We start from the raw sequence: 144,179 nt of genomic DNA on the forward strand, positions 1-144,179 counted from the left end.
AATGAAGAAATAAAAGAAAAAGAAAATTACCAGGACATCCAGTTTTCCTCTAGCTTGCTTTGCTTCTTTCCGAATCTGAGTCTGGAGTGACAGTCAGGGAGCAGCGTTGTGCAGAAATGCCAAAGCCTCCCCAGCTGGTTGTACCTTCATCAGCAAGGCCTTTGATACTGCTGCCTCCTCAGCAACATCAGCCATTTCCGAGGAAAGCTGGTGTCCATCAGGTCAAATAGGAATGGGAAATCCCTCTTGCCACAACTTCACACTCACACCAGAGTTGGCAGGACAGGCCGATGGACAGAGAAGCGTCTGCAAGAGTGTTAGAAAACAGACTTTAGATTTCCGTCAACCCAGGAAGAATTACTTGCTCATCCCTTCAAAGTGAACTCTGAGTAGAAGGAGGGGATCCCAAGCTGCATTCCTGACATCTATGCTGCAAAGTCATCCAATGGGACATGTTACTGGACCAGCCTGTTACGAACAGAAACAGGACTTTGAGGTTATGCTGTTGGATTAGAATTAAGCTCAAAGAGTTAGTCCTTTGACGTGTTTTTGTTTGCAAGTGTTTTCACTGCTTCCCAGACAATGTCTCCAGCAAGCTAGCTGCTTGCTTCATTTGTTCTGTTCTGTTCTGTTCTGTTCGTTTTGATTCTGTTTTGTTTTGTTTTCTCAGCCAGGATTCTTAGAGAAATGAGATTAAAGTGATCATATTGTATGTCCACCCATCCCTCCCTCCCCTTCGCTTGTCCAGAGCTTTTACCTCGTCCAGCAGCTTGAATGAACTCGGTCCTAGGCGCAGTTGTGTCCAAGCCATTCTGTTCCTAGACGTGTTGTGAGAACAGACAGCTAAGTAGTGGGGAGAGGACGTGCTGCTGTCTGCAGTGTGACCTCAGCGCTTACCAAACAGTAGGGAATACACAGAGAAGGGCCTTAGGAGAACTTCAAGCCCCAGATACGTTTTATGTGGAAACCATATTTCCCAAGATAACACTGGACGCAACTGCATAATCAAAAGGGATTCATTTCTTGGTTCATTCAACTCCTAGGTTTTAGTTTTAAAACATGTCTGTCTTGGCTTAAAGCACTCTTCCAATCTCTATTTCCAGTTCCTAGGATTTCCTGAAATAGGGAATCCCACTTTTTCCTTTTACAATCTCCCAGTCTCTTCTTTTTTACCTCTCCCCAAGAAACTTAGCACTGCTCTCTTCATACTTGACAACTAGATATGGAGCAGTATCAGCCAGAAGGAAGTTTCCTTCACACTTTCTGCTTCTTACGGTATCTGGGCTCTTACATTTACACTTACTCACCCTTCCTACATTAGCACAAAGAAAGCTGTTTGGGAGATCTGATGTCTTGTTTTCCAGAAACTGCCCTGAATCACCTTTACGAGAGCTGTCCCACGCTGCGAGCACAAGTCTTGCAGTCTGGCCAGATATTTGCCTTCTAAGTCAATAACCAAATCTGTTACAAAGGTAAGAACATGTAATTAATGGAAAGGAAATCCTTTTATCCTTTTATTTTGATCCAAATTCACTTTTTTTTTTTTTCTAGACCAAGAATGAATCGTGGAGAACCACCAAAACTCAGGTGAGAAATGAAATGTCAAATGTTAAGGTCAGGCAGCTTGCCCACTGCCGTTGCTACCCTGAAAGCAGATGGAGTGCATCTTCATACGCCACAGCCTGAGACACTAGTCGACAGGCCAGTCCGTGTGAGGAAGTCCATTGCTGCCTGAATTTTAACATGACAGGGGGACTCTTAAGCCTCTTGTTTATGCTTCAGTACTTGCGGTCTATGGGAGGACCACAGCACACTCTTCTCTGTCTCCCCTTATTTGTTGATCATCTGTAGGAAGAAGAGAACGTGCAGAGGCCCTCACCCGTACATTGGGTCTGTTCTCACTCTGTGCAGCTCCATCATTGAGCAAAGTACCAACCTTGAGGCTTCTGTAAGGACTTGACACAAACTACAGAATACTACAATGAAGCATTCACAACAAAACCACATTTTTTTCCTCAGCCAAGCATCAAAACACTTACAGAAGGGCATGGTCCCTCTCTGTGCACCTCAAGGGGAGATCCACAAATCCTCACGTGCTTTCATCGCATCCAGCACCCTTCTCTGTGCCTCCCAGCTAAACGTGCACAGAGGCAGCTGTTGCCAAAGTGCTGTGGTGACACAATTCAGTTCTGTTTCTGAAGTCATCACCGCAGGCGCCTCCCAGTGACGGCACAACACTCTCTGTTGCTAATGCGTCTGTCTCAGAAACAGCTAGGGAAGTACCACTATGCCCAAACTGACTTGAATTAGAGTAGTTCCCAAATTATTCTCTGCTCCCCTACATCTGTGGAAGGTGTGTGATCAATCTTTTCCTTGAGAAAGGACTACAGAGCAAAAGAGCTTGATTCTGAGACGTTGCCCGTCCTTGTAGAGCAGTTCACCTTTGATTTCCATGTCAGAAAAAAGAAGGTGAAATCAACAATTCCCTTCCTCTGAGCTGGGAATAGGAAAGAAGCCCAATTCTCCAGGAAGCCTTCAAAAGGAAACTCTGCATTTCTTTGTTAAACACCTTGTTTAATTTCTTGAAAGAAATCTTTCCCAGGACTTTGCAACTGCGGTGGTTCGAAGCGGGTGGGCAGCCGAGTTCCACCACGGCCACTCTCTCACTCCCCCTCCTCAAAGGGAAAGGGGGAGAAAATACGATGCAAAGGGCTCCAGGGCTGAGATAAGGACAGGGCGATGGCTCAACAAGTATCGTGACGGGCAAAGCAGACTCAGCAGAGTGACCCTCAGGGTCCCTCCCTGCCCCTGCTCCCCGTGGGGTCCCTCCCATGGGATGCCGCCCTTCCCCAGCTGATCCCACACGGGCTGCCCACAGGCAGCAGCTCCTCAAGCACTGCTCCCACACGGCTCCGTCCCACGGGCTCCATCCATCCATCCATCCCCCAGGAGCAAACTGCTCCAGCACGGGTCCCCCACGGCTGGGCGGCAGCTCCCCCCAGCCCCCCTGCTCCTGCGGGGGCTCCTCTCCATGGCTGCAGCTGCGGCCCGGGGCCTGCTCCTGCGGGGGCTCTCCACAGGCCGCAGCCTCCTCCAGGCCACAGCCACCTGCTCCACCGGGGGCTCCTCCACCCACAGGGGGGCAGCAGCGTGGAGATCTGCTCCATGGGGGACCCATGGGTGCAGGGGGACAGCCTGCTCCACCAGGGGCCTCTCCCTGCACAGCCCGCAGGGGAAGTGCTGCTGTGAGCCTGGAGCACCTCCTGCCTCCTGCTGCACTCACCTTGGGGGCTGCAGGGCTGCTTCTCACTCCTTGCTCTTCCAGCTTCTGTTGTGCAGCAGTATTTCCCCCTGCTTACATCTGCTCTCCCAGAGGTGCAAACAACATCGCTTATTGGCTCAGCTCTGGCAAGCGCCGGGGCCCTTTTGGAGCTATCTGGAGCTGGCTGTTGTCTGGACTGTTCTCACAGACGCCATCCCTGCAGGCCCCTGCTACCAAACCCTTGCCACGTAAATCCGATCGAAGTGTGTGCAGCAATTACAAAGCCGCTGTGCTTTGGGCTGTCATGATCCTTCTGCAAGTGCAGGGGAGGTGCAGGGTTGCTTTGCATTTCCAAAAGGAGGAAGAAAGCCTCCAACCCCACTGGACCTCAGCCACTTGCAGGATCCAAGCAACGCTCCCCACTTTCAGTTATCTCCCTCCCATGCACACAGTGGGAGCAAGGTTGAACAAGCACATTTTTGAAAATGTTTATCTTAATGAAGAATAAAAGAAGTCTACAACACCCAATCCCTCTGTGCACCCAAGGCAAAAATCGTGGACTATTCTGCCTCAACACTATTTTCAGACCCAATTTGTCAAGTCATCTAGCAGAGGATTTCTCTCTTGTTCACTCACTAGCTTAGTAGAGCACCAGTTTACATAGGTGCTGGAGCAGATTCCTCAACCATCTGAAGGGACTTGATCCCAGAAAAGTTCAAAACTGCAGATGACTCATGATTTTGTGGTGAAGCATCTATTAGATTAGAGCTGTTCCGCTTAGGGCACAGTGAGACAATGTGAGAAGAACCCTGTATCTCACTGATTGAGGCTTTATAACTCTACAGAATTGTCAGTCAACAATAAATGGAAAGTGCAGGAGATATGTTCTTTCTTCCTCCTTTCCCTGCCATACATTAGCAGAGAGATTGTGGTGGGATATAGGTTCAGAGCCTCACAGAAGAAGGATTTGAACCCAGGCTCTCCACAGTCTGCACCACTGCCTTCCTGATGGCTTTTGACTATTTTATTTTATTTTATTTTATTTTATTTTATTTTATTTTATTTTATTTTATTTTATTTTATTTTATTTTATTTGTATTATTATTCTTCTTTTTCTGGGTGGTGTCTAAGTCTTGGGGGGAAGAACAAACTGTGGGAGGAGGGAATGCTACTACTGTCTGTGACAGTGGTGATTTCTGGACAGTGTTAGCAACAGAGCTTCTGCAGAGAAGAGAAAATGCCAGGCAGTCTCTGTTGGTATTCCATGTACTGAGTACTGAGTGCAGTTTTGGGCTCCGCAGTATAAGAAGAAGACATAAACCTGTTAGAGAGTGTCGAAAGAAGGGCAACAAACAAGAGGGTCTCTTTTAACAGGGGGATTGAGGTTTGTGGCAAGGTTTTGGTAGCAATATAGGGGCTGCACTGTGCTGGACACAGCAACAGACGCACCATAAGCCAAAGTCAGACAATAAGCCAAGGTGTGCTGCCTCTAAGAATGCACAGAAAATATTGGATGGAGAGAGCTGGGGAGAACAAAAAGAATGAGGAACAATAGAGGGAACATCAAGGTGATAGGAGGAGGAGAAGTAGATGCTCCATGGTGGAGCAGATATTCTTTGAAACCTGTGCAGGATCCATGGCAGAAGAGCTGAATATTCCTGACAGCTGAATATTCCTGAATATTATTATAATAAATAACAATATTTATAATTTATAATATAATAACATATAAATATTGTTAAATTTTATATATATAACACATATTGTGTTGTAAAGCCCACAATTCCCTACCATTGACAACACAAAAAATCATCTAATTGAGCATGCAGTTTTCATTAACCTGTTTTTTTGTTTCTTTTTTTTTTTACAAATACCCAACAACACATACACATGTGTTGTGTTGTGTTTTTTTCCATCATTTCTCACTGAAGCAATACCCATCCCGTATCAGATCTGTGTCATTACTCTAATTTTTGTTCCTAATGTACTTGAAAAACTTCTTAACTCTATTGATTGCAACAGTGGACTTTTTTCCCTCCGATCTTAACTCCATTTATCAATTACTTATTCTCTTAAAATCCTGCTTTTAAGAGATGGTTAGGTATTCACCATCTCTCACTCTTATTTATAGATTTTCTTTTCTTTTTCAGTAGTTCAGCCCTAGTCAACTCGGAGGTGGGCAGCAGCAGCTTCTATGGAGCTCCTATGCTGGAAAAAAAAAAAAAAAAAGTTGAGCCTTGAGGGAAAAGGAAGGTGGGAGAGCCAGATGGGGCAAGAGGAAGGGAGGTGGTTTGACCAGGACACCTTGAGGGTCTGGGAAGAGAAGAAATGGATGGGTGCTTAAGAAATGAGCAGCATCACAGCCTACATACGGAAGAATTGTGACGAGCAGTTTAGAAATGTGAGCGATTGGTGGTCTTGTGTTGATCGGCAGCTGTGCTCCATGGTTATAGCTGTAATTTCAGCAGGTTACTGTGTAAGCCGCATGTTGCCACTTCCTTGATCAAGGCAATGCTGTTCAGTTGCAGGGAAGAGGGGCAAGACTCAGGGAAGAAACGGAACGGAGAAAACTCTACACTGTGGATATGCACACGTAGCCATAAAATCAGTGCTGGACAGAAAGAGAGACAGACAGACAGACAGACAGAACGAAAGGAGGGAAGGAAGGAAGGAAGGAAGGAAGGAAGGAAGGAAGGAAGGAAGGAAGGAAGGAAGGAAGGAAGGAAGGAAGGAAGGAAGGAAGGAAGGAAGGAAGGAAGGAAGGAAGGAAGGAAGGAAGGAAGGAAGGAAGGAATGGAGGAAGGGAGGGAGTGTGGAGGAATCGTTAAGTGAGGTAGGACATGTGGATGTTGAGCAGTTTGGAGACAATGGGCTAGTGAAGCACCGAACTCAACTCACATGAGCCTTGGCAGGTATGCAGCTGGCTGAGAGCCAATCAGGCTCAAGGACACGATGCCCTTGGGCGATCAGGGAAAGTCCCTAAGGCGGGACAGGTAGCCAAAAGAAGGAGGACCAGACTGAAAAGCCCGGGGAAGTGTTAACCAATCCTGAGCTTAGTTTCTGCAATATGTCTGAGTTGATTATGTTCAAACTAGATAAAAGGCGACTGAGCTATCCATTAAAGTTGAAGTTCACTGTTCACTCATATTGAGCGTCTGTGTCTTCCTTCCGTCGGCAACAAGGGAGGGAGGAAGGTAAAGGGAGAAAGAAGGAAAACCCCACACTCATAAAAGTGAGAACGATCCAGGTGTAAAAGAACGTAAAAGAAAGACAACTGTCATGTTGTGGTCTGATAGGATGTAGGAGAAAGCAGAAACCCAGCAATTCTATATATTTTATATAGAATTTTTTATATAGAATAATAGAATATTTAGAATAATTTATATATATATATATAATTAAAATATTTTATTATAATTTTATTTTATTTTATTTATTTTTTATTTTAATTTTTATTTTAATTTTATTTTACTTTATTATTATTATTATCCTTCTTTTAGTATTATTATCCTTCTTTTTCTGGATGGTGTCTAAGTCTTGGGGGGGAAGAACAAACTGTGGGAGGAGGGAATGCTACTACTGTCTGTGACAGTGGTGATTTCTGGACAGTGTTAGCAACAGAGTTTCTGCAGAGAAGAGAAAATGCCAGGCAGTCTCTGTTGGTATTCCATGTACTGAGTACTGAGTGCAGTTTTGGGCTCCGCAGTATAAGAAAAAGACATAAACCTGTTAGAGAGTGTCGAAAGAAGGGCAACAAACAAGAGGGTCTCTTTTAACAGGGGGATTGAGGTTTGTGGCAAGGTTTTGGTAGCAATTTAGGGGCTGCACTGTGCTGGACACAGCAACAGACGCACCATAAGCCAAAGTCAGACAATAAGCCAAGGTGTGTTCACGTGTGGTTTACTGTGGTTTAACGTGGCTTACGTATAGAAGAAAGTTTTTGCCTAGTGGTGAGTGTACTGCAGATTTGCTGCATTGTTCTAAATTAAATAGCAAGATAAGTGATGGCATCGTAGGCTGGGAAAATATTTCTAGAGTATTAGCGCATTTTGAGCATCATTTTAACTGTTTATCCAAACATGAAGATTATTAAAATCAGTGTTTATTTATGTCTGTATGTAAACAGGTGATCATGTTGTATAGCATGCAGTAAATGGTTTGTGAATGCTGCTTGAAGAATGAAAAGAGTAAGTCAGCTCCACAAGGAATAAATGAATTTTGTTTATTTGTGCAATGCAGAGATTAGAATTAGACCAACAGCATGGAACCAAAGTCTTGCTCTGTGCCTTTTATCTGTAGGACAGTTCATGGAGGCTTCAGCAGCCCTATCTGTTTTCTAGCACTCTGAAATGTCCTCTGTGGTGCTGCACCCAGTTGAAAGCCTGCACTGATTGTGCTGAACTTTCCTAACAGGAGGCACGGGTCCTTCGTCGGACGCTGGCTGGGGATGTATGCTGCGATGCGGGCAGATGATGCTGGCCCAAGCACTGATCTGCAGACACTTAGGGAGAGGTGAGTGCTGGTCCTGAGGGAACTTCGGTATTGTCTGCAGACGCTTCTTCGTAAGTACTCCATTAAAAGCACAAACCCTGAATTTATTAGTGAGACTTTCTTTGATGCCCTGGTAACAGTTCCTAATGAATCAATTCATATTCAGCTGGGTGAAATCATCCCAGCCTGAAGCAGAGAAATAGGCATAGAAGGAGAACAAATGGGGAATCCTGTCGCCATTATTTTATAAACCTTTTAGTGTAACACCCAAGTTGAGGCCAAGGGAAAACCTGCCACCGTGGGACAGTGCTCTTACCCTTCTCTTCACTACTCACTTGTCAGCAGCACGAGGTCCAAACCCCCCTGGTGCAAGCTCTTAAGCATGCATGTCACATCCCAGGATGCTGCCAGTGGAGTGTTTGGACTTTCTGTATGGATCTTATGTTGTTATTTAATGGGTGCTTAGAAATCCAACAAGGTCTAAACACAGCCTGTACTTTTAAATAATCTTGGAAGCTCAGAGATACTGGAATGGCTATCAACACGCAGCATGATCCGTCAGAATATGTTTGCAGTTGATGTTTTTGTTTTGTTTTATTTTCCCTGTTTTTACAATCTAGCCTATGATGATAAAGGGCAGCTTGATGATAAATAACAAGCTTGGAATTCTAGGAGCTCTACACAAAATGTAAATATTCGAGATGAATTGAAATGTCTTTTAACATCTCATTATAAAGCTTTCTGCTGTCTAGACATTTGATCAGTGTAATGAAAACGTCACCATTTTTTATTCTCTATCAATTTTTCCTTTCAGATTGGCAATGGGAAAAACACAAAAAACAACCAGAAGAATATCACGGAATCCTACGATGCTTTCTCGACAGGAAGGCTTGCTGTTATTCAGTCCACCAGATGGGTAAGAACAAACATAAACTTTCAGGTTTTTTCCACTGAAATTTCTACTGTGTTGAATCACTAATTTGCAGTATGTTAATTCATAATTTTAAAAAGTGGATGTGAAGACAATGTGTATGCTTATATAAAAATAAAAAGGTATGCAGATGGGCGCAAAGACTAGTAGTACAGAAACATTCCCTGAGACCTAAATAAAGCCATGTACTAGAATCTAGCTCTTGATAAACTCTGTAAGCCTTGGGTACCAGAGTCAGTAATGTTAGAATAGACAGTCTTGTAGCTTATTGCTGTAATTTGTAATAAAGGGCACTAACATTTGTTAACTTGTAATTCTCGTTATAGTTTAGAAGCCTTTTGTTTATTAAAGAAACTGGCACTCCCTAAGTTTTGAAAAGAGCATAGATTGAGAAAATGTTATTGCTAAGTACAGATTGCAGTTACTCTAGAATGTTTGACAGTCACGGTATTTACTGTATATTGTTCCCACATTCTTTATGGTCTCATTTTTCTTTGATTTTGTGTACGTGTGTCTTTTTTTCACTGTGAAAACAGCACAGGTGGGTGTTGGAGAGGGGAAGTCAATTGGAGAATGGTTTGGACCAAATACAGTTGCTCAAGTACTAAAGTAAGTGAGATCATACCAGTCTCATTCAGAACGTACTCCCCTGGGGCAGCCAAGAGAAGGCCCAGGCAGAGTTTTGAAGGCTGCATCTCCCCCTGTCCCACAGTCAGGAATGTACTTGCCATCTATTTACAAGTGCAGCATGGAATGTCATGCCACAGCTCGGTGTGCAGGTACTGAGTTGGGAATGGGTGACCTCTAAATTTTAATAAAGGAAGAGCCTGAGGAGAAGAAACTGCAGGAAAGTCTCCTGCTATGCCGTCTGCATGCCCTCACCAGTCACACCACAGATGTATATTCCTTTCTGCACAGTGGCACAGCTCTGGCAGGTCGAGAGTGCCACCGTGTAGGTCGGAGTGGTGGTGTGAAACATCAGAGAGAAGCCATCTCGGCTGAGGAGGGAACTGAGCTGCAATTCCTCCCTTTCTGAGCAGCAGTTCTGCCAGCAAGGCTACTGGATAAAGATGGGCAGCTCCTCATAGTCTGGGAGCCACACTGAAAGGAACTGAGGCTGCTCAGTTCTCCAGGGGTACGTGGAGGTGTCTTACCTCAGGCAGGGGCTAGGCTACAGGTCCTGCGAGCTCAGCAGCAAGTCTTTGACACCCTGGAACAGGCACATGATCTGAAGAGGGAGGGGAGCTGAAGCATGCCCTGGACTCCAGATCTTTCATGGCCAAGTTTTTCATGGTGAAACGCTCACCCCCATTTCTTTCTGGCTTATTTGAAACAGCTAATTCTGCCAGTGCAGCTTAAGAGTGTAGCTCCCTTCCCCAAAGGTTTGGATTTTGCAGAAGTGGACATAAAACTGTGTGCTGCTGTCTCCCACTGAAGTTTTGGTGCCCCAAACCCTTAGCTGATTTAGCTTTTAACGCCCCATTTCTGCTGTGCACGCAGGCTCAGGCAGAAGTAATTCCACTGAATTCAGTGGAATTTCTTAAGCAAAAAGTAATCTGCAAAACTGGCATAGGAATTTTTTTCTTTTCCAGATGAGAAAAGACACAATTGGGCAAGAACCCATTGCAGAGACTGTCGAGTGCAATAAAAAGTAATAAACTTGATGTAGTTGAACTGTTACTGTCACTGCACTTAGCAGTAAGACAAAACAGTTTGCACATGGTGCAGCGCATATGTTTTTCCTGGTACCACTCAGTACCTATTTTTCTAAAGATATTAAACATTTAATGTTTAAAGTTTTCTTTTTCTTACATGGAGACTTTAAAAAATGCAGAAAGGATGTTTTTTCTTAAGAAAAAAAAAATAAATAAATGGTTCTGAGTGTAAAGCTACCCTTTTGATCCAACTAGTTTATATTAATTAGTACCTTAATGTTTTCTAGGAAGCTTGCTTTATTTGATGAATGGAATTCATTAGCAGTTTATGTATCTATGGGCAATACGGTGGTCATTGAAGACATCAGGAAGTGACACCTCATCAGTTTTCTGGTAACAGTTTCTGATTTGACTCCATTTGCCAGCATGTATCTAAACATGAACAAATACTTGGGGGGCCATGGGTTTGTCTTGCAAGGGTAAGAAGAGGGAAGAAGGACATACAAACTCAGTTGTGTTTTTTTGATCCCTGATGCCAACTTCGTGCTCACATCACTGGATGTGAAGAGCTCCTTGAAGAATTTCTACTGTCATCATTGCTGCCATTTCATTTCTCTGGCGTTTTATAGGCAAAGCTTGACACTATTAATAACATTAATAGGACATGTCACTGCAGTCTTAAATTGTCATCCCCCAATCATTGATCTAACGTCTCACTTGGACGTGCCAGCACATACTGTCTGCTAGAATTACTTCTACTAAATAGCTGTAATTGCCATGCCCGGCTCGTTTTGTCTTGGGTGCCCTATAAAGATCCCTGGCAAACTAGCTTAATTCACTACTGAGAGGAAGATCTGCTTTGTGTTCCTCTGTGCGTTGACTGATTTCTAGTTTTATTCCCGCAGAAAAAATGTGCTGGTGCCCTCCTCAGAGCAGCAGCGCGTCCCACAGCAGTGCACATTTGCACAGAAGTGCTCTTGGCCGAAGCAAGAAGGCAGGAGGACTCTGCACAGGCTGGAAAGCCCTCTTGCTTATTATACCTCTACGACTAGGGATAAATCACATAAATCCCGTATATATTGATGCATTTAAAGTAAGGTTTTCTTTCAATTCATTGCTCGTTACTGTCAAATAAGTTTGGGTATGTGTGATGTCAGTAAAGAAATGAATTACAATTTCCTTTATTCCTTTTGAACTCCTAGGAATGCTTTAAGATGCCACAGTCTTTGGGAGCATTAGGAGGGAAACCAAATAATGCCTATTATTTCATAGGATTTTTAGGTAAGGAAAAAAGAAACTTATTCCAAATGTGCAGATGATCAAAAGAGAACATTTTTTGAAGGGGAAATAGTAAGGGGTCTAAGCGTGAACCTCTAGAAGTAAAGAAAGATGAGAATAGAATAAAATAAATGAAGAAGCATATCTAAAAGAGTTTAGAAACAGTATGAGATGATCCTTAACAGGAGCAGAAAGTTAACAGCAAAGCTAGGTGTAAAAATAAGTGATGACATCAACAAGAGCAACATACTGAGAATAGCTGATAGCATTTGACAAGTGTATTGGTCAAATGTCACTTTTATTTTCTTGTATTTCAAAACTGTTTCTGATAGCAGTATCTTTTTCACCTTTTGCATACCTTCTGTTATTAAGTATTGCTCTAATTAATTTAAAATGCATTCCTTCAGATTTCACCCCACTTTGGGCCAAAATTTTGCAACCCTATTTTGTCCTTTTGTAAAACCTAACCTGTTTTAGTTAGGCTTTTTTGTTCCAATTTCTGAATGAATGCCTAATGGGATTACAGATTGCATCTGTGAACATCCTGTACCTTTTAATCTGTCAAATGTTAGTGTTTACAACACTTGAGATTTAAAAAAAAAAAAAAAAAAAGTACTGGATCTCACATGGAAAAATAAAAGTATGTGACAAAGATAGAACATAACCAACCAGAAAATTACAGTAATAGGTGACAATAGGAAGTTATACTAAATACCCTGTGGGAAACGCTGTGTCTAAACCTTCCGATTCTCTTAAAGAATCCCTAGCTGGAAAGTCTAGATTATACTGACTGCGATGGTGTGGTGGTTTTACCGTACTGGGCAGCTAAACCCCACAACCGCTCTCTCACTCCCCCTCCTTTAGATGAGGAGGGGGAGAAGTAAAGCAAAGAACAACTCACGGGTTGAGATAAGGATAGTTTAATTGAAGGGAAATAATTATAATAATTAAATAAAGACTACCATGAACTAACAATTTAACTAAGGGGAAAATAAAAAGGGAAAGGGGAAAGGGAGGGGAAAAAAGGAAAATAAAAAGAAGGGAGGAAAACAAACAAACAAAATAAATGAAGGCTATATGGAAGTGCAGAGGAAAGAAATTACTCTCTACTTCCCACAAATGAGCGATGATTGACCACGTCCTTGAAGCAAGGCCTCAACGCACGCAGCCGGTGTTCGAGAGGAGGACCGACGTCTTCCAAACGAGAGCCCACCCCTCCCCTCTTCTTCCTGTTTCCACCTTTTATTGCTGAGTGTGACATCACATGGTATGGAATATCCCTTTGATTGGTTTAGGCCAGCTGCCCTAGTGATGTTTCTCTCCTCACCTTTTGCCCACCCCCTAAGAGGGTTAGAGAAAGGCCTAATACTGTGCCACTGCTGCTCAGCAGCAGACACAACACTGGTGTGATAACACTGCTGTTCCAGCTACAACTGCAGAGTACGGCACTGTATGGGCTGCTGCTGGGAAAGTTAACATTCCAGCCAGACCCAATACAGATGGCAATCTAATTTCTATTTTACAGTTCTGGACCAAGTGCTTATTAATGTCACTTGCTTATTTTTAACATACGGCTTTTACCCATCCAGGCAATGAGCTGATCTATCTGGACCCTCACACCACTCAAAGCTTTGTAGATTCAGAAGAAAATGGCACGGTTGACGATGAGAGTTTCCCCTGCCAGGAAGCCCCACATAGAATGAAGATCATGAATTTGGACCCTTCAGTAGCTTTAGTAAGTGTCAGGAAATCTTGAATGCATGTACTTTATCTCAAAGTAATGTCTCTCTACATTGGTAAGGGCAGCAATGCATCTCCTTGAACAGAACCAAGATCACAAAGCTGTCTTCTGTGATCAACACATAGTAGTTTGTACATAACTACATGGAGAATCTTAGGGCAAGTGGGGAGCTGTCTGTACTGTAGGGAGCTCGCTTTGTTTTCTTTACTGAGCAGCTTTTACTTCTTTCAAGAGGCATTATAATGGTCAGAGCAAGGAACTGAAACAGGTTTACGTGTTTTATTCTATCACTACTTTATGTTTGGTCACCTCTAGACAAGTTACTTAAACTTACTTTCTATCATAAGTTGAAAATGTTTAAGTGGAATTATTGTATTTCACCCCAAATTACAAATACAAATGTATTATTTGTAATTCACCCAAAATGTCATGGGGGTAGTGTGGTATTTGAAAAAATTGGATCTGATCCCATGCCAGTATCCTGTGATTGGGTGATTGGCAGTTGTCACCAGTGGGATGTGTTTCTAAAGCTTTAAACAATCTGTAAAGATACCGGTATCTGTCATTCATTCACATACCTGTTTTTTAATACTGCTGCTTTTTAGAAAGTTTTTTTGTTTTGTTTTGTTTTAATACTTAACTACGTAACTGTGCAAAATGTGGCATGATGCAACGAGACAGACAAAATCATAATGAAGAGCAAATATTTTCAGTATAGATACCAGAATGGAAATGTTCCTTAGGTGGTCCATCATCTACAAGTTTTCAGCTTCTGCTGATACCTGGACTGTAGGAACTGGGTGGCGCTCCATGGAGGAGCACACAGGAGCTGCTGCTATTTTTTGCTTGACTATTTCGTTAGGGGTTTGCAGGGCCTTGTTCTCCCCGTGGGTTCTCTCCCTAGAGCTGCCACATATTTGGAGTCTTATATCTACTGATCGTACAGGGCGTTACTGTATCAGAGGTCAAACCGCCTTACCTGCTGGTACCACATACCTACCATCTGCAAAGGTAAAACTCTGTGTGTTTGTTTTTTCCCCTAAGGGCTTCTTTTGCAAAGAAGAATGTGATTTTGATAACCGGTGTAGTCTTGTACAAAAGGTAAGAGTGGGAACTTAGCATCTCGATTTGTTCTTTATAAAGTCTGGTTTTTATTGTCTGTTTTTTGTAAAATTTTCCTTTGCATTTTCCTTTGTATACAAATTGTATGAGCCATAGAGAAGAATGCATTAAAGCATCAGGGTAAGGCAATACTACCGAATTGCTAATTGGAAATTGTTCAGCACTTTACCAGCCACAAACCCTGCCAGTTGGAAAATGGGTGTAAACATCCACACTTGAAGGTGTTACTGGGTGACACTTGCTTTTAACTTCTAATTCTCACTAAATGACTAAGGTTTAACTGCCATATTGTAGTGATGTATCAATGATTTGCTTCCTGATCCTTTTTTATTGTTTGACATAATAGATTGCGTGTTCTAATTATGACTGTTAGTCCCTGCTATCTTAAAGATCTGATTCTGTAAGTGCTGCAGGCCTCTAGCTCCTGCTGATCTAGGGAGAACAGAAGGTGCTGGCTGCCACAGGAAACAGACTTGAGGATGTTTCTGCATGCAGCTGTTAAGCTAAGCACCAGACGTCTGAATGTAAAGTACCATCAACCTCTCAGGGCATTTATTTAAAAAAAAAAAAATCATCTAAGGAAAACAGTTTGTAAATAACTGAAATACAGGACAGAAGGTAACTTCTCTTTGAAGAGGAATAGCGTTTGGCTTCAGGAACACCTTTTTTCCTGACCAAAACCTGTCCTTCAAAATCTGATGCGTTTTTTTTTTTTTTTTCCCCTTTGGAGGAGCTGATAGATCTGTCTTTTGTGCTATTGATCAACAGAAAACTTGAGGAGAGTTCTATGCAAGCAACTTTGTTTTAAAAAGCAGAAAATATTGTACATTCCTAGTGTGCTTGCTACCTCTAAACAAAATTACAGGTTTGCAGATATCAAAGCTGATATCAAAAGATGATAAGACTGATAATTTGTAGTACAGTTCAAGAGATCTGTCTTCCAGATGTGTTTTAACTAGGGATGTATTACAGAGACCATGGTGCTTGGATTTCACAGTATGTCTGTATAAAGACTTTTTTTTCCTGATGGACATGCGTAATTAAAAAACACTTTCAATTAAGCAGACACGTTTTGTGTTTGAAGCGTCTCCCGAGCCAGCTTTTAAAATGAAAGCATTCTGTCCTCAGGAGATTCTAAAGCAGCAGAGTCTACGGATGTTTGAGCTGGTCCAGAAGCACCCGCCACACTGGCCTCCTTTCATACCTCCAACAAAACCAGAAGTGACAACCACAGGAGCAGGTAAGGCACCGATTAAAAGCCTAATTGTGCAATGTTATGTTCCTCGTTAGCAAATAAAAGAATAATCACAGGTAGAATAACTATCCTTTGTGAGTGTCAAGCAATATATAGCAGGCATGTATCCAAACAAGCCATACAATTGCTAGCACAGATTTTTTTTTTCACTCTTCCAAAGTACTTTTCTGGAATGCGTCTTTCAAAGTTTTTTTTTTAAGTGAACAAAATCAGGCATGTCTTTAGAAGCATTTTTTTCTTTATCTTTTTTTACAGAACTCATTGAATCTACTGACAAGCTATTTGAATTGGAAGAAGAATTTGAAATCCTGAGTGTGTGAAGGAAACTGTGGTGACTCTTCTGAGTGTTGAATATATTGGTAGTATTATTGCATTGACTTAAACAGCCATGTTAGCCCCGAAGTGCCTGAAATTATGGATAACAGAGCACAGAAATCTAGTAGCATCCAAAACTCCAAGGGCAGTTTAACACACAAGCTTCCCCGGATGGAAAGGCAGTAAGAGATCTTGTGATAAGATGCTTAAAGGGAATCTCTTTTTAACGTACCTTACGTGGAGACAAACGGGCCTTTGAGATTAAGGCAAAAATACATGTATCACTGGGCACCATGTTTGGAGAAAGGGATAACCCAAATGGATATTTCTTGCTCTCATATAATAATGCAATAGTTTAGTTCTTCAAGCAAAACAGTCTTCAGTTCAGGAGGATGTTTACTTCTGTTCCCTCCTGTGGGCTGCGTCATAGGAAAAATACATTGTCTTGTTTAAAAGATTGACTGGATCAGGAGAAAATTGTTTCCTTGTTAAATATTTTAACATGTATTTGAGCAACCAGACTTTATTACAAAAATGTTTCTGTAAAAGGAACTATGTCTAATGGATATATTTTGCAATAGCCTTCCTGTTTCTGGGAGACCTCAAGAGGAACAGGAGCCTCAAATAGTTGCTACAGATCACAACCACTGTTATAGTTATGGTATATTTCACCTTGACCTTAAAATTCAAATGATTAAAACTTAGGTTATTTCTTTCCGAGTTAAAACGAGTCAAAGGTGGTTTAACTGTACCTTATTTATTTTAGAATAGATTTACACAAGTTTCTCTGTTACAGCACTTTATCTGTGCATCTAATAAATTTCTTAAGCTTTTCTTAGGTTGTATGCTGCTATGTTTGGTTAATTTGTGTGAACTAAATATAAACCAGGTGATCTTAAAACTTAATATAGAAGCGTACACAGATTACTGAATTGTTGCTTTTTGACTTCTTGCCTTTTGAAATCTGTTTTGGTAGAAGTGCCTTAACCCTACAGGTTTATCAGAACAGCCTGGGCAGTTTTATTTCTAAGGCAGAGAATCTCTCTCTAGCAGCCATAAGAAAAACAGTTCAGAATAAAGAAAGGCAAAGATTTTTAATCCATGCTGAAGTTCCTTTTCACTACCAGACAGTCCCCCTTGTGGTCATGTTGTCATGCTAGTGTAATGAACATGAACTGCAGACTTTCATCTTCACCAATAAATGACAACATAGAGAAATACTGAATATTGTCTCCTCTCACTTGCACCTCTCGATCAGGGCCACTGTTTTTTCAAACAAAAGAGTTAACGAGATCCTATTGCATCTTGTTTAATGTTTATTAACTACAGTTTGGAAACCACAAACGTAGAAAAAAAATATCATTTCCTTATTTTATTAAAACATATATAAAACATATATAATATATATATATAACACATATTGTGTTGTAAAGCCCACAATTCCATACCAATGACAACAAAACAATCATCTAATTGAGCATGCAGTTTTCATTAACCTGTTTTTTTGTTTCTTTTTTTTTTTACAAATACCCAACAACACATACACATGTGTTGTGTTGTGTTTTTTTCCATCATTTCTCACTGAAGCAATACCCATCCCGTATCAGATCTGTGTCATTACTCTAATTTTTGTTCCTAATGTACTTGAAAAACTTCTTAACTCTATTGATTGCAACAGTGGACTTTTTTCCCTCCGATCTTAACTCCATTTATCAATTACTTATTCTCTTAAAATCCTGCTTTTAAGAGATGGTTAGGTATTCACCATCTCTCACTCTTATTTATAGATTTTCTTTTCTTTTTCAGTAGTTCAGCCCTAGTCAACTCGGAGGTGGGCAGCAGCAGCTTCTATGGAGCTCCTATGCTGAAAAAAAAAAAAAAAAGTTGAGCCTTGAGGGAAAAGGAAGGTGGGAGAGCCAGATGGGGCAAGAGGAAGGGAGGTGGTTTGACCAGGACACCTTGAGGGTCTGGGAAGAGAAGAAATGGATGGGTGCTTAAGAAATGAGCAGCATCACAGCCTACATACGGAAGAATTGTGACGAGCAGTTTAGAAATGTGAGCGATTGGTGGTCTTGTGTTGATCGGCAGCTGTGCTCCATGGTTATAGCTGTAATTTCAGCAGTTTACTGTGTAAGCCGCATGTTGCCACTTCCTTGATCAAGGCAATGCTGTTCAGTTGCAGGGAAGAGGGGCAAGACTCAGGGAAGAAACGGAACGGAGAAAACTGTACACTGTGGATATGCACACGTAGCCATAAAATCAGTGCTGGACAGAAAGAGAGAAAGAGAGACAGACAGACAGACAGACAGAACGAAAGGAGGGAAGGAAGGAAGGAAGGAAGGAAGGAAGGAAGGAAGGAAGGAAGGAAGGAAGGAAGGAAGGAAGGAAGGTAAAGGGAGAAAGAAGGAATACCCCACACTCATAAAAGTGAGAAAGATCCAGGTGTAAAATTACGTAAAAGAAAGACAACTGTCATGTTGTGGTCTGATAGTTTCTGGGAGAAAGCAGAAACCCAGCAATTCTGTCTTTCCTACTCCTCCAAACCAATTCTGTTGACAACTCTGAATGCTTCCAGCTAGAAAAAAAAGGAAGAATGAAGTGGAGGGCTCCTTGCCATCACTGTATTTCTGGAGCAGATTTCTGGATAGTCCCCGCAGCCAGCTGTAGGGCCTGTTCCAGGCTTGGAGTGGCTGCAGGGAACATGCCAGGGGCTCGAGGTGCTGCAGGGAACATGCCAGGGGCTGGAGGGGCTGCAGGGCGAGTGACACGGGTTTGAGGGGCCTCAGGTCCCAGCGCAGTGGTTGAAGTCGATGCAGGGAACATCAGAGTTGTTGGAGGGGCTGCAGGTAAAATGCCAGGGGTTGCGGGGGCTGCAGGGTGCTGAGTCACAGCTTTGCATCAGGTCAAGACGCATTTTCCTAGAACCATCCATTTCCTCCTGAAGGGGCTGAATAGCATGGAACGGTCTTCAAAATGCACAGAGCAGACCCCAGCAAAGGTAGGGATGCTGCTAGCAAGTAGGGAACTATTTTGTTGCTGTTGTTAACATTGTTTCACGACAATAGATGCAAACATGTATCTTGAGTTGAGGGCAAAGGTGACCTTGGATCTGAAGCACACAGGCGTTCACTAATGTCCCCCCATCCGGAGTGAATCCACAACGACTCGGAAGGAAAACTAAAGTCCAAAGCAGTGCACTGGGATAAAGAGAGTTTAATAGGGTAGAAAAGGAATAAAAACAATATAATAAATATTAATATTTATAATTTATAATATAATAACGTATAAAAATTGTTTAATTAATAAGAGTAAATAATAATCATCATAATTTTATAGTAATGAAACAACGCCATACTGTACAACACAGTCAATAAAGTGGATTTAATGCAATAAAAATAAAACCCATTTATCCCATCCCAATGAGTTCCTATCCCCATCATCACTTCCCATCCCACTGATCATTTCCTATCCCAACAACGTCCCAGTTCTGATCCCAAGGCTGAATTCCCAACTCCCACCCACCCATCCAGCCAGCCATGCACCCATTTTCTGCATTTTCAGGTCACAAGACTCTGATGAAGGCCACCTCAGCCTTTTCCCCGAAAAAAAAGCTGCTCTTTATTGTGAAAAACTTCACTTTTGCACAACACTGCAGACCCAGCCAAGATGGTCCTGCAAGACAAGGTGAAACAAACATACAAAACCCATATGGAGGTAAATTGGTTCATCTAAACAAATTCCTACCACGAAATCCTGATCCTCAATCTCAGCACCGATGAAAAAAGAGGATACAGTTCCCTCCTCCAAGGTCCCTCTCTGCCCCTGCTCCCCGTGGGCTCCTCTCCATGGCTGCAGCTGCGGCCCGGGGCCTGCTCCTGCGGGGGCTCTTTTTTGCACCTAAGTGCTGTTAACCATCCCAGGCATTTGTTGTTCACATGGTGAATAAGTGCTGTTTTGGATTTACAGAGATAATCTGTAGATTTGGTTCCAAAGGGGTTCAAATTCAGGCAAGGCAGTGAGAGCTTTGTGGGCTGCAGGAGAACCAAAATGCAGGAACTGTCAGGGCTCATCCTCACCCGGGACCAACTCTCATTTGGTCTTCTTTGGAGAGAAAGCCAAGCCAGCCAGATGGCTTCCACTACTTCTATGGGAGTGACATTGGGATTGATCTTTAAAATGAAATGAAGCAGAAGGCTGTGGGTTCTCCAACCTTCAAGATATGCAGCACTTGGCTGGGAAGGTTTCTTCCGTTCCTATGGATTTGAAGAATTAGGGCTGAAAGAAGCAGCAGGACCCTAGGGCCATATTCTGTCATCTCTATGGAAACTCCTGACGGGAATTACCTCCCTACTGGTGTCAAACTGCAGGCAGGCAAACGGGTGTGGTCTCCTCTCTGTGCAACTCCCCAATCCATGGTGTCTCTTTGCATGTGTGAAATTGCATGTGTATAGGGGGTGTGGTGGCAGAAGAGTGAAAGCCTCTTCTGATGGCTCCTAAAGCTGTGAGTCTGACCCTTCTGTGACTGTGCTGAAAGCGATCCTGGGGATAGAAGGGAGAGTGATCCAGCTGCACATCATGAGACGGGGAAGAGACAGAGGCTCTGGCGTGCACTGCTGACTGGTTTGCCTCGGTGGGGTTGGAGTGAGGAAGCTGTACCCTCCTCTGTTAGCACAAAGGAGAGGAGTTATTCCACGCTATTTTTCCTCCTCTGTGTATGAATGGACAGACTGCACAGTTGGTTAAGGCCGTAGCTACTGAAGACAAGAACTCGATTGTCTGCTGCTCTTCAGGCAGAAGGCAGAAGGAATCAAGAGACAGGACTGGCTCTGTCTGCATACTGCAGTAGGCGCACTTTTTTGCATCTTCTGTGCGTGAAAAAGTATGTTTTAATTGATAAGAATCCCAAGGGCCTAGAAATACTGCAGTTTTAGGATAAATCTGGTATAAACTGAGTGTCCTGAGGATTTTGAGTACTCCATTTCCGTGGCCAGACCAACAGAAACTCCAGGGCAATAGGAAACACAACTTTCTCTCTCTTATCCTAAATTTCTCCACTTGTTATCTCCTGACCAGCAATTTACAGGAAAGTTACAGGAAAGTGAGGGAAAATATTTGAACTATTTATACACCAGTGCAGGTGGTGCCATGTTAACTTCACTCTTTTGCAAGATCTTGTTTGCTAACAGCAAGTTATGGCCCCTAGGGATGTTTTACCTTGAGGGAGGGAATGGGGGCACACCAAAACAAGTAGAACAAGCAAAATACTGTGGGGTGGAGCTGACAAAACAACAAACAAACAAACAAACAACAAAAAAACAACTACCACCACAGACCACCCACTAGTGCCGTGCTTTTCATACTGAAGTGAGGAAAGAGCAGAGCATCCTTGCAGGAACTTCATGCCTCAAAACCCTCCTTTGTCACTCTTCCTGCACTTGTGTAACAGTTGCTTGCAGGTCTGTTTCCTTTCTTATTTCAGGACTGGAAGATGGCTTCATGGACAAAACAGACTTGGCTTGGGGAAGAGTAATTGAATTTATTGCCAACTGATCACAAAGTAGGACAGTGAGAATTTAAAAACTTTAAAACCAACCAACCAACCAACCAACCAACCAACCAAACAGAAAACCACCTCGCCACACTACCTCCATCCCAGGCTAAACCTCAGTCTTGATTCTTCTATCTATTTCCCACGGAGCAGTGGGGGGTGGTTGGAGGATGTTGGGGACTGGAGGTTGCAGGCTCTGCTGCTCCTTCATCGTATTTGGCAATTTTATTGATGGTAGCGCTCCCCACCCCTCCCATCCCCTCTTTTCCCTTCCCTCCACTCCCCTGCCCTCCCCTATGCTCCCTGTTCTTTCTGACCAACAGTATGATAGATTCGGGTGGGTGGTCAGCACGTGGGGCTACGGAGAGGACATGTACACAAAGATTTGGCTCCAGATCCAAAATGACATATATTTGGCAATTTTATTTATGGTAGCACTCCCCTCCCCTCCCCTCCCCTCCCCTCCCCTCCCCTCCCCTCCCCTCCCCTCCCCTCCCCTCCCCTCCCCTCCCCTCCCCTCCCCTCCCCTCCCCTCCCCTCCCCTCCCCTCCCCTCCCCTCCCCTTCCCTCCCCTCCCCTCCCCTCCCCTCCCCTCCCTTCCCCTCCCCTCCCCTCCCCTCTCCTCCCTCCCTTCCCCTCCCCTCCCCTCCCCTACCCTCTTTTGCCTCCTCTCCCCACTTTTGCCTCCCCTCCCCCCCATCTCCTCCCCTCCCCTCCCGTCTCCTCCCCTCCCCTACACCCCCTCCCCTATGCTCCCTGTCCCTATACTCTGCTACACTCCCCTCCCCTATACTACCCTACACACTCCTACACTCCCCTCCCCTATCCTACCCTAAACTCCCGTTCGCTACACTACCCTACATTACCCTATGCCCCCCTCCCCTACACTCTCCTACACTCCCCTCCCATATCCTACCCTACACTCCCCTAAACTCCGATCCCCTACACTACCCTATACTCTCCTATGCTCCCCTCCCCTCTAACACGCTACACTATGCTATGCTATGCTATGCTATGCTATGCTATGCTATGCTATGCTACCCTACCCTACCCTACCCTACCCTACCCTACCCTACCCTACCCTACCCTACCCTACCCTACCCTACCCTACCCTATCCTATCCTATCCTATCCTATCCTATCCTATCCTATCCTATCCTATCCTATCCTATCCTATCCTATCCTACCCTCCCCTTCCCTCCCCTCCCCTCCCTTCCTTTTATTCCCTCCCCTTCCCTCCCCTCTTGTCTTCTTCTCTCCTCTCTTCTTTCTTTCGGGTAACTTCAAATCGCTTCAGTCGTTCTCATAGCTCCTATCCCTGGCTGATTCACGGGAACCCATCAGCAGCAACCAGAAGCGCTCCAGCTGCTGTGTCACTGGTCGAGCAACAGTCTCCAACTGGGAATCGCTGACTTCCTTGTGTGGCTCAGACAGGTGCCTTGCAGTTCCACCGTGGCCTGGACGTTTCCTCTTGCTGTGTCCCCACCTACAGCGCACTTCTGCTTAGAAGCAGCAGCAGGCTTTGCAAGATGTCCCACTCCTTCCATTTTCAGTGGTTTAGCTTGGCTAGCCGGGTGGTGTCTGTCAATAGAAGACAACAACGAGATTTGGGTTAGAAACAGCTAACTGAGTAGTTCCTTTGCACAAGGGCAAGGAATATCTACCCCTTCCTCTAGCTTGCTTTGCTTCTTTCCGAATCTGAGTCTGGAGTGGCAGTCAGGGAGCAGCGTTGTGCAGAAATGCCAAAGCCTCCCCAGCTGGTTGTACCTTCATCAGCAAGGCCTTTGATACTGCTGCCTCCTCAGCAACATCAGCCATTTCCGAGGAAAGCTGGTGTCCATCAGGTCAAATAGGAATGGGAAATCCCTCTTGCCACAACTTCACACTCACACCAGAGCTGGCAGGACAGGCCGATGGACAGAGAAGCGTCTGCAAGAGTGTTAGAAAACAGACTTTAGATTTCCGTCAACCCAGGAAGAATTACTTGCTCATCCCTTCAAAGTGAACTCTGAGTAGAAGGAGGGGATCCCAAGCTGCATTCCTGACATCTATGCTGCAAAGTCATCCAATGGGACATGTTACTGGACCAGCCTGTTACGAACAGAAACAGGACTTTGAGGTTATGCTGTTGGATTAGAATTAAGCTCAAAGAGTTAGTCCTTTGACGTGTTTTTGTTTGCAAGTGTTTTCACTGCTTCCCAGACAATGTCTCCAGCAAGCTAGCTGCTTGCTTCATTTGTTCTGTTCTGTTCTTTTTGATTCTGTTTTGTTTTGTTTTCTCAGCCAGGATTCTTAGAGAAATGAGATTAAAGTGATCATATTGTATGTCCACCCATCCCTCCCTCCCCTTCGCTTGTCCAGAGCTTTTACCTCGTCCAGCAGCTTGAATGAACTCGGTCCTAGGCGCAGTTGTGTCCAAGCCATTCTGTTCCTAGACGTGTTGTGAGAACAGACAGCTAAGTAGTGGGGAGAGGACGTGCTGCTGTCTGCAGTGTGACCTCAGCGCTTACCAAACAGTAGGGAATACACAGAGAAGGGCCTTAGGAGAACTTCAAGCCCCAGATACGTTTTATGTGGAAACCATATTTCCCAAGATAACACTGGACGCAACTGCACAATCAAAAGGGATTCATTTCTTGGTTCATTCAACTCCTAGGTTTTAGTTTTAAAACATGTCTGTCTTGGCTTAAAGCACTCTTCCAATCTCTATTTCCAGTTCCTAGGATTTCCTGAAATAGGGAATCCCACTTTTTCCTTTTACAATCTCCCAGTCTCTTCTTTTTTACCTCTCCCCAAGAAACTTAGCACTGCTCTCTTCATACTTGACAACTAGATATGGAGCTGTATCAGCCAGAAGGAAGTTTCCTTCACACTTGCTGCTTCTTACGGTATCTGGGCTCTTACCTTTACACTTACTCACCCTTCCTACATTAGCACAAAGAAAGCTGTTTGGGAGATCTGATGTCTTGTTTTCCAGAAACTGCCCTGAATCACCTTTACGAGAGCTGTCCCACGCTGCGAGCACAAGTCTTGCAGTCTGGCCAGATATTTGCCTTCTAAGTCAATAACCAAATCTGTTACAAAGGTAAGAACATGTAATTAATGGAAAGGAAATCCTTTTATTTTCATCACAGTTCACTTTTTTTAGTTAAGTTAAGAACATGTAATTAATGGAAAGGAAATCCTTTTATCCTTTTATTTTGATCCAAATTCACTTTTTTTTTTTTTTTTCTAGACCAAGAATGAACCGTGGAGAACCACCAAAACTCAGGTGAGAAATGAAATGACAAATGTTAAGGTCAGGCAGCTTGCCCACTGCCATTGCTACCCTGAAAGCAGATGGAGTGCATCTTCATACGCCACAGCCTGAGACACTAGTCGACAGGCCAGCCCGTGTGAGGAAGTCCATTGCTGTCCTGAATTTTAACATGACAGGGGGACTCTTAAGCCTCTTGTTTATGCTTCAGTACTTGCGGTCTATGGGAGGACCACAGCACACTCTTCTCTGTCTCCCCTTATTTGTTGATCATCTGTAGGAAGAAGAGAACGTGCAGAGGCCCTCACCCGTACATTGGGTCTGTTCTCACTCTGTGCAGCTCCATCATTGAGCAAAGTACCAACCTTGAGGCTTCTGTAAGGACTTGACACAAACTACAGAATACTACAATGAAGCATTCACAACAAAACCACATTTTTTTCCTCAGCCAAGCATCAAAACACTTACAGAAGGGCATGGTCCCTCTCTGTGCACCTCAAGGGGAGATCCACAAATCCTCACGTGGTTTCATCGCATCCAGCACCCTTCTCTGTGCCTCCCAGCTAAACGTGCACAGAGGCAGCTGTTGCCAAAGTGCTGTGGTGACACAATTCAGTTCTGTTTCTGAAGTCATCACCGCAGGCGCCTCCCAGTGACGGCACAACACTCTCTGTTGCTAATGCGTCTGTCTCAGAAACAGCTAGGGAAGTACCACTATGCCCAAACTGACTTGAATTAGAGTAGTTCCCAAATTATTCTCTGCTCCCCTACATCTGTGGAAGGTGTGTGATCAATCTTTTCCTTGAGAAAGGACTACAGAGCAAAAGAGCTTGATTCTGAGACGTTGCCCGTCCTTGTAGAGCAGTTCACCTTTGATTTCCATGTCAGAAAAAAGAAGGTGAAATCAACAATTCCCTTCCTCTGAGCTGGGAATAGGAAAGAAGCCCAATTCTCCAGGAAGCCTTCAAAAGGAAACTCTGCATTTCTTTGTTAAACACCTTGTTTAATTTCTTGAAAGAAATCTTTCCCAGGACTTTGCAACTGCGGTGGTTCGAAGCGGGTGGGCAGCCGAGTTCCACCACGGCCACTCTCTCACTCCCCCTCCTCAAAGGGAAAGGGGGAGAAAATACGATGCAAAGGGCTCCAGGGCTGAGATAAGGACAGGGCGATGGCTCAACAAGTATCGTGACGGGCAAAGCAGACTCAGCAGAGTGACCCTCAGGGTCCCTCCCTGCCCCTGCTCCCCGTGGGGTCCCTCCCATGGGATGCCGCCCTTCCCCAGCTGATCCCACACGGGCTGCCCACAGGCAGCAGCTCCTCAAGCACTGCTCCCACACGGCTCCGTCCCACGGGCTCCATCCATCCATCCATCCCCCAGGAGCAAACTGCTCCAGCACGGGTCCCCCACGGCTGGGCGGCAGCTCCCCCCAGCCCCCCTGCTCCTGCGGGGGCTCCTCTCCATGGCTGCAGCTGCGGCCCGGGGCCTGCTCCTGCGGGGGCTCTCCACAGGCCGCAGCCTCCTCCAGGCCACAGCCACCTGCTCCACCGGGGGCTCCTCCACCCACAGGGGGGCAGCAGCGTGGAGATCTGCTCCATGGGGGACCCATGGGTGCAGGGGGACAGCCTGCTCCACCAGGGGCCTCTCCCTGCACAGCCCGCAGGGGAAGTGCTGCTGTGAGCCTGGAGCACCTCCTGCCTCCTGCTGCACTCACCTTGGGGGCTGCAGGGCTGCTTCTCACTCCTTGCTCTTCCAGCTTCTGTTGTGCAGCAGTATTTCCCCCTGCTTACATCTGCTCTCCCAGAGGTGCAAACAACATCGCTTATTGGCTCAGCTCTGGCAAGCGCCGGGGCCCTTTTGGAGCTATCTGGAGCTGGCTGTTGTCTGGACTGTTCTCACAGACGCCATCCCTGCAGGCCCCTGCTACCAAACCCTTGCCACGTAAATCCGATCGAAGTGTATGCAGCAATTACAAAGCCGCTGTGCTTTGGGCTGTCACGATCCTTCTGCAAGTGCAGGGGAGGTGCAGGGTTGCTTTGCATTTCCAAAAGGAGGAAGAAAGCCTCCAACCCCACTGGACCTCAGCCACTTGCAGGATCCAAGCAACGCTCCCCACTTTCAGTTATCTCCCTCCCATGCACACAGTGGGAGCAAGGTTGAACAAGCACATTTTTGAAAATGTTTATCTTAATGAAGAATAAAAGAAGTCTACAACACCCAATCCCTCTGTGCACCCAAGGCAAAAATCGTGGACTATTCTGCCTCAACACTATTTTCAGACCCAATTTGTCAAGTCATCTAGCAGAGGATTTCTCTCTTGTTCACTCACTAGCTTAGTAGAGCACCAGTTTACATAGGTGCTGGAGCAGATTCCTCAACCATCTGAAGGGACTTGATCCCAGAAAAGTTCAAAACTGCAGATGACTCATGATTTTGTGGTGAAGCATCTATTAAATGAGAGCTGTTCCGCTTAGGGCACAGTGAGACAGTGTGAGAAGAACCCTGTATCTCAGTGATTGAGGCTTTATAACTCTACAGAATTGTCAGTCAACAATAAATGGAAAGTGCAGGAGATATGTTCTTTCTTCCTCCTTTCCCTGCCATACATTAGCAGAGAGATTGTGGTGGGATATAGGTTCAGAGCCTCACAGAAGAAGGATTTGAACCCAGGCTCTCCACAGTCTGCACCACTGCCTTCCTGATGGCTTTTGACTATTTTATTTTATTTTATTTTATTTTATTTTATTTTATTTTATTTTATTTTATTTTATTTTATTTTATTTTATTTTATTTTATTTTATTTTATTTTATTTTATTTTATTTTATTAGTATTATTCTTCTTCTTTTTCTGGGTGGTGTCTAAGTCTTGGGGGGAAGAACAAACTGTGGGAGGAGGGAATGCTACTACTGTCTGTGACAGTGGTGATTTCTGGACAGTGTTAGCAACAGAGCTTCTGCAGAGAAGAGAAAATGCCAGGCAGTCTCTGTTGGTATTCCATGTACTGAGTACTGAGTGCAGTTTTGGGCTCCACAGTATAAGAAAAAGACATAAACCTGTTAGAGAGTGTCGAAAGAAGGGCAACAAACAAGAGGGTCTCTTTTAACAGGGGGATTGAGGTTTGTGGCAAGGTTTTGGTAGCAATTTAGGGGCTGCACTGTGCTGGACACAGCAACAGACGCACCATAAGCCAAAGTCAGACAATAAGCCAAGGTGTGTTCACGCGTGGTTTACTGTGGTTTACGTGTGGTTTACGTATAGAAGAAAGTTTTTGCCTAGTGGTGAGTATACTGCAGATTTGCTGCATTGTTCTAAATTAAATAGCAAGATAAGTGATGGCATCGTAGGCTGGGAAAATATTTCTAGAGTATCAGCGCATTTTGAGCATCATTTTAACTGTTTATGCAAACATGAAGATTATTAAAATCAGTGTTTATTTATGTCTGTATGTAAACAGGTGATCATGTTGTATAGCATGCAGTAAATGGTTTGTGAATGCTGCTTGAAGAATGAAAAGAGTAAGTCAGCTCCACAAGGAATAAATGAATTTTGTTTATTTGTGCAATGCAGAGATTAGAATTAGACCAACAGCATGGAACCAAAGTCTTGCTGTGTGCCTTTTATCTGTAGGACAGTTCATGGAGGCTTCAGCAGCCCTATCTGTTTTCTAGCACTCTGAAATGTCCTCTGTGGTGCTGCACCCAGTTGAAAGCCTGCACTGATTGTGCTGAACTTTCCTAACAGGAGGCACGGGTCCTTCGTCGGACGCTGGCTGGGGATGTATGCTGCGATGCGGGCAGATGATGCTGGCCCAAGCACTGATCTGCAGACACTTAGGGAGAGGTGAGTGCTGGTCCTGAGGGAACTTCGGTATTGTCTGCAGACGCTTCTTCGTAAGTACTCCATTAAAAGCACAAACCCTGAATTTATTAGTGAGACTTTCTTTGATGCCCTGGTAACAGTTCCTAATGAATCAATTCATATTCAGCTGGGTGAAATCATCCCAGCCTGAAGCAGAGAAATAGGCATAGAAGGAGAACAAATGGGGAATCCTGTCGCCATTATTTTATAAACCTTTTAGTGTAACACCCAAGTTGAGGCCAAGGGAAAACCTGCCACCGTGGGACAGTGCTCTTACCCTTCTCTTCACTACTCACTTGTCAGCAGCACGAGGTCCAAACCCCCCTGGTGCAAGCTCTTAAGCGTGCATGTCACATCCCAGGATGCTGCCAGTGGAGTGTTTGGACTTTCTGTATGGATCTTATGTTGTTATTTAATGGGTGCTTAGAAATCCAACAAGGTCTAAACACAGCCTGTACTTTTAAATAATCTTGGAAGCTCAGAGATACTGGAATGGCTATCAACACGCAGCATGATCCGTCAGAATATGTTTGCAGTTGATGTTTTTGTTTTGTTTTATTTTCCCTGTTTTTACAATCTAGCCTATGATGATAAAGGGCAGCTTGATGATAAATAACAAGCTTGGAATTCTAGGAGCTCTACACAAAATGTAAATATTCGAGATGAATTGAAATGTCTTTTAACATCTCATTATAAAGCTTTCTGCTGTCTAGACATTTGATCAGTGTAATGAAAACGTCACCATTTTTTATTCTCTATCAATTTTTCCTTTCAGATTGGCAATGGGAAAAACACAAAAAACAACCAGAAGAATATCACAGAATCCTACGATGCTTTCTCGACAGGAAGGCTTGCTCTTATTCAATCCACCAGATGGGTAAGAACAAACATAAACTTTCAGGTTTTTTCCACTGAAATTTCTACTGTGTTGAATCACTAATTTGCAGTATGTTAATTCATAATTTTAAAAAGTGGATGTGAAGACAATGTGTATGCTTATATAAAAATAAAAAGGTATGCAGATGGGCACAAAGACTAGTAGTACAGAAACATTCCCTGAGACCTAAATAAAGCCATGTACTAGAATCTAGCTCTTGATAAACTCTGTAAGCCTTGGGTACCAGAGTCAGTAATGTTAGAATAGACAGTCTTGTAGCTTATTGCTGTAATTTGTAATAAAGGGCACTAACATTTGTTAACTTGTAATTCTCGTTATAGTTTAGAAGCCTTTTGTTTATTAAAGAAACTGGCACTCCCTAAGTTTTGAAAAGAGCATAGATTGAGAAAATAATTGTTATTGCTAACTACAGATTGCAGTTACTCTAGAATGTTTGACAGTCACGGTATTTACTGTATATTGTTCCCACATTCTTTATGGTCTCATTTTTCTTTGATTTTGTGTCCGTGTGTCTTTTTTTCACTGTGAAAACAGCACAGGTGGGTGTTGGAGAGGGGAAGTCAATTGGAGAATGGTTTGGACCAAATACAGTTGCTCAAGTACTAAAGTAAGTGAGATCATACCAGTCTCATTCAGAACGTACTCCCCTGGGGCAGCCAAGAGAAGGCCCAGGCAGAGTTTTGAAGGCTGCATCTCCCCCTGTCCCACAGTCAGGAATGTACTTGCCATCTATTTACAAGTGCAGCATGGAATGTCATGCCACAGCTCGGTGTGCAGGTACTGAGTTGGGAATGGGTGACCTCTAAATTTTAATAAAGGAAGAGCCTGAGGAGAAGAAACTGCAGGAAAGTCTCCTGCTATGCCGTCTGCATGCCCTCACCAGTCACACCACAGATGTATATTCCTTTCTGCACAGTGGCACAGCTCTGGCAGGTCGAGAGTGCCACCGTGTAGGTCGGAGTGGTGGTGTGAAACATCAGAGAGAAGCCATCTCGGCTGAGGAGGGAACTGAGCTGCAATTCCTCCCTTTCTGAGCAGCAGTTCTGCCAGCAAGGCTACTGGATAAAGATGGGCAGCTCCTCATAGTCTGGGAGCCACACTGAAAGGAACTGAGGCTGCTCAGTTCTCCAGGGGTACGTGGAGGTGTCTTACCTCAGGCAGGGGCTAGGCTACAGGTCCTGCGAGCTCAGCAGCAAGTCTTTGACACCCTGGAACAGGCACATGATCTGAAGAGGGAGGGGAGCTGAAGCATGCCCTGGACTCCAGATCTTTCATGGCCAAGTTTTTCATGGTGAAACGCTCACCCCCATTTCTTTCTGGCTTATTTGAAACAGCTAATTCTGCCAGTGCAGCTTAAGAGTGTAGCTCCCTTCCCCAAAGGTTTGGATTTTGCAGAAGTGGACATAAAACTGTGTGCTGCTGTCTCCCACTGAAGTTTTGGTGCCCCAAACCCTTAGCTGATTTAGCTTTTAACGCCCCATTTCTGCTGTGCACGCAGGCTCAGGCAGAAGTAATTCCACTGAATTCAGTGGAATTTCTTAAGCAAAAAGTAATCTGCAAAACTGGCATAGGAATTTTTTTCTTTTCCAGATGAGAAAAGACACAATTGGGCAAGAACCCATTGCAGAGACTGTCGAGTGCAATAAAAAGTAATAAACTTGATGTAGTTGAACTGTTACTGTCACTGCACGTAGCAGTAAGACAAAACAGTTTGCACATGGTGCAGCGCATATGTTTTTCCTGGTACCACTCAGTACCTATTTTTCTAAAGATATTAAACATTTAATGTTTAAAGTTTTCTTTTTCTTACATGGAGACTTTAAAAAATGCAGAAAGGATGTTTTTTCTTAAGAAAAAAAAATAAATAAATCAAATGGTTCTGAGTGTAAAGCTACCCTTTTGATCCAACTAGTTTATATTAATTAGTACCTTAATGTTTTCTAGGAAGCTTGCTTTATTTGATGAATGGAATTCATTAGCAGTTTATGTATCTATGGGCAATACGGTGGTCATTGAAGACATCAGGAAGTGACACCTCATCAGTTTTCTGGTAACAGTTTCTGATTTGACTCCATTTGCCAGCATGTATCTAAACATGAACAAATACTTGGGGGGCCATGGGTTTGTCTTGCAAGGGTAAGAAGAGGGAAGAAGGACATACAAACTCAGTTGTGTTTTTTTGATCCCTGATGCCAACTTCGTGCTCACATCACTGGATGTGAAGAGCTCCTTGAAGAATTTCTACTGTCATCATTGCTGCCATTTCATTTCCCTGGCGTTTTATAGGCAAAGCTTGACACTATTAATAACATTAATAGGACATGTCACTGCAGTCTTAAATTGTCATCCCCCAATCATTGATCTAACGTCTCACTTGGACGTGCCAGCACATACTGTCTGCTAGAATCACTTCTACTAAATAGCTGTAATTGCCATGCCCGGCTCGTTTTGTCTTGGGTGCCCTATAAAGATCCCAGGCAAACTAGCTTAATTCACTACTGAGAGGAAGATCTGCTTTGTGTTCCTCTGTGCGTTGACTGATTTCTAGTTTTATTCCCGCAGAAAAAATGTGCTGGTGCCCTCCTCAGAGCAGCAGCGCGTCCCACAGCAGTGCACATTTGCACAGAAGTGCTCTTGGCCGAAGCAAGAAGGCAGGAGGACTCTGCACAGGCTGGAAAGCCCTCTTGCTTATTATACCTCTACGACTAGGGATAAATCACATAAATCCCGTATATATTGATGCATTTAAAGTAAGGTTTTCTTTCAATTCATTGCTCGTTACTGTCAAATAAGTTTGGGTATGTGTGATGTCAGTAAAGAAATGAATTACAATTTCCTTTATTCCTTTTGAACTCCTAGGAATGCTTTAAGATGCCACAGTCTTTGGGAGCATTAGGAGGGAAACCAAATAATGCCTATTATTTCATAGGATTTTTAGGTAAGGAAAAAAGAAACTTATTCCAAATGTGCAGATGATCAAAAGAGAACATTTTTTGAAGGGGAAATAGTAAGGGGTCTAAGCGTGAACCTCTAGAAGTAAAGAAAGATGAGAATAGAATAAAATAAATGAAGAAGCATATCTAAAAGAGTTTAGAAACAGTATGAGATGATCCGTAACAGGAGCAGAAAGGTAACAGCAAAGCTAGGTGTAAAAATAAGTGATGACATCAACAAGAGCAACATACTGAGAATAGCTGATAGCATTTGACAAGTGTATTGGTCAAATGTCACTTTTATTTTCTTGTATTTCAAAACTGTTTCTGATAGCAGTATCTTTTTCACCTTTTGCATACCTTCTGTTATTAAGTATTGCTCTAATTAATTTAAAATGCATTCCTTCAGATTTCACCCCACTTTGGGCCAAAATTTTGCAACCCTATTTTGTCCTTTTGTAAAACCTAACCTGTTTTAGTTAGGCTTTTTTGTTCCAATTTCTGAATGAATGCCTAATGGGATTACAGATTGCATCTGTGAACATCCTGTACCTTTTAATCTGTCAAATGTTAGTGTTTACAACACTTGAGATTTAAAAAAAAAAAAAAAAAAAAAAGTACTGGATCTCACATGGAAAAATAAAAGTATGTGACAAAGATAGAACATAACCAACCAAAAAATTACAGTAATAGGTGACAATAGGAAGTTATACTAAATACCCTGTGGGAAACGCTGTGTCTAAACCTTCCGATTCTCTTAAAGAATCCCTAGCTGGAAAGTCTAGATTATACTGACTGCAATGGCAATCTAATTTCTATTTTACAGTTCTGGACCAAGTGCTTATTAATGTCACTTGCTTATTTTTAACATACGGCTTTTACCCATCCAGGCAATGAGCTGATCTATCTGGACCCTCACACCACTCAAAGCTTTGTAGATTCAGAAGAAAATGGCACGGTTGACGATGAGAGTTTCCACTGCCAGGAAGCCCCACATAGAATGAAGATCATGAATTTGGACCCTTCAGTAGCTTTAGTAAGTGTCAGGAAATCTGGAATGCATGTACTTTATCTCAAAGTAATGTCTCTCTACATTGGTAAGGGCAGCAATGCATCTCCTTGAACAGAACCAAGATCACAAAGCTGTCTTCTGTGATCAACACATAGTAGTTTGTACATAACTACATGGAGAATCTTAGGGCAAGTGGGGAGCTGTCTGTACTGTAGGGAGCTCGCTTTGTTTTCTTTACTGAGCAGCTTTTACTTCTTTCAAGAGGCATTATAATGGTCAGAGCAAGGAACTGAAACAGGTTTACGTGTTTTATTCTATCACTACTTTATGTTTGGTCACCTCTAGACAAGTTACTTAAACTTACTTTCTATCATAAGTTGAAAATGTTTAAGTGGAATTATTGTATTTCACCCCAAATTACAAATACAAATGTATTATTTGTAATTCACCCAAAATGTCATGGGGGTAGTGTGGTATTTGAAAAAATTGGATCTGATCCCATGCCAGTATCCTGTGATTGGGTGATTGGCAGTTGTCACCAGTGGGATGTGTTTCTAAAGCTTTAAACAATCTGTAAAGATACCGGTATCTGTCATTCATTCACATACCTGTTTTTTAATACTGCTGCTTTTTAGAAAGTTTTTTTGTTTTGTTTTGTTTTAATACTTAACTACGTAACTGTGCAAAATGTGGCATGATGCAACGAGACAGACAAAATCATAATGAAGAGCAAATATTTTCAGTATAGATACCAGAATGGAAATGTTCCTTAGGTGGTCCATCATCTACAAGTTTTCAGCTTCTGCTGATACCTGGACTGTAGGAACTGGGTGGCGCTCCATGGAGGAGCACACAGGAGCTGCTGCTATTTTTTGCTTGACTATTTCGTTAGGGGTTTGCAGGGCCTTGTTCTCCCCGTGGGTTCTCTCCCTAGAGCTGCCACATATTTGGAGTCTTATATCTACTGATCGTACAGGGCATTACTGTATCAGAGGTCAAACCGCCTTACCTGCTGGTACCACATACCTACCATCTGCAAAGGTAAAACTCTGTGTGTTTGTTTTTTCCCCTAAGGGCTTCTTTTGCAAAGAAGAATGTGATTTTGATAACCGGTGTAGTCTTGTACAAAAGGTAAGAGTGGGAACTTAGCATCTCGATTTGTTCTTTATAAAGTCTGGTTTTTATTGTCTGTTTTTTGTAAAATTTTCCTTTGCATTTTCCTTTGTATACAAATTGTATGAGCCATGGAGAAGAATGCATTAAAGCATCAGGGTAAGGCAATACTACTGAATTGCTAATTGGAAATTGTTCAGCACTTTACCAGCCACAAACCCTGCCAGTTGGAAAATGGGTGTAAACATCCACACTTGAAGGTGTTACTGGGTGACACTTGCTTTTAACTTCTAATTCTCACTAAATGACTAAGGTTTAACTGCCATATTGTAGTGATGTATCAATGATTTGCTTCCTGATCCTTTTTTATTGTTTGACATAATAGATTGCGTGTTCTAATTATGACTGTTAGTCCCTGCTATCTTAAAGATCTGATTCTGTAAGTGCTGCAGGCCTCTAGCTCCTGCTGATCTAGGGAGAACAGAAGGTGCTGGCTGCCACAGGAAACAGACTTGAGGATGTTTCTGCATGCAGCTGTTAAGCTAAGCACCAGACGTCTGAATGTAAAGTACCATCAACCTCTCAGGGCATTTATTTAAAAAAAAAAAAATCATCTAAGGAAAACAGTTTGTAAATAACTGAAATACAGGACAGAAGGTAACTTCTCTTTGAAGAGGAATAGCGTTTGGCTTCAGGAACACCTTTTTTCCTGACCAAAACCTGTCCTTCAAAATCTGATGCGTTTTTTTTTTTTTTTTTTCCCTTTGGAGGAGCTGATAGATCTGTCTTTTGTGCTATTGATCAACAGAAAACTTGAGGAGAGTTCTATGCAAGCAACTTCCTTTTAAAAAGCAGAAAATATTGTACATTCCTAGTGTGCTTGCTACCTGTAAACAAAATTACAGGTTTGCAGATATCAAAGCTGATATCAAAAGATGATAAGACTGATAATTTGTAGTACAGTTCAAGAGATCTGTCTTCCAGATGTGTTTTAACTAGGGATGTATTACAGAGACCATGGTGCTTGGATTTCACAGTATGTCTGTATAAAGACTTTTTTTTCCTGATGGACATGCGTAATTAAAAAACACTTTCAATTAAGCAGACACGTTTTGTGTTTGAAGCGTCTCCCGAGCCAGCTTTTAAAATGAAAGCATTCTGTCCTCAGGAGATTCTAAAGCAGCAGAGTCTACGGATGTTTGAGCTGGTCCAGAAGCACCCGCCACACTGGCCTCCTTTCATACCTCCAACAAAACCAGAAGTGACAACCACAGGAGCAGGTAAGGCACCGATTAAAAGCCTAATTGTGCAATGTTATGTTCCTCGTTAGCAAATAAAAGAATAATCACAGGTAGAATAACTATCCTTTGTGAGTGTCAAGCAATATATAGCAGGCATGTATCCAAACAAGCCATACAATTGCTAGCACAGATTTTTTTTTTCACTCTTACAAAGTACTTTTCTGGAATGCGTCTTTCAAAGTTTTTTTTTTAAGTGAACAAAATCAGGCATGTCTTTAGAAGCATTTTTTTCTTTATCTTTTTTTACAGAACTCATTGAATCTACTGACAAGCTATTTGAATTGGAAGAAGAATTTGAAATCCTGAGTGTGTGAAGGAAACTGTGGTGACTCTTCTGAGTGTTGAATATATTGGTAGTATTATTGCATTGACTTAAACAGCCATGTTAGCCCCGAAGTGCCTGAAATTATGGATAACAGAGCACAGAAATCTAGTAGCATCCAAAACTCCAAGGGCAGTTTAACACACAAGCTTCCCCGGATGGAAAGGCAGTAAGAGATCTTGTGATAAGATGCTTAAAGGGAATCTCTTTTTAACGTACCTTACGTGGAGACAAACGGGCCTTTGAGATTAAGGCAAAAATACATGTATCACTGGGCACCATGTTTGGAGAAAGGGATAACCCAAATGGATATTTCTTGCTCTCATATAATAATGCAATAGTTTAGTTCTTCAAGCAAAACAGTCTTCAGTTCAGGAGGATGTTTACTTCTGTTCCCTCCTGTGGGCTGCGTCATAGGAAAAATACATTGTCTTGTTTAAAAGATTGACTGGATCAGGAGAAAATTGTTTCCTTGTTAAATATTTTAACATGTATTTGAGCAACCAGTCTTTATTACAAAAATGTTTCTGTAAAAGGAACTATGTCTAATGGATACATTTTGCAATAGCCTTCCTGTTTCTGGGAGACCTCAAGAGGAACAGGAGCCTCAAATAGTTGCTACAGATCACAACCACTGTTATAGTTATGGTATATTTCACCTTGACCTTAAAATTCAAATGATTAAAACTTAGGTTATTTCTTTCCGAGTTAAAACGAGTCAAAGGTGGTTTAACTGTACCTTATTTATTTTAGAATAGATTTACACAAGTTTCTCTGTTACAGCACTTTATCTGTGCATCTAATAAATTTCTTAAGCTTTTCTTAGGTTGTATGCTGCTATGTTTGGTTAATTTGTGTGAACTAAATATAAACCAGGTTATCTTAAAACTTAATATAGAAGCGTACACAGATTACTGAATTGTTGCTTTTTGACTTCTTGCTTTTTGAAATCTGTTTTGGTAGAAGTGCCTTAACCCTACAGGTTTATCAGAACAGCCTGGGCAGTTTTATTTCTAAGGCAGAGAATCTCTCTCTAGCAGCCATAAGAAAAACAGTTCAGAATAAAGAAAGGCAAAGATTTTTAATCCATGCTGAAGTTCCTTTTCACTACCAGACAGTCCCCCTTGTGGTCATGTTGTCATGCTAGTGTAATGAACATGAACTGCAGACTTTCATCTTCACCAATAAATGACAACATAGAGAAATACTGAATATCTCTCACTCTTATTTATAGATTTTCTTTTCTTTTTCAGTTGTTCAGCCCTAGTCAACTCGGAGGTGGGCAGCAGCAGCTTCTATGGAGCTCCTATGCTGAAAAAAAAAAAAAAAAGTTGAGCCTTGAGGGAAAAGGAAGGTGGGAGAGCCAGATGGGGCAAGAGGAAGGGAGGTGGTTTGACCAGGACACCTTGAGGGTCTGGGAAGAGAAGAAATGGATGGGTGCTTAAGAGATGAGCAGCATCACAGCCTACATACGGAAGAATTGTGACGAGCAGTTTAGAAATGTGAGCGATTGGTGGTCTTGTGTTGATCGGCAGCTGTGCTCCATGGTTATAGCTGTAATTTCAGCAGGTTACTGTGTAAGCCGCATGTTGCCACTTCCTTGATCAAGGCAATGCTGTTCAGTTGCAGGGAAGAGGAGCAAGACTCAGGGAAGAAACGGAACGGAGAAAACTCTACACTGTGGATATGCACACGTAGCCATAAAATCAGTGCTGGACAGAAAGAGAGAAAGAGAGACAGACAGACAGACAGACAGAACGAAAGGAGGGAAGGAAGGAAGGAAGGAAGGAAGGAAGGAAGGAAGGAAGGAAGGAAGGAAGGAAGGAAGGAAGGAAGGAAGGAAGGAAGGAAGGAAGGAAGGAAGGAAGGAAGGAAGGAAGGAAGGAAGGAAGGAAGGAATGGAGGAAGGGAGGGAGTGTGGAGGAATCGTTAAGTGAGGTAGGACATGTGGATGTTGAGCAGTTTGGAGACAATGGGCTAGTGAAGCACCGAACTCAACTCACATGAGCCTTGGCAGGTATGCAGCTGGCTGAGAGCCAATCAGGCTCAAGGACACGATGCCCTTGGGCGATCAGGGAATGTCCCTAAGGCGGGACAGGTAGCCAAAAGAAGGAGGACCAGACTGAAAAGCCCGGGGAAGTGTTAACCAATCCTGAGCTTAGTTTCTGCAATATGTCTGAGTTGATTATGTTCAAACTAGATAAAAGGCGACTGAGCTATCCATTAAAGTTGAAGTTCACTGTTCACTCATATTGAGCGTCTGTGTCTTCCTTCCGTCGGCAACAAGGGAGGGAGGAAGGTAAAGGGAGAAAGAAGGAAAACCCCACACTCATAAAAGTGAGAAAGATCCAGGTGTAAAAGAACGTAAAAGAAAGACAACTGTCATGTTGTGGTCTGATAGGATGTAGGAGAAAGCAGAAACCCAGCAATTCTATATATTTTATATAGAATTTTTTATATAGAATAATAGAATATTTAGAATAATTTATATATATATATATAATTAAAATATTTTATTATAATTTTATTTTATTTTATTTATTTTTTATTTTAATTTTTATTTTAATTTTATTTTACTTTATTATTATTATTATCCTTCTTTTAGTATTATTATCCTTCTTTTTCTGGATGGTGTCTAAGTCTTGGGGGGGAAGAACAAACTGTGGGAGGAGGGAATGCTACTACTGTCTGTGACAGTGGTGATTTCTGGACAGTGTTAGCAACAGAGTTTCTGCAGAGAAGAGAAAATGCCAGGCAGTCTCTGTTGGTATTCCATGTACTGAGTACTGAGTGCAGTTTTGGGCTCCGCAGTATAAGAAAAAGACATAAACCTGTTAGAGAGTGTCGAAAGAAGGGCAACAAACAAGAGGGTCTCTTTTAACAGGGGGATTGAGGTTTGTGGCAAAGTTTTGGTAGCAATTTAGGGGCTGCACTGTGCTGGACACAGCAACAGACGCACCATAAGCCAAAGTCAGACAATAAGCCAAGGTGTGTTCACGCGTGGTTTACTGTGGTTTAACGTGGTTTACGTATAGAAGAAAGTTTTTGCCTAGTGGTGAGTGTACTGCAGATTTGCTGCATTGTTCTAAATTAAATAGCAAGATAAGTGATGGCATCGTAGGCTGGGAAAATATTTCTAGAGTATTAGCGCATTTTGAGCATCATTTTAACTGTTTATGCAAACATGAAGATTATTAAAATCAGTGTTTATTTATGTCTGTATGTAAACAGGTGATCATGTTGTATAGCATGCAGTAAATGGTTTGTGAATGCTGCTTGAAGAATGAAAAGAGTAAGTCAGCTCCACAAGGAATAAATGAATTTTGTTTATTTGTGCAATGCAGAGATTAGAATTAGACCAACAGCATGGAACCAAAGTCTTGCTCTGTGCCTTTTATCTGTAGGACAGTTCATGGAGGCTTCAGCAGCCCTATCTGTTTTCTAGCACTCTGAAATGTCCTCTGTGGTGCCGCACCCAGTTGAAAGCCTGCACTGATTGTGATGAACTTTCCTAACAGGAGGCACGGGTCCTTCGTCGGACGCTGGCTGGGGATGTATGCTGCGATGCGGGCAGATGATGCTGGCCCAAGCACTGATCTGCAGACACTTAGGGAGAGGTGAGTGCTGGTCCTGAGGGAACTTCGGTATTGTCTGCAGACGCTTCTTCGTAAGTACTCCATTAAAAGCACAAACCCTGAATTTATTAGTGAGACTTTCTTTGATACCCTGGTAACAGTTCCTAATGAATCAATTCATATTCAGCTGGGTGAAATCATCCCAGCCTGAAGCAGAGAAATAGGCATAGAAGGAGAACAAATGGGGAATCCTGTCGCCATTATTTTATAAACCTTTTAGTGTAACACCCAAGTTGAGGCCAAGGGAAAACCTGCCACCGTGGGACAGTGCTCTTACCCTTCTCTTCACTACTCACTTGTCAGCAGCACGAGGTCCAAACCCCCCTGGTGCAAGCTCTTAAGCATGCATGTCACATCCCAGGATGCTGCCAGTGGAGTGTTTGGACTTTCTGTATGGATCTTATGTTGTTATTTAATGGGTGCTTAGAAATCCAACAAGGTCTAAACACAGCCTGTACTTTTAAATAATCTTGGAAGCTCAGAGATACTGGAATGGCTATCAACACGCAGCATGATCCGTCAGAATATGTTTGCAGTTGATGTTTTTGTTTTGTTTTATTTTCCCTGTTTTTACAATCTAGCCTATGATGATAAAGGGCAGCTTGATGATAAATAACAAGCTTGGAATTCTAGGAGCTCTACACAAAATGTAAATATTCGAGATGAATTGAAATGTCTTTTAACATCTCATTATAAAGCTTTCTGCTGTCTAGACATTTGATCAGTGTAATGAAAACGTCACCATTTTTTATTCTCTATCAATTTTTCCTTTCAGATTGGCAATGGGAAAAACACAAAAAACAACCAGAAGAATATCACAGAATCCTACGATGCTTTCTCGACAGGAAGGCTTGCTCTTATTCAATCCACCAGATGGGTAAGAACAAACATAAACTTTCAGGTTTTTTCCACTGAAATTTCTACTGTGTTGAATCACTAATTTGCAGTATGTTAATTCATAATTTTAAAAAGTGGATGTGAAGACAATGTGTATGCTTATATAAAAATAAAAAGGTATGCAGATGGGCACAAAGACTAGTAGTACAGAAACATTCCCTGAGACCTAAATAAAGCCATGTACTAGAATGTAGCTCTTGATAAACTCTGTAAGCCTTGGGTACCAGAGTCAGTAATGTTAGAATAGACAGTCTTGTAGCTTATTGCTGTAATTTGTAATAAAGGGCACTAACATTTGTTAACTTGTAATTCTCGTTATAGTTTAGAAGCCTTTTGTTTATTAAAGAAACTGGCACTCCCTAAGTTTTGAAAAGAGCATAGATTGAGAAAATAATTGTTATTGCTAACTACAGATTGCAGTTACTCTAGAATGTTTGACAGTCACGGTATTTACTGTATATTGTTCCCACATTCTTTATGGTCTCATTTTTCTTTGATTTTGTGTACGTGTGCCTTTTTTTCACTATGAAAACAGCACAGGTGGGTGTTGGAGAGGGGAAGTCAATTGGAGAATGGTTTGGACCAAATACAGTTGCTCAAGTACTAAAGTAAGTGAGATCATACCAGTCTCATTCAGAACGTACTCCCCTGGGGCAGCCAAGAGAAGGCCCAGGCAGAGTTTTGAAGGCTGCATCTCCCCCTGTCCCACAGTCAGGAATGTACTTGCCATCTATTTACAAGTGCAGCATGGAATGTCATGCCACAGCTCGGTGTGCAGGTACTGAGTTGGGAATGGGTGACCTCTAAATTTTAATAAAGGAAGAGCCTGAGGAGAAGAAACTGCAGGAAAGTCTCCTGCTATGCCGTCTGCATGCCCTCACCAGTCACACCACAGATGTATATTCCTTTCTGCACAGTGGCACAGCTCTGGCAGGTCGAGAGTGCCACCGTGTAGGTCGGAGTGGTGGTGTGAAACATCAGAGAGAAGCCATCTCGGCTGAGGAGGGAACTGAGCTGCAATTCCTCCCTTTCTGAGCAGCAGTTCTGCCAGCAAGGCTACTGGATAAAGATGGGCAGCTCCTCATAGTCTGGGAGCCACACTGAAAGGAACTGAGGCTGCTCAGTTCTCCAGGGGTACGTGGAGGTGTCTTACCTCAGGCAGGGGCTAGGCTACAGGTCCTGCGAGCTCAGCAGCAAGTCTTTGACACCCTGGAACAGGCACATGATCTGAAGAGGGAGGGGAGCTGAAGCATGCCCTGGACTCCAGATCTTTCATGGCCAAGTTTTTCATGGTGAAACGCTCACCCCCATTTCTTTCTGGCTTATTTGAAACAGCTAATTCTGCCAGTGCAGCTTAAGAGTGTAGCTCCCTTCCCCAAAGGTTTGGATTTTGCAGAAGTGGACATAAAACTGTGTGCTGCTGTCTCCCACTGAAGTTTTGGTGCCCCAAACCCTTAGCTGGTTTAGCTTTTAACGCCCCATTTCTGCTGTGCACGCAGGCTCAGGCAGAAGTAATTCCACTGAATTCAGTGGAATTTCTTAAGCAAAAAGTAATCTGCAAAACTGGCATAGGAATTTTTTTCTTTTCCAGATGAGAAAAGACACAATTGGGCAAGAACCCATTGCAGAGACTGTCGAGTGCAATAAAAAGTAATAAACTTGATGTAGTTGAACTGTTACTGTCACTGCACGTAGCAGTAAGACAAAACAGTTTGCACATGGTGCAGCGCATATGTTTTTCCTGGTACCACTCAGTACCTATTTTTCTAAAGATATTAAACATTTAATGTTTAAAGTTTTCTTTTTCTTACATGGAGACTTTAAAAAATGCAGAAAGGATGTTTTTTCTTAAGAAAAAAAAATAAATAAATCAAATGGTTCTGAGTGTAAAGCTACCCTTTTGATCCAACTAGTTTATATTAATTAGTACCTTAATGTTTTCTAGGAAGCTTGCTTTATTTGATGAATGGAATTCATTAGCAGTTTATGTATCTATGGGCAATACGGTGGTCATTGAAGACATCAGGAAGTGACACCTCATCAGTTTTCTGGTAACAGTTTCTGATTTGACTCCATTTGCCAGCATGTATCTAAACATGAACAAATACTTGGGGGGCCATGGGTTTGTCTTGCAAGGGTAAGAAGAGGGAAGAAGGACATACAAACTCAGTTGTGTTTTTTTGATCCCTGATGCCAACTTCGTGCTCACATCACTGGATGTGAAGAGCTCCTTGAAGAATTTCTACTGTCATCATTGCTGCCATTTCATTTCCCTGGCGTTTTATAGGCAAAGCTTGACACTATTAATAACATTAATAGGACATGTCACTGCAGTCTTAAATTGTCATCCCCCAATCATTGATCTAACGTCTCACTTGGACGTGCCAGCACATACTGTCTGCTAGAATTACTTCTACTAAATAGCTGTAATTGCCATGCCCGGCTCGTTTTGTCTTGGGTGCCCTATAAAGATCCCTGGCAAACTAGCTTAATTCACTACTGAGAGGAAGATCTGCTTTGTGTTCCTCTGTGCGTTGACTGATTTCTAGTTTTATTCCCGCAGAAAAAATGTGCTGGTGCCCTCCTCAGAGCAGCAGCGCGTCCCACAGCAGTGCACATTTGCACAGAAGTGCTCTTGGCCGAAGCAAGAAGGCAGGAGGACTCTGCACAGGCTGGAAAGCCCTCTTGCTTATTATACCTCTATGACTAGGGATAAATCACATAAATCCCGTATATATTGATGCATTTAAAGTAAGGTTTTCTTTCAATTCATTGCTCGTTACTGTCAAATAAGTTTGGGTATCTGTGATGTCAGTAAAGAAATGAATTACAATTTCCTTTATTCCTTTTGAACTCCTAGGAATGCTTTAAGATGCCACAGTCTTTGGGAGCATTAGGAGGGAAACCAAATAATGCCTATTATTTCATAGGATTTTTAGGTAAGGAAAAAAGAAACTTATTCCAAATGTGCAGATGATCAAAAGAGAACATTTTTTGAAGGGGAAATAGTAAGGGGTCTAAGCGTGAACCTCTAGAAGTAAAGAAAGATGAGAATAGAATAAAATAAATGAAGAAGCATATCTAAAAGAGTTTAGAAACAGTATGAGATGATCCGTAACAGGAGCAGAAAGGTAACAGCAAAGCTAGGTGTAAAAATAAGTGATGACATCAACAAGAGCAACATACTGAGAATAGCTGATAGCATTTGACAAGTGTATTGGTCAAATGTCACTTTTATTTTCTTGTATTTCAAAACTGTTTCTGATAGCAGTATCTTTTTCACCTTTTGCATACCTTCTGTTATTAAGTATTGCTCTAATTAATTTAAAATGCATTCCTTCAGATTTCACCCCACTTTGGGCCAAAATTTTGCAACCCTATTTTGTCCTTTTGTAAAACCTAACCTGTTTTAGTTAGGCTTTTTTGTTCCAATTTCTGAATGAATGCCTAATGGGATTACAGATTGCATCTGTGAACATCCTGTACCTTTTAATCTGTCAAATGTTAGTGTTTACAACACTTGAGATTTAAAAAAAAAAAAAAAAAAAGTACTGGATCTCACATGGAAAAATAAAAGTATGTGACAAAGATAGAACATAACCAACCAAAAAATTACAGTAATAGGTGACAATAGGAAGTTATACTAAATACCCTGTGGGAAACGCTGTGTCTAAACCTTCCGATTCTCTTAAAGAATCCCTAGCTGGAAAGTCTAGATTATACTGACTGCAATGGCAATCTAATTTCTATTTTACAGTTCTGGACCAAGTGCTTATTAATGTCACTTGCTTATTTTTAACATACGGCTTTTACCCATCCAGGCAATGAGCTGATCTATCTGGACCCTCACACCACTCAAAGCTTTGTAGATTCAGAAGAAAATGGCACGGTTGACGATGAGAGTTTCCACTGCCAGGAAGCCCCACATAGAATGAAGATCATGAATTTGGACCCTTCAGTAGCTTTAGTAAGTGTCAGGAAATCTGGAATGCATGTACTTTATCTCAAAGTAATGTCTCTCTACATTGGTAAGGGCAGCAATGCATCTCCTTGAACAGAACCAAGATCACAAAGCTGTCTTCTGTGATCAACACATAGTAGTTTGTACATAACTACATGGAGAATCTTAGGGCAAGTGGGGAGCTGTCTGTACTGTAGGGAGCTCGCTTTGTTTTCTTTACTGAGCAGCTTTTACTTCTTTCAAGAGGCATTATAATGGTCAGAGCAAGGAACTGAAACAGGTTTACGTGTTTTATTCTATCACTACTTTATGTTTGGTCACCTCTAGACAAGTTACTTAAACTTACTTTCTATCATAAGTTGAAAATGTTTAAGTGGAATTATTGTATTTCACCCCAAATTACAAATACAAATGTATTATTTGTAATTCACCCAAAATGTCATGGGGGTAGTGTGGTATTTGAAAAAATTGGATCTGATCCCATGCCAGTATCCTGTGATTGGGTGATTGGCAGTTGTCACCAGTGGGATGTGTTTCTAAAGCTTTAAACAATCTGTAAAGATACCGGTATCTGTCATTCATTCACATACCTGTTTTTTAATACTGCTGCTTTTTAGAAAGTTTTTTTGTTTTGTTTTGTTTTAATACTTAACTACGTAACTGTGCAAAATGTGGCATGATGCAACGAGACAGACAAAATCATAATGAAGAGCAAATATTTTCAGTATAGATACCAGAATGGAAATGTTCCTTAGGTGGTCCATCATCTACAAGTTTTCAGCTTCTGCTGATACCTGGACTGTAGGAACTGGGTGGCGCTCCATGGAGGAGCACACAGGAGCTGCTGCTATTTTTTGCTTGACTATTTCGTTAGGGGTTTGCAGGGCCTTGTTCTCCCCGTGGGTTCTCTCCCTAGAGCTGCCACATATTTGGAGTCTTATATCTACTGATCGTACAGGGCATTACTGTATCAGAGGTCAAACCGCCTTACCTGCTGGTACCACATACCTACCATCTGCAAAGGTAAAACTCTGTGTGTTTGTTTTTTCCCCTAAGGGCTTCTTTTGCAAAGAAGAATGTGATTTTGATAACCGGTGTAGTCTTGTACAAAAGGTAAGAGTGGGAACTTAGCATCTCGATTTGTTCTTTATAAAGTCTGGTTTTTATTGTCTGTTTTTTGTAAAATTTTCCTTTGCATTTTCCTTTGTATACAAATTGTATGAGCCATGGAGAAGAATGCATTAAAGCATCAGGGTAAGGCAATACTACTGAATTGCTAATTGGAAATTGTTCAGCACTTTACCAGCCACAAACTCTGCCAGTTGGAAAATGGGTGTAAACATCCACACTTGAAGGTGTTACTGGGTGACACTTGCTTTTAACTTCTAATTCTCACTAAATGACTAAGGTTTAACTGCCATATTGTAGTGATGTATCAATGATTTGCTTCCTGATCCTTTTTTATTGTTTGACATAATAGATTGCGTGTTCTAATTATGACTGTTAGTCCCTGCTATCTTAAAGATCTGATTCTGTAAGTGCTGCAGGCCTCTAGCTCCTGCTGATCTAGGGAGAACAGAAGGTGCTGGCTGCCACAGGAAACAGACTTGAGGATGTTTCTGCATGCAGCTGTTAAGCTAAGCACCAGACGTCTGAATGTAAAGTACCATCAACCTCTCAGGGCATTTATTTAAAAAAAAAAAATCATCTAAGGAAAACAGTTTGTAAATAACTGAAATACAGGACAGAAGGTAACTTCTCTTTGAAGAGGAATAGCGTTTGGCTTCAGGAACACCTTTTTTCCTGACCAAAACCTGTCCTTCAAAATCTGATGCGTTTTTTTTTTTTTTTTTTCCCTTTGGAGGAGCTGATAGATCTGTCTTTTGTGCTATTGATCAACAGAAAACTTGAGGAGAGTTCTATGCAAGCAACTTTCTTTTAAAAAGCAGAAAATATTGTACATTCCTAGTGTGCTTGCTACCTGTAAACAAAATTACAGGTTTGCAGATATCAAAGCTGATATCAAAAGATGATAAGACTGATAATTTGTAGTACAGTTCAAGAGATCTGTCTTCCAGATGTGTTTTAACTAGGGATGTATTACAGAGACCATGGTGCTTGGATTTCACAGTATGTCTGTATAAAGACTTTTTTTTCCTGATGGACATGCGTAATTAAAAAACACTTTCAATTAAGCAGACACGTTTTGTGTTTGAAGCGTCTCCCGAGCCAGCTTTTAAAATGAAAGCATTCTGTCCTCAGGAGATTCTAAAGCAGCAGAGTCTACGGATGTTTGAGCTGGTCCAGAAGCACCCGCCACACTGGCCTCCTTTCATACCTCCAACAAAACCAGAAGTGACAACCACAGGAGCAGGTAAGGCACCGATTAAAAGCCTAATTGTGCAATGTTATGTTCCTCGTTAGCAAATAAAAGAATAATCACAGGTAGAATAACTATCCTTTGTGAGTGTCAAGCAATATATAGCAGGCATGTATCCAAACAAGCCATACAATTGCTAGCACAGATTTTTTTTTTCACTCTTACAAAGTACTTTTCTGGAATGCGTCTTTCAAAGTTTTTTTTTTAAGTGAACAAAATCAGGCATGTCTTTAGAAGCATTTTTTTCTTTATCTTTTTTTACAGAACTCATTGAATCTACTGACAAGCTATTTGAATTGGAAGAAGAATTTGAAATCCTGAGTGTGTGAAGGAAACTGTGGTGACTCTTCTGAGTGTTGAATATATTGGTAGTATTATTGCATTGACTTAAACAGCCATGTTAGCCCCGAAGTGCCTGAAATTATGGATAACAGAGCACAGAAATCTAGTAGCATCCAAAACTCCAAGGGCAGTTTAACACACAAGCTTCCCCGGATGGAAAGGCAGTAAGAGATCTTGTGATAAGATGCTTAAAGGGAATCTCTTTTTAACGTACCTTACGTGGAGACAAACGGGCCTTTGAGATTAAGGCAAAAATACATGTATCACTGGGCACCATGTTTGGAGAAAGGGATAACCCAAATGGATATTTCTTGCTCTCATATAATAATGCAATAGTTTAGTTCTTCAAGCAAAACAGTCTTCAGTTCAGGAGGATGTTTACTTCTGTTCCCTCCTGTGGGCTGCGTCATAGGAAAAATACATTGTCTTGTTTAAAAGATTGACTGGATCAGGAGAAAATTGTTTCCTTGTTAAATATTTTAACATGTATTTGAGCAACCAGTCTTTATTACAAAAATGTTTCTGTAAAAGGAACTATGTCTAATGGATACATTTTGCAATAGCCTTCCTGTTTCTGGGAGACCTCAAGAGGAACAGGAGCCTCAAATAGTTGATACAGATCACAACCACTGTTATAGTTATGGTATATTTCACCTTGACCTTAAAATTCAAATGATTAAAACTTAGGTTATTTCTTTCCGAGTTAAAACGAGTCAAAGGTGGTTTAACTGTACCTTATTTATTTTAGAATAGATTTACACAAGTTTCTCTGTTACAGCACTTTATCTGTGCATCTAATAAATTTCCTAAGCTTTTCTTAGGTTGTATGCTGCTATGTTTGGTTAATTTGTGTGAACTAAATATAAACCAGGTTATCTTAAAACTTAATATAGAAGCGTACACAGATTACTGAATTGTTGCTTTTTGACTTCTTGCTTTTTGAAATCTGTTTTGGTAGAAGTGCCTTAACCCTACAGGTTTATCAGAACAGCCTGGGCAGTTTTATTTCTAAGGCAGAGAATCTCTCTCTAGCAGCCATAAGAAAAACAGTTCAGAATAAAGAAAGGCAAAGATTTTTAATCCATGCTGAAGTTCCTTTTCACTACCAGACAGTCCCCCTTGTGGTCATGTTGTCATGCTAGTGTAATGAACATGAACTGCAGACTTTCATCTTCACCAATAAATGACAACATAGAGAAATACTGAATATCTCTCACTCTTATTTATAGATTTTCTTTTCTTTTTCAGTAGTTCAGCCCTAGTCAACTCGGAGGTGGGCAGCAGCAGCTTCTATGGAGCTCCTATGCTGAAAAAAAAAAAAAAAAGTTGAGCCTTGAGGGAAAAGGAAGGTGGGAGAGCCAGATGGGGTAAGAGGAAGGGAGGTGGTTTGACCAGGACACCTTGAGGGTCTGGGAAGAGAAGAAATGGATGGGTGCTTAAGAAATGAGCAGCATCACAGTCTACATACGGAAGAATTGTGACGAGCAGTTTAGAAATGTGAGCGATTGGTGGTCTTGTGTTGATCGGCAGCTGTGCTCCATGGTTATAGCTGTAATTTCAGCAGGTTACTGTGTAAGCCGCATGTTGCCACTTCCTTGATCAAGGCAATGCTGTTCAGTTGCAGGGAAGAGGGGCAAGACTCAGGGAAGAAACGGAACGGAGAAAACTCTACACTGTGGATATGCACACGTAGCCATAAAATCAGTGCTGGACAGAAAGAGAGAAAGAGAGACAGACAGACAGACAGACAGAACGAAAGGAGGGAAGGAAGGAAGGAAGGAAGGAAGGAAGGAAGGAAGGAAGGAAGGAAGGAAGGAAGGAAGGAAGGAAGGAAGGAAGGAAGGAAGGAAGGAAGGAAGGAAGGAAGGAAGGAAGGGAGGGAGGGAGGGAGGGAGGAAGGTAAAGGGAGAAAGAAGGAATACCCCACACTCATAAAAGTGAGAAAGATCCAGGTGTAAAAGAACGTAAAAGAAAGACAACTGTCATGTTGTGGTCTGATAGTTTCTGGGAGAAAGCAGAAACCCAGCAATTCTGTCTTTCCTACTCCTCCAAACCAATTCCGTTGACAACTCTGAATGCTTCCAGCTAGAAAAAAAAGGAAGAATGAAGTGGAGGGCTCCTTGCCATCACTGTATTTCTGGAGCAGATTTCTGGATAGTCCCCGCAGCCAGCTGTAGGGCCTGTGCCAGGCTTGGAGTGGCTGCAGGGAACATGCCAGGGGCTCGAGGTGCTGCAGGGAACATGCCAGGGGCTGGAGGGGCTGCAGGGCGAGTGACACGGGTTTGAGGGGCCTCAGGTCCCAGCGCAGTGGTTGAAGTCGATGCAGGGAACATCAGAGTTGTTGGAGGGGCTGCAGCTAAAATGCCAGGGGTTGCGGGGGCTGCAGGGTGCTGAGTCACAGCTTTGCATCAGGTCAAGACGCATTTTCCTAGAACCATCCATTTCCTCCTGAAGGGGCTGAATAGCATGGAACGGTCTTCAAAATGCACAGAGCAGACCCCAGCAAAGGTAGGGATGCTGCTAGCAAGTAGGGAACTTTTTTGTTGCTGTTGTTAACATTGTTTCACGACAATAGATGCAAACATGTATCTTGAGTTGAGGGCAAAGGTGACCTTGGATCTGAAGCACACAGGCGTTCGCTAATGTCCCCCCATCCGGAGTGAATCCACAACGACTCGGAAGGAAAACTAAAGTCCAAAGCAGTGCACTGGGATAAAGAGAGTTTAATAGGGTAGAAAAGGAATAAAAACAATATAATCAATATTAATATTTATAATTTATAATATAATAACGTATAAAAATTGTTTAATTAATAAGAGTAAATAATAATCATCATAATTTTATAGTAATAAAACAACGCCATACTGTACAACACAGTCAATAAAGTGGATTTAATGCAATAAAAATAAAACCCATTTTTCCCATCCCAATGAGTTCCTATCCCCATCATCACTTCCCATCCCACTGATCATTTCCTATCCCAACAACGTCCCAGTTCTGATCCCAAGGCTGAATTCCCAACTCCCACCCACCCATCCAGCCAGCCATGCACCCATTTTCTGCATTTTCAGGTCACAAGACTCTGATGAAGGCCACCTCAGCCTTTTCCCCGAAAAAAAAGCTGCTCTTTATTGTGAAAAACTGCACTTTTGCACAACACTGCAGACCCAGCCAAGATGGTCCTGCAAGACAAGGTGAAACAAACATACAAAACCCATATGGAGGTAAATTGGTTCATCTAAACAAATTCCTACCACGAAATCCTGATCCTCAATCTCAGCACCGATGAAAAAAGAGGATACAGTTCCCTCCTCCAAGGTCCCTCTCTGCCCCTGCTCCCCGTGGGCTCCTCTCCATGGCTGCAGCTGCGGCCCGGGGCCTGCTCCTGCGGGGGCTCTTTTTTGCACCTAAGTGCTGTTAACCATCCCAGGCATTTGTTGTTCACATGGTGAATAAGTGCTGTTTTGGATTTACAGAGATAATCTGTAGATTTGGTTCCAAAGGGGTTCAAATTCAGGCAAGGCAGTGAGAGCTTTGTGGGCTGCAGGAGAACCAAAATGCAGGAACTGTCAGGGCTCATCCTCACCCGGGACCAACTCTCATTTGGTCTTCTTTGGAGAGAAAGCCAAGCCAGCCAGATGGCTTCCACTACTTCTATGGGAGTGACATTGGGATTGATCTTTAAAATGAAATGAAGCAGAAGGCTGTGGGTTCTCCAATCTTCAAGATATGCAGCACTTGGCTGGGAAGGTTTCTTCCATTACTATGGATTTGAAGAATTAGGGCTGAAAGAAGCAGCAGGACCCTAGGGCCATATTCTGTCATCTCTATGGAAACTCCTGACGGGAATTACCTCCCTACTGGTGTCAAACTGCAGGCAGGCAAACGGGTGTGGTCTCCTCTCTGTGCAACTCCCCAATCCATGGTGTCTCTTTGCATGTGTGAAATTGCATGTGTATAGGGGGTGTGGTGGCAGAAGAGTGAAAGCCTCTTCTGATGGCTCCTAAAGCTGTGAGTCTGACCCTTCTGTGACTGTGCTGAAAGCGATCCTGGGGATAGAAGGGAGAGTGATCCAGCTGCACATCATGAGACGGGGAAGAGACAGAGGCTCTGGCGTGCACTGCTGACTGGTTTGCCTCGGTGGGGTTGGAGTGAGGAAGCTGTACCCTCCTCTGTTAGCACAAAGGAGAGGAGTTATTCCACGCTATTTTTCCTCCTCTGTGTATGAATGGACAGACTGCACAGTTGGTTAAGGCCGTAGCTACTGAAGACAAGAACTCGATTGTCTGCTGCTCTTCAGGCAGAAGGCAGAAGGAATCAAGAGACAGGACTGGCTCTGTCTGCATACTGCAGTAGGCGCACTTTTTTGCATCTTCTGTGCGTGAAAAAGTATGTTTTAATTGATAAGAATCCCAAGGGCCTAGAAATACTGCAGTTTTAGGATAAATCTGGTATAAACTGAGTGTCCTGAGGATTTTGAGTACTCCATTTCCGTGGCCAGACCAACAGAAACTCCAGGGCAATAGGAAACACAACTTTCTCTCTCTTATCCTAAATTTCTCCACTTGTTATCTCCTGACCAGCAATTTACAGGAAAGTTACAGGAAAGTGAGGGAAAATATTTGAACTATTTATACACCAGTGCAGGTGGTGCCATGTTAACTTCACTCTTTTGCAAGATCTTGTTTGCTAACAGCAAGTTATGGCCCCTAGGGATGTTTTACCTTGAGGGAGGGAATGGGGGCACACCAAAACAAGTAGAACAAGCAAAATACTGTGGGGTGGAGCTGACAAAACAACAAACAAACAAACAAACAACAAAAAAACAACTACCACCACAGACCACCCACTAGTGCCGTGCTTTTCATACTGAAGTGAGGAAAGAGCAGAGCATCCTTGCAGGAACTTCATGCCTCAAAACCCTCCTTTGTCACTCTTCCTGCACTTGTGTAACAGTTGCTTGCAGGTCTGTTTCCTTTCTTATTTCAGGACTGGAAGATGGCTTCATGGACAAAACAGACTTGGCTTGGGGAAGAGTAATTGAATTTATTGCCAACTGATCACAAAGTAGGACAGTGAGAATTTAAAAACTTTAAAACCAACCAACCAACCAACCAACCAACCAACCAAACAGAAAACCACCTCGCCACACTACCTCCATCCCAGGCTAAACCTCAGTCTTGATTCTTCTATCTATTTCCCACGGAGCAGTGGGGGGTGGTTGGAGGATGTTGGGGACTGGAGGTTGCAGGCTCTGCTGCTCCTTCATCGTATTTGGCAATTTTATTGATGGTAGCGCTCCCCACCCCTCCCATCCCCTCTTTTCCCTTCCCTCCACTCCCCTGCCCTCCCCTATGCTCCCTGTTCTTTCTGACCAACAGTATGATAGATTCGGGTGGGTGGTCAGCACGTGGGGCTACGGAGAGGACATGTACACAAAGATTTGGCTCCAGATCCAAAATGACATGTATATAGCAATTTTATTTATGGTAGCACTCCCCTCCCCTCCCCTCCCCTCCCCTCCCCTCCCCTCCCCTCCCCTCCCCTCCCCTCCCCTCCCCTCCCCTCCCCTCTTTTGCCTCCTCTCCCCACTTTTGCCTCCCCTCCCCCCCATCCCCTCCCCTCCCCTCCCGTCTCCTCCCCTCCCCTACACCCTCTCCCCTATGCTCCCTGTCCCTATACTCTGCTACACTCCCCTCCCCTATACTACCCTACACACTCCTACACTCCCCTCCCCTATCCTACCCTAAACTCCCGTTCGCTACACTACCCTACATTACCCTATGCCCCCCTCCCCTACACTCTCCTACACTCCCCTCCCGTATCCTACCCTACACTCCCCTAAACTCCGATCCCCTACACTACCCTATACTCTCCTATGCTCCCCTCCCCTCTAACACGCTACACTATGCTATGCTACCCTACCCTACCCTACCCTACCCTACCCTACCCTACCCTACCCTACCCTACCCTACCCTACCCTACCCTACCCTACCCTACCCTACCCTACCCTACCCTACCCTACCCTACCCTACCCTACCCTACCCCACCCTATCCTATCCTATCCTATCCTATCCTATCCTATCCTATCCTATCCTATCCTATCCTATCCTATCCTATCCTATCCTATCCTATCCTATCCTACCCTCCCCCTCCCCTCCCCTCCCCTCCCCTCCCTTTCTTTTATTCCCTCCCCTTCCCTCCCCTCTTGTCTTCTTCTCTCCTCTCTTCTTTCTTTCGGGTAACTTCAAATCGCTTCAGTCGTTCTCATAGCTCCTATCCCTGGCTGATTCACGGGAACCCATCAGCAGCAACCAGAAGCGCTCCAGCTGCTGTGTCACTGGTCGAGCAACAGTCTCCAACTGGGAATCGCTGACTTCGTTGTGTGGCTCAGACAGGTGCCTTGCAGTTCCACCGTGGCCTGGACGTTTCCTCTTGCTGTGTCCCCACCTACAGCGCACTTCTGCTTAGAAGCAGCAGCAGGCTTTGGAAGATGTCCCACTCCTTCCATTTTCAGTGGTTTAGCTTGGCTAGCCGGGTGGTGTCTGTCAATAGAAGACAACAACGAGATTTGGGTTAGAAACAGCTAACTGAGTAGTTCCTTTGCACAAGGGCAAGGAATATCTACCCCTTCCTACTGGAGGCTGCAGTGTCAGAGATAATGACGGGTCCTTCCGAGAGCTTTGAAATATCCCTTGGGGATGCTGAGTCCAGAGGACCAGAGCGAACCTGTCTAAAGTACACCGTGGAATCACTCGGAATGACTTCCTAGCAGAAGCATGTGTCTGATACGGCTTCAGCTGCTTGCAGTGTTCTTCTTCACCTCCTACCTAAATTCAGATGAGAGATCTCAATGAAGATGGAAAGGTTGAGAAATAGAGAAATCACTGATGTGCTTTGAGAACTTCTAAGGACTGAGTACTGCATCAATCCCATGTTGTAACATTAAGGATTGGTTAGAAAAGCAAACGTTAAAAACAAGGAAAGGGGAAGAACAAGTAAGCTTTCTTAAAGTATCTATTCTATTTAAGGTATCTTTAAAGAAGTAAATAAGTACTGAAATATATATGCAGATAGAGAGAGAGAGAGAGAGAGAGAGAGAGAGAGATACAGAAACCTAAGAGTCTGCTGTGCAGGTTAGCTTCTTGCTCTCTTTTCTAAAAGTCACAGTGAATGCAGCATCTGTGTGCGTTACAAGCATTACCCTCAGTCCAGCACAGGTACACACGAGAGGTCAGCCTGCAGGTTGCGGAGGCAAAGCAACTGCTCTGGCTGGATGTGAAGAGCCAAGACAGAAGTTGCTGTCAGGGAAAAGATACACAGAGGGGATGAAAAAGACGGAGTGTGCTTCCGACCTTCACAACTTCTAAGCAAGCGGAGATGAGGTTGTGGAAGAAGCAAATAAGCTGTCGATCTAGAAGCAGCCTGAAGATTGTCCTTAAGCAGGGCCTTGCATTCTTCATTTTTACAGCATTGCTTGCCTTCAAGTGCACAACGATGATTTTATGAACTTTCTACCACTACAGAAATGCACCGGATTCTTTCACAAAACTTACGGGTGGTACTTGGCAATATTGGTCAGCATTCTCTATTTCCTTCTTCATCTCAATTCTCTTTTGGCCTGTGAAGCTTTCCAGATCAGAGGAGAAGATCCACGGTAATACGGAGCTTTGGATACTGCAAAGGAAACGAAGAATCCTACTGACAACTCTTTTCAACCTCGCCTGCAAGCATCACAGAAAAGAACACCGAAAGAACACCGCTTTATCATGGGAAGCATAAATTGGAGCATAGGTGTCCTATAGCTGAAGCGAGGTGAAGCAGGTTCCACACAAGGTGAAGGAGCACACCCATAAGCATTTCCATAAAGCCGTGTTTTCAAACAAAGGGTTAAGATTTAGATTTTCTTACAAGTGAAGAATGAAGAAATAAAAGAAAAAGAAAATTACCAGGACATCCAGTTTTCCTCTAGCTTGCTTTGCTTCTTTCCGAATCTGAGTCTGGAGTGACAGTCAGGGAGCAGCGTTGTGCAGAAATGCCAAAGCCTCCCCAGCTGGTTGTACCTTCATCAGCAAGGCCTTTGATACTGCTGCCTCCTCAGCAACATCAGCCATTTCCGAGGAAAGCTGGTGTCCATCAGGTCAAATAGGAATGGGAAATCCCTCTTGCCACAACTTCACACTCACACCAGAGTTGGCAGGACAGGCCGATGGACAGAGAAGCGTCTGCAAGAGTGTTAGAAAACAGACTTTAGATTTCCGTCAACCCAGGAAGAATTACTTGCTCATCCCTTCAAAGTGAACTCTGAGTAGAAGGAGGGGATCCCAAGCTGCATTCCTGACATCTATGCTGCAAAGTCATCCAATGGGACATGTTACTGGACCAGCCTGTTACGAACAGAAACAGGACTTTGAGGTTATGCTGTTGGATTAGAATTAAGCTCAAAGAGTTAGTCCTTTGACGTGTTTTTGTTTGCAAGTGTTTTCACTGCTTCCCAGACAATGTCTCCAGCAAGCTAGCTGCTTGCTTCATTTGTTCTGTTCTGTTCTGTTCTTTTTGATTCTGTTTTGTTTTGTTTTCTCAGCCAGGATTCTTAGAGAAATGAGATTAAAGTGATCATATTGTATATCCACCCATCCCTCCCTCCCCTTCGCTTGTCCAGAGCTTTTACCTCGTCCAGCAGCTTGAATGAACTCGGTCCTAGGCGCAGTTGTGTCCAAGCCATTCTGTTCCTAGACGTGTTGTGAGAACAGACAGCTAAGTAGTGGGGAGAGGACGTGCTGCTGTCTGCAGTGTGACCTCAGCGCTTACCAAACAGTAGGGAATACACAGAGAAGGGCCTTAGGAGAACTTCAAGCCCCAGATACGTTTTATGTGGAAACCATATTTCCCAAGATAACACTGGACACAACTGCATAATCAAAAGGGATTCATTTCTTGGTTCATTCAACTCCTAGGTTTTAGTTTTAAAACATGTCTGTCTTGGCTTAAAGCACTCTTCCAATCTCTATTTCCAGTTCCTAGGATTTCCTGAAATAGGGAATCCCACTTTTTCCTTTTACAATCTCCCAGTCTCTTCTTTTTTACCTCTCCCCAAGAAACTTAGCACTGCTCTCTTCATACTTGACAACTAGATATGGAGCTGTATCAGCCAGAAGGAAGTTTCCTTCACACTTTCTGCTTCTTACGGTATCTGGGCTCTTACATTTACACTTACTCACCCTTCCTACATTAGCACAAAGAAAGCTGTTTGGGACATCTGATGTCTTGTTTTCCAGAAACTGCCCTGAATCACCTTTACGAGAGCTGTCCCACGCTGCGGGGGCTCCTCTCCACGGGGGGGGGATCCCACTGGTCCCATCCCACTGATCATTTCCTATCCCAACAACGTCCCAGTTCTGATCCCAAGGCTGAATTCCCAACTCCCACCCACCCACCCATCCATCCAGCCATGCACCCATTTTCTGCATTTTCAGGTCACATGACTCAGATGAAGGCCACCTCAGCCTTTTCCCCAAAAATAAAGCTGCTCTTTATTGTGAAAAACTTGACTTTTGCACAACACTGCAGACCCAGCCAAGATGGTCCTGCAAGACAAGGTGAAACAAACATACAAAACCCATATGGAGGTAAATTGGTTCATCTAAACAAATTCCTACCACGAAATCCTGATCCTCAATCTCAGCACCGATGAAAAAAGAGGATACAGTTCCCTCCTCCAAGGTCCCTCTCTGCCCCTGCTCCCCGTGGGCTCCTCTCCATGGCTGCAGCTGCGGCCCGGGGCCTGCTCCTGCAGGGGCTCTCCACAGGCCGCAGCCTCCTCCAGGCCACAGCCACCTGCTCCACCGGGGGCTCCTCCACCCACAGGGGGGCAGCAGCGTGGAGATCTGCTCCATGGGGGACCCATGGGTGCAGGGGGACAGCCTGCTCCACCAGGGGCCTCTCCCTGCACAGCCCGCAGGGGAACTGCTGCTGTGAGCCTGGAGCACCTCCTGCCTCCTGCTGCACTCACCTTGGGGGCTGCAGGGCTGCTTCTCACTCCTTGCTCTTCCAGCTTCTGTTGTGCAGCAGTATTTCCCCCTTCTTACATCTGCTCTCCCAGAGGTGCAAACAACATCGCTTATTGGCTCAGCTCTGGCAAGCGCCGGGGCCCTTTTGGAGCTATCTGGAGCTGGCTGTTGTCTGGACTGTTCTCACAGACGCCATCCCTGCAGGCCCCTGCTACCAAACCCTTGCCACATAAATCCGATCGAAGTGTATGCAGCAATTACAAAGCCGCTGTGCTTTGGGCTGTCACGATCCTCCTGCAAGTGCAGGGGAGGTGCAGGGTTGCTTTGCATTTCCAAAAGGAGGAAGAAAGCCTCCAACCCCACTGGACCTCAGCCACTTGCAGGATCCAAGCAACGCTCCCCACTTTCAGTTATCTCCCTCCCATGCACACAGTGGGAGCGAGGTTGAACAAGCACATTTTTGAAAATGTTTATCTTAATGAAGAATAAAAGAAGTCTACAACACCCAATCCCTCTGTGCACCCAAGGCAAAAATCGTGGACTATTCTGCCTCAACACTATTTTCAGACCCAATTTGTCAAGTCATCTAGCAGAGGATTTCTCTCTTGTTCACTCACTAGCTTAGTAGAGCACCAGTTTACATAGGTGCTGGAGCAGATTCCTCAACCATCTGAAGGGACTTGATCCCAGAAAAGTTCAAAACTGCAGATGACTCATGATTTTGTGGTGAAGCATCTATTAAATGAGAGCTGTTCCGCTTAGGGCACAGTGAGACAATGTGAGAAGAACCCTGTATCTCACTGATTGAGGCTTTATAACTCTACAGAATTGTCAGTCAACAATAAATGGAAAGTGCAGGAGATATGTTCTTTCTTCCTCCTTTCCCTGCCATACATTAGCAGAGAGATTGTGGTGGGATATAGGTTCAGAGCCTCACAGAAGAAGGATTTGAACCCAGGCTCTCCACAGTCTGCACCACTGCCTTCCTGATGGCTTTTGACTATTTTATTTTATTTTATTTTATTTTATTTTATTTTATTTTATTTTATTTTATTTTATTTTATTTTATTTTATTTTATTTTATTTTATTTTATTTTATTTTATTTATTTTATTTTATTAGTATTATTATTCTTCTTTTTCTGGGTGGTGTCTAAGTCTTGGGGGGGAAGAACCAACTGTGGGAGGAGGGAATGCTACTACTGTCTGTGACAGTGGTGATTTCTGGACAGTGTTAGCAACAGAGCTTCTGCAGAGAAGAGAAAATGCCAGGCAGTCTCTGTTGGTATTCCATGTACTGAGTACTGAGTGCAGTTTTGGGCTCCGCAGTATAAGAAAAAGACATAAACCTGTTAGATAGTGTCGAAAGAAGGGCAACAAACAAGAGGGTCTCTTTTAACAGGGGGATTGAGGTTTGTTGCAAGGTTTTGGTAGCAATATAGGGGCTGCACTGTGCTGGACACAGCAACAGACGCACCATAAGCCAAAGTCAGACAATAAGCCAAGGTGTGTTCACGCGTGGTTTACTGTGGTTTAACGTGGTTTACGTATAGAAGAAAGTTTTTGCCTAGTGGTGAGTATACTGCAGATTTGCTGCATTGTTCTAAATTAAATAGCAAGATAAGTGATGGCATCGTAGGCTGGGAAAATATTTCTAGAGTATTAGCGCATTTTGAGCATCATTTTAACTGTTTATGCAAACATGAAGATTATTAAAATCAGTGTTTATTTAGGTCTGTATGTAAACAGGTGATCATGTTGTATAGCATGCAGTAAATGGTTTGTGAATGCTGCTTGAAGAATGAAAAGAGTAAGTCAGCTCCACAAGGAATAAATGAATTTTGTTTATTTGTGCAATGCAGAGATTAGAATTAGACCAACAGCATGGAACCAAAGTCTTGCTCTGTGCCTTTTATCTGTAGGACAGTTCATGGAGGCTTCAGCAGCCCTATCTGTTTTCTAGCACTCTGAAATGTCCTCTGTGGTGCCGCACCCAGTTGAAAGCCTGCACTGATTGTGATGAACTTTCCTAACAGGAGGCACGGGTCCTTCGTCGGACGCTGGCTGGGGATGTATGCTGCGATGCGGGCAGATGATGCTGGCCCAAGCACTGATCTGCAGACACTTAGGGAGAGGTGAGTGCTGGTCCTGAGGGAACTTCGGTATTGTCTGCAGACGCTTCTTCGTAAGTACTCCATTAAAAGCACAAACCCTGAATTTATTAGTGAGACTTTCTTTGATGCCCTGGTAACAGTTCCTAATGAATCAATTCATATTCAGCTGGGTGAAATCATCCCAGCCTGAAGCAGAGAAATAGGCATAGAAGGAGAACAAATGGGGAATCCTGTCGCCATTATTTTATAAACCTTTTAGTGTAACACCCAAGTTGAGGCCAAGGGAAAACCTGCCACCGTGGGACAGTGCTCTTACCCTTCTCTTCACTACTCACTTGTCAGCAGCACGAGGTCCAAACCCCCCTGGTGCAAGCTCTTAAGCATGCATGTCACATCCCAGGATGCTGCCAGTGGAGTGTTTGGACTTTCTGTATGGATCTTATGTTGTTATTTAATGGGTGCTTAGAAATCCAACAAGGTCTAAACACAGCCTGTACTTTTAAATAATCTTGGAAGCTCAGAGATACTGGAATGGCTATCAACACGCAGCATGATCCGTCAGAATATGTTTGCTGTTGATGTTTTTGTTTTGTTTTATTTTCCCTGTTTTTACAATCTAGCCTATGATGATAAAGGGCAGCTTGATGATAAATAACAAGCTTGGAATTCTAGGAGCTCTACACAAAATGTAAATATTCGAGATGAATTGAAATGTCTTTTAACATCTCATTATAAAGCTTTCTGCTGTCTAGACATTTGATCAGTGTAATGAAAACGTCACCATTTTTTATTCTCTATCAATTTTTCCTTTCAGATTGGCAATGGGAAAAACACAAAAAACAACCAGAAGAATATCACAGAATCCTACGATGCTTTCTCGACAGGAAGGCTTGCTCTTATTCAATCCACCAGATGGGTAAGAACAAACATAAACTTTCAGGTTTTTTCCACTGAAATTTCTACTGTGTTGAATCACTAATTTGCAGTATGTTAATTCATAATTTTAAAAAGTGGATGTGAAGACAACGTGTATGCTTATATAAAAATAAAAAGGTATGCAGATGGGCACAAAGACTAGTAGTACAGAAACATTCCCTGAGACCTAAATAAAGCCATGTACTAGAATGTAGCTCTTGATAAACTCTGTAAGCCTTGGGTACCAGAGTCAGTAATGTTAGAATAGACAGTCTTGTAGCTTATTGCTGTAATTTGTAATAAAGGGCACTAACATTTGTTAACTTGTAATTCTCGTTATAGTTTAGAAGCCTTTTGTTTATTAAAGAAACTGGCACTCCCTAAGTTTTGAAAAGAGCATAGATTGAGAAAATAATTGTTATTGCTAACTACAGATTGCAGTTACTCTAGAATGTTTGACAGTCACGGTATTTACTGTATATTGTTCCCACATTCTTTATGGTCTCATTTTTCTTTGATTTTGTGTCCGTGTGTCTTTTTTTCACTGTGAAAACAGCACAGGTGGGTGTTGGAGAGGGGAAGTCAATTGGAGAATGGTTTGGACCAAATACAGTTGCTCAAGTACTAAAGTAAGTGAGATCATACCAGTCTCATTCAGAACGTACTCCCCTGGGGCAGCCAAGAGAAGGCCCAGGCAGAGTTTTGAAGGCTGCATCTCCCCCTGTCCCACAGTCAGGAATGTACTTGCCATCTATTTACAAGTGCAGCATGGAATGTCATGCCACAGCTCGGTGTGCAGGTACTGAGTTGGGAATGGGTGACCTCTAAATTTTAATAAAGGAAGAGCCTGAGGAGAAGAAACTGCAGGAAAGTCTCCTGCTATGCCGTCTGCATGCCCTCACCAGTCACACCACAGATGTATATTCCTTTCTGCACAGTGGCACAGCTCTGGCAGGTCGAGAGTGCCACCGTGTAGGTCGGAGTGGTGGTGTGAAACATCAGAGAGAAGCCATCTCGGCTGAGGAGGGAACTGAGCTGCAATTCCTCCCTTTCTGAGCAGCAGTTCTGCCAGCAAGGCTACTGGATAAAGATGGGCAGCTCCTCATAGTCTGGGAGCCACACTGAAAGGAACTGAGGCTGCTCAGTTCTCCAGGGGTACGTGGAGGTGTCTTACCTCAGGCAGGGGCTAGGCTACAGGTCCTGCGAGCTCAGCAGCAAGTCTTTGACACCCTGGAACAGGCACATGATCTGAAGAGGGAGGGGAGCTGAAGCATGCCCTGGACTCCAGATCTTTCATGGCCAAGTTTTTCATGGTGAAACGCTCACCCCCATTTCTTTCTGGCTTATTTGAAACAGCTAATTCTGCCAGTGCAGCTTAAGAGTGTAGCTCCCTTCCCCAAAGGTTTGGATTTTGCAGAAGTGGACATAAAACTGTGTGCTGCTGTCTCCCACTGAAGTTTTGGTGCCCCAAACCCTTAGCTGATTTAGCTTTTAACGCCCCATTTCTGCTGTGCACGCAGGCTCAGGCAGAAGTAATTCCACTGAATTCAGTGGAATTTCTTAAGCAAAAAGTAATCTGCAAAACTGGCATAGGAATTTTTTTCTTTTCCAGATGAGAAAAGACACAATTGGGCAAGAACCCATTGCAGAGACTGTCGAGTGCAATAAAAAGTAATAAACTTGATGTAGTTGAACTGTTACTGTCACTGCACGTAGCAGTAAGACAAAACAGTTTGCACATGGTGCAGCGCATATGTTTTTCCTGGTACCACTCAGTACCTATTTTTCTAAAGATATTAAACATTTAATGTTTAAAGTTTTCTTTTTCTTACATGGAGACTTTAAAAAATGCAGAAAGGATGTTTTTTCTTAAGAAAAAAAAATAAATAAATCAAATGGTTCTGAGTGTAAAGCTACCCTTTTGATCCAACTAGTTTATATTAATTAGTACCTTAATGTTTTCTAGGAAGCTTGCTTTATTTGATGAATGGAATTCATTAGCAGTTTATGTATCTATGGGCAATACGGTGGTCATTGAAGACATCAGGAAGTGACACCTCATCAGTTTTCTGGTAACAGTTTCTGATTTGACTCCATTTGCCAGCATGTATCTAAACATGAACAAATACTTGGGGGGCCATGGGTTTGTCTTGCAAGGGTAAGAAGAGGGAAGAAGGACATACAAACTCAGTTGTGTTTTTTTGATCCCTGATGCCAACTTCGTGCTCACATCACTGGATGTGAAGAGCTCCTTGAAGAATTTCTACTGTCATCATTGCTGCCATTTCATTTCCCTGGCGTTTTATAGGCAAAGCTTGACACTATTAATAACATTAATAGGACATGTCACTGCAGTCTTAAATTGTCATCCCCCAATCATTGATCTAACGTCTCACTTGGACGTGCCAGCACATACTGTCTGCTAGAATTACTTCTACTAAATAGCTGTAATTGCCATGCCCGGCTCGTTTTGTCTTGGGTGCCCTATAAAGATCCCTGGCAAACTAGCTTAATTCACTACTGAGAGGAAGATCTGCTTTGTGTTCCTCTGTGCGTTGACTGATTTCTAGTTTTATTCCCGCAGAAAAAATGTGCTGGTGCCCTCCTCAGAGCAGCAGCGCGTCCCACAGCAGTGCACATTTGCACAGAAGTGCTCTTGGCCGAAGCAAGAAGGCAGGAGGACTCTGCACAGGCTGGAAAGCCCTCTTGCTTATTATACCTCTACGACTAGGGATAAATCACATAAATCCCGTATATATTGATGCATTTAAAGTAAGGTTTTCTTTCAATTCATTGCTCGTTACTGTCAAATAAGTTTGGGTATGTGTGATGTCAGTAAAGAAATGAATTACAATTTCCTTTATTCCTTTTGAACTCCTAGGAATGCTTTAAGATGCCACAGTCTTTGGGAGCATTAGGAGGGAAACCAAATAATGCCTATTATTTCATAGGATTTTTAGGTAAGGAAAAAAGAAACTTATTCCAAATGTGCAGATGATCAAAAGAGAACATTTTTTGAAGGGGAAATAGTAAGGGGTCTAAGCGTGAACCTCTAGAAGTAAAGAAAGATGAGAATAGAATAAAATAAATGAAGAAGCATATCTAAAAGAGTTTAGAAACAGTATGAGATGATCCGTAACAGGAGCAGAAAGGTAACAGCAAAGCTAGGTGTAAAAATAAGTGATGACATCAACAAGAGCAACATACTGAGAATAGCTGATAGCATTTGACAAGTGTATTGGTCAAATGTCACTTTTATTTTCTTGTATTTCAAAACTGTTTCTGATAGCAGTATCTTTTTCACCTTTTGCATACCTTCTGTTATTAAGTATTGCTCTAATTAATTTAAAATGCATTCCTTCAGATTTCACCCCACTTTGGGCCAAAATTTTGCAACCCTATTTTGTCCTTTTGTAAAACCTAACCTGTTTTAGTTAGGCTTTTTTGTTCCAATTTCTGAATGAATGCCTAATGGGATTACAGATTGCATCTGTGAACATCCTGTACCTTTTAATCTGTCAAATGTTAGTGTTTACAACACTTGAGATTTAAAAAAAAAAAAAAAAAAAGTACTGGATCTCACATGGAAAAATAAAAGTATGTGACAAAGATAGAACATAACCAACCAAAAAATTACAGTAATAGGTGACAATAGGAAGTTATACTAAATACCCTGTGGGAAACGCTGTGTCTAAACCTTCCGATTCTCTTAAAGAATCCCTAGCTGGAAAGTCTAGATTATACTGACTGCAATGGCAATCTAATTTCTATTTTACAGTTCTGGACCAAGTGCTTATTAATGTCACTTGCTTATTTTTAACATACGGCTTTTACCCATCCAGGCAATGAGCTGATCTATCTGGACCCTCACACCACTCAAAGCTTTGTAGATTCAGAAGAAAATGGCACGGTTGACGATGAGAGTTTCCACTGCCAGGAAGCCCCACATAGAATGAAGATCATGAATTTGGACCCTTCAGTAGCTTTAGTAAGTGTCAGGAAATCTGGAATGCATGTACTTTATCTCAAAGTAATGTCTCTCTACATTGGTAAGGGCAGCAATGCATCTCCTTGAACAGAACCAAGATCACAAAGCTGTCTTCTGTGATCAACACATAGTAGTTTGTACATAACTACATGGAGAATCTTAGGGCAAGTGGGGAGCTGTCTGTACTGTAGGGAGCTCGCTTTGTTTTCTTTACTGAGCAGCTTTTACTTCTTTCAAGAGGCATTATAATGGTCAGAGCAAGGAACTGAAACAGGTTTACGTGTTTTATTCTATCACTACTTTATGTTTGGTCACCTCTAGACAAGTTACTTAAACTTACTTTCTATCATAAGTTGAAAATGTTTAAGTGGAATTATTGTATTTCACCCCAAATTACAAATACAAATGTATTATTTGTAATTCACCCAAAATGTCATGGGGGTAGTGTGGTATTTGAAAAAATTGGATCTGATCCCATGCCAGTATCCTGTGATTGGGTGATTGGCAGTTGTCACCAGTGGGATGTGTTTCTAAAGCTTTAAACAATCTGTAAAGATACCGGTATCTGTCATTCATTCACATACCTGTTTTTTAATACTGCTGCTTTTTAGAAAGTTTTTTTGTTTTGTTTTGTTTTAATACTTAACTACGTAACTGTGCAAAATGTGGCATGATGCAACGAGACAGACAAAATCATAATGAAGAGCAAATATTTTCAGTATAGATACCAGAATGGAAATGTTCCTTAGGTGGTCCATCATCTACAAGTTTTCAGCTTCTGCTGATACCTGGACTGTAGGAACTGGGTGGCGCTCCATGGAGGAGCACACAGGAGCTGCTGCTATTTTTTGCTTGACTATTTCGTTAGGGGTTTGCAGGGCCTTGTTCTCCCCGTGGGTTCTCTCCCTAGAGCTGCCACATATTTGGAGTCTTATATCTACTGATCGTACAGGGCATTACTGTATCAGAGGTCAAACCGCCTTACCTGCTGGTACCACATACCTACCATCTGCAAAGGTAAAACTCTGTGTGTTTGTTTTTTCCCCTAAGGGCTTCTTTTGCAAAGAAGAATGTGATTTTGATAACCGGTGTAGTCTTGTACAAAAGGTAAGAGTGGGAACTTAGCATCTCGATTTGTTCTTTATAAAGTCTGGTTTTTATTGTCTGTTTTTTGTAAAATTTTCCTTTGCATTTTCCTTTGTATACAAATTGTATGAGCCATGGAGAAGAATGCATTAAAGCATCAGGGTAAGGCAATACTACTGAATTGCTAATTGGAAATTGTTCAGCACTTTACCAGCCACAAACCCTGCCAGTTGGAAAATGGGTGTAAACATCCACACTTGAAGGTGTTACTGGGTGACACTTGCTTTTAACTTCTAATTCTCACTAAATGACTAAGGTTTAACTGCCATATTGTAGTGATGTATCAATGATTTGCTTCCTGATCCTTTTTTATTGTTTGACATAATAGATTGCGTGTTCTAATTATGACTGTTAGTCCCTGCTATCTTAAAGATCTGATTCTGTAAGTGCTGCAGGCCTCTAGCTCCTGCTGATCTAGGGAGAACAGAAGGTGCTGGCTGCCACAGGAAACAGACTTGAGGATGTTTCTGCATGCAGCTGTTAAGCTAAGCACCAGACGTCTGAATGTAAAGTACCATCAACCTCTCAGGGCATTTATTTAAAAAAAAAAAAATCATCTAAGGAAAACAGTTTGTAAATAACTGAAATACAGGACAGAAGGTAACTTCTCTTTGAAGAGGAATAGCGTTTGGCTTCAGGAACACCTTTTTTCCTGACCAAAACCTGTCCTTCAAAATCTGATGCGTTTTTTTTTTTTTTTTTTCCCTTTGGAGGAGCTGATAGATCTGTCTTTTGTGCTATTGATCAACAGAAAACTTGAGGAGAGTTCTATGCAAGCAACTTTCTTTTAAAAAGCAGAAAATATTGTACATTCCTAGTGTGCTTGCTACCTGTAAACAAAATTACAGGTTTGCAGATATCAAAGCTGATATCAAAAGATGATAAGACTGATAATTTGTAGTACAGTTCAAGAGATCTGTCTTCCAGATGTGTTTTAACTAGGGATGTATTACAGAGACCATGGTGCTTGGATTTCACAGTATGTCTGTATAAAGACTTTTTTTTCCTGATGGACATGCGTAATTAAAAAACACTTTCAATTAAGCAGACACGTTTTGTGTTTGAAGCGTCTCCCGAGCCAGCTTTTAAAATGAAAGCATTCTGTCCTCAGGAGATTCTAAAGCAGCAGAGTCTACGGATGTTTGAGCTGGTCCAGAAGCACCCGCCACACTGGCCTCCTTTCATACCTCCAACAAAACCAGAAGTGACAACCACAGGAGCAGGTAAGGCACCGATTAAAAGCCTAATTGTGCAATGTTATGTTCCTCGTTAGCAAATAAAAGAATAATCACAGGTAGAATAACTATCCTTTGTGAGTGTCAAGCAATATATAGCAGGCATGTATCCAAACAAGCCATACAATTGCTAGCACAGATTTTTTTTTTCACTCTTACAAAGTACTTTTCTGGAATGCGTCTTTCAAAGTTTTTTTTTTAAGTGAACAAAATCAGGCATGTCTTTAGAAGCATTTTTTTCTTTATCTTTTTTTACAGAACTCATTGAATCTACTGACAAGCTATTTGAATTGGAAGAAGAATTTGAAATCCTGAGTGTGTGAAGGAAACTGTGGTGACTCTTCTGAGTGTTGAATATATTGGTAGTATTATTGCATTGACTTAAACAGCCATGTTAGCCCCGAAGTGCCTGAAATTATGGATAACAGAGCACAGAAATCTAGTAGCATCCAAAACTCCAAGGGCAGTTTAACACACAAGCTTCCCCGGATGGAAAGGCAGTAAGAGATCTTGTGATAAGATGCTTAAAGGGAATCTCTTTTTAACGTACCTTACGTGGAGACAAACGGGCCTTTGAGATTAAGGCAAAAATACATGTATCACTGGGCACCATGTTTGGAGAAAGGGATAACCCAAATGGATATTTCTTGCTCTCATATAATAATGCAATAGTTTAGTTCTTCAAGCAAAACAGTCTTCAGTTCAGGAGGATGTTTACTTCTGTTCCCTCCTGTGGGCTGCGTCATAGGAAAAATACATTGTCTTGTTTAAAAGATTGACTGGATCAGGAGAAAATTGTTTCCTTGTTAAATATTTTAACATGTATTTGAGCAACCAGTCTTTATTACAAAAATGTTTCTGTAAAAGGAACTATGTCTAATGGATACATTTTGCAATAGCCTTCCTGTTTCTGGGAGACCTCAAGAGGAACAGGAGCCTCAAATAGTTGCTACAGATCACAACCACTGTTATAGTTATGGTATATTTCACCTTGACCTTAAAATTCAAATGATTAAAACTTAGGTTATTTCTTTCCGAGTTAAAACGAGTCAAAGGTGGTTTAACTGTACCTTATTTATTTTAGAATAGATTTACACAAGTTTCTCTGTTACAGCACTTTATCTGTGCATCTAATAAATTTCCTAAGCTTTTCTTAGGTTGTATGCTGCTATGTTTGGTTAATTTGTGTGAACTAAATATAAACCAGGTTATCTTAAAACTTAATATAGAAGCGTACACAGATTACTGAATTGTTGCTTTTTGACTTCTTGCTTTTTGAAATCTGTTTTGGTAGAAGTGCCTTAACCCTACAGGTTTATCAGAACAGCCTGGGCAGTTTTATTTCTAAGGCAGAGAATCTCTCTCTAGCAGCCATAAGAAAAACAGTTCAGAATAAAGAAAGGCAAAGATTTTTAATCCATGCTGAAGTTCCTTTTCACTACCAGACAGTCCCCCTTGTGGTCATGTTGTCATGCTAGTGTAATGAACATGAACTGCAGACTTTCATCTTCACCAATAAATGACAACATAGAGAAATACTGAATATCTCTCACTCTTATTTATAGATTTTCTTTTCTTTTTCAGTAGTTCAGCCCTAGTCAACTCGGAGGTGGGCAGCAGCAGCTTCTATGGAGCTCCTATGCTGAAAAAAAAAAAAAAAAGTTGAGCCTTGAGGGAAAAGGAAGGTGGGAGAGCCAGATGGGGCAAGAGGAAGGGAGGTGGTTTGACCAGGACACCTTGAGGGTCTGGGAAGAGAAGAAATGGATGGGTGCTTAAGAAATGAGCAGCATCACAGCCTACATACGGAAGAATTGTGACGAGCAGTTTAGAAATGTGAGCGATTGGTGGTCTTGTGTTGATCGGCAGCTGTGCTCCATGGTTATAGCTGTAATTTCAGCAGGTTACTGTGTAAGCCGCATGTTGCCACTTCCTTGATCAAGGCAATGCTGTTCAGTTGCAGGGAAGAGGGGCAAGACTCAGGGAAGAAACGGAACGGAGAAAACTGTACACTGTGGATATGCACACGTAGCCATAAAATCAGTGCTGGACAGAAAGAGAGAAAGAGAGACAGACAGACAGACAGACAGAACGAAAGGAGGGAAGGAAGGAAGGAAGGAAGGAAGGAAGGAAGGAAGGAAGGAAGGAAGGAAGGAAGGAAGGAAGGAAGGAAGGAAGGAAGGAAGGAAGGAAGGAAGGAAGGAAGGAAGGAAGGAAGGAAGGAAGGAAGGAAGGAAGGAAGGAAGGAAGGAAGGAAGGAAGGAAGGAAGGGAGGAAGGGAGGGAGTGTGGAGGAATCGTTAAGTGAGGTAGGACATGTGGATGTTGAGCAGTTTGGAGACAATGGGCTAGTGAAGCACCGAACTCAACTCACATGAGCCTTGGCAGGTATGCAGCTGGCTGAGAGCCAATCAGGCTCAAGGACACGATGCCCTTGGGCGATCAGGGAATGTCCCTAAGGCGGGACAGGTAGCCAAAAGAAGGAGGACCAGACTGAAAAGCCCGGGGAAGTGTTAACCAATCCTGAGCTTAGTTTCTGCAATATGTATGAGTTGATTATGTTCAAACTAGATAAAAGGCAACTGAGCTATCCATTAAAGTTGAAGTTCACTGTTCACTCATATTGAGCGTCTGTGTCTTCCTTCCGTCGGCAACAAGGGAGGGAGGAAGGTAAAGGGAGAAAGAAGGAAAACCCCACACTCATAAAAGTGAGAAAGATCCAGGTGTAAAAGAACGTAAAAGAAAGACAACTGTCATGTTGTGGTCTGATAGGATGTAGGAGAAAGCAGAAACCCAGCAATTCTATATATTTTATATAGAATTTTTTATATAGAATAATAGAATATTTAGAATAATTTATATATATATATAATTAAAATATTTTATTATAATTTTATTTTATTTTATTTATTTTTTATTTTAATTTTTATTTTAATTTTATTTTACTTTATTATTATTATTATCCTTCTTTTAGTATTATTATCCTTCTTTTTCTGGATGGTGTCTAAGTCTTGGGGGGGAAGAACAAACTGTGGGAGGAGGGAATGCTACTACTGTCTGTGACAGTGGTGATTTCTGGACAGTGTTAGCAACAGAGCTTCTGCAGAGAAGAGAAAATGCCAGGCAGTCTCTGTTGGTATTCCATGTACTGAGTACTGAGTGCAGTTTTGGGCTCCGCAGTATAAGAAAAAGACATAAACCTGTTAGAGAGTGTCGAAAGAAGGGCAACAAACAAGAGGGTCTCTTTTAACAGGGGGATTGAGGTTTGTGGCAAGGTTTTGGTAGCAATTTAGGGGCTGCACTGTGCTGGACGCAGCAACAGACGCACCATAAGCCAAAGTCAGACAATAAGCCAAGGTGTGTTCACGCGTGGTTTACTGTGGTTTAACGTGGTTTACGTATAGAAGAAAGTTTTTGCCTAGTGGTGAGTATACTGCAGATTTGCTGCATTGTTCTAAATTAAATAGCAAGATAAGTGATGGCATCGTAGGCTGGGAAAATATTTCTAGAGTATTAGCGCATTTTGAGCATCATTTTAACTGTTTATGCAAACATGAAGATTATTAAAATCAGTGTTTATTTAGGTCTGTATGTAAACAGGTGATCATGTTGTATAGCATGCAGTAAATGGTTTGTGAATGCTGCTTGAAGAATGAAAAGAGTAAGTCAGCTCCACAAGGAATAAATGAATTTTGTTTATTTGTGCAATGCAGAGATTAGAATTAGACCAACAGCATGGAACCAAAGTCTTGCTCTGTGCCTTTTATCTGTAGGACAGTTCATGGAGGCTTCAGCAGCCCTATCTGTTTTCTAGCACTCTGAAATGTCCTCTGTGGTGCCGCACCCAGTTGAAAGCCTGCACTGATTGTGCTGAACTTTCCTAACAGGAGGCACGGGTCCTTCGTCGGACGCTGGCTGGGGATGTATGCTGCGATGCGGGCAGATGATGCTGGCCCAAGCACTGATCTGCAGACACTTAGGGAGAGGTGAGTGCTGGTCCTGAGGGAACTTCGGTATTGTCTGCAGACGCTTCTTCGTAAGTACTCCATTAAAAGCACAAACCCTGAATTTATTAGTGAGACTTTCTTTGATGCCCTGGTAACAGTTCCTAATGAATCAATTCATATTCAGCTGGGTGAAATCATCCCAGCCTGAAGCAGAGAAATAGGCATAGAAGGAGAACAAATGGGGAATCCTGTCGCCATTATTTTATAAACCTTTTAGTGTAACACCCAAGTTGAGGCCAAGGGAAAACCTGCCACCGTGGGACAGTGCTCTTACCCTTCTCTTCACTACTCACTTGTCAGCAGCACGAGGTCCAAACCCCCCTGGTGCAAGCTCTTAAGCATGCATGTCACATCCCAGGATGCTGCCAGTGGAGTGTTTGGACTTTCTGTATGGATCTTATGTTGTTATTTAATGGGTGCTTAGAAATCCAACAAGGTCTAAACACAGCCTGTACTTTTAAATAATCTTGGAAGCTCAGAGATACTGGAATGGCTATCAACACGCAGCATGATCCGTCAGAATATGTTTGCAGTTGATGTTTTTGTTTTGTTTTATTTTCCCTGTTTTTACAATCTAGCCTATGATGATAAAGGGCAGCTTGATGATAAATAACAAGCTTGGAATTCTAGGAGCTCTACACAAAATGTAAATATTCGAGATGAATTGAAATGTCTTTTAACATCTCATTATAAAGCTTTCTGCTGTCTAGACATTTGATCAGTGTAATGAAAACGTCACCATTTTTTATTCTCTATCAATTTTTCCTTTCAGATTGGCAATGGGAAAAACACAAAAAACAACCAGAAGAATATCACAGAATCCTACGATGCTTTCTCGACAGGAAGGCTTGCTCTTATTCAATCCACCAGATGGGTAAGAACAAACATAAACTTTCAGGTTTTTTCCACTGAAATTTCTACTGTGTTGAATCACTAATTTGCAGTATGTTAATTCATAATTTTAAAAAGTGGATGTGAAGACAATGTGTATGCTTATATAAAAATAAAAAGGTATGCAGATGGGCACAAAGACTAGTAGTACAGAAACATTCCCTGAGACCTAAATAAAGCCATGTACTAGAATCTAGCTCTTGATAAACTCTGTAAGCCTTGGGTACCAGAGTCAGTAATGTTAGAATAGACAGTCTTGTAGCTTATTGCTGTAATTTGTAATAAAGGGCACTAGCATTTGTTAACTTGTAATTCTCGTTATAGTTTAGAAGCCTTTTGTTTATTAAAGAAACTGGCACTCCCTAAGTTTTGAAAAGAGCATAGATTGAGAAAATAATTGTTATTGCTAACTACAGATTGCAGTTACTCTAGAATGTTTGACAGTCACGGTATTTACTGTATATTGTTCCCACATTCTTTATGGTCTCATTTTTCTTTGATTTTGTGTCCGTGTGTCTTTTTTTCACTGTGAAAACAGCACAGGTGGGTGTTGGAGAGGGGAAGTCAATTGGAGAATGGTTTGGACCAAATACAGTTGCTCAAGTACTAAAGTAAGTGAGATCATACCAGTCTCATTCAGAACGTACTCCCCTGGGGCAGCCAAGAGAAGGCCCAGGCAGAGTTTTGAAGGCTGCATCTCCCCCTGTCCCACAGTCAGGAATGTACTTGCCATCTATTTACAAGTGCAGCATGGAATGTCATGCCACAGCTTGGTGTGCAGGTACTGAGTTGGGAATGGGTGACCTCTAAATTTTAATAAAGGAAGAGCCTGAGGAGAAGAAACTGCAGGAAAGTCTCCTGCTATGCCGTCTGCATGCCCTCACCAGTCACACCACAGATGTATATTCCTTTCTGCACAGTGGCACAGCTCTGGCAGGTCGAGAGTGCCACCGTGTAGGTCGGAGTGGTGGTGTGAAACATCAGAGAGAAGCCATCTCGGCTGAGGAGGGAACTGAGCTGCAATTCCTCCCTTTCTGAGCAGCAGTTCTGCCAGCAAGGCTACTGGATAAAGATGGGCAGCTCCTCATAGTCTGGGAGCCACACTGAAAGGAACTGAGGCTGCTCAGTTCTCCAGGGGTACGTGGAGGTGTCTTACCTCAGGCAGGGGCTAGGCTACAGGTCCTGCGAGCTCAGCAGCAAGTCTTTGACACCCTGGAACAGGCACATGATCTGAAGAGGGAGGGGAGCTGAAGCATGCCCTGGACTCCAGATCTTTCATGGCCAAGTTTTTCATGGTGAAACGCTCACCCCCATTTCTTTCTGGCTTATTTGAAACAGCTAATTCTGCCAGTGCAGCTTAAGAGTGTAGCTCCCTTCCCCAAAGGTTTGGATTTTGCAGAAGTGGACATAAAACTGTGTGCTGCTGTCTCCCACTGAAGTTTTGGTGCCCCAAACCCTTAGCTGATTTAGCTTTTAACGCCCCATTTCTGCTGTGCACGCAGGCTCAGGCAGAAGTAATTCCACTGAATTCAGTGGAATTTCTTAAGCAAAAAGTAATCTGCAAAACTGGCATAGGAATTTTTTTCTTTTCCAGATGAGAAAAGACACAATTGGGCAAGAACCCATTGCAGAGACTGTCGAGTGCAATAAAAAGTAATAAACTTGATGTAGTTGAACTGTTACTGTCACTGCACGTAGCAGTAAGACAAAACAGTTTGCACATGGTGCAGCGCATATGTTTTTCCTGGTACCACTCAGTACCTATTTTTCTAAAGATATTAAACATTTAATGTTTAAAGTTTTCTTTTTCTTACATGGAGACTTTAAAAAATGCAGAAAGGATGTTTTTTCTTAAGAAAAAAAAAATAAATAAATGGTTCTGAGTGTAAAGCTACCCTTTTGATCCAACTAGTTTATATTAATTAGTACCTTAATGTTTTCTAGGAAGCTTGCTTTATTTGATGAATGGAATTCATTAGCAGTTTATGTATCTATGGACAATACGGTGGTCATTGAAGACATCAGGAAGTGACACCTCATCAGTTTTCTGGTAACAGTTTCTGATTTGACTCCATTTGCCAGCATGTATCTAAACATGAACAAATACTTGGGGGGCCATGGGTTTGTCTTGCAAGGGTAAGAAGAGGGAAGAAGGACATACAAACTCAGTTGTGTTTTTTTGATCCCTGATGCCAACTTCGTGCTCACATCACTGGATGTGAAGAGCTCCTTGAAGAATTTCTACTGTCATCATTGCTGCCATTTCATTTCTCTGGCGTTTTATAGGCAAAGCTTGACACTATTAATAACATTAATAGGACATGTCACTGCAGTCTTAAATTGTCATCCCCCAATCATTGATCTAACGTCTCACTTGGACGTGCCAGCACATACTGTCTGCTAGAATTACTTCTACTAAATAGCTGTAATTGCCATGCCCGGCTCGTTTTGTCTTGGGTGCCCTATAAAGATCCCTGGCAAACTAGCTTAATTCACTACTGAGAGGAAGATCTGCTTTGTGTTCCTCTGTGCGTTGACTGATTTCTAGTTTTATTCCCGCAGAAAAAATGTGCTGGTGCCCTCCTCAGAGCAGCAGCGCGTCCCACAGCAGTGCACATTTGCACAGAAGTGCTCTTGGCCGAAGCAAGAAGGCAGGAGGACTCTGCACAGGCTGGAAAGCCCTCTTGCTTATTATACCTCTACGACTAGGGATAAATCACATAAATCCCGTATATATTGATGCATTTAAAGTAAGGTTTTCTTTCAATTCATTGCTCGTTACTGTCAAATAAGTTTGGGTATGTGTGATGTCAGTACAGAAATGAATTACAATTTCCTTTATTCCTTTTGAACTCCTAGGAATGCTTTAAGATGCCACAGTCTTTGGGAGCATTAGGAGGGAAACCAAATAATGCCTATTATTTCATAGGATTTTTAGGTAAGGAAAAAAGAAACTTATTCCAAATGTGCAGATGATCAAAAGAGAACATTTTTTGAAGGGGAAATAGTAAGGGGTCTAAGCGTGAACCTCTAGAAGTAAAGAAAGATGAGAATAGAATAAAATAAATGAAGAAGCATATCTAAAAGAGTTTAGAAACAGTATGAGATGATCCGTAACAGGAGCAGAAAGGTAACAGCAAAGCTAGGTGTAAAAATAAGTGATGACATCAACAAGAGCAACATACTGAGAATAGCTGATAGCATTTGACAAGTGTATTGGTCAAATGTCACTTTTATTTTCTTGTATTTCAAAACTGTTTCTGATAGCAGTATCTTTTTCACCTTTTGCATACCTTCTGTTATTAAGTATTGCTCTAATTAATTTAAAATGCATTCCTTCAGATTTCACCCCACTTTGGGCCAAAATTTTGCAACCCTATTTTGTCCTTTTGTAAAACCTAACCTGTTTTAGTTAGGCTTTTTTGTTCCAATTTCTGAATGAATGCCTAATGGGATTACAGATTGCATCTGTGAACATCCTGTACCTTTTAATCTGTCAAATGTTAGTGTTTACAACACTTGAGATTTAAAAAAAAAAAAAAAAAAAGTACTGGATCTCACATGGAAAAATAAAAGTATGTGACAAAGATAGAACATAACCAACCAGAAAATTACAGTAATAGGTGACAATAGGAAGTTATACTAAATACCCTGTGGGAAACGCTGTGTCTAAACCTTCCGATTCTCTTAAAGAATCCCTAGCTGGAAAGTCTAGATTATACTGACTGCAATGGCAATCTAATTTCTATTTTACAGTTCTGGACCAAGTGCTTATTAATGTCACTTGCTTATTTTTAACATACGGCTTTTACCCATCCAGGCAATGAGCTGATCTATCTGGACCCTCACACCACTCAAAGCTTTGTAGATTCAGAAGAAAATGGCACGGTTGACGATGAGAGTTTCCACTGCCAGGAAGCCCCACATAGAATGAAGATCATGAATTTGGACCCTTCAGTAGCTTTAGTAAGTGTCAGGAAATCTGGAATGCATGTACTTTATCTCAAAGTAATGTCTCTCTACATTGGTAAGGGCAGCAATGCATCTCCTTGAACAGAACCAAGATCACAAAGCTGTCTTCTGTGATCAACACATAGTAGTTTGTACATAACTACATGGAGAATCTTAGGGCAAGTGGGGAGCTGTCTGTACTGTAGGGAGCTCGCTTTGTTTTCTTTACTGAGCAGCTTTTACTTCTTTCAAGAGGCATTATAATGGTCAGAGCAAGGAACTGAAACAGGTTTACGTGTTTTATTCTATCACTACTTTATGTTTGGTCACCTCTAGACAAGTTACTTAAACTTACTTTCTATCATAAGTTGAAAATGTTTAAGTGGAATTAGTGTATTTCACCCCAAATTACAAATACAAATGTATTATTTGTAATTCACCCAAAATGTCATGGGGGTAGTGTGGTATTTGAAAAAATTGGATCTGATCCCATGCCAGTATCCTGTGATTGGGTGATTGGCAGTTGTCACCAGTGGGATGTGTTTCTAAAGCTTTAAACAATCTGTAAAGATACCGGTATCTGTCATTCATTCACATACCTGTTTTTTAATACTGCTGCTTTTTAGAAAGTTTTTTTGTTTTGTTTTGTTTTAATACTTAACTACGTAAGTGTGCAAAATGTGGCATGATGCAACGAGACAGACAAAATCATAATGAAGAGCAAATATTTTCAGTATAGATACCAGAATGGAAATGTTCCTTAGGTGGTCCATCATCTACAAGTTTTCAGCTTCTGCTGATACCTGGACTGTAGGAACTGGGTGGCGCTCCATGGAGGAGCACACAGGAGCTGCTGCTATTTTTTGCTTGACTATTTCGTTAGGGGTTTGCAGGGCCTTGTTCTCCCCGTGGGTTCTCTCCCTAGAGCTGCCACATATTTGGAGTCTTATATCTACTGATCGTACAGGGCATTACTGTATCAGAGGTCACACCGCCTTACCTGCTGGTACCACATACCTACCATCTGCAAAGGTAAAACTCTGTGTGTTTGTTTTTTCCCCTAAGGGCTTCTTTTGCAAAGAAGAATGTGATTTTGATAACCGGTGTAGTCTTGTACAAAAGGTAAGAGTGGGAACTTAGCATCTCGATTTGTTCTTTATAAAGTCTGGTTTTTATTGTCTGTTTTTTGTAAAATTTTCCTTTGCATTTTCCTTTGTATACAAATTGTATGAGCCATGGAGAAGAATGCATTAAAGCATCAGGGTAAGGCAATACTACTGAATTGCTAATTGGAAATTGTTCAGCACTTTACCAGCCACAAACCCTGCCAGTTGGAAAATGGGTGTAAACATCCACACTTGAAGGTGTTACTGGGTGACACTTGCTTTTAACTTCTAATTCTCACTAAATGACTAAGGTTTAACTGCCATATTTTAGTGATGTTTCAATGATTTGCTTCCTGATCCTTTTTTATTGTTTGACATAATAGATTGCGTGTTCTAATTATGACTGTTAGTCCCTGCTATCTTAAAGATCTGAGTCTGTAAGTGCTGCAGGCCTCTAGCTCCTGCTGATCTAGAGAGAACAGAAGGTGCTGGCTGCCACAGGAAACAGACTTGAGGATGTTTCTGCATGCAGCTGTTAAGCTAAGCACCAGACGTCTGAATGTAAAGTACCATCAACCTCTCAGGGCATTTATTTAAAAAAAAAAAAATCATCTAAGGAAAACAGTTTGTAAATAACTGAAATACAGGACAGAAGGTAACTTCTCTTTGAAGAGGAATAGCGTTTGGCTTCAGGAACACCTTTTTTCCTGACCAAAACCTGTCCTTCAAAATCTGATGCGTTTTTTTTTTTTTTTTTTTCCCCTTTAGAGGAGCTGATAGATCTGTCTTTTGTGCTATTGATCAACAGAAAACTTGAGGAGAGTTCTATGCAAGCAACTTTCTTTTAAAAAGCAGAAAATATTGTACATTCCTAGTGTGCTTGCTACCTGTAAACAAAATTACAGGTTTGCAGATATCAAAGCTGATATCAAAAGATGATAAGACTGATAATTTGTAGTACAGTTCAAGAGATCTGTCTTCCAGATGTGTTTTAACTAGGGATGTATTACAAAGACCATGGTGCTTGGATTTCACAGTATGTCTGTATAAAGACTTTTTTTCCTGATGGACATGCGTAATTAAAAAACACTTTCAATTAAGCAGACACGTTTTGTGTTTGAAGCGTCTCCCGAGCCAGCTTTTAAAATGAAAGCATTCTGTCCTCAGGAGATTCTAAAGCAGCAGAGTCTACGGATGTTTGAGCTGGTCCAGAAGCACCCGCCACACTGGCCTCCTTTCATACCTCCAACAAAACCAGAAGTGACAACCACAGGAGCAGGTAAGGCACCGATTAAAAGCCTAATTGTGCAATGTTATGTTCCTCGTTAGCAAATAAAAGAATAATCACAGGTAGAATAACTATCCTTTGTGAGTGTCAAGCAATATATAGCAGGCATGTATCCAAACAAGCCATACAATTGCTAGCACAGATTTTTTTTTTCACTCTTACAAAGTACTTTTCTGGAATGCGTCTTTCAAAGTTTTTTTTTTAAGTGAACAAAATCAGGCATGTCTTTAGAAGCATTTTTTTCTTTATCTTTTTTTACAGAACTCATTGAATCTACTGACAAGCTATTTGAATTGGAAGAAGAATTTGAAATCCTGAGTGTGTGAAGGAAACTGTGGTGACTCTTCTGAGTGTTGAATATATTGGTAATATTATTGCATTGACTTAAACAGCCATGTTAGCCCCGAAGTGCCTGAAATTATGGATAACAGAGCACAGAAATCTAGTAGCATCCAAAACTCCAAGGGCAGTTTAACACACAAGCTTCCCCGGATGGAAAGGCAGTAAGAGATCTTGTGATAAGATGCTTAAAGGGAATCTCTTTTTAACGTACCTTACGTGGAGACAAACGGGCCTTTGAGATTAAGGCAAAAATACATGTATCACTGGGCACCATGTTTGGAGAAAGGGATAACCCAAATGGATATTTCTTGCTCTCATATAATAATGCAATAGTTTAGTTCTTCAAGCAAAACAGTCTTCAGTTCAGGAGGATGTTTACTTCTGTTCCCTCCTGTGGGCTGCGTCATAGGAAAAATACATTGTCTTGTTTAAAAGATCGACTGGATCAGGAGAAAATTGTTTCCTTGTTAAATATTTTAACATGTATTTGAGCAACCAGACTTTATTACAAAAATGTTTCTGTAAAAGGAACTATGTCTAATGGATACATTTTGCAATAGCCTTCCTGTTTCTGGGAGACCTCAAGAGGAACAGGAGCCTCAAATAGTTGATACAGATCACAACCACTGTTATAGTTATGGTATATTTCACCTTGACCTTAAAATTCAAATGATTAAAACTTAGGTTATTTCTTTCCGAGTTAAAACGAGTCAAAGGTGGTTTAACTGTACCTTATTTATTTTAGAATAGATTTACACAAGTTTCTCTGTTACAGCACTTTATCTGTGCATCTAATAAATTTCTTAAGCTTTTCTTAGGTTGTATGCTGCTATGTTTGGTTAATTTGTGTGAACTAAATATAAACCAGGTTATCTTAAAACTTAATATAGAAGCGTACACAGATTACTGAATTGTTGCTTTTTGACTTCTTGCCTTTTGAAATCTGTTTTGGTAGAAGTGCCTTAACCCTACAGGTTTATCAGAACAGCCTGGGCAGTTTTATTTCTAAGGCAGAGAATCTCTCTCTAGCAGCCATAAGAAAAACAGTTCAGAATAAAGAAAGGCAAAGATTTTTAATCCATGCTGAAGTTCCTTTTCACTACCAGACAGTCCCCCTTGTGGTCATGTTGTCATGCTAGTGTAATGAACATGAACTGCAGACTTTCATCTTCACCAATAAATGACAACATAGAGAAATACTGAATATCTCTCACTCTTATTTATAGATTTTCTTTTCTTTTTCAGTAGTTCAGCCCTAGTCAACTCGGAGGTGGGCAGCAGCAGCTTCTATGGAGCTCCTATGCTGAAAAAAAAAAAAAAAAGTTGAGCCTTGAGGGAAAAGGAAGGTGGGAGAGCCAGATGGGGCAAGAGGAAGGGAGGTGGTTTGACCAGGACACCTTGAGGGTCTGGGAAGAGAAGAAATGGATGGGTGCTTAAGAAATGAGCAGCATCACAGCCTACATACGGAAGAATTGTGACGAGCAGTTTAGAAATGTGAGCGATTGGTGGTCTTGTGTTGATCGGCAGCTGTGCTCCATGGTTATAGCTGTAATTTCAGCAGTTTACTGTGTAAGCCGCATGTTGCCACTTCCTTGATCAAGGCAATGCTGTTCAGTTGCAGGGAAGAGGGGCAAGACTCAGGGAAGAAACGGAACGGAGAAAACTCTACACTGTGGATATGCACACGTAGCCATAAAATCAGTGCTGGACAGAAACAGAGAAAGAGAGACAGACAGACAGACAGACAGAACGAAAGGAGGGAAGGAAGGAAGGAAGGAAGGAAGGAAGGAAGGAAGGAAGGAAGGAAGAAAGGAAGGAAGGAAGGAAGGGAGGAAGGAAGGAAGGAAGGAAGGAAGGAAGGAAGGAAGGAAGGAAGGAAGGAAGGAAGGAAGGAAGGAAGGAAGGAAGGAAGGAAGGAAGGAAGGAAGGAAGGAAGGAAAGAGGAAGGTAAAGGGGAAAGAAGGAATACCCCACACTCATAAAAGTGAGAAAGATCCAGGTGTAAAATTACGTAAAAGAAAGACAACTGTCATGTTGTGGTCTGATAGTTTCTGGGAGAAAGCAGAAACCCAGCAATTCTGTCTTTCCTACTCCTCCAAAGCAATTCCGTTGACAACTCTGAATGCTTCCAGCTAGAAAAAAAAGGAAGAATGAAGTGGAGGGCTCCTTGCCATCACTGTATTTCTGGAGCAGATTTCTGGATAGTCCCCGCAGCCAGCTGTAGGGCCTTTGCCAGGCTTGGAGTGGCTGCAGGGAACATGCCAGGGGCTCGAGGTGCTGCAAGGAACATGCCAGGGGCTGGAGGGGCTGCAGGGTGAGTGACACGGGTTTGAGGGGCCTCAGGTCCCAGCGCAGTGGTTGAAGTCGATGCAGGGAACATCAGAGTTGTTGGAGGGGCTGCAGCTAAAATGCCAGGGGTTGCGGGGGCTGCAGGGTGCTGAGTCACAGCTTTGCATCAGGTCAAGACGCATTTTCCTAGAACCATCCATTTCCTCCTGAAGGGGCTGAATAGCATGGAACGGTCTTCAAAATGCACAGAGCAGACCCCAGCAAAGGTAGGGATGCTGCTAGCAAGTAGGGAACTTTTTTGTTGCTGTTGTTAACATTGTTTCACGACAATAGATGCAAACATGTATCTTGAGTTGAGGGCAAAGGTGACCTTGGATCTGAAGCACACAGGCGTTCGCTAATGTCCCCCCATCCGGAGTGAATCCACAACGACTCGGAAGGAAAACTAAAGTCCAAAGCAGTGCACTGGGATAAAGAGAGTTTAATAGGGTAGAAAAGGAATAAAAACAATATAATCAATATTAATATTTATAATTTATAATATAATAACGTATAAAAATTGTTTAATTAATAAGAGTAAATAATAATCATCATAATTTTATAGTAATAAAACAACGCCATACTGTACAACACAGTCAATAAAGTGGATTTAATGCAATAAAAATAAAACCCATTTTTCCCATCCCAATGAGTTCCTATCCCCATCATCACTTCCCATCCCACTGATCATTTCCTATCCCAACAACGTCCCAGTTCTGATCCCAAGGCTGAATTCCCAACTCCCACCCACCCATCCAGCCAGCCATGCACCCATTTTCTGCATTTTCAGGTCACAAGACTCTGATGAAGGCCACCTCAGCCTTTTCCCCGAAAAAAAAGCTGCTCTTTATTGTGAAAAACTTCACTTTTGCACAACACTGCAGACCCAGCCAAGATGGTCCTGCAAGACAAGGTGAAACAAACATACAAAACCCATATGGAGGTAAATTGGTTCATCTAAACAAATTCCTACCACGAAATCCTGATCCTCAATCTCAGCACCGATGAAAAAAGAGGATAGAGTTCCCTCCTCCAAGGTCCCTCTCTGCCCCTGCTCCCCGTGGGCTCCTCTCCATGGCTGCAGCTGCGGCCCGGGGCCTGCTCCTGCGGGGGCTCTTTTTTGCACCTAAGTGCTGTTAACCATCCCAGGCATTTGTTGTTCACATGGTGAATAAGTGCTGTTTTGGATTTACAGAGATAATCTGTAGATTTGGTTCCAAAGGGGTTCAAATTCAGGCAAGGCAGTGAGAGCTTTGTGGGCTGCAGGAGAACCAAAATGCAGGAACTGTCAGGGCTCATCCTCACCCGGGACCAACTCTCATTTGGTCTTCTTTGGAGAGAAAGCCAAGCCAGCCAGATGGCTTCCACTACTTCTATGGGAGTGACATTGGGATTGATCTTTAAAATGAAATGAAGCAGAAGGCTGTGGGTTCTCCAACCTTCAAGATATGCAGCACTTGGCTGGGAAGGTTTCTTCCGTTCCTATGGATTTGAAGAATTAGGGCTGAAAGAAGCAGCAGGACCCTAGGGCCATATTCTGTCATCTCTATGGAAACTCCTGACGGGAATTACCTCCCTACTGGTGTCAAACTGCAGGCAGGCAAACGGGTGTGGTCTCCTCTCTGTGCAACTCCCCAATCCATGGTGTCTCTTTGCATGTGTGAAATTGCATGTGTATAGGGGGTGTGGTGGCAGAAGAGGGAAAGCCTCTTCTGATGGCTCCTAAAGCTGTGAGTCTGACCCTTCTGTGACTGTGCTGAAAGCGATCCTGGGGATAGAAGGGAGAGTGATCCAGCTGCACATCATGAGACGGGGAAGAGACAGAGGCTCTGGCGTGCACTGCTGACTGGTTTGCCTCGGTGGGGTTGGAGTGAGGAAGCTGTACCCTCCTCTGTTAGCACAAAGGAGAGGAGTTATTCCACGCTATTTTTCCTCCTCTGTGTATGAATGGACAGACTGCACAGTTGGTTAAGGCCGTAGCTACTGAAGACAAGAACTCGATTGTCTGCTGCTCTTCAGGCAGAAGGCAGAAGGAATCAAGAGACAGGACTGGCTCTGTCTGCATACTGCAGTAGGCGCACTTTTTTGCATCTTCTGTGCGTGAAAAAGTATGTTTTAATTGATAAGAATCCCAAGGGCCTAGAAATACTGCAGTTTTAGGATAAATCTGGTATAAACTGAGTGTCCTGAGGATTTTGAGTACTCCATTTCCGTGGCCAGACCAACAGAAACTCCAGGGCAATAGGAAACACAACTTTCTCTCTCTTATCCTAAATTTCTCCACTTGTTATCTCCTGACCAGCAATTTACAGGAAAGTTACAGGAAAGTGAGGGAAAATATTTGAACTATTTATACACCAGTGCAGGTGGTGCCATGTTAACTTCACTCTTTTGCAAGATCTTGTTTGCTAACAGCAAGTTATGGCCCCTAGGGATGTTTTACCTTGAGGGAGGGAATGGGGGCACACCAAAACAAGTAGAACAAGCAAAATACTGTGGGGTGGAGCTGACAAAACAACAAACAAACAAACAAACAACAAAAAAACAACTACCACCACAGACCACCCACTAGTGCCGTGCTTTTCATACTGAAGTGAGGAAAGAGCAGAGCATCCTTGCAGGAACTTCATGCCTCAAAACCCTCCTTTGTCACTCTTCCTGCACTTGTGTAACAGTTGCTTGCAGGTCTGTTTCCTTTCTTATTTCAGGACTGGAAGATGGCTTCATGGACAAAACAGACTTGGCTTGGGGAAGAGTAATTGAATTTATTGCCAACTGATCACAAAGTAGGACAGTGAGAATTTAAAAACTTTAAAACCAACCAACCAACCAACCAACCAACCAACCAAACAGAAAACCACCTCGCCACACTACCTCCATCCCAGGCTAAACCTCAGTCTTGATTCTTCTATCTATTTCCCACGGAGCAGTGGGGGGTGGTTGGAGGATGTTGGGGACTGGAGGTTGCAGGCTCTGCTGCTCCTTCATCGTATTTGGCAATTTTATTGATGGTAGCGCTCCCCACCCCTCCCATCCCCTCTTTTCCCTTCCCTCCACTCCCCTGCCCTCCCCTATGCTCCCTGTTCTTTCTGACCAACAGTATGATAGATTCGGGTGGGTGGTCAGCACGTGGGGCTACGGGGAGAGGACATGTACACAAAGATTTGGCTCCAGATCCAAAATGTCATGTATCTGGCAATTTTATTTATGGTAGCACTCCCCTCCCCTCCCCTCTTTTGCCTCCCCTCCCCTCTTTTGCCTCCCCTCCCCTCCCCTCCCCTCCCCTCCCCTCCCCTCCCCTCCCCTCCCCTCCCCTCCCCTCTTTTGCCTCCTCTCCCCACTTTTGCCTCCCCTCCCCCCCATCCCCTCCCCTCCCCTCCCGTCTCCTCCCCTCCCCTACACCCCCTCCCCTATGCTCCCTGTCCCTATGCTCTGCTACACTCCCCTCCCCTATACTACCCTACACACTCCTACACTCCCCTCCCCTATCCTACCCTAAACTCCCGTTCGCTACACTGCCCTACATTACCCTATGCCCCCCTCCCCTACACTCTCCTACACTCCCCTCCCGTATCCTACCCTACACTCCCCTAAACTCCGATCCCCTACACTACCCTATACTCTCCTATGCTCCCCTCCCCTCTAACACGCTACACTACGCTATGCTACCCTACCCTACCCTACCCTACCCTACCCTACCCTACCCTACCCTACCCTACCCTACCCTACCCTACCCTACCCTACCCTACCCTACCCTACCCTACCCTACCCTACCCTACCCTACCCTACCCTACCCTACCCCACCCTATCCTATCCTATCCTATCCTATCCTATCCTATCCTATCCTATCCTATCCTATCCTATCCTATCCTATCCTACCCTCCCCCTGCCCTCCCCTCCCCTCCCCTCCCCTCCCTTCCTTTTATTCCCTCCCCTTCCCTCCCCTCTTGTCTTCTTCTCTCCTCTCTTCTTTCTTTCGGGTAACTTCAAATCGCTTCAGTCGTTCTCATAGCTCCTATCCCTGGCTGATTCACGGGAACCCATCAGCAGCAACCAGAAGCGCTCCAGCTGCTGTGTCACTGGTCGAGCAACAGTCTCCAACTGGGAATCGCTGACTTCCTTGTGTGGCTCAGACAGGTGCCTTGCAGTTCCACCGTGGCCTGGACGTTTCCTCTTGCTGTGTCCCCACCTACAGCGCACTTCTGCTTAGAAGCAGCAGCAGGCTTTGCAAGATGTCCCACTCCTTCCATTTTCAGTGGTTTAGCTTGGCTAGCCGGGTGGTGTCTGTCAATAGAAGACAACAACGAGATTTGGGTTAGAAACAGCTAACTGAGTAGTTCCTTTGCACAAGGGCAAGGAATATTTACCCCTTCCTACTGGAGGCTGCAGTGTCAGAGATAATGACGGGTCCTTCCGAGAGCTTTGAAATATCCCTTGGGGATGCTGAGTCCAGAGGACCAGAGCAAACCTGTCTAAAGTACACCGTGGAATCACTCGGAATGACTTCCTAGCAGAAGCATGTGTCTGATATGGCTTCAGCTGCTTGCAGTGTTCTTCTTCACCTCCTACCTAAATTCAGATGAGAGATCTCAATGAAGATGGAAAGGTTGAGAAATAGAGAAATCACTGATGTGCTTTGAGAACTTCTAAGGACTGAGTACTGCATCAATCCCATGTTGTAACATTAAGGATTGGTTAGAAAAGCAAACGTTCAAAACAAGGAAAGGGGAAGAACAAGTAAGCTTTCTTAAAGTATCTATTCTATTTAAGGTATCTTTAAAGAAGTAAATAAGTACTGAAATATATATGCAGATAGAGAGAGAGAGAGAGAGAGAGAGATACAGAAACCTAAGAGTCTGCTGTGCAGGTTAGCTTCTTGCTCTCTTTTCTAAAAGTCACAGTGAATGCAGCATCTGTGTGCGTTACAAGCATTACCCTCAGTCCAGCACAGGTACACACGAGAGGTCAGCCTGCAGGTTGCGGAGGCAAAGCAACTGCTCTGGCTGGATGTGAAGAGCCAAGACAGAAGTTGCTGTCAGGGAAAAGATACACAGAGGGGATGAAAAAGACGGAGTGTGCTTCCGACCTTCACAACTTCTAAGCAAGCGGAGATGAGGTTGTGGAAGAAGCAAATAAGCTGTCGATCTAGAAGCAGCCTGAAGATTGTCCTTAAGCAGGGCCTTGCATTCTTCATTTTTACAGCATTGCTTGCCTTCAAGTGCACAACGATGATTTTATGAACTTTCTACCACTACAGAAATGCACCGGATTCTTTCACAAAACTTACGGGTGGTACTTGGCAATATTGGTCAGCATTCTCTATTTCCTTCTTCATCTCAATTCTCTTTTGGCCTGTGAAGCTTTCCAGATCAGAGGAGAAGATCCACGGTAATACGGAGCTTTGGATACTGCAAAGGAAACGAAGAATCCTACTGACAACTCTTTTCAACCTCGCCTGCAAGCATCACAGAAAAGAACACCGAAAGAACACCGCTTTATCATGGGAAGCATAAATTGGAGCATAGGTGTCCTATAGCTGAAGCGAGGTGAAGCAGGTTCCACACAAGGTGAAGGAGCACACCCATAAGCATTTCCATAAAGCCGTGTTTTCAAACAAAGGGTTAAGATTTAGATTTTCTTACAAGTGAAGAATGAAGAAATAAAAGAAAAAGAAAATTACCAGGACATCCAGTTTTCCTCTAGCTTGCTTTGCTTCTTTCCGAATCTGAGTCTGGAGTGACAGTCAGGGAGCAGCGTTGTGCAGAAATGCCAAAGCCTCCCCAGCTGGTTGTACCTTCATCAGCAAGGCCTTTGATACTGCTGCCTCCTCAGCAACATCAGCCATTTCCGAGGAAAGCTGGTGTCCATCAGGTCAAATAGGAATGGGAAATCCCTCTTGCCACAACTTCACACTCACACCAGAGTTGGCAGGACAGGCCGATGGACAGAGAAGCGTCTGCAAGAGTGTTAGAAAACAGACTTTAGATTTCCGTCAACCCAGGAAGAATTACTTGCTCATCCCTTCAAAGTGAACTCTGAGTAGAAGGAGGGGATCCCAAGCTGCATTCCTGACATCTATGCTGCAAAGTCATCCAATGGGACATGTTACTGGACCAGCCTGTTACGAACAGAAACAGGACTTTGAGGTTATGCTGTTGGATTAGAATTAAGCTCAAAGAGTTAGTCCTTTGACGTGTTTTTGTTTGCAAGTGTTTTCACTGCTTCCCAGACAATGTCTCCAGCAAGCTAGCTGCTTGCTTCATTTGTTCTGTTCTGTTCTCTTCTGTTCTTTTTGATTCTGTTTTGTTTTGTTTTCTCAGCCAGGATTCTTAGAGAAATGAGATTAAAGTGATCATATTGTATGTCCACCCATCCCTCCCTCCCCTTCGCTTGTCCAGAGCTTTTACCTCGTCCAGCAGCTTGAATGAGCTCGGTCCTAGGCGCAGTTGTGTCCAAGCCATTCTGTTCCTAGACGTGTTGTGAGAACAGACAGCTAAGTAGTGGGGAGAGGACGTGCTGCTGTCTGCAGTGTGACCTCAGCGCTTACCAAACAGTAGGGAATACACAGAGAAGGGCCTTAGGAGAACTTCAAGCCCCAGATACGTTTTATGTGGAAACCATATTTCCCAAGATAACACTGGACACAACTGCATAATCAAAAGGGATTCATTTCTTGGTTCATTCAACTCCTAGGTTTTAGTTTTAAAACATGTCTGTCTTGGCTTAAAGCACTCTTCCAATCTCTATTTCCAGTTCCTAGGATTTCCTGAAATAGGGAATCCCACTTTTTCCTTTTACAATCTCCCAGTCTCTTCTTTTTTACCTCTCCCCAAGAAACTTAGCACTGCTCTCTTCATACTTGACAACTAGATATGGAGCTGTATCAGCCAGAAGGAAGTTTCCTTCACACTTGCTGCTTCTTACAGTATCTGGGCTCTTACCTTTACACTTACTCACCCTTCCTACATTAGCACAAAGAAAGCTGTTTGGGAGATCTGATGTCTTGTTTTCCAGAAACTGCCCTGAATCACCTTTACGAGAGCTGTCCCACGCTGCGAGCACAAGTCTTGCAGTCTGGCCAGATATTTGCCTTCTAAGTCAATAACCAAATCTGTTACAAAGGTAAGAACATGTAATTAATGGAAAGGAAAACATTTTATTTTCATCACAGTTCACTTTTTTTAGTTAAGTTAAGAACATGTAATTAATGGAAAGGAAATCCTTTTATCCTTTTATTTTGATCCAAATTCACTATTTTTTTTTTTTTTTTTTTTTCTAGACCAAGAATGAACCGTGGAGAACCACCAAAACTCAGGAGAGAAATGAAATGACAAATGTTAAGGTCAGGAAGCTTGCCGACTGCCATTGCTACCCTGAAAGCAGATGGAGTGCATCTTCATACGCCACAGCCTGAGACACTAGTTGACAGGCCAGCCCGTGTGAGGAAGTCCATTGCTGCCTGAATTTTAACATGACAGGGGGACTCTTAAGCCTCTTGTTTATGCTTTAGTACTTGCGGTCTATGGGAGGACCACAGCACACTCTTCTCTGTCTCCCCTTATTTGTTCATCGTCTGTAGGAAGAAGAGAACGTGCAGAGGCCCTCACCCGTACATTGGGTCTGTTCTCACTCTGTGCAGCTCCATCATTGAGCAAAGTACCAACCTTGAGGCTTCTGTAAGGACTTGACACAAACTACAGAATACTACAATGAAGCATTCACAACAAAACCACATTTTTTTCCTCAGCCAAGCATCAAAACACTTACAGAAGGGCATGGTCCCTCTCTGTGCTCCTCAAGGGGAGATCCACAAATCCTCACGTGGTTTCATCGCATCCAGCACCCTTCTCTGTGCCTCCCAGCTAAACGTGCACAGAGGCAGCTGTTGCCAAAGTGCTGTGGTGACACAATTCAGTTCTGTTTCTGAAGTCATCACCGCAGGCGCCTCCCAGTGACGGCACAACACTCTCTGTTGCTAATGCGTCTGTCTCAGAAACAGCTAGGGAAGTACCACTATGCCCAAACTGACTTGAATTAGAGTAGTTCAAACATTATTCCCTGCTCCCCTACATCTGTGGAAGGTGGGTGATCAATCTTTTCCTTGAGAAAGGACTACAGAGCAAAAGAGCTTGATTCTGAGACGTTGCCCGTCCTTGTAGAGCAGTTCACCTTTGATTTCCATGTCAGAAAAAAGAAGGTGAAATCAACAATTCCCTTCCTCTGAGCTGGGAATAGGAAAGAAGCCCAATTCTCCAGGAAGCCTTCAAAAGGAAACTCTGCATTTCTTTGTTAAACACCTTGTTTAATTTCTTGAAAGAAATCTTTCCCAGGACTTTGCAACTGCGGTGGTTCAAAGCGGGTGGGCAGCCGAGTTCCACCACGGCCGCTCTCTCACTCCCCCTCCTCAAAGGGAAAGGGGGAGAAAATACGATGCAAAGGGCTCCAGGGCTGAGATAAGGACAGGGCGATGGCTCAACAAGTATCGTGACGGGCAAAGCAGACTCAGCAGAGTGACCCTCAGGGTCCCTCCCTGCCCCTGCTCCCCGTGGGGTCCCTCCCACGGGATGCCGCCCTTCCCCAGCTGATCCCACACGGGCTGCCCACAGGCAGCAGCTCCTCAAGCACTGCTCCCACACGGCTCCGTCCCACGGGCTCCATCCATCCATCCATCCCCCAGGAGCAAACTGCTCCAGCACGGGTCCCCCACGGCTGGGCGGCAGCTCCCCCCAGCCCCCCTGCTCCTGCGGGGGCTCCTCTCCATGGCTGCAGCTGCGGCCCGGGGCCTGCTCCTGCGGGGGCTCTCCACAGGCCGCAGCCTCCTCCAGGCCACAGCCACCTGCTCCACCGGGGGCTCCTCCACCCACAGGGGGGCAGCAGCGTGGAGATCTGCTCCATGGGGGACCCATGGGTGCAGGGGGACAGCCTGCTCCACCAGGGGCCTCTCCCTGCACAGCCCGCAGGGGAACTGCTGCTGTGAGCCTGGAGCACCTCCTGCCTCCTGCTGCACTCACCTTGGGGGCTGCAGGGCTGCTTCTCACTCCTTGCTCTTCCAGCTTCTGTTGTGCAGCAGTATTTCCCCCTTCTTACATCTGCTCTCCCAGAGGTGCAAACAACATCGCTTATTGGCTCAGCTCTGGCAAGCGCCGGGGCCCTTTTGGAGCTATCTGGAGCTGGCTGTTGTCTGGACTGTTCTCACAGACGCCATCCCTGCAGGCCCCTGCTACCAAACCCTTGCCACGTAAATCCGATCGAAGTGTGTGCAGCAATTACAAAGCCGCTGTGCTTTGGGCTGTCATGATCCTTCTGCAAGTGCAGGGGAGGTGCAGGGTTGCTTTTCATTTCCAAAAGGAGGAAGAAAGCCTCCAACCCCACTGGACCTCAGCCACTTGCAGGATCCAAGCAACGCTCCCCACTTTCAGTTATCTCCCTCCCATGCACACAGTGGGAGCAAGGTTGAACAAGCACATTTTTGAAAATGTTTATCTTAATGAAGAATAAAAGAAGTCTACAACACCCAATCCCTCTGTGCACCCAAGGCAAAAATCGTGGACTATTCTGCCTCAACACTATTTTCAGACCCAATTTGTCAAGTCATCTAGCAGAGGATTTCTCTCTTGTTCACTCACTAGCTTAGTAGAGCACCAGTTTACATAGGTGCTGGAGCAGATTCCTCAACCATCTGAAGGGACTTGATCCCAGAAAAGTTCAAAACTGCAGATGACTCATGATTTTGTGGTGAAGCATCTATTAAATGAGAGCTGTTCCGCTTAGGGCACAGTGAGACAATGTGAGAAGAACCCTGTATCTCACTGATTGAGGCTTTATAACGCTACAGAATTGTCATTCAACAATAAATGGAAAGTGCAGGAGATATGTTCTTTCTTCCTCCTTTCCCTGCCATACATTAGCAGAGAGATTGTGGTGGGATATAGGTTCAGAGCCTCACAGAAGAAGGATTTGAACCCAGGCTCTCCACAGTCTGCACCACTGCCTTCCTGATGGCTTTTGACTATTTTATTTTATTTTATTTTATTTTATTTTATTTTATTTTATTTTATTTTATTTTATTTTATTAGTATTATTATTCTTCTTTTTCTGGGTGGTGTCTAAGTCTTGGGGGGAAGAACAAACTGTGGGAGGAGGGAATGCTACTACTGTCTGTGACAGTGGTGATTTCTGGACAGTGTTAGCAACAGAGCTTCTGCAGAGAAGAGAAAATGCCAGGCAGTCTCTGTTGGTATTCCATGTACTGAGTACTGAGTGCAGTTTTGGGCTCCGCAGTATAAGAAAAAGACATAAACCTGTTAGAGAGTGTCGAAAGAAGGGCAACAAACAAGAGGGTCTCTTTTAACAGGGGGATTGAGGTTTGTGGCAAGGTTTTGGTAGCAATTTAGGGGCTGCACTGTGCTGGACACAGCAACAGACGCACCATAAGCCAAAGTCAGACAATAAGCCAAGGTGTGTTCACGTGTGGTTTACTGTGGTTTACGTGTGGTTTACGTATAGAAGAAAGTTTTTGCCTAGTGGTGAGTATACTGCAGATTTGCTGCATTGTTCTAAATTAAATAGCAAGATAAGTGATGGCATCGTAGGCTGGGAAAATATTTCTAGAGTATTAGCGCATTTTGAGCATCATTTTAACTGTTTATGCAAACATGAAGATTATTAAAATCAGTGTTTATTTATGTCTGTATGTAAACAGGTGATCATGTTGTATAGCATGCAGTAAATGGTTTGTGAATGCTGCTTGAAGAATGAAAAGAGTAAGTCAGCTCCACAAGGAATAAATGAATTTTTTTTATTTGTGCAATGCAGAGATTAGAATTAGACCAACAGCATGGAACCAAAGTCTTGCTCTGTGCCTTTTATCTGTAGGACAGTTCATGGAGGCTTCAGCAGCCCTATCTGTTTTCTAGCACTCTGAAATGTCCTCTGTGGTGCTGCACCCAGTTGAAAGCCTGCACTGATTGTGCTGAACTTTCCTAACAGGAGGCACGGGTCCTTCGTCGGATGCTGGCTGGGGATGTATGCTGCGATGCGGGCAGATGATGCTGGCCCAAGCACTGATCTGCAGACACTTAGGGAGAGGTGAGTGCTGGTCCTGAGGGAACTTCGGTATTGTCTGCAGACGCTTCTTCGTAAGTACTCCATTAAAAGCACAAACCCTGAATTTATTAGTGAGACTTTCTTTGATGCCCTGGTAACAGTTCCTAATGAATCAATTCATATTCAGCTGGGTGAAATCATCCCAGCCTGAAGCAGAGAAATAGGCATAGAAGGAGAACAAATGGGGAATCCTGTCGCCATTATTTTATAAACCTTTTAGTGGAACACCCAAGTTGAGGCCAAGGGAAAACCTGCCACCGTGGGACAGTGCTCTTACCCTTCTCTTCACTCCTCACTTGTCAGCAGCACGAGGTCCAAACCCCCCTGGTGCAAGCTCTTAAGCATGCATGTCACATCCCAGGGTGCTGCCAGTGGAGTGTTTGGACTTTCTGTATGGATCTTATGTTGTTATTTAATGGGTGCTTAGAAATCCAACAAGGTCTAAACACAGCCTGTACTTTTAAATAATCTTGGAAGCTCAGAGATACTGGAATGGCTATCAACACGCAGCATGATCCGTCAGAATATGTTTGCAGTTGATGTTTTTGTTTTGTTTTATTTTCCCTGTTTTTACAATCTAGCCTATGATGATAAAGGGCAGCTTGATGATAAATAACAAGCTTGGAATTCTAGGAGCTCTACACAAAATGTAAATATTCGAGATGAATTGAAATGTCTTTTAACATCTCATTATAAAGCTTTCTGCTGTCTAGACATTTGATCAGTGTAATGAAAACGTCACCATTTTTTATTCTATATCAATTTTTCCTTTCAGATTGGCAATGGGAAAAACACAAAAAACAACCAGAAGAATATCACAGAATCCTACGATGCTTTCTTGACAGGAAGGCTTGCTGTTATTCAATCCACCAGATGGGTAAGAACAAACATAAACTTTCAGGTTTTTTCCACTGAAATTTCTACTGTGTTGAATCACTAATTTGCAGTATGTTAATTCATAATTTTAAAAAGTGGATGTGAAGACAAGGTGTATGCTTATACAAAAATAAAAAGGTATGCAGATGGGCGCAAAGACTAGTAGTACAGAAACATTCCCTGAGACCTAAATAAAGCCATGTACTAGAATGTAGCTCTTGATAAACTCTGTAAGCCTTGGGTACCAGAGTCAGTAATGTTAGAATAGACAGTCTTGTAGCTTATTGCTGTAATTTGTAATAAAGGGCACTAACATTTGCTAACTTGTAATTCTCGTTATAGTTTAGAAGCCTTTTGTTTATTAAAGAAACTGGCACTCCCTAAGTTTTGAAAAGAGCATAGATTGAGAAAATAATTGTTATTGCTAAATACAGATTGCAGTTACTCTAGAATGTTTGACAGTCACGGTATTTACTGTATATTGTTCCCACATTCTTTATGGTCTCATTTTTCTTTGATTTTGTGTCCGTGTGTCTTTTTTTCACTGTGAAAACAGCACAGGTGGGTGTTGGAGAGGGGAAGTCAATTGGAGAATGGTTTGGACCAAATACAGTTGCTCAAGTACTAAAGTAAGTGAGATCATACCAGTCTCATTCAGAACGTACTCCCCTGGGGCAGCCAAGAGAAGGCCCAGGCAGAGTTTTGAAGGCTGCATCTCCCCCTGTCCCACAGTCAGGAATGTACTTGCCATCTATTTACAAGTGCAGCATGGAATGTCATGCCACAGCTCGGTGTGCAGGTACTGAGTTGGGAATGGGTGACCTCTAAATTTTAATAAAGGAAGAGCCTGAGGAGAAGAAACTGCAGGAAAGTCTCCTGCTATGCCGTCTGCATGCCCTCACCAGTCACACCACAGATGTATATTCCTTTCTGCACAGTGGCACAGCTCTGGCAGGTCGAGAGTGCCACCGTGTAGGTCGGAGTGGTGGTGTGAAACATCAGAGAGAAGCCATCTCGGCTGAGGAGGGAACTGAGCTGCAATTCCTCCCTTTCTGAGCAGCAGTTCTGCCAGCAAGGCTACTGGATAAAGATGGGCAGCTCCTCATAGTCTGGGAGCCACACTGAAAGGAACTGAGGCTGCTCAGTTCTCCAGGGGTACGTGGAGGTGTCTTACCTCAGGCAGGGGCTAGGCTACAGGTCCTGCGAGCTCAGCAGCAAGTCTTTGACACCCTGGAACAGGCACATGATCTGAAGAGGGAGGGGAGCTGAAGCATGCCCTGGACTCCAGATCTTTCATGGCCAAGTTTTTCATGGTGAAACGCTCACCCCCATTTCTTTCTGGCTTATTTGAAACAGCTAATTCTGCCAGTGCAGCTTAAGAGTGTAGCTCTGTCGTGGTTTAACCCGGCCGGCAGCCAAACACCACGCAGCTGTTCGCTCACCCTCCCCCCTCCCTCTCTGGGACGGGGGAGAGAAATGGAAAGTGAAGCCCGTCAGTTGAGATAAAGACAGTTTAATAAGACAGGAAAATAATAATAACAAAATAATACTAATAATAATAACAATAATAATAACATGGTGATAATAGGGAAATAATAATAATATGTACAAACAAGTGATGCACAATGCAATTGCTCACCACTCGCTGACCGATGCCCAGCCTAACTCCGAGCAGTCCGGCCCCGTCCCCCCGGCTAGCCACCCCTATATATTGTTTAGCATGACGTCAGATGGTATGGAATACCCCTTTGGCTAGTTTGGGTCACCTGTCCCGGGTCTGTCCCCTCCCAGCTCTTACTGCACCCCCAGCCTGCCCGTTGGCAGGGCAGAGCAAAAGGCTGAGATGTCCTTGGCTTAGTATAAGCACTGCTCTGCAACAATTAAAGCATCGGGGTGTTATCAGCACTCTTCTCATCCTAAGCCAAAACACAGCATTCCACCAGCTACTAGGAAGAAAATTAATTCTGTTCTAACTGAAACCAGGACAAGCTCCCTTCCCCAAAGGTTTGGATTTTGCAGAAGTGGACATAAAACTGTGTGCTGCTGTCTCCCACTGAAGTTTTGGTGCCCCAAACCCTTAGCTGATTTAGCTTTTAACGCCCCATTTCTGCTGTGCACGCAGGCTCAGGCAGAAGTAATTCCACTGAATTCAGTGGAATTTCTTAAGCAAAAAGTAATCTGCAAAACTGGCATAGGAATTTTTTTCTTTTCCAAATGAGAAAAGACACAATTGGGCAAGAACCCATTGCAGAGACTGTCGAGTGCAATAAAAAGTAATAAACTTGATGTAGTTGAACTGTTACTGTCACTGCACTTAGCAGTAAGACAAAAGAGTTTGCACATGGTGCAGCGCATATGTTTTTCCTGGTACCACTCAGTACCTATTTTTCTAAAGATATTAAACATTTAATGTTTAAAGTTTTCTTTTTCTTACATGGAGACTTTAAAAAATGCAGAAAGGATGTTTTTTCTTAAGAAAAAAAAATAAATAAATGGTTCTGAGTGTAAAGCTACCTTTTTGATCCAACTAGTTTATATTAATTAGTACCTTAATGTTTTCTAGGAAGCTTGCTTTATTTGATGAATGGAATTCATTAGCAGTTTATGTATCTATGGACAATACGGTGGTCATTGAAGACATCAGGAAGTGACACCTCATCAGTTTTCTGGTAACAGTTTCTGATTTGACTCCATTTGCCAGCATGTATCTAAACATGAACAAATACTTGGGGGGCCATGGGTTTGTCTTGCAAGGGTAAGAAGAGGGAAGAAGGACATACAAACTCAGTTGTGTTTTTTTGATCCCTGATGCCAACTTCGTGCTCACATCACTGGATGTGAAGAGCTCCTTGAAGAATTTCTACTGTCATCATTGCTGCCATTTCATTTCTCTGGCGTTTTATAGGCAAAGCTTGACACTATTAATAACATTAATAGGACATGTCACTGCAGTCTTAAATTGTCATCCCCCAATCATTGATCTAACGTCTCACTTGGACGTGCCAGCACATACTGTCTGCTAGAATTACTTCTACTAAATAGCTGTAATTGCCATGCCCGGCTCGTTTTGTCTTGGGTGCCCTATAAAGATCCCTGGCAAACTAGCTTAATTCACTACTGAGAGGAAGATCTGCTTTGTGTTCCTCTGTGCGTTGACTGATTTCTAGTTTTATTCCCGCAGAAAAAATGTGCTGGTGCCCTCCTCAGAGCAGCAGCGCGTCCCACAGCAGTGCACATTTGCACAGAAGTGCTCTTGGCCGAAGCAAGAAGGCAGGAGGACTCTGCACAGGCTGGAAAGCCCTCTTGCTTATTATACCTCTACGACTAGGGATAAATCACATAAATCCCGTATATATTGATGCATTTAAAGTAAGGTTTTCTTTCAATTCATTGCTCGTTACTGTCAAATAAGTTTGGGTATGTGTGATGTCAGTAAAGAAATGAATTACAATTTCCTTTATTCCTTTTGAACTCCTAGGAATGCTTTAAGATGCCACAGTCTTTGGGAGCATTAGGAGGGAAACCAAATAATGCCTATTATTTCATAGGATTTTTAGGTAAGGAAAAAAGAAACTTATTCCAAATGTGCAGATGATCAAAAGAGAACATTTTTTGAAGGGGAAATAGTAAGGGGTCTAAGCGTGAACCTCTAGAAGTAAAGAAAGATGAGAATAGAATAAAATAAATGAAGAAGCATATCTAAAAGAGTTTAGAAACAGTATGAGATGATCCTTAACAGGAGCAGAAAGGTAACAGCAAAGCTAGGTGTAAAAATAAGTGATGACATCAACAAGAGCAACATACTGAGAATAGCTGATAGCATTTGACAAGTGTATTGGTCAAATGTCACTTTTATTTTCTTGTATTTCAAAACTGTTTCTGATAGCAGTATCTTTTTCACCTTTTGCATACCTTCTGTTATTAAGTATTGCTCTAATTAATTTAAAATGCATTCCTTCAGATTTCACCCCACTTTGGGCCAAAATTTTGCAACCCTATTTTGTCCTTTTGTAAAACCTAACCTGTTTTAGTTAGGCTTTTTTGTTCCAATTTCTGAATGAATGCCTAATGGGATTACAGATTGCATCTGTGAACATCCTGTACCTTTTAATCTGTCAAATGTTAGTGTTTACAACACTTGAGATTTAAAAAAAAAAAAAAAAAAAGTACTGGATCTCACATGGAAAAATAAAAGTATGTGACAAAGATAGAACATAACCAACCAAAAAATTACAGTAATAGGTGACAATAGGAAGTTATACTAAATACCCTGTGGGAAACGCTGTGTCTAAACCTTCCGATTCTCTTAAAGAATCCCTAGCTGGAAAGTCTAGATTATACTGACTGCGATGGCAATCTAATTTCTATTTTACAGTTCTGGACCAAGTGCTTATTAATGTCACTTGCTTATTTTTAACATACGGCTTTTACCCATCCAGGCAATGAGCTGATCTATCTGGACCCTCACACCACTCAAAGCTTTGTAGATTCAGAAGAAAATGGCACGGTTGACGATGAGAGTTTCCACTGCCAGGAAGCCCCACATAGAATGAAGATCATGAATTTGGACCCTTCAGTAGCTTTAGTAAGTGTCAGGAAATCTTGAATGCATGTACTTTATCTCAAAGTAATGTCTCTCTACATTGGTAAGGGCAGCAATGCATCTCCTTGAACAGAACCAAGATCACAAAGCTGTCTTCTGTGATCAACACATAGTAGTTTGTACATAACTACATGGAGAATCTTAGGGCAAGTGGGGAGCTGTCTGTACTGTAGGAGCTCGCTTTGTTTTCTTTACTGAGCAGCTTTTACTTCTTTCAAGAGGCATTATAATGGTCAGAGCAAGGAACTGAAACAGGTTTATGTGTTTTATTCTATCACTACTTTATGTTTGGTCACCTCTAGACAAGTTACTTAAACTTACTTTCTATCATAAGTTGAAAATGTTTAAGTGGAATTATTGTATTTCACCCCAAATTACAAATACAAATGTATTATTTGTAATTCACCCAAAATGTCATGGGGGTACTGTGGTATTTGAAAAAATTGGATCTGATCCCATGCCAGTATCCTGTGATTGGGTGATTGGCAGTTGTCACCAGTGGGATGTGTTTCTAAAGCTTTAAACAATCTGTAAAGATACCGGTATCTGTCATTCATTCACATACCTGCTTTTTAATACTGCTGCTTTTGAGAAAGTTTTTTTGTTTTGTTTTGTTTTGTTTTAATACTTAACTACGTAACTGTGCAAAATGTGGCATGATGCAACGAGACAGACAAAATCATAATGAAGAGCAAATATTTTCAGTATAGATACCAGAATGGAAATGTTCCTTAGGTGGTCCATCATCTACAAGTTTTCAGCTTCTGCTGATACCTGGACTGTAGGAACTGGGTGGCGCTCCATGGAGGAGCACACAGGAGCTGCTGCTATTTTTTGCTTGACTATTTCGTTAGGGGTTTGCAGGGCCTTGTTCTCCCCGTGGGTTCTCTCCCTAGAGCTGCCACATATTTGGAGTCTTATATCTACTGATCGTACAGGGCATTACTGTATCAGAGGTCAAACCGCCTTACCTGCTGGTACCACATACCTACCATCTGCAAAGGTAAAACTCTGTGTGTTTGTTTTTTCCCCTAAGGGCTTCTTTTGCAAAGAAGAATGTGATTTTGATAACCGGTGTAGTCTTGTACAAAAGGTAAGAGTGGGAACTTAGCATCTCGATTTGTTCTTTATAAAGTCTGGTTTTTATTGTCTGTTTTTTGTAAAATTTTCCTTTGCATTTTCCTTTGTATACAAATTGTATGAGCCATGGAGAAGAATGCATTAAAGCATCAGGGTAAGGCAATACTACTGAATTGCTAATTGGAAATTGTTCAGCACTTTACCAGCCACAAACCCTGCCAGTTGGAAAATGGGTGTAAACATCCACACTTGAAGGTGTTACTGGGTGACACTTGCTTTTAACTTCTAATTCTCACTAAATGACTAAGGTTTAACTGCCATATTGTAGTGATGTATCAATGATTTGCTTCCTGATCCTTTTTTATTGTTTGACATAATAGATTGCGTGTTCTAATTATGACTGTTAGTCCCTGCTATCTTAAAGATCTGATTCTGTAAGTGCTGCAGGCCTCTAGCTCCTGCTGATCTAGGGAGAACAGAAGGTGCTGGCTGCCACAGGAAACAGACTTGAGGATGTTTCTGCATGCAGCTGTTAAGCTAAGCACCAGACGTCTGAATGTAAAGTACCATCAACCTCTAAGGGCATTTATTTAAAAAAAAAAAAAATCATCTAAGGAAAACAGTTTGTAAATAACTGAAATACAGGACAGAAGGTAACTTCTCTTTGAAGAGGAATAGCGTTTGGCTTCAGGAACACCTTTTTTCCTGACCAAAACCTGTCCTTCAAAATCTGATGCGTTTTTTTTTTTTTTTTTTCCCCTTTGGAGGAGCTGATAGATCTGTCTTTTGTGCTATTGATCAACAGAAAACTTGAGGAGAGTTCTATGCAAGCAACTTTCTTTTAAAAAGCAGAAAATATTGTACATTCCTAGTGTGCTTGCTACCTGTAAACAAAATTACAGGTTTGCAGATATCAAAGCTGATATCAAAAGATGATAAGACTGATAATTTGTAGTACAGTTCAAGAGATCTGTCTTCCAGATGTGTTTTAACTAGGGATGTATTACAGAGACCATGGTGCTTGGATTTCACAGTATGTCTGTATAAAGACTTTTTTTTCCTGATGGACACGCGTAATTAAAAAACACTTTCAATTAAGCAGACACGTTTTGTGTTTGAAGCGTCTCCCGAGCCAGCTTTTAAAATGAAAGCATTCTGTCCTCAGGAGATTCTAAAGCAGCAGAGTCTACGGATGTTTGAGCTGGTCCAGAAGCACCCGCCACACTGGCCTCCTTTCATACCTCCAACAAAACCAGAAGTGACAACCACAGGAGCAGGTAAGGCACCGATTAAAAGCCTAATTGTGCAATGTTATGTTCCTCGTTAGCAAATAAAAGAATAATCACAGGTAGAATAACTATCCTTTGTGAGTGTCAAGCAATATATAGCAGGCATGTATCCAAACAAGCCATACAATTGCTAGCACAGATTTTTTTTTTCACTCTTCCAAAGTACTTTTCTGGAATGCGTCTTTCAAAGTTTTTTTTTTAAGTGAACAAAATCAGGCATGTCTTTAGAAGCATTTTTTTCTTTATCTTTTTTTACAGAACTCATTGAATCTACTGACAAGCTATTTGAATTGGAAGAAGAATTTGAAATCCTGAGTGTGTGAAGGAAACTGTGGTGACTCTTCTGAGTGTTGAATATATTGGTAATATTATTGCATTGACTTAAACAGCCATGTTAGCCCCGAAGTGCCTGAAATTATGGATAACAGAGCACAGAAATCTAGTAGCATCCAAAACTCCAAGGGCAGTTTAACACACAAGCTTCCCCGGATGGAAAGGCAGTAAGAGATCTTGTGATAAGATGCTTAAAGGGAATCTCTTTTTAACGTACCTTACGTGGAGACAAAAGGGCCTTTGAGATTAAGGCAAAAATACATGTATCACTGGGCACCATGTTTGGAGAAAGGGATAACCCAAATGGATATTTCTTGCTCTCATCTAATAATGCAATAGTTTAGTTCTTCAAGCAAAACTGTCTTCAGTTCAGGAGGATGTTTACTTCTGTTCCCTCCTGTGGGCTGCGTCATATGAAAAATACATTGTCTTGTTTAAAAGATTGACTGGATCAGGAGAAAATTGTTTCCTTGTTAAATATTTTAACATGTATTTGAGCAACCAGACTTTATTACAAAAATGTTTCTGTAAAAGGAACTATGTCTAATGGATACATTTTGCAATAGCCTTCCTGTTTCTGGGAGACCTCAAGAGGAACAGGAGCCTCAAATAGTTGATACAGATCACAACCACTGTTATAGTTATGGTAGATTTCACCTTGACCTTAAAATTCAAATGATTAAAACTTAGGTTATTTCTTTCCGAGTTAAAACGAGTCAAAGGTGGTTTAACTGTACCTTATTTATTTTAGAATAGATTTACACAAGTTTCTCTGTTACAGCACTTTATCTGTGCATCTAATAAATTTCTTAAGCTTTTCTTAGGTTGTATGCTGTTTTGTTTGGTTAATTTGTGTGAACTAAATATAAACCAGGTTATCTTAAAACTTAATATAGAAGCGTACACAGATTACTGAATTGTTGCTTTTTGACTTCTTGCCTTTTGAAATCTGTTTTGGTAGAAGTGCCTTAACCCTACAGGTTTATCAGAACAGCCTGGGCAGTTTTATTTCTAAGGCAGAGAATCTCTCTCTAGCAGCCATAAGAAAAACAGTTCAGAATAAAGAAAGGCAAACATTTTTAATCCATGCTGAAGTTCCTTTTCACTATCAGACAGTCCCCCTTGTGGTCATGCATGTTGTCATGCTAGTGTAATGAACATGAACTGCAGACTTTCATCTTCACCAATAAATGACAACATAGAGAAATACTGAATATTGTCTCCTCTAACTTGCACCTCTCGATCAGGGCCACTGTTTTTTCAAACAAAAGAGTTAACGAGATCCTATTGCATCTTGTTTAATGTTTATTAACTACAGTTTGGAAACCACAAACGTAGAAAAAAAATATCATTTCCTTATTTTATTAAAACATATATAAAACATATATAAAACATATATAATATATATATATAACACATATTGTGTTGTAAAGCCCACAATTCCATACCAATGACAACAAAAAAATCATCTAATTGAGCATGCAGTTTTCATTAACCTGTTTTTTTTTCTTTTTTTTTTTTTACAAATACCCAACAACACATACACATGTGTTGTGTTGTGTTTTTTTCCATCATTTCTCACTGAAGCAATACCCATCCCGTATCAGATCTGTGTCATTCCTCTAATTTTTGTTCCTAATGTACTTGAAAAACTTCTTAACTCTATTGATTGCAACAGTGGACTTTTTTCCCTCCGATCTTAACTCCATTTATCAATTACTTATTCTCTTAAAATCCTGCTTTTAAGAGATGGTTGGGTATTCACCATCTCTCACTCTTATTTATAGATTTTCTTTTCTTTTTCAGTAGTTCAGCCCTAGTCAACTCGGAGGTGGGCAGCAGCAGCTTCTATGGAGCAGCTATGCTGGAAAAAAAAAAAAAAAAAAAGTTGAGCCTTGAGGGAAAAGGAAGGTGGGAGAGCCAGATGGGGCAAGAGGAAGGGAGGTGGTTTGACCAGGACACCTTGATGGTCTGGGAAGAGAAGAAATGGATGGGTGCTTAAGAAATGAGCAGCATCACAGCCTACATACGGAAGAATTGTGACGAGCAGTTTAGAAATGTGAGCGATTGGTGGTCTTGTGTTGATCGGCAGCTGTGCTCCATGGTTATAGCTGTAATTTCAGCAGTTTACTGTGTAAGCCGCATGTTGCCACTTCCTTGATCAAGGCAAATGCTGTTCAGTTGCAGGGAAGAGGGGCAAGACTCAGGGAAGAAACGGAACGGAGAAAAACTGTACACTGTGGATATGCACACGTAGCCATAAAATCAGTGCTGGACAGAAAGAGAGAAAGAGAGACAGACAGACAGACAGACAGAACGAAAGGAGGGAAGGAAGGAAGGAAGGAAGGAAGGAAGGAAGGAAGGAAGGAAGGAAGGAAGGAAGGAAGGAAGGAAGGAAGGAAGGAAGGAAGGAAGGAAGGAAGGAAGGAAGGAAGGAAGGAAGGAATGGAGGGAGGGAGGAAGGTAAAGGGAGAAAGAAGGAATACCCCACACTCATAAAAGTGAGAAAGATCCAGGTGTAAAAGAACGTAAAAGAAAGACAACTGTCATGTTGTGGTCTGATAGTTTCTGGGAGAAAGCAGAAACCCAGCAATTCTGTCTTTCCTACTCCTCCAAACCAATTCCGTTGACAACTCTGAATGCTTCCAGCTAGAAAAAAAAGGAAGCATGAAGTGGAGGGCTCCTTGCCATCACTGTATTTCTGGAGCAGATTTCTGGATAGTCCCCGCAGCCAGCTGTAGGGCCTGTGCCAGGCTTGGAGTGGCTGCAGGGAACATGCCAGGGGCTCGAGGTGCTGCAGGGAACATGCCAGGGGCTGGAGGGGCTGCAGGGCGAGTGACACGGGTTTGAGGGGCCTCAGGTCCCAGCGCAGTGATTGAAGTCGATGCAGGGAACATCAGAGTTGTTGGAGGGGCTGCAGGTAAAATGCCAGGGGTTGCGGGGGCTGCAGGGTGCTGAGTCACAGCTTTGCATCAGGTCAAGACGCATTTTCCTAGAACCATCCATTTCCTCCTGAAGGGGCTGAATAGCATGGAACGGTCTTCAAAATGCACAGAGCAGACCCCAGCAAAGGTAGGGATGCTGCTAGCAAGTAGGGAACTTTTTTGTTGATGTTGTTAACATTGTTTCACGACAATAGATGCAAACATGTATCTTGAGTTGAGGGCAAAGGTGACCTTGGATCTGAAGCACACAGGCGTTCACTAATGTCCCCCCATCCGGAGTGAATCCACAACGACTCGGAAGGAAAACTAAAGTCCAAAGCAGTGCACTGGGATAAAGAGAGTTTAATAGGGTAGAAAAGGAATAAAAACAATATAATAAATATTAATATTTATAATTTATAATATAATAACGTATAAAAATTGTTTAATTAATAAGATTAAATAATAATCATCATAATTTTATAGTAATAAAACAACGCCATACTGTACAACACAGTCAAGAAAGTGGATTGAATGCAATAAAAATAAAACCCATTTTTCCCATCCCAATGAGTTCCTATCCCCATCATCACTTCCCATCCCACTGATCATTTCCTATCCCAACAACGTCCCAGTTCTGATCCCAAGGCTGAATTCCCAACTCCCACCCACCCATCCAGCCAGCCATGCACCCATTTTCTGCATTTTCAGGTCACAAGACTCTGATGAAGGCCACCTCAGCCTTTTCCCCGAAAAAAAAGCTGCTCTTTATTGTGAAAAACTTCACTTTTGCACAACACTGCAGACCCAGCCAAGATGGTCCTGCAAGACAAGGTGAAACAAACATACAAAACCCATATGGAGGTAAATTGGTTCATCTAAACAAATTCCTACCACGAAATCCTGATCGTCAATCTCAGCACCGATGAAAAAAGAGGATACAGTTCCCTCCTCCAAGGTCCCTCTCTGCCCCTGCTCCCCGTGGGCTCCTCTCCATGGCTGCAGCTGCGGCCCGGGGCCTGCTCCTGCGGGGGCTCTTTTTTGCACCTAAGTGCTGTTAACCATCCCAGGCATTTGTTGTTCACATGGTGAATAAGTGCTGTTTTGGATTTACAGAGATAATCTGTAGATTTGGTTCCAAAGGGGTTGAAATTCAGGCAAGGCAGTGAGAGCTTTGTGGGCTGCAGGAGAACCAAAATGCAGGAACTGTCAGGGCTCATCCTCACCCGTGACCAACTCTCATTTGGTCTTCTTTGGAGAGAAAGCCAAGCCAGCCAGATGGCTTCCACTACTTCTATGGGAGTGACATTGGGATTGATCTTTAAAATGAAATGAAGCAGAAGGCTGTGGGTTCTCCAACCTTCAAGATATGCAGCACTTGGCTGGGAAGGTTTCTTCCGTTCCTATGGATTTGAAGAATTAGGGCTGAAAGAAGCAGCAGGACCCTAGGGCCATATTCTGTCATCTCTATGGAAACTCCTGACGGGAATTACCTCCCTACTGGTGTCAAACTGCAGGCAGGCAAACGGGTGTGGTCTCCTCTCTGTGCAACTCCCCAATCCATGGTGTCTCTTTGCATGTGTGAAATTGCATGTGTATAGGGGGTGTGGTGGCAGAAGAGTGAAAGCCTCTTCTGATGGCTCCTAAAGCTGTGAGTCTGACCCTTCTGTGACTGTGCTGAAAGCGATCCTGGGGATAGAAGGGAGAGTGATCCAGCTGCACATCATGAGACGGGGAAGAGACAGAGGCTCTGGCGTGCACTGCTGACTGGTTTGCCTCGGTGGGGTTGGAGTGAGGAAGCTGTACCCTCCTCTGTTAGCACAAAGGAGAGGAGTTATTCCACGCTATTTTTCCTCCTCTGTGTATGAATGGACAGACTGCACAGTTGGTTAAGGCCGTAGCTACTGAAGACAAGAACTCGATTGTCTGCTGCTCTTCAGGCAGAAGGCAGAAGGAATCAAGAGACAGGACTGGCTCTGTCTGCATACTGCAGTAGACGCACTTTTTTGCATCTTCTGTGCGTGAAAAAGTATGTTTTAATTGATAAGAATCCCAAGGGCCTAGAAATACTGCAGTTTTAGGATAAATCTGGTATAAACTGAGTGTCCTGAGGATTTTGAGTACTCCATTTCCGTGGCCAGACCAACAGAAACTCCAGGGCAATAGGAAACACAACTTTCTCTCTCTTATCCTAAATTTCTCCACTTGTTATCTCCTGACCAGCAATTTACAGGAAAGTTACAGGAAAGTGAGGGAAAATATTTGAACTATTTATACACCAGTGCAGGTGGTGCCATGTTAACTTCACTCTTTTGCAAGATCTTGTTTGCTAACAGCAAGTTATGGCCCCTAGGGATGTTTTACCTTGAGGGAGGGAATGGGGGCACACCAAAACAAGTAGAACAAGCAAAATACTGTGGGGTGGAGCTGACAAAACAACAAACAAACAAACAAACAACAAAAAAACAACTACCACCACAGACCACCCACTAGTGCCGTGCTTTTCATACTGAAGTGAGGAAAGAGCAGAGCATCCTTGCAGGAACTTCATGCCTCAAAACCCTCCTTTGTCACTCTTCCTGCACTTGTGTAACAGTTGCTTGCAGGTCTGTTTCCTTTCTTATTTCAGGACTGGAAGATGGCTTCATGGACAAAACAGACTTGGCTTGGGGAAGAGTAATTGAATTTATTGCCAACTGATCACAAAGTAGGACAGTGAGAATTTAAAAACTTTAAAACCAACCAACCAACCAACCAACCAACCAACCAAACAGAAAACCACCTCGCCACACTACCTCCATCCCAGGCTAAACCTCAGTCTTGATTCTTCTATCTATTTCCCACGGAGCAGTGGGGGGTGGTTGGAGGATGTTGGGGACTGGAGGTTGCAGGCTCTGCTGCTCCTTCATCGTATTTGGCAATTTTATTGATGGGAGCGCTCCCCACCCCTCCCATCCCCTCTTTTCCCTTCCCTCCACTCCCCTGCCCTCCCCTATGCTCCCTGTTCTTTCTGACCAACAGTATGATAGATTCGGGTGGGTGGTCAGCACGTGGGGCTACGGAGAGGACATGTACACAAAGATTTGGCTCCAGATCCAAAATGTCATGTATTTGGCAATTTTATTTATGGTAGCACTCCCCTCCCCTCCCCTCCCCTCCCCTCCCCTCCCCTCCCCTCCCCTCCCCTCCCCTCCCCTCCCCTCCCCTCCCCTCCCCTCCCCTCCCCTCCCCTCCCCTCCCCTCCCCTCTTTTGCCTCCTCTCCCCACTTTTGCCTCCCCTCCCCTCCCCCCCATCCTCTCCCCTCCCCTCCCGTCTCCTCCCCTCCCCTACACCCCCTCCCCTATGCTCCCTGTCCCTATACTCTGCTACACTCCCCTCCCCTATACTACCCTACACACTCCTACACTTCCCTCCCCTATCCTACCCTAAACTCCCGTTCGCTACACTACCCTACATTACCCTTTTCCCCCCTCCCCTACACTCTCCTACACTCCCCTCCCCTATCCTACCCTACACTCCCCTAAACTCTGATCCCCTACACTACCCTATACTCTCCTATGCTCCCCTCCCCTCTAACACGCTACACTACGCTATGCTACCCTACCCTACCCTACCCTACCCTACCCTACCCTACCCTACCCTACCCTACCCTATCCTATCCTATCCTATCCTATCCTACCCTACCCTACCCTACCCTACCCTACCCTACCCTACCCTACCCTACCCTATCCTATCCTACCCTATCCTACCCTACCCTACCCTACCCTACCCTACCCTACCCTACCCTACCCTACCCTACCCTACCCTATCCTATCCTATCCTACCCTACCCTACCCTACCCTACCCTACCCTACCCTACCCTACCCTACCCTACCCTACCCTATCCTATCCTATCCTACCCTACCCTACCCTACCCTACCCTACCCTACCCTACCCTACCCTACCCTACCCTACCCTACCCTATCCTATCCTATCCTACCCTACCCTACCCTACCCTACCCTACCCTACCCTACCCTACCCTACCCTACCCTATCCTATCCTATCCTATCCTACCCTACCCTACCCTACCCTACCCTACCCTACCCTATCCTATCCTATCCTATCCTATCCTATCCTATCCTATCCTATCCTATCCTATCCTATCCTATCCTATCCTATCCTATCCTACCCTCCCCCTGCCCTCCCCTCCCCTCCCCTCCCTTCTTTTTATTCCCTCCCCTTCCCTCCCCTCTTGTCTTCTTCTCTCCTCTCTTCTTTCTTTCGGGTAACTTCAAATCGCTTCAGTCGTTCTCATAGCTCCTATCCCTGGCTGATTCACGGGAACCCATCAGCAGCAACCAGAAGCGCTCCAGCTGCTGTGTCACTGGTCGAGCAACAGTCTCCAACTGGGAATCGCTGACTTCGTTGTGTGGCTCAGACAGGTGCCTTGCAGTTCCACCGTGGCCTGGACGTTTCCTCTTGCTGTGTCCCCACCTACAGCGCACTTCTGCTTAGAAGCAGCAGCAGGCTTTGCAAGATGTCCCACTCCTTCCATTTTCAGTGGTTTAGCTTGGCTAGCCGGGTGGTGTCTGTCAATAGAAGACAACAACGAGATTTGGGTTAGAAACAGCTAACTGAGTAGTTCCTTTGCACAAGGGCAAGGAATATCTACCCCTTCCTACTGGAGGCTGCAGTGTCAGAGATAATGACGGGTCCTTCCGAGAGCTTTGAAATATCCCTTGGGGATGCTGAGTCCAGAGGACCAGAGCAAACCTGTCTAAAGTACACCGTGGAATCACTCGGAATGACTTCCTAGCAGAAGCATGTGTCTGATACGGCTTCAGCTGCTTGCAGTGTTCTTCTTCACCTCGTACCTAAATTCAGATGAGAGATCTCAATGAAGATGGAAAGGTTGAGAAATAGAGAAATCACTGATGTGCTTTGAGAACTTCTAAGGACTGAGTACTGCATCAATCCAATGTTGTAACATTAAGGATTGGTTAGAAAAGCAAACGTTAAAAACAAGGAAAGGGGAAGAACAAGTAAGCTTTCTTAAAGTATCTATTCTATTTAAGGTATCTTTAAAGAAGTAAATAAGTACTGAAATATATATGCAGATAGAGAGAGAGAGAGAGAGAGAGAGAGAGAGAGAGATACAGAAACCTAAGAGTCTGCTGTGCAGGTTAGCTTCTTGCTCTCTTTTCTAAAAGTCACAGTGAATGCAGCATCTGTGTGCGTTACAAGCATTACCCTCAGTCCAGCACAGGTACACACGAGAGGTCAGCCTGCAGGTTGCGGAGGCAAAGCAACTGCTCTGGCTGGATGTGAAGAGCCAAGACAGAAGTTGCTGTCAGGGAAAAGATACACAGAGGGGATGAAAAAGACGGAGTGTGCTTCCGACCTTCACAACTTCTAAGCAAGCGGAGATGAGGTTGTGGAAGAAGCAAATAAGCTGTTGATCTAGAAGCAGCCTGAAGATTGTCCTTAAGCAGGGCCTTGCATTCTTCATTTTTACAGCATTGCTTGCCTTCAAGTGCACGACGATGATTTTATGAACTTTCTACCACTACAGAAATGCACCGGATTCTTTCACAAAACTTACGGGTGGTACTTGGCAATATTGGTCAGCATTCTCTATTTCCTTCTTCATCTCAATTCTCTTTTGGCCTGTGAAGCTTTCCAGATCAGAGGAGAAGATCCACGGTAATACGGAGCTTTGGATACTGCAAAGGAAACGAAGAATCCTACTGACAACTCTTTTCAACCTCGCCTGCAAGCATCACAGAAAAGAACACCGAAAGAACACCGCTTTATCATGGGAAGCATAAATTGGAGCATAGGTGTCCTATAGCTGAAGCGAGGTGAAGCAGGTTCCACACAAGGTGAAGGAGCACACCCATAAGCATTTCCATAAAGCCGTGTTTTCAAACAAAGGGTTAAGATTTAGATTTTCTTACAAGTGAAGAATGAAGAAATAAAAGAAAAAGAAAATTACCAGGACATCCAGTTTTCCTCTAGCTTGCTTTGCTTCTTTCCGAATCTGAGTCTGGAGTGACAGTCAGGGAGCAGCGTTGTGCAGAAATGCCAAAGCCTCCCCAGCTGGTTGTACCTTCATCAGCAAGGGCTTTGATACTGCTGCCTCCTCAGCAACATCAGCCATTTCCGAGGAAAGCTGGTGTCCATCAGGTCAAATAGGAATGGGAAATCCCTCTTGCCACAACTTCACACTCACACCAGAGTTGGCAGGACAGGCCGATGGACAGAGAAGCGTCTGCAAGAGTGTTAGAAAACAGACTTTAGATTTCCGTCAACCCAGGAAGAATTACTTGCTCATCCCTTCAAAGTGAACTCTGAGTAGAAGGAGGGGATCCCAAGCTGCATTCCTGACATCTATGCTGCAAAGTCATCCAATGGGACATGTTACTGGACCAGCCTGTTACGAACAGAAACAGGACTTTGAGGTTATGCTGTTGGATTAGAATTAAGCTCAAAGAGTTAGTCCTTTGACGTGTTTTTGTTTGCAAGTGTTTTCACTGCTTCCCAGACAATGTCTCCAGCAAGCTAGCTGCTTGCTTCATTTGTTCTGTTCTGTTCTGTTCTGTTCTTTTTGATTCTGTTTTGTTTTGTTTTCTCAGCCAGGATTCTTAGAGAAATTAGATTAAAGTGATCATATTGTATGTCCACCCATCCCTCCCTCCCCTTCGCTTGTCCAGAGCTTTTACCTCGTCCAGCAGCTTGAATGAACTCGGTCCTAGGCGCAGTTGTGTCCAAGCCATTCTGTTCCTAGACGTGTTGTGAGAACAGACAGCTAAGTAGTGGGGAGAGGACGTGCTGCTGTCTGCAGTGTGACCTCAGCGCTTACCAAACAGTAGGGAATACATAGAGAAGGGCCTTAGGAGAACTTCAAGCCCCAGATACGTTTTATGTGGAAACCATATTTCCCAAGATAACACTGGACGCAACTGCATAATCAAAAGGGATTCATTTCTTGGTTCATTCAACTCCTAGGTTTTAGTTTTAAAACATGTCTGTCTTGGCTTAAAGCACTCTTCCAATCTCTATTTCCAGTTCCGAGGATTTCCTGAAATAGGGAATCCCATTTTTTTCTTTGTACACTCTCCCAGCCTCTTTGTTTTCCTCTCCCCAAGAAACTTAGCACTGCTCTCTTCATACTTGACAACTAGATATGGAGCTGTATCAGCCAGAAGGAAGTTTCCTTCACACTTTCTGCTTCTTACGGTATCTGGGCTCTTACCTTTACACTTACTCACCCTTCCTACATTAGCACAAAGAAAGCTGTTTGGGAGATCTGATGTCTTGTTTTCCAGAAACTGCCCTGAATCACCTTTACAAGAGCTGTCCCACGCTGCGAGCACAAGTCTTGCAGTCTGGCCAGATATTTGCCTTCTAAGTCAATAACCAAATCTGTTACAAAGGTAAGAACATGTAATTAATGGAAAGGAAATCCTTTTATCCTTTTATTTTGATCCAAATTCACTTTTTTTTTTTTTTTTCTAGTCCAAGAATGAATCGTGGAGAACCACCAAAACTCAGGTGAGAAATGAAATGACAAATGTTAAGGTCAGGAAGCTTGCCCACTGCCATTGCTACCCTGAAAGCAGATGGAGTGCATCTTCATACGCCACAGCCTGAGACACTAGTCGACAGGCCAGCCCGTGTGAGGAAGTCCATTGCTGCCTGAATTTTAACATGACAGGGGGACTCTTAAGCCTCTTGTTTATGCTTTAGTACTTGCGGTCTATGGGAGGACCACAGCACACTCTTCTCTGTCTCCCCTTATTTGTTGATCGTCTGTAGGAAGAAGAGAACGTGCAGAGGCCCTCACCCGTACATTGGGTCTGTTCTCACTCTGTGCAGCTCCATCATTGAGCAAAGTACCAACCTTGAGGCTTCTGTAAGGACTTGACACAAACTACAGAATACTACAATGAAGCATTCACAACAAAACCACATTTTTTTCCGCAGCCAAGCATCAAAACACTTACAGAAGGGCATGGTCCCTCTCTGTGCACCTCAAGGGGAGATCCACAAATCCTCACGTGGTTTCATCGCATCCAGCACCCTTCTCTGTGCCTCCCAGCTAAACGTGCACAGAGGCAGCTGTTGCCGAAGTGCTGTGGTGACACAATTCAGTTCTGTTTCTGAAGTCATCACCGCAGGCGCCTCCCAGTGACGGCACAACACTCTCTGTTGCTAATGCGTCTGTCTCAGAAACAGCTAGGGAAGTACCACTATGCCCAAACTGACTTGAATTAGAGTAGTTCCCAAATTGTTCTCTGCTCCCCTACATCTGTGGAAGGTGTGTGATCAGTCTTTTCCTTGAGAAAGGACTACAGAGCAAAAGAGCTTGATTCTGAGACGTTGCCCGTCCTTGTAGAGCAGTTCACCTTTGATTTCCATGTCAGAAAAAAGAAGGTGAAATCAACAATTCCCTTCCTCTGAGCTGGGAATAGGAAAGAAGCCCAATTCTCCAGGAAGCCTTCAAAAGGAAACTCTGCATTTCTTTGTTAAACACCTTGTTTAATTTCTTGAAAGAAATCTTTCCCAGGACTTTGCAACTGCGGTGGTTCAAAGCGGGTGGGCAGCCGAGTTCCACCACGGCCGCTCTCTCACTCCCCCTCCTCAAAGGGAAAGGGGGAGAAAATACGATGCAAAGGGCTCCAGGGCTGAGATAAGGACAGGGCGATGGCTCAACAAGTATCGTGACGGGCAAAGCAGACTCAGCACAGTGACCCTCAGGGTCCCTCCCTGCCCCTGCTCCCCGTGGGGTCCCTCCCATGGGATGCCGTCCTTCCCCAGCTGATCCCACACGGGCTGCCCACAGGCAGCAGCTCCTCAAGCACTGCTCCCACACGGCTCCGTCCCACGGGCTCCATCCATCCATCCATCCATCCCCCAGGAGCAAACTGCTCCAGCACGGGTCCCCCACGGCTGGGCGGCAGCTCCCCCCAGCCCCCCTGCTCCTGCGGGGGCTCCTCTCCATGGCTGCAGCTGCGGCCCGGGGCCTGCTCCTGCGGGGGCTCTCCACAGGCCGCAGCCTCCTCCAGGCCACAGCCACCTGCTCCACCGGGGGCTCCTCCACCCACAGGGGGGCAGCAGCGTGGAGATCTGCTCCATGTGGGACCCATGGGTGCAGGGGGACAGCCTGCTCCACCAGGGGCCTCTCCCTGCACAGCCCGCAGGGGAACTGCTGCTGTGAGCCTGGAGCACCTCCTGCCTCCTGCTGCACTCACCTTGGGGGCTGCAGGGCTGCTTCTCACTCCTTGCTCTTCCAGCTTCTGTTGTGCAGCAGTATTTCCCCCTGCTTACATCTGCTCTCCCAGAGGTGCAAACAACATCGCTTATTGGCTCAGCTCTGGCAAGCGCCGGGGCCCTTTTGGAGCTATCTGGAGCTGGCTGTTGTCTGGATTGTTCTCACAGACGCCATCCCTGCAGGCCCCTGCTACCAAACCCTTGCCACGTAAATCCGATCGAAGTGTATGCAGCAATTACAAAGCCGCTGTGCTTTGGGCTGTCACGATCCTTCTGCAAGTGCAGGGGAGGTGCAGGGTTGCTTTGCATTTCCAAAAGGAGGAAGAAAGCCTCCAACCCCACTGGACCTCAGCCACTTGCAGGATCCAAGCAACGCTCCCCACTTTCAGTTATCTCCCTCCCATGCACACAGTGGGAGCAAGGTTGAACAAGCACATTTTTGAAAATGTTTATCTTAATGAAGAATAAAAGAAGTCTACAACACCCAATCCCTCTGTGCACCCAAGGCAAAAATCGTGGACTATTCTGCCTCAACACTATTTTCAGACCCAATTTGTCAAGTCATCTAGCAGAGGATTTCTCTCTTGTTCACTCACTAGCTTAGTAGAGCACCAGTTTACATAGGTGCTGGAGCAGATTCCTCAACCATCTGAAGGGACTTGATCCCAGAAAAGTTCAAAACTGCAGATGACTCATGATTTTGTGGTGAAGCATCTATTAAATGAGAGCTGTTCCGCTTAGGGCACAGTGGGACAGTGTGAGAAGAACCCTGTATCTCACTGATTGAGGCTTTATAACTCTACAGAATTGTCAGTCAACAATAAATGGAAAGTGCAGGAGATATGTTCTTTCTTCCTCCTTTCCCTGCCATACATTAGCAGAGAGATTGTGGTGGGATATAGGTTCAGAGCCTCACAGAAGAAGGATTTGAACCCAGGCTCTCCACAGTCTGCACTACTGCCTTTCTGACAGCTTTTGACTATTTTATTTTATTTTATTTTATTTTATTTTATTTTATTTTATTTTATTTTATTTTATTAGTATTATTATTCTTCTTTTTCTGGGTGGTGTCTAAGTCTTGGGGGGAAGAACAAACTGTGGGAGGAGGGAATGCTACTACTGTCTGTGACAGTGGTGATTTCTGGACAGTGTTAGCAACAGAGCTTCTGCAGAGAAGAGAAAATGCCAGGCAGTCTCTGTTGGTATTCCATGTACTGAGTACTGAGTGCAGTTTTGGGCTCCGCAGTATAAGAAAAAGACATAAACCTGTTAGAGAGTGTCAAAAGAAGGGCAACAAACAAGAGGGTCTCTTTTAACAGGGGGATTGAGGTTTGTGGCAAGGTTTTGGTAGCAATTTAGGGGCTGCACTGTGCTGGACACAGCAACAGACGCACCATAAGCCAAAGTCAGACAATAAGCCAAGGTGTGTTCACGCGTGGTTTACTGTGGTTTACGTGTGGTTTACGTATAGAAGAAAGTTTTTGCCTATTGGTGAGTATACTGCAGATTTGCTGCATTGTTCTAAATTAAATAGCAAGATAAGTGATGGCATCGTAGGCTGGGAAAATATTTCTAGAGTATCAGCGCATTTTGAGCATCATTTTAACTGTTTATGCAAACATGAAGATTATTAAAATCAGTGTTTATTTATGTCTGTATGTAAACAGGTGATCATGTTGTATAGCATGCAGTAAATGGTTTGTGAATGCTGCTTGAAGAATGAAAAGAGTAAGTCAGCTCCACAAGGAATAAATGAATTTTGTTTATTTGTGCAATGCAGAGATTAGAATTAGACCAACAGCATGGAACCAAAGTCTTGCTGTGTGCCTTTTATCTGTAGGACAGTTCATGGAGGCTTCAGCAGCCCTATCTGTTTTCTAGCACTCTGAAATGTCCTCTGTGGTGCTGCACCCAGTTGAAAGCCTGCACTGATTGTGATGAACTTTCCTAACAGGAGGCACGGGTCCTTTGTCGGACGCTGGCTGGGGATGTATGCTGCGATGCGGGCAGATGATGCTGGCCCAAGCACTGATCTGCAGACACTTAGGGAGAGGTGAGTGCTGGTCCTGAGGGAACTTCGGTATTGTCTGCAGACGCTTCTTCGTAAGTACTCCATTAAAAGCACAAACCCTGAATTTATTAGTGAGACTTTCTTTGATGCCCTGGTAACAGTTCCTAATGAATCAATTCATATTCAGCTGGGTGAAATCATCCCAGCCTGAAGCAGAGAAATAGGCATAGAAGGAGAACAAATGGGGAATCCTGTCGCCATTATTTTATAAACCTTTTAGTGTAACACCCAAGTTGAGGCCAAGGGAAAACCTGCCACCGTGGGACAGTGCTCTTACCCTTCTCTTCACTACTCACTTGTCAGCAGCACGAGGTCCAAACCCCCCTGGTGCAAGCTCTTAAGCATGCATGTCACATCCCAGGATGCTGCCAGTGGAGTGTTTGGACTTTCTGTATGGATCTTATGTTGTTATTTAATGGGTGCTTAGAAATCCAACAAGGTCTAAACACAGCCTGTACTTTTAAATAATCTTGGAAGCTCAGAGATACTGGAATGGCTATCAACACGCAGCATGATCCGTCAGAATATGTTTGCAGTTGATGTTTTTGTTTTGTTTTATTTTCCCTGTTTTTACAATCTAGCCTATGATGATAAAGGGCAGCTTGATGATAAATAACAAGCTTGGAATTCTAGGAGCTCTACACAAAATGTAAATATTCGAGATGAATTGAAATGTCTTTTAACATCTCATTATAAAGCTTTCTGCTGTCTAGACATTTGATCAGTGTAATGAAAACGTCACCATTTTTTATTCTATATCAATTTTTCCTTTCAGATTGGCAATGGGAAAAACACAAAAAACAACCAGAAGAATATCACAGAATCCTACGATGCTTTCTCGACAGGAAGGCTTGCTGTTATTCAATCCACCAGATGGGTAAGAACAAACATAAACTTTCAGGTTTTTTCCACTGAAATTTCTACTGTGTTGAATCACTAATTTGCAGTATGTTAATTCATAATTTTAAAAAGTGGATGTGAAGACAATGTGTATGCTTATACAAAAATAAAAAGGTATGCAGATGGGCGCAAAGACTAGTAGTACAGAAACATTCCCTGAGACCTAAATAAAGCCATGTACTAGAATGTAGCTCTTGATAAACTCTGTAAGCCTTGGGTACCAGAGTCAGTAATGTTAGAATAGACAGTCTTGTAGCTTATTGCTGTAATTTGTAATAAAGGGCACTAACATTTGTTAACTTGTAATTCTCATTGTAGTTTAGAAGCCTTTTGTTTATTAAAGAAACTGGCACTCCCTAAGTTTTGAAAAGAGCATAGATTGAGAAAATAATTGTTATTGCTAAATACAGATTGCAGTTACTCTAGAATGTTTGACAGTCACAGTATTTACTGTATATTGTTCCCACATTCTTTATGGTCTCATTTTTCTTTGATTTTGTGTACGTGTGTCTTTTTTTCACTATGAAAACAGCACAGGTGGGTGTTGGAGAGGGGAAGTCAATTGGAGAATGGTTTGGACCAAATACAGTTGCTCAAGTACTAAAGTAAGTGAGATCATACCAGTCTCATTCAGAACGTACTCCCCTGGGGCAGCCAAGAGAAGGCCCAGGCAGAGTTTTGAAGGCTGCATCTCCCCCTGTCCCACAGTCAGGAATGTACTTGCCATCTATTTACAAGTGCAGCATGGAATGTCATGCCACAGCTCGGTGTGCAGGTACTGAGTTGGGAATGGGTGACCTCTAAATTTTAATAAAGGAAGAGCCTGAGGAGAAGAAACTGCAGGAAAGTCTCCTGCTATGCCGTCTGCATGCCCTCACCAGTCACACCACAGATGTATATTCCTTTCTGCACAGTGGCACAGCTCTGGCAGGTCGAGAGTGCCACCGTGTAGGTCGGAGTGGTGGTGTGAAGCATCAGAGAGAAGCCATCTCGGCTGAGGAGGGAACTGAGCTGCAATTCCTCCCTTTCTGAGCAGCAGTTCTGCCAGCAAGGCTACTGGATAAAGATAGAATCATAGAATCATAGAATCATAGAATATCCTGAGTTGGAAGGGACCCTTAAGGATCATCAAGTCCAACTCTTGACACCGCACAGGTCTACCCAAGTTCAGACCATGTGACTAAGTGCACAGTCCAATCTCTTCTTAAATTCAGTCAGGCTCGGTGCAGTGACCACTTCCCTGGGGAGCCTGTTCCAGTGTGCAACCACTCTCTCTGTGAAGAACCCCTTCCTGATGTCCAGCCTAAACTTCCCCTGCCTCAGCTTAACCCCGTTCCCGCGGGTCCTGTCGCTGGTGTTAATGGAGAAAAGGTCTCCTGCCTCTCGACACCCCCTTGCGAGGAAGTTGTAGACTGCGATGAGGTCTCCCCTCAGCCTCCTCTTCTCCAGGCTGAACAGGCCCAGTGCCCTCAGCCGTTCCTCGTACGTCTTCCCCTCCAGGCCTTTCACCATCTTCGTAGCCCTCCTCTGGACACTCTCCAACAGTTTCATGTCCTTTTTATACTGTGGTGCCCAGAACTGCACACAGTACTCGAGGTGAGGCCGCACCAGCGCAGAGTAGAGATGGGCAGCTCCTCATAGTCTGGGAGCCACACTGAAAGGAACTGAGGCTGCTCAGTTCTCCAGGGGTACGTGGAGGTGTCTTACCTCAGGCAGGGGCTAGGCTACAGGTCCTGCGAGCTCAGCAGCAAGTCTTTGACACCCTGGAACAGGCACATGATCTGAAGAGGGAGGGGAGCTGAAGCATGCCCTGGACTCCAGATCTTTCATGGCCAAGTTTTTCATGGTGAAACGCTCACCCCCATTTCTTTCTGGCTTATTTGAAACAGCTAATTCTGCCAGTGCAGCTTAAGAGAGTAGCTCCCTTCCCCAAAGGTTTGGATTTTGCAGAAGTGGACATAAAACTGTGTGCTGCTGTCTCCCACTGAAGTTTTGGTGCCCCAAACCCTTAGCTGATTTAGCTTTTAACGCCCCATTTCTGCTGTGCACGCAGGCTCAGGCAGAAGTAATTCCACTGAATTCAGTGGAATTTCTTAAGCAAAAAGTAATCTGCAAAACCGGCATAGGAATTTTTTTCTTTTCCAGATGAGAAAAGACACAATTGGGCAAGAACCCAGTGCAGAGACTGTCGAGTGCAATAAAAAGTAATAAACTTGATGTAGTTGAACTGTTACTGTCACTGCACTTAGCAGTAAGACAAAACAGTTTGCACATGGTGCAGCGCATATGTTTTTCCTGGTACCACTCAGTACCTGTTTTTCTAAAGATATTAAACATTTAATGTTTAAAGTTTTCTTTTTCTTACATGGAGACTTTAAAAAATGCAGAAAGGATGTTTTTTCTTAAGAAAAAAAAAATAAATAAATGGTTCTGAGTGTAAAGCTACCCTTTTGATCCAACTAGTTTATATTAATTAGTACCTTAATGTTTTCTAGGAAGCTTGCTTTATTTGATGAATGGAATTCATTAGCAGTTTATGTATCTATGGGCAATACGGTGGTCATTGACGACATCAGGAAGTGACACCTCATCAGTTTTCTGGTAACAGTTTCTGATTTGACTCCATTTGCCAGCATGTATCTAAACATGAACAAATACTTGGGGGGCCATGGGTTTGTCTTGCAAGGGTAAGAAGAGGGAAGAAGGACATACAAACTCAGTTGTGTTTTTTTGATCCCTGATGCCAACTTCGTGCTCACATCACTGGATGTGAAGAGCTCCTTGAAGAATTTCTACTGTCATCATTGCTGCCATTTCATTTCTCTGGCGTTTTATAGGCAAAGCTTGACACTATTAATAACATTAATAGGACATGTCACTGCAGTCTTAAATTGTCATCCCCCAATCATTGATCTAACGTCTCACTTGGACGTGCCAGCACATACTGTCTGCTAGAATTACTTCTACTAAATAGCTGTAATTGCCATGCCCGGCTCGTTTTGTCTTGGGTGCCCTATAAAGATCCCTGGCAAACTAGCTTAATTCACTACTGAGAGGAAGATCTGCTTTGTGTTCCTCTGTGCGTTGACTGATTTCTAGTTTTATTCCCGCAGAAAAAATGTGCTGGTGCCCTCCTCAGAGCAGCAGCGCGTCCCACAGCAGTGCACATTTGCACAGAAGTGCTCTTGGCCGAAGCAAGAAGGCAGGAGGACTCTGCACAGGCTGGAAAGCCCTCTTGCTTATTATACCTCTACGACTAGGGATAAATCACATAAATCCCGTATATATTGATGCATTTAAAGTAAGGTTTTCTTTCAATTCATTGCTTGTTACTGTCAAATATGTTTGGGTATCTGTGATGTCAGTAAAGAAATGAATGACAATTTCCTTTATTCCTTTTGAACTCCTAGGAATGCTTTAAGATGCCACAGTCTTTGGGAGCATTAGGAGGGAATCCAAATAATGCCTATTATTTCATAGGATTTTTAGGTAAGGAAAAAAGAAACTTATTCCAAATGTGCAGATGATCAAAAGAGAACATTTTTTGAAGGGGAAATAGTAAGGGGTCTAAGCGTGAACCTCTAGAAGTAAAGAAAGATGAGAATAGAATAAAATAAATGAAGAAGCATATCTAAAAGAGTTTAGAAACAGTATGAGATGATCCTTAACAGGAGCAGAAAGTTAACAGCAAAGCTAGGTGTAAAAATAAGTGATGACATCAACAAGAGCAACATACTGAGAATAGCTGATAGCATTTGACAAGTGTATTGGTCAAATGTCACTTTTATTTTCTTGTATTTCAAAACTGTTTCTGATAGCAGTATCTTTTTCACCTTTTGCATACCTTCTGTTATTAAGTATTGCTCTAATTAATTTAAAATGCATTCCTTCAGATTTCACCCCACTTTGGGCCAAAATTTTGCAACCCTATTTTGTCCTTTTGTAAAACCTAACCTGTTTTAGTTAGGCTTTTTTGTTCCAATTTCTGAATGAATGCCTAATGGGATTACAGATTGCATCTGTGAACATCCTGTACCTTTTAATCTGTCAAATGTTAGTGTTTACAACACTTGAGATTTAAAAAAAAAAAAAAAAAAGTACTGGATCTCACATGGAAAAATAAAAGTATGTGACAAAGATAGAACATAACCAACCAAAAAATTACAGTAATAGGTGACAATAGGAAGTTATACTAAATACCCTGTGGGAAACGCTGTGTCTAAACCTTCCGATTCTCTTAAAGAATCCCTAGGTAGAAAGTCTAGATTATACTGACTGCAATGGCAATCTAATTTCTATTTTACAGTTCTGGACCAAGTGCTTATTAATGTCACTTGCTTATTTTTAACATACGGCTTTTACCCATCCAGGCAATGAGCTGATCTATCTGGACCCTCACACCACAAAAAGCTTTGTAGATTCAGAAGAAAATGGCACGGTTGACGATGAGAGTTTCCACTGCCAGGAAGCCCCACATAGAATGAAGATCATGAATTTGGACCCTTCAGTAGCTTTAGTAAGTGTCAGGAAATCTTGAATGCATGTACTTTATCTCAAAGTAATGTCTCTCTACATTGGTAAGGGCAGCAATGCATCTCCTAGAACAGAACCAAGATCACAAAGCTGTCTTCTGTGATCAACACATAGTAGTTTGTACATAACTACATGGAGAATCTTAGGGCAAGTGGGGAGCTGTCTGTACTGTAGGGAGCTCGTTTTGTTTTCTTTACTGAGCAGCTTTTACTTCTTTCAAGAGGCATTATAATGGTCAGAGCAAGGAACTGAAACAGGTTTACGTGTTTTATTCTATCACTACTTTATGTTTGGTCACCTCTAGACAAGTTACTTAAACTTACTTTCTATCATAAGTTGAAAATGTTTAAGTGGAATTATTGTATTTCACCCCAAATTACAAATACAAATGTATTATTTGTAATTCACCCAAAATGTCATGGGGGTACTGTGGTATTTGAAAAAATTGGATCTGATCCCATGCCAGTATCCTGTGATTGGGTGATTGGCAGTTGTCACCAGTGGGATGTGTTTCTAAAGCTTTAAACAATCTGTAAAGATACCGGTATCTGTCATTCATTCACATACCTGTTTTTTAATACTGCTGCTTTTTAGAAAGTTTTTTTGTTTTGTTTTGTTTTAATACTTAACTACGTAACTGTGCAAAATGTGGCATGATGCAACGAGACAGACAAAATCATAATGAAGAGCAAATATTTTCAGTATAGATACCAGAATGGAAATGTTCCTTAGGTGGTCCATCATCTACAAGTTTTCAGCTTCTGCTGATACCTGGACTGTAGGAACTGGGTGGCGCTCCATGGAGGAGCACACAGGAGCTGCTGGTATTTTTTGCTTGACTATTTCGTTAGGGGTTTGCAGGGCCTTGTTCTCCCCGTGGGTTCTCTCCCTAGAGCTGCCACATATTTGGAGTCTTATATCTACTGATCGTACAGGGCATTACTGTATCAGAGGTCAAACCGCCTTACCTACTGGTACCACATACCTACCATCTGCAAAGGTAAAACTCTGTGTGTTTGTTTTTTCCCCTAAGGGCTTCTTTTGCAAAGAAGAATGTGATTTTGATAACCGGTGTAGTCTTGTACAAAAGGTAAGAGTGGGAACTTAGCATCTCGATTTGTTCTTTATAAAGTCTGGTTTTTATTGTCTGTTTTTTGTAAAATTTTCCTTTGCATTTTCCTTTGTATACAAATTGTATGAGCCATGGAGAAGAATGCATTAAAGCATCAGGGTAAGGCAATACTACTGAATTGCTAATTGGAAATTGTTCAGCACTTTACCAGCCACAAACCCTGCCAGTTGGAAAATGGGTGTAAACATCCACACTTGAAGGTGTTACACTTGCTTTTAACTTCTAATTCTCACTAAATGACTAAGGTTTAACTGCCATATTGTAGTGATGTATCAATGATTTGCTTCCTGATCCTTTTTTATTGTTTGACATAATAGATTGCGTGTTCTAATTATGACTGTTAGTCCCTGCTATCTTAAAGATCTGATTCTGTAAGCGCTGCAGGTCTCTAGCTCCTGCTGATCTAGGGAGAACAGAAGGTGCTGGCTGCCACAGGAAACTGACTTGAGGATGTTTCTGCATGCAGCTGTTAAGCTAAGCACCAGACGTCTGAATGTAAAGTACCATCAACCTCTAAGGGCATTTATTTAAAAAAAAAAAAATCATCTAAGGAAAACAGTTTGTAAATAACTGAAATACAGGACAGAAGGTAACTTCTCTTTGAAGAGGAATAGCGTTTGGCTTCAGGAACACCTTTTTTCCTGACCAAAACCTGTCCTTCAAAATCTGATGCGTTTTTTTTTTTTTTTTTTCCCCTTTGGAGGAGCTGATAGATCTGTCTTTTGTGCTATTGATCAACAGAAAACTTGAGGAGAGTTCTATGCAAGCAACTTCCTTTTAAAAAGCAGAAAATATTGTACATTCCTAGTGTGCTTGCTACCTGTAAACAAAATTACAGGTTTGCAGATATCAAAGCTGATATCAAAAGATGATAAGACTGATAATTTGTAGTACAGTTCAAGAGATCTGTCTTCCAGATGTGTTTTAACTAGGGATGTATTACAGAGACCATGGTGCTTGGATTTCACAGTATGTCTGTATAAAGACTTTTTTTTCCTGATGGACATGCGTAATTAAAAAACACTTTCAATTAAGCAGACACGTTTTGTGTTTGAAGCGTCTCCCGAGCCAGCTTTTAAAATGAAAGCATTCTGTCCTCAGGAGATTCTAAAGCAGCAGAGTCTACGGATGTTTGAGCTGGTCCAGAAGCACCCGCCACACTGGCCTCCTTTCATACCTCCAACAAAACCAGAAGTGACAACCACAGGAGCAGGTAAGGCACCGATTCAAAGCCTAATTGTGCAATGTTATGTTCCTCGTTAGCAAATAAAAGAATAATCACAGGTAGAATAACTATCCTTTGTGAGTGTCAAGCAATATATAGCAGGCATGTATCCAAACAAGCCATACAATTGCTAGCACAGATTGTTTTTTTCACTCTTACAAAGTACTTTTCTGGAATGCGTCTTTCAAAGTTTTTTTTTTTAAGTGAACAAAATCAGGCATGTCTTTAGAAGCATTTTTTTCTTTATCTTTTTTTACAGAACTCATTGAATCTACTGACAAGCTATTTGAATTGGAAGAAGAATTTGAAATCCTGAGTGTGTGAAGGAAACTGTGGTGACTCTTCTGAGTGTTGAATATATTGGTAATATTATTGCATTGACTTAAACAGCCATGTTAGCCCCGAAGTGCCTGAAATTATGGATAACAGAGCACAGAAATCTAGTAGCATCCAAAACTCCAAGGGCAGTCTAACACACAAGCTTCCCCGGGTGGAAAGGCAGTAAGAGATCTTGTGATAAGATGCTTAAAGGGAATCTCTTTTTAACGTACCTTACCTGGAGACAAACGGGCCTTTGAGATTAAGGCAAAAATACATGTATCACTGGGCACCATGTTTGGAGAAAGGGATAACCCAAATGGATATTTCTTGCTCTCATATAATAATGCAATAGTTTAGTTCTTCAAGCAAAACAGTCTTCAGTTCAGGAGGATGTTTACTTCTGTTCCCTCCTGTGGGCTGCGTCATAGGAAAAATACATTGTCTTGTTTAAAAGATTGACTGGATCAGGAGAAAATTGTTTCCTTGTTAAATATTTTAACATGTATTTGAGCAACCAGACTTTATTACAAAAATGTTTCTGTAAAAGGAACTATGTCTAATGGACACATTTTGCAATAGCCTTCCTGTTTCTGGGAGACCTCAAGAGGAACAGGAGCCTCAAATAGTTGATACAGATCACAACCACTGTTATAGTTATGGTATATTTCGCCTTGACCTTAAAATTCAAATGATTAAAACTTAGGTTATTTCTTTCCGAGTTAAAACGAGTCAAAGGTGGTTTAACTGTACCTTATTTATTTTAGAATAGATTTACACAGGTTTCTCTGTTACAGCACTTTATCTGTGCATCTAATAAATTTCTTAAGCTTTTCTTAGGTTGTATGCTGCTATGTTTGGTTAATTTGTGTGAACTAAATATAAACCAGGTGATCTTAAAACTTAATATAGAAGCGTACACAGATTACTGAATTGTTGCTTTTTGACTTCTTGCCTTTTGAAATCTGTTTTGGTAGAAGTGCCTTAACCCTACAGGTTTATCAGAACAGCCTGGGCAGTTTTATTTCTAAGGCAGAGAATCTCTCTCTAGCAGCCATAAGAAAAACAGTTCAGAATAAAGAAAGGCAAAGATTTTTAATCCATGCTGAAGTTCCTTTTCACTACCAGACAGTCCCCCTTGTGGTCATGTTGTCATGCTAGTGTAATGAACATGAACTGCAGACTTTCATCTTCACCAATAAATGACAACATAGAGAAATACTGAATATTGTCTCCTCTCACTTGCACCTCTCGATCAGGGCCACTGTTTTTTCAAACAAAAGAGTTAACGAGATCCTATTGCATCTTGTTTAATGTTTATTAACTACAGTTTGGAAACCACAAACGTAGAAAAAAAATATCATTTCCTTATTTTATTAAAACATATATAAAACATATATAAAACATATATAATATATATATATAACACATATTGTGTTGTAAAGCCCACAATTCCATACCAATGACAACAAAAAAATCATCTAATTGAGCATGCAGTTTTCATTAACCTGTTTTTTTTTCTTTTTTTTTTTTACAAATACCCAACAACACATACACATGTGTTGTGTTGTGTTTTTTTCCATCATTTCTCACTGAAGCAATACCCATCCCGTATCAGATCTGTGTCATTCCTCTAATTTTTGTTCCTAATGTACTTGAAAAACTTCTTAACTCTATTGATTGCAACAGTGGACTTTTTTCCCTCCGATCTTAACTCCATTTATCAATTACTTATTCTCTTAAAATCCTGCTTTTAAGAGATGGTTGGGTATTCACCATCTCTCACTCTTATTTATAGATTTTCTTTTCTTTTTCAGTAGTTCAGCCCTAGTCAACTCGGAGGTGGGCAGCAGCAGCTTCTATGGAGCAGCTATGCTGGAAAAAAAAAAAAAAAAAAAGTTGAGCCTTGAGGGAAAAGGAAGGTGGGAGAGCCAGATGGGGCAAGAGGAAGGGAGGTGGTTTGACCAGGACACCTTGATGGTCTGGGAAGAGAAGAAATGGATGGGTGCTTAAGAAATGAGCAGCATCACAGCCTACATACGGAAGAATTGTGACGAGCAGTTTAGAAATGTGAGCGATTGGTGGTCTTGTGTTGATCGGCAGCTGTGCTCCATGGTTATAGCTGTAATTTCAGCAGTTTACTGTGTAAGCCGCATGTTGCCACTTCCTTGATCAAGGCAAATGCTGTTCAGTTGCAGGGAAGAGGGGCAAGACTCAGGGAAGAAACGGAACGGAGAAAAACTGTACACTGTGGATATGCACACGTAGCCATAAAATCAGTGCTGGACAGAAAGAGAGAAAGAGAGACAGACAGACAGACAGAGAGAACGAAAGGAGGGAAGGAAGGAAGGAAGGAAGGAAGGAAGGAAGGAAGGAAGGAAGGAAGGAAGGAAGGAAGGAAGGAAGGAAGGAAGGAAGGAAGGAAGGAAGGAAGGAAGGAAGGAAGGAAGGAATGGAGGGAGGGAGGAAGGTAAAGGGAGAAAGAAGGAATACCCCACACTCATAAAAGTGAGAAAGATCCAGGTGTAAAAGAACGTAAAAGAAAGACAACTGTCATGTTGTGGTCTGATAGTTTCTGGGAGAAAGCAGAAACCCAGCAATTCTGTCTTTCCTACTCCTCCAAACCAATTCCGTTGACAACTCTGAATGCTTCCAGCTAGAAAAAAAAGGAAGCATGAAGTGGAGGGCTCCTTGCCATCACTGTATTTCTGGAGCAGATTTCTGGATAGTCCCCGCAGCCAGCTGTAGGGCCTGTGCCAGGCTTGGAGTGGCTGCAGGGAACATGCCAGGGGCTCGAGGTGCTGCAGGGAACATGCCAGGGGCTGGAGGGGCTGCAGGGCGAGTGACAAGGCTTTGAGGGGCCTCAGGTCCCAGCGCAGTGGTTGAAGTCGATGCAGGGAACATCAGAGTTGTTGGAGGGGCTGCAGGTAAAATGCCAGGGGTTGCGGGGGCTGCAGGGTGCTGAGTCACAGCTTTGCATCAGGTCAAGACGCATTTTCCTAGAACCATCCATTTCCTCCTGAAGGGGCTGAATAGCATGGAACGGTCTTCAAAATGCACAGAGCAGACCCCAGCAAAGGTAGGGATGCTGCTAGCAAGTAGGGAACTTTTTTGTTGATGTTGTTAACATTGTTTCACGACAATAGATGCAAACATGTATCTTGAGTTGAGGGCAAAGGTGACCTTGGATCTGAAGCACACAGGCGTTCACTAATGTCCCCCCATCCGGAGTGAATCCACAACGACTCGGAAGGAAAACTAAAGTCCAAAGCAGTGCACTGGGATAAAGAGAGTTTAATAGGGTAGAAAAGGAATAAAAACAATATAATAAATATTAATATTTATAATTTATAATATAATAACGTATAAAAATTGTTTAATTAATAAGATTAAATAATAATCATCATAATTTTATAGTAATAAAACAACGCCATACTGTACAACACAGTCAAGAAAGTGGATTGAATGCAATAAAAATAAAACCCATTTTTCCCATCCCAATGAGTTCCTATCCCCATCATCACTTCCCATCCCACTGATCATTTCCTATCCCAACAACGTCCCAGTTCTGATCCCAAGGCTGAATTCCCAACTCCCACCCACCCATCCAGCCAGCCATGCACCCATTTTCTGCATTTTCAGGTCACAAGACTCTGATGAAGGCCACCTCAGCCTTTTCCCCGAAAAAAAAGCTGCTCTTTATTGTGAAAAACTTCACTTTTGCACAACACTGCAGACCCAGCCAAGATGGTCCTGCAAGACAAGGTGAAACAAACATACAAAACCCATATGGAGGTAAATTGGTTCATCTAAACAAATTCCTACCACGAAATCCTGATCGTCAATCTCAGCACCGATGAAAAAAGAGGATACAGTTCCCTCCTCCAAGGTCCCTCTCTGCCCCTGCTCCCCGTGGGCTCCTCTCCATGGCTGCAGCTGCGGCCCGGGGCCTGCTCCTGCGGGGGCTCTTTTTTGCACCTAAGTGCTGTTAACCATCCCAGGCATTTGTTGTTCACATGGTGAATAAGTGCTGTTTTGGATTTACAGAGATAATCTGTAGATTTGGTTCCAAAGGGGTTGAAATTCAGGCAAGGCAGTGAGAGCTTTGTGGGCTGCAGGAGAACCAAAATGCAGGAACTGTCAGGGCTCATCCTCACCCGTGACCAACTCTCATTTGGTCTTCTTTGGAGAGAAAGCCAAGCCAGCCAGATGGCTTCCACTACTTCTATGGGAGTGACATTGGGATTGATCTTTAAAATGAAATGAAGCAGAAGGCTGTGGGTTCTCCAACCTTCAAGATATGCAGCACTTGGCTGGGAAGGTTTCTTCCGTTCCTATGGATTTGAAGAATTAGGGCTGAAAGAAGCAGCAGGACCCTAGGGCCATATTCTGTCATCTCTATGGAAACTCCTGACGGGAATTACCTCCCTACTGGTGTCAAACTGCAGGCAGGCAAACGGGTGTGGTCTCCTCTCTGTGCAACTCCCCAATCCATGGTGTCTCTTTGCATGTGTGAAATTGCATGTGTATAGGGGGTGTGGTGGCAGAAGAGTGAAAGCCTCTTCTGATGGCTCCTAAAGCTGTGAGTCTGACCCTTCTGTGACTGTGCTGAAAGCGATCCTGGGGATAGAAGGGAGAGTGATCCAGCTGCACATCATGAGACGGGGAAGAGACAGAGGCTCTGGCGTGCACTGCTGACTGGTTTGCCTCGGTGGGGTTGGAGTGAGGAAGCTGTACCCTCCTCTGTTAGCACAAAGGAGAGGAGTTATTCCACGCTATTTTTCCTCCTCTGTGTATGAATGGACAGACTGCACAGTTGGTTAAGGCCGTAGCTACTGAAGACAAGAACTCGATTGTCTGCTGCTCTTCAGGCAGAAGGCAGAAGGAATCAAGAGACAGGACTGGCTCTGTCTGCATACTGCAGTAGACGCACTTTTTTGCATCTTCTGTGCGTGAAAAAGTATGTTTTAATTGATAAGAATCCCAAGGGCCTAGAAATACTGCAGTTTTAGGATAAATCTGGTATAAACTGAGTGTCCTGAGGATTTTGAGTACTCCATTTCCGTGGCCAGACCAACAGAAACTCCAGGGCAATAGGAAACACAACTTTCTCTCTCTTATCCTAAATTTCTCCACTTGTTATCTCCTGACCAGCAATTTACAGGAAAGTTACAGGAAAGTGAGGGAAAATATTTGAACTATTTATACACCAGTGCAGGTGGTGCCATGTTAACTTCACTCTTTTGCAAGATCTTGTTTGCTAACAGCAAGTTATGGCCCCTAGGGATGTTTTACCTTGAGGGAGGGAATGGGGGCACACCAAAACAAGTAGAACAAGCAAAATACTGTGGGTGGAGCTGACAAAACAACAAACAAACAACAAAAAAACAACTACCACCACAGACACCCCCTAGTGCCGTGCTTTTCATACTGAAGTGAGGAAAGAGCAGAGCATCCTTGCAGTAACTTCATGCCTCAAAACCCTCCTTTGTCACTCTTCCCTGCACTTGTGTAACAGTTGCTTGCAGGTCTGTTTCCTTTCTTATTTCAGGACTGGAAGATGGCTTCATGGACAAAACAGACTTGGCTTGGGGAAGAGTAATTGAATTTATTGCCAACTGATCACAAAGTAGGACAGTGAGAATTTAAAAACTTTAAAAACCAACCAACCAACCAACCAACCAAACCAACCAAACAGAAAACCACCTCGCCACACTACCTCCATCCCAGGCTAAACCTCAGTCTTGATTCTTCTATCTATTTCCCACGGAGCAGTGGGGGGTGGTTGGAGGATGTTGGGGACTGGAGGTTGCAGGCTCTGCTGCTCCTTCATCGTATTTGGCAATTTTATTGATGGGAGCGCTCCCCACCCCTCCCATCCCCTCTTTTCCCTTCCCTCCACTCCCCTGCCCTCCCCTATGCTCCCTGTTCTTTCTGACCAACAGTATGATAGATTCGGGTGGGTGGTCAGCACGTGGGGCTACGGAGAGGACATGTACACAAAGATTTGGCTCCAGATCCAAAATGTCATGTATTTGGCAATTTTATTTATGGTAGCACTCCCCTCCCCTCCCCTCCCCGCCCCTCCCCCTCCCCTCCCCTCCCCTCCCCTCCCCTCCCCTCCCCTCTTTTGCCTCCTCTCCCCACTTTTGCCTCCCCTCCCCTCCCCCCACTCCTTCCCCTCCCCTCCCCGTCTCCTCCCCTCCCCTACACCCCCTCCCCTATGCTCCCTGTCCCTATACTCTGCTACACTCCCCTCCCCTATACTACCCTACACACTCCTACACTTCCCTCCCCTATCCTACCCTAAACTCCCGTTCGCTACACTACCCTACATTACCCTTTTCCCCCCTCCCCTACACTCTCCTACACTCCCCTCCCCTATCCTACCCTACACTCCCCTAAACTCTGATCCCCTACACTACCCTATACTCTCCTATGCTCCCCTCCCCTCTAACACGCTACACTACGCTATGCTACCCTACCCTACCCTACCCTACCCTACCCTACCCTACCCTACCCTATCCTATCCTATCCTATCCTACCCTACCCTACCCTACCCTACCATACCCTACCCTACCCTACCCTATCCTATCCTACCCTATCCTACCCTACCCTACCCCTACCCTACCCTACCCTACCCTACCCTACCCTACCCTACCCTACCCTACCCTATCCTATCCTATCCTACCCTACCCTACCCTACCCTACCCTACCCTACCCTACCCCTACCCTACCCTATCCTATCCTATCCTACCCTACCCTACCCTACCCTACCCTACCTACCCTACCCTACCCTACCCTACCCTACCCTACCCTACCTACCCTACCCTATCCTATCCTATCCTAACCCTACCCTACCCTACCCTACCTACCCTACCCTACCCTACCCTACCCTACCCTATCCTATCCTATCCTATCCTACCCTACCCTACCCTACCCTACCCTATCCTATCCTATCCTATCCTATCCTATCCTATCCTATCCTATCCTATCCTATCCTATCCTATCCTTATCCTATCCTATCCTATCCTATCCTACCCTCCCCCTGCCCTCCCTCCCCTCCCTCCCCTCCCTTCTTTTTATTCCCTCCCCTTCCCTCCCCTCTTGTCTTCTTCTCTCCTCTCTTCTTTCTTTCGGGTAACTTCAAATCGCTTCAGTCGTTCTCATAGCTCCTGTCCCTGGCTGATTCACGGGAACCCATCAGCAGCAACCAGAAGCGCTCCAGCTGCTGTGTCACTGGTCGAGCAACAGTCTCCAACTGGGAATCGCTGACTTCGTTGTGTGGCTCAGACAGGTGCCTTGCAGTTCCACCGTGGCCTGGACGTTTCCTCTTGCTGTGTCCCCACCTACAGCGCACTTCTGCTTAGAAGCAGCAGCAGGCTTTGCAAGATGTCCCACTCCTTCCATTTTCAGTGGTTTAGCTTGGCTAGCCGGGTTGGTGTCTGTCAATAGAAGACAACAACGAGATTTGGGTTAGAAACAGCTAACTGAGTAGTTCCTTTGCACAAGGGCAAGGAATATCTACCCCTTCCTACTGGAGGCTGCAGTGTCAGAGATAATGACGGGGTCCTTCCGAGAGCTTTGAAATATCCCTTGGGGATGCTGAGTCCAGAGGACCAGAGCAAACCTGTCTAAAGTACACCGTGGAATCACTCGGAATGACTTCCTAGCAGAAGCATTTGTCTGATACGGCTTCAGCTGCTTGCAGTGTTCTTCTTCACCTCGTACCTAAATTCAGATGAGAGATCTCAATGAAGATGGAAAGGTTGAGAAATAGAGAAATCACTGATGTGCTTTGAGAACTTCTAAGGACTGAGTACTGCATCAATCCAATGTTGTAACATTAAGGATTGGTTAGAAAAGCAAACGTTAAAAACAAGGAAAGGGGAAGAACAAGTAAGCTTTCTTAAAGTATCTATTCTATTTAAGGTATCTTTAAAGAAGTAAATAAGTACTGAAATATATATGCAGATAGAGAGAGAGAGAGAGAGAGAGAGAGAGAGAGAGAGATACAGAAACCTAAGAGTCTGCTGTGCAGGTTAGCTTCTTGCTCTCTTTTCTAAAAGTCACAGTGAATGCAGCATCTGTGTGCGTTACAAGCATTACCCTCAGTCCAGCACAGGTACACACGAGAGGTCAGCCTGCAGGTTGCGGAGGCAAAGCAACTGCTCTGGCTGGATGTGAAGAGCCAAGACAGAAGTTGCTGTCAGGGAAAAGATACACAGAGGGGATGAAAAAGACGGAGTGTGCTTCCGACCTTCACAACTTCTAAGCAAGCGGAGATGAGGTTGTGGAAGAAGCAAATAAGCTGTTGATCTAGAAGCAGCCTGAAGATTGTCCTTAAGCAGGGCCTTGCATTCTTCATTTTTACAGCATTGCTTGCCTTCAAGTGCACGACGATGATTTTATGAACTTTCTACCACTACAGAAATGCACCGGATTCTTTCACAAAACTTACGGGTGGTACTTGGCAATATTGGTCAGCATTCTCTATTTCCTTCTTCATCTCAATTCTCTTTTGGCCTGTGAAGCTTTCCAGATCAGAGGAGAAGATCCACGGTAATACGGAGCTTTGGATACTGCAAAGGAAACGAAGAATCCTACTGACAACTCTTTTCAACCTCGCCTGCAAGCATCACAGAAAAGAACACCGAAAGAACACCGCTTTATCATGGGAAGCATAAATTGGAGCATAGGTGTCCTATAGCTGAAGCGAGGTGAAGCAGGTTCCACACAAGGTGAAGGAGCACACCCATAAGCATTTCCATAAAGCCGTGTTTTCAAACAAAGGGTTAAGATTTAGATTTTCTTACAAGTGAAGAATGAAGAAATAAAAGAAAAAGAAAATTACCAGGACATCCAGTTTTCCTCTAGCTTGCTTTGCTTCTTTCCGAATCTGAGTCTGGAGTGACAGTCAGGAGCAGCGTTGTGCAGAAATGCCAAATTCATCAGCAAGGGCTTTGATACTGCTGCCTCCTCAGCAACATCAGCCATTTCCGAGGAAAGCTGGTGTCCATCAGGTCAAATAGGAATGGGAAATCCCTCTTGCCACAACTTCACACTCACACCAGAGTTGGCAGGACAGGCCGATGGACAGAGAAGCGTCTGCAAGAGTGTTAGAAAACAGACTTTAGATTTCCGTCAACCCAGGAAGAATTACTTGCTCATCCCTTCAAAGTGAACTCTGAGTAGAAGGAGGGGATCCCAAGCTGCATTCCTGACATCTATGCTGCAAAGTCATCCAATGGGACATGTTACTGGACCAGCCTGTTACGAACAGAAACAGGACTTTGAGGTTATGCTGTTGGATTAGAATTAAGCTCAAAGAGTTAGTCCTTTGACGTGTTTTTGTTTGCAAGTGTTTTCACTGCTTCCCAGACAATGTCTCCAGCAAGCTAGCTGCTTGCTTCATTTGTTCTGTTCTGTTCTTTTTGATTCTGTTTTGTTTTGTTTTCTCAGCCAGGATTCTTAGTGAAATGAGATTAAAGTGATCATATTGTATGTCCACCCATCCCTCCCTCCCCTTCGCTTGTCCAGAGCTTTTACCTCGTCCAGCAGCTTGAATGAACTCGGTCCTAGGCGCAGTTGTGTCCAAGCCATTCTGTTCCTAGACGTTTTGTGAGAACAGACAGCTAAGTAGTGGGGAGAGGACGTGCTGCTGTCTGCAGTGTGACCTCAGCGCTTACCAAACAGTAGGGAATACACAGAGAAGGGCCTTAGGAGAACTTCAAGCCCCAGATACGTTTTATGTGGAAACCATATTTCCCAAGATAACACTGGACACAACTGCATAATCAAAAGGGATTCATTTCTTGGTTCATTCAACTCCTAGGTTTTAGTTTTAAAACATGTCTGTCTTGGCTTAAAGCACTCTTCCAATCTCTATTTCCAGTTCCTAGGATTTCCTGAAATAGGGTGGTTCCTAGGATTTCCTGAAATAGGGTGTCCTGGTTTCAGTTAGCACAGAATTAATCTTAATCTCTTAATCTCAGGGTCGTGGGTTCGAGCCCCACGTTGGGCGCCAAAAAGGCTGTCGTGGTTTAACCCGGCCGGCAGCTAAACACCACGCAGCCGTTCGCTCACCCTCCCCCCTCCCTCTCTGGGACGGGGGAGAGAAATGGAGAGTGAAGCCCGTGAGTTGAGATAAAGACAGTTTAATAAGACAGGAAAATAATAATAACAAAAATAATAATAACAATAATAATAATAATGATACAATGGTGATAATACGAAAGTAATAGTATGTACAAACAAGTGATGCACAATGCAATTGCTCACCACCCGCTGACCGATGCCCAGCCTAACCCCGAGCAGTCCGGCCCCCTCCCCCCAGCTAGCCACCCCTATATATTGTTTAGCATGACGTCAGATGGTATGGAATACCCCTTTGGCTAGTTTGGGTCACCTGTCCTGGGTCTGTCCCCTCCCAGCTCTTACTGCACCCCCAGCCTGCCCGTTGGCAGGACAGAGCAAAAGGCTGAGATGTCCTTGGCTTAGTATAAGCACTGCTCTGCAACAATTAAAGCATCGGGGTGTTATCAGCACTCTTCTCATCCTAAGCCAAAACACAGCATTCCACCAGCTTCTAGGAAGAAAATTAATTCTGTGCTAACTGAAACCAGGACAAGGGAATCCCACTTTTTCCTTTTACAATCTCCCAGTCTCTTCTTTTTTACCTCTCCCCAAGAAACTTAGCACTGCTCTCTTCATACTTGACAACTAGATATGGAGCTGTATCAGCCAGAAGGAAGTTTCCTTCACACTTTCTGCTTCTTACGGTATCTGGGCTCTTACCTTTACACTTACTCACCCTTCCTACATTAGCACAAAGAAAGCTGTTTGGGAGATCTGATGTCTTGTTTTCCAGAAACTGCCCTGAATCACCTTTACAAGAGCTGTCCCACGCTGCGAGCACAAGTCTTGCAGTCTGGCCAGATATTTGCCTTCTAAGTCAATAACCAAATCTGTTACAAAGGTAAGAACATGTAATTAATGGAAAGGAAATCCTTTTATTTTCATCACAGTTCACTTTTTTTAGTTAAGTTAAGAACATGTAATTAATGGAAAGGAAATCCTTTTATCCTTTTATTTTGATCTAAATTCATTTTTTTTTTTTTTTTTTTTCTAGACCAAGAATGAACCGTGGAGAACCACCAAAACTCAGGTGAGAAATGAAATGACAAATGTTAAGGTCAGGAAGCTTGCCCACTTCCATTGCTACCCTGAAAGCAGATGGAGTGCATCTTCATACGCCACAGCCTGAGACACTAGTCGACAGGCCAGCCCGTGTGAGGAAGTCCATTGCTGTCCTGAATTTTAACATGACAGGGGGACTCTTAAGCCTCTTGTTTATGCTTTAGTACTTGCGGTCTATGGGAGGACCACAGCACACTCTTCTCTGTCTCCCCTTATTTGTTGATCGTCTGTAGGAAGAAGAGAACGTGCAGAGGCCCTCACCCGTACATTGGGTCTGTTCTCACTCTGTGCAGCTCCATCATTGAGCAAAGTACCAACCTTGAGGCTTCTGTAAGGACTTGACACAAACTACAGAATACTACAATGAAGCATTCACAACAAAACCGCATTTTTTTCCTCAGCCAAGCATCAAAACACTTACAGAAGGGCATGGTCCCTCTCTGTGCACCTCAAGGGGAGATCCACAAATCCTCACGTGGTTTCATCTCATCCAGCACCCTTCTCTGTGCCTCCCAGCTAAACGTGCACAGAGGCAGCTGTTGCCAAAGTGCTGTGGTGACACAATTCAGTTCTGTTTCTGAAGTCATCACCGCAGGCGCCTCCCAGTGACGGCACAACACTCTCTGTTGCTAATGCGTCTGTCTCAGAAACAGCTAGGGAAGTACCACTATGCCCAAACTGACTTGAATTAGAGTAGTTCCCAAATTATTCCCTGCTCCCCTACATCTGTGGAAGGTGGGTGATCAATCTTTTCCTTGAGAAAGGACTACAGAGCAAAAGAGCTTGATTCTGAGACATTGCTCGTCCTTGTAGAGCAGTTCACCTTTGATTTCCATGTCAGAAAAAAGAAGGTGAAATCAACAATTCCCTTCCTCTGAGCTGGGAATAGGAAAGAAGCCCAATTCTCCAGGAAGCCTTCAAAAGGAAACTCTGCATTTCTTTGTTAAACACCTTGTTTAATTTCTTGAAAGAAATCTTTCCCAGGACTTTGCAACTGCGGTGGTTCAAAGCGGGTGGGCAGCCGAGTTCCACCACGGCCGCTCTCTCACTCCCCCTCCTCAAAGGGAAAGGGGGAGAAAATACGATGCAAAGGGCTCCAGGGCTGAGATAAGGACAGGGCGATGGCTCAACAAGTATCGTGACGGGCAAAGCAGACTCAGCAGAGTGACCCTCAGGGTCCCTCCCTGCCCCTGCTCCCCGTGGGGTCCCTCCCATGGGATGCCGTCCTTCCCCAGCTGATCCCACACGGGCTGCCCACAGGCAGCAGCTCCTCAAGCACTGCTCCCACACGGCTCCGTCCCACGGGCTCCATCCATCCATCCATCCCCCAGGAGCAAACTGCTCCAGCACGGGTCCCCCACGGCTGGGCGGCAGCTCCCCCCAGCCCCCCTGCTCCTGCGGGGGCTCCTCTCCATGGCTGCAGCTGCGGCCCGGGGCCTGCTCCTGCGGGGGCTCTCCACAGGCCGCAGCCTCCTCCAGGCCACAGCCACCTGCTCCACCGGGGGCTCCTCCACCCACAGGGGGGCAGCAGCGTGGAGATCTGCTCCATGGGGGACCCATGGGTGCAGGGGGACAGCCTGCTCCACCAGGGGCCTCTCCCTGCACAGCCCGCAGGGGAACTGCTGCTGTGAGCCTGGAGCACCTCCTGCCTCCTGCTGCACTCACCTTGGGGGCTGCAGGGCTGCTTCTCACTCCTTGCTCTTCCAGCTTCTGTTGTGCAGCAGTATTTCCCCCTGCTTACATCTGCTCTCCCAGAGGTGCAAACAACATCGCTTATTGGCTCAGCTCTGGCAAGCGCCGGGGCCCTTTTGGAGCTATCTGGAGCTGGCTGTTGTCTGGATTGTTCTCACAGACGCCATCCCTGCAGGCCCCTGCTACCAAACCCTTGCCACGTAAATCCGATCGAAGTGTATGCAGCAATTACAAAGCCGCTGTGCTTTGGGCTGTCACGATCCTTCTGCAAGTGCAGGGGAGGTGCAGGGTTGCTTTGCATTTCCAAAAGGAGGAAGAAAGCCTCCAACCCCACTGGACCTCAGCCACTTGCAGGATCCAAGCAACGCTCCCCACTTTCAGTTATCTCCCTCCCATGCACACAGTGGGAGCAAGGTTGAACAAGCACATTTTTGAAAATGTTTATCTTAATGAAGAATAAAAGAAGTCTACAACACCCAATCCCTCTGTGCACCCAAGGCAAAAATCGTGGACTATTCTGCCTCAACACTATTTTCAGACCCAATTTGTCAAGTCATCTAGCAGAGGATTTCTCTCTTGTTCACTCACTAGCTTAGTAGAGCACCAGTTTACATAGGTGCTGGAGCAGATTCCTCAACCATCTGAAGGGACTTGATCCCAGAAAAGTTCAAAACTGCAGATGACTCATGATTTTGTGGTGTAGCATCTATTAAATGAGAGCTGTTCCGCTTAGGGCACAGTGAGACAGTGTGAGAAGAACCCTGTATCTCACTGATTGAGGCTTTATAACTCTACAGAATTGTCAGTCAACAATAAATGGAAAGTGCAGGAGATATGTTCTTTCTTCCTCCTTTCCCTGCCATACATTAGCAGAGAGATTGTGGTGGGATATAGGTTCAGAGCCTCACAGAAGAAGGATTTGAACCCAGGCTCTCCACAGTCTGCACTACTGCCTTTCTGACAGCTTTTGACTATTTTATTTTATTTTATTTTATTTTATTTTATTTTATTTTATTTTATTTTATTAGTATTATTATTCTTCTTTTTCTGGGTGGTGTCTAAGTCTTGGGGGGAAGAACAAACTGTGGGAGGAGGGAATGCTACTACTGTCTGTGACAGTGGTGATTTCTGGACAGTGTTAGCAACAGAGCTTCTGCAGAGAAGAGAAAATGCCAGGCAGTCTCTGTTGGTATTCCATGTACTGAGTACTGAGTGCAGTTTTGGGCTCCGCAGTATAAGAAAAAGACATAAACCTGTTAGAGAGTGTCAAAAGCAGGGCAACAAACAAGAGGGTCTCTTTTAACAGGGGGATTGAGGTTTGTGGCAAGGTTTTGGTAGCAATTTAGGGGCTGCACTGTGCTGGACACAGCAACAGACGCACCATAAGCCAAAGTCAGACAATAAGCCAAGGTGTGTTCACGCGTGGTTTACTGTGGTTTACGTGTGGTTTACGTATAGAAGAAAGTTTTTGCCTAGTGGTGAGTATACTGCAGATTTGCTGCATTGTTCTAAATTAAATAGCAAGATAAGTGATGGCATCGTAGGCTGGGAAAATATTTCTAGAGTATCAGCGCATTTTGAGCATCATTTTAACTGTTTATGCAAACATGAAGATTATTAAAATCAGTGTTTATTTATGTCTGTATGTAAACAGGTGATCATGTTGTATAGCATGCAGTAAATGGTTTGTGAATGCTGCTTGAAGAATGAAAAGAGTAAGTCAGCTCCACAAGGAATAAATGAATTTTGTTTATTTGTGCAATGCAGAGATTAGAATTAGACCAACAGCATGGAACCAAAGTCTTGCTGTGTGCCTTTTATCTGTAGGACAGTTCATGGAGGCTTCAGCAGCCCTATCTGTTTTCTAGCACTCTGAAATGTCCTCTGTGGTGCTGCACCCAGTTGAAAGCCTGCACTGATTGTGATGAACTTTCCTAACAGGAGGCACGGGTCCTTTGTCGGACGCTGGCTGGGGATGTATGCTGCGATGCGGGCAGATGATGCTGGCCCAAGCACTGATCTGCAGACACTTAGGGAGAGGTGAGTGCTGGTCCTGAGGGAACTTCGGTATTGTCTGCAGACGCTTCTTCGTAAGTACTCCATTAAAAGCACAAACCCTGAATTTACTAGTGAGACTTTCTTTGATGCCCTGGTAACAGTTCCTAATGAATCAATTCATATTCAGCTGGGTGAAATCATCCCAGCCTGAAGCAGAGAAATAGGCATAGAAGGAGAACAAATGGGGAATCCTGTCGCCATTATTTTATAAACCTTTTAGTGTAACACCCAAGTTGAGGCCAAGGGAAAACCTGCCACCGTGGGACAGTGCTCTTACCCTTCTCTTCACTACTCACTTGTCAGCAGCACGAGGTCCAAACCCCCCTGGTGCAAGCTCTTAAGCATGCATGTCACATCCCAGGATGCTGCCAGTGGAGTGTTTGGACTTTCTGTATGGATCTTATGTTGTTATTTAATGGGTGCTTAGAAATCCAACAAGGTCTAAACACAGCCTGTACTTTTAAATAATCTTGGAAGCTCAGAGATACTGGAATGGCTATCAACACGCAGCATGATCCGTCAGAATATGTTTGCAGTTGATGTTTTTGTTTTGTTTTATTTTCCCTGTTTTTACAATCTAGCCTATGATGATAAAGGGCAGCTTGATGATAAATAACAAGCTTGGAATTCTAGGAGCTCTACACAAAATGTAAATATTCGAGATGAATTGAAATGTCTTTTAACATCTCATTATAAAGCTTTCTGCTGTCTAGACATTTGATCAGTGTAATGAAAACGTCACCATTTTTTATTCTATATCAATTTTTCCTTTCAGATTGGCAATGGGAAAAACACAAAAAACAACCAGAAGAATATCACAGAATCCTACGATGCTTTCTCGACAGGAAGGCTTGCTGTTATTCAATCCACCAGATGGGTAAGAACAAACATAAACTTTCAGGTTTTTTCCACTGAAATTTCTACTGTGTTGAATCACTAATTTGCAGTATGTTAATTCATAATTTTAAAAAGTGGATGTGAAGACAAGGTGTATGCTTATACAAAAATAAAAAGGTATGCAGATGGGCGCAAAGACTAGTAGTACAGAAACATTCCCTGAGACCTAAATAAAGCCATGTACTAGAATGTAGCTCTTGATAAACTCTGTAAGCCTTGGGTACCAGAGTCAGTAATGTTAGAATAGACAGTCTTGTAGCTTATTGCTGTAATTTGTAATAAAGGGCACTAACATTTGTTAACTTGTAATTCTCATTGTAGTTTAGAAGCCTTTTGTTTATTAAAGAAACTGGCACTCCCTAAGTTTTGAAAAGAGCATAGATTGAGAAAATAATTGTTATTGCTAAATACAGATTGCAGTTACTCTAGAATGTTTGACAGTCACAGTATTTACTGTATATTGTTCCCACATTCTTTATGGTCTCATTTTTCTTTGATTTTGTGTACGTGTGTCTTTTTTTCACTGTGAAAACAGCACAGGTGGGTGTTGGAGAGGGGAAGTCAATTGGAGAATGGTTTGGACCAAATACAGTTGCTCAAGTACTAAAGTAAGTGAGATCATACCAGTCTCATTCAGAACGTACTCCCCTGGGGCAGCCAAGAGAAGGCCCAGGCAGAGTTTTGAAGGCTGCATCTCCCCCTGTCCCACAGTCAGGAATGTACTTGCCATCTATTTACAAGTGCAGCATGGAATGTCATGCCACAGCTCGGTGTGCAGGTACTGAGTTGGGAATGGGTGACCTCTAAATTTTAATAAAGGAAGAGCCTGAGGAGAAGAAACTGCAGGAAAGTCTCCTGCTATGCCGTCTGCATGCCCTCACCAGTCACACCACAGATGTATATTCCTTTCTGCACAGTGGCACAGCTCTGGCAGGTTGAGAGTGCCACCGTGTAGGTCGGAGTGGTGGTGTGAAACATCAGAGAGAAGCCATCTCGGCTGAGGAGGGAACTGAGCTGCAATTCCTCCCTTTCTGAGCAGCAGTTCTGCCAGCAAGGCTACTGGATAAAGATGGGCAGCTCCTCATAGTCTGGGAGCCACACTGAAAGGAACTGAGGCTGCTCAGTTCTCCAGGGGTACGTGGAGGTGTCTTACCTCAGGCAGGGGCTAGGCTACAGGTCCTGCGAGCTCAGCAGCAAGTCTTTGACACCCTGGAACAGGCACATGATCTGAAGAGGGAGGGGAGCTGAAGCATGCCCTGGACTCCAGATCTTTCATGGCCAAGTTTTTCATGGTGAAACGCTCACCCCCATTTCTTTCTGGCTTATTTGAAACAGCTAATTCTGCCAGTGCAGCTTAAGAGTGTAGCTCCCTTCCCCAAAGGTTTGGATTTTGCAGAAGTGGACATAAAACTGTGTGCTGCTGTCTCCCACTGAAGTTTTAGTGCCCCAAACCCTTAGCTGATTTAGCTTTTAACGCCCCATTTCTGCTGTGCACGCAGGCTCAGGCAGAAGTAATTCCACTGAATTCAGTGGAATTTCTTAAGCAAAAAGTAATCTGCAAAACTGGCATAGGAATTTTTTTCTTTTCCAGATGAGAAAAGACACAATTGGGCAAGAACCCAGTGCAGAGACTGTCGAGTGCAATAAAAAGTAATAAACTTGATGTAGTTGAACTGTTACTGTCACTGCACTTAGCAGTAAGACAAAACAGTTTGCACATGGTGCAGCGCATATGTTTTTCCTGGTACCACTCAGTACCTATTTTTCTAAAGATATTAAACATTTAATGTTTAAAGTTTTCTTTTTCTTACATGGAGACTTTAAAAAATGCAGAAAGGATGTTTTTTCTTAAGAAAAAAAAAATAAATAAATGGTTCTGAGTGTAAAGCTACCCTTTTGATCCAACTAGTTTATATTAATTAGTACCTTAATGTTTTCTAGGAAGCTTGCTTTATTTGATGAATGGAATTCATTAGCAGTTTATGTATCTATGGACAATACGGTGGTCATTGAAGACATCAGTAAGTGACACCTCATCAGTTTTCTGGTAACAGTTTCTGATTTGACTCCATTTTCCAGCATGTATCTAAACATGAACAAATACTTGGGGGGCCATGGGTTTGTCTTGCAAGGGTAAGAAGAGGGAAGAAGGACATACAAACTCAGTTGTGTTTTTTTGATCCCTGATGCCAACTTCGTGCTCACATCACTGGATGTGAAGAGCTCCTTGAAGAATTTCTACTGTCATCATTGCTGCCATTTCATTTCTCTGGCGTTTTATAGGCAAAGCTTGACACTATTAATAACATTAATAGGACATGTCACTGCAGTCTTAAATTGTCATCCCCCAATCATTGATCTAACGTCTCACTTGGACGTGCCAGCACATACTGTCTGCTAGAATTACTTCTACTAAATAGCTGTAATTGCCATGCCCGGCTCGTTTTGTCTTGGGTGCCCTATAAAGATCCCTGGCAAACTAGCTTAATTCACTACTGAGAGGAAGATCTGCTTTGTGTTCCTCTGTGCGTTGACTGATTTCTAGTTTTATTCCCGCAGAAAAAATGTGCTGGTGCCCTCCTCAGAGCAGCAGCGCGTCCCACAGCAGTGCACATTTGCACAGAAGTGCTCTTGGCCGAAGCAAGAAGGCAGGAGGACTCTGCACAGGCTGGAAAGCCCTCTTGCTTATTATACCTCTACGACTAGGGATAAATCACATAAATCCCGTATATATTGATGCATTTAAAGTAAGGTTTTCTTTCAATTCATTGCTTGTTACTGTCAAATATGTTTGGGTATCTGTGATGTCAGTAAAGAAATGAATGACAATTTCCTTTATTCCTTTTGAACTCCTAGGAATGCTTTAAGATGCCACAGTCTTTGGGAGCATTAGGAGGGAATCCAAATAATGCCTATTATTTCATAGGATTTTTAGGTAAGGAAAAAAGAAACTTATTCCAAATGTGCAGATGATCAAAAGAGAACATTTTTTGAAGGGGAAATAGTAAGGGGTCTAAGCGTGAACCTCTAGAAGTAAAGAAAGATGAGAATAGAATAAAATAAATGAAGAAGCATATCTAAAAGAGTTTAGAAACAGTATGAGATGATCCTTAACAGGAGCAGAAAGTTAACAGCAAAGCTAGGTGTAAAAATAAGTGATGACATCAACAAGAGCAACATACTGAGAATAGCTGATAGCATTTGACAAGTGTATTGGTCAAATGTCACTTTTATTTTCTTGTATTTCAAAACTGTTTCTGATAGCAGTATCTTTTTCACCTTTTGCATACCTTCTGTTATTAAGTATTGCTCTAATTAATTTAAAATGCATTCCTTCAGATTTCACCCCACTTTGGGCCAAAATTTTGCAACCCTATTTTGTCCTTTTGTAAAACCTAACCTGTTTTAGTTAGGCTTTTTTATTCCAATTTCTGAATGAATGCCTAATGGGATTACAGATTGCATCTGTGAACATCCTGTACCTTTTAATCTGTCAAATGTTAGTGTTTACAACACTTGAGATTTAAAAAAAAAAAAGTACTGGATCTCACATGGAAAAATAAAAGTATGTGACAAAGATAGAACATAACCAACCAAAAAATTACAGTAATAGGTGACAATAGGAAGTTATACTAAATACCCTGTGGGAAACGCTGTGTCTAAACCTTCCGATTCTCTTAAAGAATCCCTAGCTGGAAAGTCTAGATTATACTGACTGCAATGGCAATCTAATTTCTATTTTACAGTTCTGGACCAAGTGCTTATTAATGTCACTTGCTTATTTTTAACATACGGCTTTTACCCATCCAGGCAATGAGCTGATCTATCTGGACCCTCACACCACAAAAAGCTTTGTAGATTCAGAAGAAAATGGCACGGTTGACGATGAGAGTTTCCACTGCCAAGAAGCCCCACATAGAATGAAGATCATGAATTTGGACCCTTCAGTAGCTTTAGTAAGTGTCAGGAAATCTTGAATGCATGTACTTTATCTCAAAGTAATGTCTCTCTACATTGGTAAGGGCAGCAATGCATCTCCTTGAACAGAACCAAGATCACAAAGCTGTCTTCTGTGATCAACACATAGTAGTTTGTACATAACTACATGGAGAATCTTAGGGCAAGTGGGGAGCTGTCTGTACTGTAGGGAGCTCGTTTTGTTTTCTTTACTGAGCAGCTTTTACTTCTTTCAAGAGGCATTATAATGGTCAGAGCAAGGAACTGAAACAGGTTTACGTGTTTTATTCTATCACTACTTTATGTTTGGTCACCTCTAGACAAGTTACTTAAACTTACTTTCTATCATAAGTTGAAAATGTTTAAGTGGAATTATTGTATTTCACCCCAAATTACAAATACAAATGTATTATTTGTAATTCACCCAAAATGTCATGGGGGTACTGTGGTATTTGAAAAAATTGGATCTGATCCCATGCCAGTATCCTGTGATTGGGTGATTGGCAGTTGTCACCAGTGGGATGTGTTTCTAAAGCTTTAAACAATCTGTAAAGATACCGGTATCTGTCATTCATTCACATACCTGTTTTTTAATACTGCTGCTTTTTAGAAAGTTTTTTTGTTTTGTTTTGTTTTAATACTTAACTACGTAACTGTGCAAAATGTGGCATGATGCAACGAGACAGACAAAATCATAATGAAGAGCAAATATTTTCAGTATAGATACCAGAATGGAAATGTTCCTTAGGTGGTCCATCATCTACAAGTTTTCAGCTTCTGCTGATACCTGGACTGTAGGACCTGGGTGGCGCTCCATGGAGGAGCACACAGGAGCTGCTGCTATTTTTTGCTTGACTATTTCGTTAGGGGTTTGCAGGGCCTTGTTCTCCCCGTGGGTTCTCTCCCTAGAGCTGCCACATATTTGGAGTCTTATATCTACTGATCGTACAGGGCATTACTGTATCAGAGGTCAAACCGCCTTACCTGCTGGTACCACATACCTACCATCTGCAAAGGTAAAACTCTGTGTTTGTTTTTTCCCCTAAGGGCTTCTTTTGCAAAGAAGAATGTGATTTTGATAACCGGTGTAGTCTTGTACAAAAGGTAAGAGTGGGAACTTAGCATCTCGATTTGTTCTTTATAAAGTCTGGTTTTTATTGTCTGTTTTTTGTAAAATTTTCCTTTGCATTTTCCTTTGTATACAAATTGTATGAGCCATAGAGAAGAATGCATTAAAGCATCAGGGTAAGGCAATACTACTGAATTGCTAATTGGAAATTGTTCAGCACTTTACCAGCCACAAACCCTGCCAGTTGGAAAATGGGTGTAAACATCCACACTTGAAGGTGTTACTGGGTGACACTTGCTTTTAACTTCTAATTCTCACTAAATGACTAAGGTTTAACTGCCATATTGTAGTGATGTATCAATGATTTGCTTCCTGATCCTTTTTTATTGTTTGACATAATAGATTGCGTGTTCTAATTATGACTGTTAGTCCCTGCTATCTTAAAGATCTGATTCTGTAAGTGCTGCAGGCCTCTAGCTCCTGCTGATCTAGGGAGAACAGAAGGTGCTGGCTGCCACAGGAAACTGACTTGAGGATGTTTCTGCATGCAGCTGTTAAGCTAAGCACCAGACGTCTGAATGTAAAGTACCATCAACCTCTAAAGGCATTTATTTAAAAAAAAAAAAAAAAATCATCTAAGGAAAACAGTTTGTAAATAACTGAAATACAGGACAGAAGGTAACTTCTCTTTGAAGAGGAATAGCGTTTGGCTTCAGGAACACCTTTTTTCCTGACCAAAACCTGTCCTTCAAAATCTGATGCGTTTTTTTTTTTTTTTTTTCCCCTTTGGAGGAGCTGATAGATCTGTCTTTTGTGCTATTGATCAACAGAAAACTTGAGGAGA

At 43.0% G+C, this 144,179-nt stretch overlaps 1 protein-coding gene, 2 long non-coding RNA genes and 5 pseudogenes across 3 annotated transcripts in view; all 8 read left to right on the forward strand.

Annotated features, from left to right (window-relative positions):
- The first annotated feature begins 4,803 nt into the window (after positions 1 to 4,803).
- On the forward strand, positions 4,804 to 16,607 carry LOC139998591 (cysteine protease ATG4A-like; annotated as a pseudogene).
- An 11,372-nt stretch (positions 16,608 to 27,979) lies between these two features.
- On the forward strand, positions 27,980 to 36,454 carry LOC139999319 (cysteine protease ATG4A-like; annotated as a pseudogene).
- Positions 36,455 to 39,810: 3,356 nt separating this feature from the next.
- Positions 39,811 to 41,612, forward strand: LOC139999332 (uncharacterized). The gene is made up of 3 exons (XR_011804719.1): positions 39,811 to 39,906; positions 40,700 to 40,801; positions 41,357 to 41,612. It is a non-coding gene; the product is annotated as an uncharacterized lncRNA (long non-coding RNA).
- An 11,352-nt stretch (positions 41,613 to 52,964) lies between these two features.
- LOC139999320 (cysteine protease ATG4A-like) lies at positions 52,965 to 67,406 on the forward strand (annotated as a pseudogene).
- A 1,843-nt stretch (positions 67,407 to 69,249) lies between these two features.
- LOC139999321 (cysteine protease ATG4A-like) lies at positions 69,250 to 78,619 on the forward strand (annotated as a pseudogene).
- Positions 78,620 to 90,673: 12,054 nt separating this feature from the next.
- Positions 90,674 to 100,254, forward strand: LOC139999322 (cysteine protease ATG4A-like; annotated as a pseudogene).
- A 13,397-nt stretch (positions 100,255 to 113,651) lies between these two features.
- Positions 113,652 to 117,483, forward strand: LOC139999301 (uncharacterized). Its single transcript, XR_011804698.1, has 4 exons — positions 113,652 to 114,337; positions 115,131 to 115,232; positions 115,788 to 115,860; positions 117,401 to 117,483. It is a non-coding gene; the product is annotated as an uncharacterized lncRNA (long non-coding RNA).
- Positions 117,484 to 136,780: 19,297 nt separating this feature from the next.
- LOC139999323 (cysteine protease ATG4A-like) overlaps positions 136,781 to 144,179 on the forward strand; it is a gene marked incomplete at its 5' end in the record, with an annotated part of 7,907 nt that continues 508 nt past the window's right edge. Inside the window, 9 exons of the mRNA XM_072027102.1 lie at positions 136,781 to 136,832; positions 137,296 to 137,394; positions 138,188 to 138,289; positions 138,845 to 138,917; positions 140,251 to 140,330; positions 140,869 to 141,056; positions 141,166 to 141,244; positions 142,120 to 142,265; positions 143,314 to 143,370. Coding sequence (XP_071883203.1) covers positions 136,781 to 136,832; positions 137,296 to 137,394; positions 138,188 to 138,289; positions 138,845 to 138,917; positions 140,251 to 140,330; positions 140,869 to 141,056; positions 141,166 to 141,244; positions 142,120 to 142,265; positions 143,314 to 143,370 — 876 coding nt within the window. The remainder of the gene's footprint in view (positions 136,833 to 137,295; positions 137,395 to 138,187; positions 138,290 to 138,844; positions 138,918 to 140,250; positions 140,331 to 140,868; positions 141,057 to 141,165; positions 141,245 to 142,119; positions 142,266 to 143,313; positions 143,371 to 144,179) is intronic.

The sequence above is a fragment of the Anas platyrhynchos genome, chromosome 23 (assembly GCF_047663525.1).
Source record: "Anas platyrhynchos isolate ZD024472 breed Pekin duck chromosome 23, IASCAAS_PekinDuck_T2T, whole genome shotgun sequence".
NCBI classification, from domain to species: domain Eukaryota; kingdom Metazoa; phylum Chordata; class Aves; order Anseriformes; family Anatidae; genus Anas; species Anas platyrhynchos.